This window comes from Saccostrea echinata, unplaced genomic scaffold (genome assembly GCF_033153115.1).
Source record: "Saccostrea echinata isolate AGI-Se365-2 ecotype Australia unplaced genomic scaffold, CSIRO_AGI_Sech_v1 ptg000051l, whole genome shotgun sequence".
In the NCBI taxonomy this organism is placed as follows: Eukaryota; Metazoa; Mollusca; class Bivalvia; order Ostreida; family Ostreidae; genus Saccostrea; species Saccostrea echinata.
Genome location: NW_026889800.1, coordinates 3,795,868 through 3,940,046, shown reverse-complemented (window position 1 = coordinate 3,940,046; position 144,179 = coordinate 3,795,868). Strand labels below are relative to the sequence as shown.

Genomic DNA, 144,179 nt, shown 5'->3' with positions numbered 1-144,179 from the left:
TGGATCAGGTGCCATAGCTATAGATTAGCTTAAATGTCAGAAACTGCACTTCATTTACGGAGACATCCGTTAAACTCCTCGAGAATGTGAAATCATAATCAAGGTTGGAGTACTGTCTATCTTTAAGGAATTAATTCCAAAACCTTTTGATGACTCTAGTATGTGCGAGATGGCTTCCTCTGTAACTAACTCAGACCTGTCGAATTTCTGCGAACGAATTTCGAAAATTTTAACGAAAAGACGCTGAATTCATAAACACCTAATAACTACGTTTTGATATCGTGTTCGACAGCTATGTGGCAACGCACTTTAATTTTTTTTTTTTTCAAAGTGCGTTAAAATTGGGACAAAATCAACGCATTTTGAATTTTTTTTCAAAGTGTGTTAAATTTGGGACAAATCGACGCACTTTGATTTTTTTTCCCCAGAGTGCATTAGGAGTGTACATCAACATTTTTACCATGGGGACACTTAACGCACTTTGAAAAAAAAATGTATAAAACAAAAATTCTAGACTTAGATTTAAATAAAAGACAGCATTTTTTTCTTATATTTCTTTCGCAAAACTGATGAATTGATCTACCCTCATCTATCGAAAACGAGGACAAGACATTTACAAGGTCTCTCAGCTTAACTCTCTATCTTTTCTACACAAATATATGTATTTACATAACAGGTATGACGTTGATATACTTTCTCTCAATAAATTTGAATTAACGTAAAATAGATGAAAAAATTGCGATAAGCTTTCCTGAACCCCCCCCCCCCCCCCCCGCACCCTATTATATGAAAGAAGAGAAACTCAGGGTCTATATCGCTGATCTAAGCAACAATACCCAACTGACTATACATTGGCCAAAGTAGCTTTACAAAATTAAATGCAATACAAGTCAAAAAATAAAAAAATAAATAAAAAAGAACCTGTATAAAATGTATATATAGATAATTTTTATCATAGTTTTAAGGAGGTTGGATCCTGCCATCAAAAGTAATGAGAATTTTTTATCAAGTATATTTTAAGAATATATACAAATAGCTTAATTAAAAATCAAATAAAAAAATGAGGGGTCAATGTGCTTCTTTTGGCACTACAGTGGATTTAGTTTGACCTTTTTGCACTGTTAATACGTCTTACACATAAATCAATTTTTTTAAGGTTTTGCCTCCAATATTTTTTCTCAAATAAATTATGGGAACAAACACAGTCTTATTTCATCTTGAATAGACACATTAAAACTTGTGACAACGAATTAATTTTTCAAATTACTCCGCGTGTTCAATTATTTGACCTTTTTGCACTAAAAAATCATTTTTCTAGCATTAAGAATTTAACATACAAAAAAATTATTCGAAAGTGATGAAATTTTGCTAAATCTAAGAAAAATGGTTAAAAGTATCTTATATATTCAGAAAAGAAAATTAAAAGTGGGGGTCTGCGATGTTAATTTTTAGATATTACTAAAATAGTGCTAATTTTAAGCTTAAATTAGGTCTATTTTTTCTTGATTTTCACAATATATTTGCTATATTTATCAAATATGACGATAGAATTCACGACAGTTTACTTAATGTATAATTTAGGACCAGTATAATACAATTCACTGCACAAAATAACTCTCTGTGCAGACTGCATGTAAAAATAGGAATCCAAATTTAACATACTTTAAGTACTTCGAAAGAGAAAAGGTTATCATTTTCTTCTAAAAAACCTTCCGCCAAAAAATATAGTTCCTCACATAATGCTTTTAGTATGGAATTAAATCATGGAGTTTTAACTGAATATACTTTAATTGGCATTGTAGAATCCAAAGGAACCTCGTTAATACTAATCAAATAACTGCTAAAAAGGCCATCATATTGTGCGGTGATAAATATTTTTTCATACTTCTAAATACTTAATAAATAACTACAAATAGACCATCATATTGTGCGCGAAAATTATTTTCAATAAGCATACAAACTTATTGGAACTTATTACAGATTGGATAAATAATAATAAAAAAAAGAAAGAAACGAAATTGTGCTAGTAAACAATCATTCTTCCATTTTTTTCTGAAAGACCCCATTCCCTTTTATAACATTTACGAAAACCTTTGGGAAAATGAAAACCCCTAAAAATCTTTAAAACGTCTATATCTCAGATCCTGAAGTAACGCCAGTATCGAAAAAATTATCCAACAAGGTTCAAATAATTATTTATCATACTTAAAATTTGCAAGAATATTGACCAAGCATTGTGCATTTTTTTCTTTAAAGTGCATTAATATGGTCTATAATAACGCAATTTGAAAAGTTTTTTTTTCGAAATGTGTTAAGTTTGTCCACAATTTAACTCATTTTGAAAAAAGGTTTCCAAAGTGCGTAATTTTTCAAAGTTCATTCTAACACAGCTATAATGGAAGATTTATTTAACCGGTGTAAATTATAGAGATATTTAATTAGGATTTCTGTGCATCACTCAGAAAATGTTGATTACGGTGCATACTAGTTTTATTTTTATAATATCAGTGAAACAAAAAAATATTGAAGATATTTGCGTTTTTTTTCTGGTACAACCCTCGTATTTAACTGCTTAAAATCTTCCATTTAATAATTCGAGATGTCTATGTCATGACAATGGGATTCGCAACACCGATTCTTTCTATAATTTTACATTGTTCAGATATGAAAATATGCCTAAAAGTTACTTTATAATTAATAAGGTCATAGAAAATATGCCAACAGAGGTGATCTTGCCCCCTAATGAATTTGTAGATTTGTAGAAGAAAAGTTCTTGTCAAAGTTCGATTGAGCAGGGTTGTATTACCTTTCTGAAAAATGAAGTACACTATGCACACAGCCAGACAGCACGTCGTACTTAGTCTATAGAGGACTCTCTGTAGTGCCATGTACCATGGTATATGCTCATTGTCTACAATTTAAAATCAAATAATTGATGTCACTTATGGAATAGTTGCAACGTCTAGATATTTTAAATATGAATGAAATATGAATAACATGGCCGTAGGAACCGACATATGTTTGCCGACATATAAAGTTCTATAGAAAAAATAGATACTATATGTTTGTGCCCCCTCAATGAAAATGCCTGATGACTCTTTTTTTTTTTTTTTTTTTTTGTCAAGGAATTTTTGGTAGTTGATAGTGCCCCCTCAACTGAAAATGTATGGCTGTGCCCCCCCCCCCCCCAAACTGAAATTGCTTCCTACGGGCCTGAATAAAAAGAATGATAATCAAGCTCAGAAGTCAGTTGAAACAATTCAAATTGGGAGCGGAACGAAAACGGACCTCTAAAACATCAGAGGCGGGATCAGATGCCATGGAGGAGTAAGCATTCCCTGTCGATCAGTCACACCCGCCTTGGCCCCATTGTCATGTTCCGGCAGACGGAAAATCCATAAACAATAAATTGAGAGCAGAGCAAACACGAATCTCTAAAAACATCAGAATTGAGATCAGGTGCCATGGAGGAGTAAGTATCCCCTGTCGACCGCCGTGTGCTCATTGTCATGATTGGGCAAACAGAAAAAATCCGTAGACAATTCAGTGTGAAAAAAATGACCTATCAATGAAGTCAACATTCGACTTAATGTCAGATTGTATTTGCTGACGAGGTCACTATATAATTTGCGAAATATTCACTTTAAACAAGACTATCGATATCAAATACGTAATCTTCCAATAATTATTAACTACCTAGTTTCCTCTTTCCTGAGCAGAAGAATTTATTTTAATCTTAAAATTTGCTGAATATTTAAGTCTAGTTACCAGAAACAAGCAAAACTATGCTATATATTCATCAAAAAATAAATTTGTGGTTAATAATTAAAAAAAATATAAGTTGTATACCTTCATTCATAAGTTTTTTATTTAGCGTAAATGCAGAAACTGTAACTACGCAATCCACTACCGCAAACAACACAACGAGGAAAAATGCCCAGTTCTCAATGTAAATAAACCATAGTTTGCCCTTGCTATCCGCCTCTCCAAAGTAAAAAAACTCCAAAAAGAGGTTGGTGAAATTGAAAATACCCCAAACAATTGTCCAACCAAGGAAAACAGCTTTCGGGAGTTTCTATGATTTTTTAAAGAAAAGAATAATTAAAATGCACGTAACTTGAATGTTAAATTCTGAGGTATTTAACGAAAAAGAGGGGGGAAAATTTCAAATATGAACAATTATTTCCTATTTTCACATAATTGCTTGGCATTATTATGCATAATAATTGCATTATAATGCAATACATGTTAATATTTAAGTTTTTTCAACTTCAATTAAAAAAAAAAAAATAGTTAAGCAAGTTAATACCTGTGCCGTTACAAACGAGAAAGTATGTTGATTTGCCAATGTAAAAGCTGGATGAATAATACAAACAACTCCTCCCTCCTCAATCCTTACTATTTCATCATCATCCGCCATTTTGTTTTACTGTTTGAAGAAATTCTTTCTTTTTTGAAGGAAGCTTAAGATCTTTTAGAGATTGACTGCTTCTACCTAGATAAACTATACTAAATGTGATACAAAAGCTGGGGAATAACTTTTGTAGACTGCATCATCGATTTATTTCTCAACCAACTATGTCAATCAAACAATTACATTTGTTCTGCAATTTTTTCTTGGTCATTAAAGCTACCGTGTTTTCAATTACAACCTATTGATGGGATAAATTTTGAATGACAGCAATGGGTAGTTCATTGTTTTTTATTTATTATGAATACTGAATACTCTATAGTTTTTACCCAGAATTCATTCTATATTTTTTACCCAGAATTCATTCCATGAACTAGCAATGAAATATATGGAGAGTAAGGTAATCTTCAGCAAGTAATCTTCAGCGCTCTGAAGTTTTGCTGTAAATAGAAGAAGAACGTGAAGAGTTTCGATAGCAAGCACAGCAATATCAGTGCAATACTGCTAGAAACGCAGAGAAAGGTTGTAAAACTTACCTAAGAAAATCAACTAATCACAGATTGATTATTATATGTACGTTTGAAATATTCAGACAACAAAAATTATTAGAATTTTTCACATCAGGTTTTCACTTGAGGATCACGTATAAATGGCAAAATAATTCTTGATTTTCACATGCAAATGTTTCTATTCATCTTTTAAAGATTTACAGGAGAAGATAAGTCTACCACTAGAATGAAAGTTGATTTCTTGCGCGCTGAATTCCAACTTCACTCTGGGTTATGTAAAAATATTATTCCTCAGTATCACATTTATATATAAAGTTATTTTAATGTATAAATATTTCAAGGGTTTTTTTAATCTTGACGATAAAAAGAAAAAACTGAGTCAAATAACCCAAAATCCTTTGGTGACTCTGTTTATAAGCCGATGGGTAGATTTACATTCAAAATCGATAAACGAAATGTTGACAACAGTTCTGACTCAATGGCTATATAAAGTCTATCATACTTATCGCCGACCACGAAAGAACAATTTAATGTATTGCAATATTCATGACCCCGCAGATTAAAGATTGTGGGAATTTTTTTGAATCGTTTGTTTTATCTGCAAAAACTTGTACTTGGTTTGTAACTTTTGAACAATTGAATTGCATGTATATTCAATGTATTGCCTGTTTAAAAGGTATTCTTTTTTTTATTTTTAGTTTTCAAAAGCAACCTAACTGCGATCAATAACTAAGGTGACAGACGTTAAAATATTTGTTTACGCATTGTGTTCGGAATATGATTGTAAAAGGAGCCCATGTCATAAAAGGTCACAAGACTATCGTAACTGTTGGCAGGCGTAAAAAAGATAAAGGTTGAGAATTCCATAAGTTGGTGGCCCCAATGGACGTAAATAGCTGAGAAAAATTATCTTTCATTTTTTTCTGTGAAGTTATTGAAACCAAAGATATGACATTTAAGGTTTTCTGGAAAACCAGGGAAAAAGTTGTTGTACTCTCTCTTTGCATTTCTTGGTGATTTCGGGTTGCAATAATTAATTCTATTACCTAAACTACTATATAAATTGTAATCAGGTATTTTGAACTGTTTTTGATTCATTTTAATGTTGTTGCATATCATATAACTTTTGTGACAGAATGAACTGTTGCTAGGCTGAACTAATCCATTACGACGTCATAAATAATTTCCCGTACTTTAATTACAGCTATAATATTGAATTACATAGAAAATGAAGCATTTTCATGGTATCCAATTTAAATTTATAATGGAAAAGTAATCCTGAAACCCGTTTGAATATATATTCAATTTAATATCATTTGAAAGAAGAGTGCAAAACACTCTTTCTGATGGTAAATTCGAGAAAAAAAAATGTCGGCCCTATTCACTCATTATAGATCTTTGCCTTAAACGGCCGACTTAGCGTGTTTCATTCAAACTCTTCAAGTAATCATTGTGTTGTTTACTAAACAATACATACATACATCAATTTATTAGTGCTTGATAATATTGCCCCATAATTTTCATTGTGTTGTTTACTAAACAATACATACATACATCAATTTATTAGTGCATGATAATATTGCCACATAATTTTTTCTGATTTTACCTCAGTCAGTGTGAGAATTTGATTAAAATTCATGTTGTTTAGAATGTTTAGGTTGCTGTCAAGAAATACTACAAAAAATCCATTGATTGTTATATATCATTACTCAAGAAATATTTTTTTTGTTTGTATGTTGTTTAACGTCCCTCTCGAGAATTTTTCACTCATATGGAGACGCCACCACTTGCCGGTGGAGAGCTGCAAATTTTGTCCTATACTCGGCACTTACGGCCATTGAGCAGTGAGGGATCTTTTTTGTGCCAGCACCTACTGCGACACGGGACCTCGGTTTATACGGTCTCATCCGAAGGACCGGTCTCCACGTCCCACGGTGGGATTCGAACCCGCAACGCAAGGATCAACTCTTTACTTCGCGACTCTAGAGCAGACGCTCTAACCACTGCGCCACGTGGGCGACAAGAAATATTGTAGATTAGGTAATAAAACGCTTATTTCATGACAACCAGTCAACCTTGATAATAAAAAAAAAAGACTTGCAAAACAGTTTCCCAGGTCTTCCCCTTTACCTTGGGACAACAGTTTGACTCGTATTCATGAAATAAGTGTATACTGTTTGGGGTTCAGCGTATTGTTTTTAACAAAAGTTTAGCGTTTTGATAGCATAAAAAATAAACAACACTTTCGAATAGAGGTATGCAAACCAGGATAACCACACAAGCAACTTCAACCGAAGTGTATTGATATTTCTCCTGGTTAATAAGTAATAGATCGTATTAGTCTGGTCTGATTTGCAGATAAAACTACTTATAACGACAAATAATTATTACTTGGTCTAGCATAATTTTTTAACCTCATTTGAGTATGCTGAGTCCAAGAAAAAAAAATATGCTGGCCTTCATGAAAATGGCATTAAAAACGTTGAAATGATGATTTAAAATGGCGGACATCCAATTCTTCTAATTATCTCTTAATGTCGTTCAAATAGGAGAAAGAATGTGAGGATATCTTACTGAGTGTAATGCAACTATAAAAATGATAATGGGAATATCTATTCATTATCACTTTAATTCATAAAATTCAGATGTTTCCTCATTTAATTCGAATTGTCTCTGGTTGTGTCTATCTATTGTCTCTACATTCTTCTTTGTTCAGGATTTTACATTTGCAAATAGTCATATACTGTAAGTTGGTATGTTTTTATCCACAACTCACTATTCTACAGCTTATGGTGCAAATGCAAGTTATAAAATCTAGGGAAAAACTCTGCAATGGCCTATTCATAAGTTTGCAGAAACGTCCATCCCATCTCATTGAACTTGTTAATATGGGATTACCACTATTTGCCTATCGCTATACCAGTGCCTAACACTGTGCTTGTCTTGTATGCATATGAAAGGAATCGGAGGCAAAATCCTCGGGCTCTTTCTTAATGATAATTTTCGAAGCGTTAGTGGACACTATCTTTGTACCACAACATAAAGACGATTTTGTATGATTTTTCTATCAGCTCATAATTGTCATAGGGAAGATTTTATTGATATTCATAGCATCATGTCAATGAGTGAAGTGTAATAACTAAATGTTTTCGAAGCTCTGGAAAGCAGATATTTATCGCCAAAATAATATAAAAAAGAAAAATTGCAAGCTTTTGAAAGGTTGCAGTCACCATCTACAGGTGTCTATTTCTAAAAAGAATGATAGTAGACTAGAAGCAATAAGACATTAACATGCGATATGCTAGTACGACAGCAGCTAGAGCGAATACTTAAGAACAGTGTATTGTCTCAAAAAATAGAGTCTGCTTCTTCACTTCTTTTCCCTTTTAGCGCAGAATAATTTAACCAATATCATCGCATTTCATTCTATCTTCACCCCCCCCCTCCCCACACACTCCCTTTTCTACCATGTGACTGTGAATAGTGCGGTGATTTGCCGATTCCTACACAGTCTGCGTAGAAGGTTATTTCTCTGTCGGAAAATAGCCGAGTTGTTACGATTGTCAATTGCAGGTATCTCATTTCTCGAGTTAAATTGTACACATGCATTTCGTATAGGCCTTGCTACAGGCAATATTTTTTAGTTTTCAAGTAGGCCTATCGTTTTTTTTATCAGGCTTGTAAATTTCTTTAGAACAACTTGTAACTTTCAGTGAAAAGTTTCTTTTGTTATTGAAAAATTGAATATTTTATGGCACACATAATTTTAAATTTTATGATTTATTCAGCGATATATGTAAATTTGTATTGTAAAATGTATTTTACTCCCACCTCTTTTCCTCAGTACACCATCTACGAGGGGTGATCAAAAAGTTCGCGAACTAATTGAATTACTTCCATATAAGATATAAAATTAGGTTTCAGTGTTCATTATTTTTAAAATAGTCCTCTCCAATTTTGATGCACATCTACCACCCTTCTGCCCATGCGCGAATCAAGTGATCCAGGCGGTCACGTGACATGCTCCGTAGGGTTTTGTACACAGAAGCTAAAAATATTATGTCTGACCCAGGTACAGTAAAATGTGGGGTACCGCAAGGCAGTATTTTAGGCCCTCTACTATTTTTAATCTATGTCAATGATATGGCTTCCAGTATTGATCCTGACTCCAAACTTATTTTATATACTGATGATAGTGCAATCTTATTTTCTCATAAAAATGCAGATTTTATTTCAGAAAAACTTAGTAATGTTTTATAACAATGTTCAAATTGGCTAGTAGATAATAAGTTATCTCTACACCTCGGGAAGACTGAATGTATTTTATTCGGATCAAGAAAGAAGTTTTCAAGTGTCCAAGACTTTCACGTTGAGTGTAATGGACATACAATACATTCTATGGAAAAAGTTAAATATTTAGGAGTTTTTGTTGATCAATTTTTGAGTGGAGAATTTATTGTTGAGTCCATTGTACAAAAAGTTAAAAACATGTTGCGTTTTTTATACAGAAAAGCTCGTTTTTTAGATATAAGAAGTAAAATGTTATTATGTTCTGCTCTTATACAATGTCATTTAGATTATGCTTGCTGTGCATGGTATGCAGGTTTGTCAAAGAGTTTGAAAAAGAAATTACAAGTATGTCAAAACAAACTGGTAAGATTTATACTGAATTTAACTCCTTTACATTCTATAAACTATAAAGTGCTTAGTACATTAAATTATTTAAAAATAGAAGACCGGGTACGACAAATCAGATTAAACCATGTGTATAACGTCCATCATGGTTGTGCGCCATCCTATCAAAGTGAAAATTTTACTTTAAGATCAACTGTGTCTTTACGCAACACCAGAGCATCCTCTAATGAAGGTTTTTTTATACCTCATGTGAAAGCATGTCAAGCAGATACTTTTTACTACAATGGCATTAAGGACTGGAATTTTTTACCAGCTTCTATTGAATGTACTAAAGTAAAGAGTACTTTTAAGAAACAAGATAAGAGTTTTATCTTACGAAATGGCATTTTAGAACATGAAAGTGATATGTTTCAGTATTAATTTATCATTAACAAATTTTATTATTTTATTGATCTTATCAGTGTTGTCATACGTAAATTAAATTTAATGTGTAAGGAACACAGTGCTAAAACTATAGTGCAAAAAAATCGTTATAGTGCTTTAATGATGAAACATTGTATTGTTATCTTACTTAAGATAGGACCCCATTGGAAATAAGCTCTCGAGCTTTAATGGGTTATCCTGGTATCAACTAGTCACAATGGAATTATATTTCTAAAAATATGGTGTCCTGAATATTTATTTATAAATCTATTTAAAATTTATGGATTCCCAAATATTGTCTTTCTAATGATTACATATGTATAGTTATGTGTATTTGTTTTATGTATGATGGCATGATACCAAATAAATGATGATGATTCTCGGGTCTTATATTTCTTACCATGCAAGTTATTTTTTTTTTATAACAAGAACAGTCCATTTGTCAGAAATGGCGAAATCTCGGCAATAGGATTGGTTGATAAGGATATCCTTTTCCAGAATGAGCATGGTGACCATCAGAACCCGAGACCCCTGTCTTTGGAGCGTCGTTTATCCAATGTAGATAAAGTATGGGCATCCTCTTTTTATCATATCAGATATTTTAAAGTCTAAAGTAAATAATATTTCAAGGATTTAATAATAATAATTATTATTGTTAAGATATTCAACTATTTTTCTAACTATAACTTGGCGATCTTTCATAACAAATTCCTCAACTAAGGACACATCTCTTCCCCAGCTTGCTTTCACTTGGCAAAAGAACAAACATCATTTTTAACCATCTCTCTTCTTTCTCTAAAACAGTCAATCCAATTAATGATTGAACTTCTGGCAAGTCTTTTGTCATCATAAACCTTGTACAAATCATTATATGCTACTGCAAAGGAATTTCCAAGATACACATTAAACTTTACAACTATTCGTTGCTTGAGTACGACTGAGTCAACCTTTTTTTGTCACAAGTCATCTACATATTGACGTCTTTTTTCATATTGTAAAGTCACAAACATGGTGCAAAACTTCACATAACATCTACTATTAATAGAACATGTGGATATCTAGATGTGTTCCAAATTTCATTTTGATTGGAATTGTGAGTTTGAAAATATAGAGATAGTTTGCGAACTTTTTGATCACCCCTCGTATCGTATTTCATTAATAAATCTGTCAGGTATAGCAAATAAGATTTCATTATGGGCGCCGCCATGTAAACGTACCCAAAACTGCAATAGTGAAATTTTATTGGTCAACATAAATCTGTTGTCGATTAATAAATATTCTGTGAGTTATTCGCGAGAACGAGCGAATTTAGTTGTAGACATCCAGGGTTTATGAAAATAGAATGGACACAAAAACACAAAGACCATGGCTTACGACAATGCCGAAATAGCTGTATGTATGTTACAGCGATTTTTTTTTAAAAAAAGTAAATGTCAAAGTCATTCAGAAATTGTTGAAATTTTCATGATTATTTCTTTTAAATAAGAACAACATTTATGGTGGAGAAGCAAAAGCAATAAGAATGTCGGTAAAAATTTGGTCAGGCTAACATCGATAGTTTCTGAAATAAACGTTCATGTTTATATTTATTATCACCTTGATTAAAAAACTGAAGAATTTTAATTACTATATACTTATTACTATATATCGTAGCTTACTATATCATAGCTTAACATTTATTGATTTTCAAGAATATAGCATGAATAATTCTAAAAGAATATGCAAAACGGTTACTATCTGTTCAATTCACCGGCTACTCAGTAGGAAAAAATATACGACTAACCGGTTACAAAAAAATTATCTGATTGTGATTCCTAGTTAAATGGGAATTGTTAAACTTGTCTTTTACAAAGTCATTTATCTTTACAGACTTCACAACTGGAGAATGGTCTGTTTTCATATTGAATACAAGTAGCAGAAGGGACCAGTGATTCAGAGATAAGAAAAAAAAATCAAGTCTAGCCTGGTTTAAAGGTATCGTTTTTTACCTCCGCGAAATTCGTCTAATTTGTGTGTAGTTTTCACGAAACACATTTTTAAGTTGAATTTTTTTTAAATTAAATTCACAACTTCCAGTCCTGCTTTGGGATTATTTAAATCTTTGTAATTCGTAGAATCTAATTCTTTATTTAGAACTAAATTAAAGTCGCCTGCTATGATAAATTCTTGTATTACCGGGTACATATAAATTTGTTATTTCATTCATCAGATTAGAATAAAACTTGTGTATCAGAATTTTGTCAAAGAAATTAACAAATTTAAATTTTACAACCTCAATTGTACAGTCTATAATTACATAATTATCATTTAATCATTTAAGTGTCTATGGATATCAATTTTAAGGTTATCATTAACGGTATAGCTACGCCACGTGAATTTGACTGATAGGAAATAAAAAAAAAACCCTGACAGCCCCTCCTCAAACGTAATGGAGGTCTAAAAATGATGAATTTGTTCCAAATTATAATAGGACAGAATAAAGGATTTAGAGGAAGAGAAAACACTAAAGACTGAGTGACAAAATTTTAGGCAATTTAGAATGGCAAGGCTTCAATAAGAATGGGATTCGTAAACTTTCATAAAGTGTGATTGATCATCTACAAAATGACTTTATTCAAAATTATTCGGGATCTGAACACAAGTACTCTTGATAATGAAAAAAATCTGAGGTTCCTCATTAGCAATATATATATGTATGTTGTATTTAGAGACCAAGTCTTCCAGTAATCTGTTGGAAATGGACGAGGCTTACTGTTCTTCTTTATCTGTTGACCTGTTGACCTATTGACCTGTTTTTATATTCTTATGAAGTCGAAAATATTCGAAAACTTGTACCTGAATAGAAAACGACTCTATTCAATATATCAACGACAATTTGTCAGTTAACAAAAGATATTTTCATTCATACGAGGGGTTATCAAAAAGTTCGTGGACTGATGCGATAAAATTAATACCATGTAGTCTGTGCTTACAAAATTTATAAGGAACATAAAGCAACAAAAGTTTAAGAAGTGTTGAAAAATTTAGCTTGATACATTGATTATTTGCCAAATCATTCTAAAATAAAAAAGGCATTATATGATCACCCGGCTCTGGTGCCGTTTAGTTTCATGACGTCCGACGACGTCAATGTTTCTCAATGTCCGCTCTCTTCCTCATACACTTATCTTGATGAGATTACCTGAGGTAAAGTAAGGACTTTAAGCCCGTCTTGTTTATATGACTTTACAATGTCATGAACAGCTGCTTTCAATGCATATAATATTGAAAATGGATCTTTACATAGGGAAAGATCCTCACTTTATTATGCCAAAATACTTAGCTTATTGGAGTTCAATTTCTACTACACATGATTAACGTTACTTTTCAACGTGACTAACTTTTGGAACCCTGACTACAAATCGACATTAACTGTGCATATATCTTCTCTCTGAATCTTTTTGGGCATTTAAGAACAAGTACGTACATGTACTTTGGATGCATTTTATTTTTCCGTAGCCCGTTTAAACATCCCAAAGGTCTATACCAGTTTTTCAAGGTGCGAAACTTTATATAATGTTGGAAAAAGAAACCCCTCCCCCTTTTTGACGTCACATTCAAGCCATTAATTGATTGGATACTCCATATAAATTTTTGATAAAATTTCATAGGACTTACAGATCGGGGTAAACATTGCAAATTTTACGGAACAATAGTGTGGTACCACATGACTGAATTAATAGGATTTTTTGATGACAAATGCTCATATCAAAAGAGTTTTCCTCGGTTACGCTCAGGTAGAAAAAAGTCTTATTTGAGGTTGCACCGTCTGGACATACCATTGCTCACAAAAACATTAACAATTTATCAAAAAATAAAACTTACGATTTATAGTTTATTCTTTAGATAGAAAAGATTATGCTTACTAAATGTGTTAAAATTCATTGATGTACCTAAGCGGATTTAATTTTATGGCGCTAGTCCACGAACTGTTTGATAACCCCTCGTATGTTAACTCACCATATCCCAATGAACTCGAAAAAAGACACCCGAGAGTCTGTCACATCTTCTTCATGCTTGGATGTTTAAATGACTATAGATAATGGTCATTGTTCTTATGGCCTAAGCCACTCCTCAAAAAGTGAACCAACCAAATTACGTTTGAAAGAATTTAATGAAATACTGTTTAGAACTGGTTTGGAAGACAGTGCATAACATACTAGTATCAAAAATGATATTGAAGAAGTACATCAAATAATACGTAGATGTGTTGATGGGAAAAAAGTCAAGATAAAAAAAGTTCAAAAATTAAAACCATGAAAGTTAGATATGAATCTAAAAAAAACTTTTGAATTGCATTTTATTTAGTTGTTCACATATAAATTAAGATGAATGAATATTGATTACAGAGTGATATTTGTTGCATGTTTTTGAGTACATTGTGTACAATGTTGAGTGATTAATAAGAATTAAAGCGAGAAATGTTTGATTAATTGCAAGTGCATTTCCAATAATTGAATGATGTAAACTGCGAATTAGATTTGACCATATAAGAATAAATACAAATACTTTTTTTTTCCTTTTTGTAAAATATAGAAACTTGGATTAAATCTAATAAGTACTCCTGAACCATGAACTTTGTCTCTGTTTTTCAACAAAAATTGAGTTTTGTATTTAAATAAAATTCTCCTTTCAATCTGTATATATTTTGCCTTGATATTGCACAGTAGAAAAAGTTGCATCATTTCACAATTTAATTCATAGGTAATATGATTTTTATCAAAGTTATTTTGCATCATTGGAAAATGTCATCATTGGATGTGACTCTAGGATTATCTGAGAAATCTGTTTTTCATAATTTTTCATGAAACGCGTATTTTGTTTGTTGACGACGGACAGCTCAGTCGAGCTTCCTCTACTTCAGTATCAGCAATTGAAGGCTCGTCCAGACTTCCTTCTGATGTGCTTTGTTGCTTTGATTCTTTTTCCATATTTTCATATTCACTGGTCATCATTTGTATGCTATTTCCGCTCTCTTCATCGTTATCATGACTTTTTGTGTAATGAGAACTGCTGATAGTTCCTTTGTCATTGTGACCTTTATATTCAGTATCACTGTTTTCTGTTTGGGTATCATCATTGTCATTGGAAGTCTTTCTTTCTAGTCCAGTCAAGCTGTTATTGCCGAATGTCTGAGCTCTAACCTCCCCGATTTCATCTGTTTTTTCATCTCCCTCAGAATCATCTGAATGTATGGGTGGTGGGGGATTTGGTGAGATTTTTTTCTTTCGTTTTGGTATGGGTTTTCTATCTTCGGTGTCAGCAAAGTTAGAGGCTGCATTGATAGGAGGCAAACGGACTCGAGAGTTTATATTTTCAAATAGACGATCGCGCGTTTCTTTGTCTGACTCACTAATCATGAAAATATTAACTGTTGTATTTTCTCTCTGTAAGTCTTGTACCTTTGAGATTGCAACGATTGATTCTGTTTCAGGCTCAACGTAAGATTTTTGGCAACAGTTCAAGGTTATTAAAGCATAAAATAAATAAACAATGCTATCGAAGAAGGGTATACCAACCAGGACAACCCCAAGAGCAAAACCAACCGCAGTGTAGGGATATTTTTCCCAGTTAATGAGAAATAGATCATATATTAGACCTCCTCCTTGAGTTTGATAAATAACCGAGAAAACAGCGTATATGATCGTAAAAACCATTGGAATATAAACTGAGGACAACAAAAAAGGCTTTGCAGAAATAAACATATTTAGAAATATGTAGCATCCAGGTACTGCAACCTTAAGGAAAGCATGGAGAGAATCGTCTGAAATAGAATTAGAGATATTAATTAAAACTATTCATTAAGTATCTAAACTTAAAAAAATGTAAAGTAAAACAATTAAAACTGTCTGAATACAGCTCCACTGTACCATGTCCTTCACTTAAAAATACACATCTAACATTCTCCGAACTAAGAAAAACGTTAAAATAAAAAAAAAGGTTCGGAATATTTTCGCAAACATCCAATGATGGATTTTGTCAAAATATCACGAAAATGTGTAAATGGATGCAACATCGATAAACATAAGATAACATTATTTCTAAAATCTTTATACATATATATATAATATTAGATAAACACTGCATGTAGTTGAGTGTAACATTGAAAATTTTCACCTTAAGAAAACCATTGTCAACCGAGGCGCAGTATAATACATTTGCTCATTAAATAATTACAATCGCTAATTTTGTTTCCTTTAAATTTTCATCGTTCCTTTATATTTACATTTATTGATAGAATTATTTTATCTTCAAAATATGTAGGATAAGTTTTAAAATATGAAATTTTCTTCATTAAGCATATCATTTGTTAGAGCTTTGTTTTTAATTCGGTTACTAAGCGTTATTAAGTTGGACCAATATAAAATATTTTCTTCCGTTATCAAAAATTCTTCCGTTATCAGAAAATCTGCATGCTTCACTAAACTGATTTATATCTTTTATTCATTGACTTTGGAAGGAATGTTTAAATTATGGCAGCTTTTCTTTCATACTAGTTTTTAACAACCATCCTATATTTTTCAAGATAAACAATATTCAAGGTTATCCAACTTTAAATTGTTTGCTTTATTTTGTCAAGTTTTGAAAGGTTATATATCAGAATTTTCAATATGGATCTACACACTGTTTAAAAATGATTGTTTAAAACAAACATAATTCATACTCTTTAAAAAATACGAAGATGAAAGAGTTATGACAAATTAAATTTTAAGATTTTGAATATGCGAAATAAATGTTTACATTTACCATCATTTTTACTTATCTTTTCTAAATATTAGTTGACAGGATTGTTTATGCACCTTTCTACTCTTTAAAGTTTAGTTTTTTAATGTCGGTTATTACGTTATATTGGGTTTGACCGATAAAATGTATTTCCGTAATCGGATATTTTGTATGCTTCAACAGACAACTTTGTATGTACTTATTTACTTAATGAACTATAAAGGAATCTGTAATCTGTGCATCATGGCAGGAGATCTTTTTTTTTTTTTTTTTTTTTTTTTTTTTTTTTGGTAGGGTTGTACAGGATTGGCAATATTCTTCAAGATATAAATGCAGAGTCAATGTAAATACATTTTAATTTGAATCTGTTTATGCCAAGATTCGTTGTCGATATATCAATAACAACGCCCCTTTTCCCTTAATGAAGCGAGACCTGTACAAAGAAATCTATTGTTAAAATTAGGTTGAGCATCGTTTGTTTACCTTTTTGTAAACTAAAGTACGCAATGCACACAGCCAGATAGCACGTGGTACTTAGTCTATAGAGGACCCTCTGTATTCCAATGTACCATGGTATCTGCATATTTTCTATAGAAATTTAAAAAAACCAAACCATTGATAAAGTCATTGAAATTTTGGATGAATTTATTTGAATGAGAGAGAATGCTTAATCTTTCATAGCCATATAGTCTGCATCGTAATTCATTAAAATTTGGATTAAGAAATGTAAATTATACTGTAATACTTTCCGTGCCACGAATTCTTCACGGAATAACATAGCATTCACAACGGAAAACACTGGGAAACATGATGTAAACATTAGGTTTCCATACAGTTTCCCATGACGAGAAACTGCATTTTTAAACCAGTGTTAGCGGTAAGTCGCATTTATAATAAAATATGTGGAATAAAAATAGCATAAACTTGGCTTTTTCAAATACCTTGCAATACCAAATACAAGTATATTGTGCAACATATAAATCAAAGTAATTTGAATTTACTTTGATCTTAAATTTAAAAAACTGTTAAATAAGTAAGGAGTGCTTTAAGAAAAATGTGTGTAATGAACAATAAACAAATAACTACAGCAACATGAAAGAAAGAACAAGGTACGGTTTCAATAAAAATCTTGCCCTGTGTTTTTCATAAAAATGAAAGTGAGATAAAAAATTAAAACTCATGCGTTCTGCATCATTCAAATTCCATGCAGAAAGATCATACAAATCAGTTTTCTTATATGTATATGACCTTCTAAATGCTAATTGTGACGTCATAAACTTGTGCATTATCCCGTATTTTCTTAAAAAGTTGCAGAAGACACCACTTTTCAATGGAATTTTCTTTCAGATAATATTGTCCACAGGCATCGCCCACAAATATTTTGAGATATGTGATTTTTCAAATAATTTTACACAACATATCCGAAAATTAAAGTGGGCGTGGGCTGTGGACACTATTTTCTTATGGAAAATAACCCTTGAAATTGGTCATTTTGAGGCTTTTTATGTTTGAAATAGAGAAATGCATCAAATTAATGTGTCATATTTCCAGAATGGTACTCCTTCATGCCATATTCTTTCCTGATTTATCACTGTCATATATTCAGCTAATATTAAGCCAATTTCAAAACTATTTGAAAACATTGAATTTTCAGGGCGCAATAAAGCTAAAACCGAACCTTCTTCTTTGTAAAGAAATATTATTATGAAAAAATTAGGTATCTTGGCATTTGTTTCACAAATTCAAATTTTACCTTCTTCCATAAGTTTTTTATTTAGCGTAAATGCAGAAACTGTAACAGCGAAATCCACGACCGCAAACATCACAAGGAGGAAAAAGGCCCAGTTTTCAATGTAAATAAACCACAATCTGCCCTTGGTATCCGCCTCTCCAAAGTAGAAAAACTCCAAAAAGAGGTTGGTGAAGTTGAAAATACCCCATGCAAATGTCCAGCAAAGGAAAAATCCTTTTGGGAGTTTCTTTTGGGAAAAATTTTAATTTTAAAACATTTAAATCCATGATATTAAAAAAAAAATAAAAGTCATCTTGGATAATTATGAGTTATCAAAATAAAGATATGAACGTAAATCTTAAATATTTCTTTAATATTGATTACACCTCGTACATTATAATAGTTTTCCAAACTTTTCAATTTGCGACTTTAATCAAGTAAATACCTTTGCAGTGACAAACGAGAAAGTATGCTGATTTGCTATTATTAAAGCTGGGTGAGTTTTACAAGAAATTCCTTCGAATTCATTATCAAATATTTCTTCCTCTTCAGCCATTTTGTTTTTTTTTTCTATTCCCTCAAATCTGACTCCAACTTAGCTTCTAGAGTAAGTGACTAGGTTCTTCCTAAGATAATATGCAGCTTTTATAGATTGATCGCATTGCACCATGAAATTATTTTAAAATTTAAATTGAATCAAATATGATTGGGCTTTTGAACAATACACACGAGACGTAAGCGTAGTCATGGATACCCGTCTTACATCTACCTTCAGTATACGATGTCTCTATTAAATCACTATTTAACTAATTTAGAACGTCCTATATATAATAAAACAGTTCTTTCACTAGATTTCTTGATTTATTTAAGAGATATCACCGCATAAATATTGTTCCGTACCGTGTCTGTATGAAGCTTTGATTCTTTATGTTTACAGGCCAATTACCGAGTCCATGGCGTTAATTTTTTTAAGTACAAATGAAAACAATATGTAAGAGGACGTGTATTTCTTTAAACATTTTACAAATATTTTGAGTTTAACATTCTTTCAGCAAGATTTTTTTCCACATTGCAAATTGATTGAATAACTTACGCAATTTTCTATACAACTTTAACGACAAAAAACGTGAAACATGAAAAAAAATCGGTCAATAAATATTTTGAAATTTACAACTAATTAAGCTGAAGTCCTCATTTTGATAATTAACTGTGGAAATATCGAAAGGTGAAGCTTACCCCAATATTACACACGACTTCGTTAAACACGGCGTAATCGTGATAAAAACACTACATCTTTAAATTTTCAGAGTAACTATGACGTCATACGAAAGCCTTTACGAACGATGTAAGATACAAATACAGAAAATTCTGCTAACATCCAAGCAAAACTTATGATTGTGTTTTCTCTTTTAATAAATGAATAAATATAGACTGACAATCACCTGTTTCGTATAAAAAAAAAGTGACCGTGTATCCAAGTGTACTTGATCTTAGTGCACTAACAGATTACGAACATGACGTCATTGACTTGTTTAACGCGCAATGTAGGAGAAGCAGTGGAGAGGATCAATTTTTTTCATAATTTGTAAATATTGACATGAATTTCAAAACTTTATAATATTTTATTCTAACATAATAAAGTAAAACAATTTGTACAAAAATTACAACTATTGGTAGTTTTAATAATGTTTTAGCATCTTTATTAATAGGGATTATGACGTAGTCAATTGTGCCATGTGACATGTGTCCTGCATCAGTGGCTAATGTGTCCTGTAGGTCACTTTTGCCGCAGTGTGGAGATTTTATCTGCGGCTTTAGAACTTTAGAACACATATTACAGATTCGGAAGCATACAATGTTCGCTGTGATAATCAGTCATACGAGCATATGTACGTAAACATTACAGCTAGTTGTTGCATTTACATCAATTTTCTGTATCAATCTGATATATATGTGTTCTCTATATATACCAACATGCATTTAAATGTATGCCTGATTATACATCCCGTTGTTATGGGACTATTATACTGTCTAAGCATAGTATTGCAGTTACATGTTTATGCATTGTCATAATCACCTCAGAATACCTTCAGCCTTTCTTTACGAACTGATGAAAATGACGTAAAACAACATACAATCAATCAATCAATCAATTAGGAGCAAATTTCTTGTCTTAAAATTACAATACGTGGACTATTTTCTTATTTGCAACATATGTCCCTTTATTTAAAAAGTTGTATTTCCAACGTTTCGGCATAAGCATCACTTAGTAGACATAATTTGTCGAATTGCGCATCTGGTGCATCCAAATTGGTACAGTATATGATTTCATTTTTTTCTAAGATAAATATTTAGGCCTGTTGTTTACTGATATTCTACATTGCAATTTCTAAGCTTTACACCCAGCTCAATTTGTTGGGTAAAATTGTAATATCAACCTTTCTCCGATTTTCAAAACATACTGGATTTAATCGAGGATACTCTCTTGGTGGCTCTTTGTCAGTTGTATTTTCAAATTAATGCTCCCCCGGTCCGCTGACTATGATTAAACCAACTCTCAAAAATCATTAGGTTGAAATAATTATGGTTGCATTTGAAAATGAATGTCAAAGGTATAAAATAATGTGAAGTCAAACCCTCCATTGTTCAATAGTTTAAATTTAGTTGTGGCGGGGTTTTATGTAGGTTATTTCGTTTTATTGAATGCATCAACGGACCAATAAAACATTAGTTTTTTTACTTCCGTGACTGGAAACTTCCTATGCTTTTTATAACTACTTTAAATCTACCATTAAATGATCTATAAAGAAATGCCCATGTCTTGGCAAGGGGTCTTTCAGGATTGTTTACAACGATGCTACATGTATCTATCATTCTACGTCGTTCTGGTTTTAAAGTATTCTTAACGTAGGTCGCGGGTTTGCAGGCCATTTAAAAGTGTCCGAAAACATACCATGAAAATTAGTTATATGAGTCCTCTACCTTCGTTTTATATTCTCTGAAAATTTTATATAATTCGTCTGCCTCGTTTTTGTGTAATTAGATCCCAAACATGCCATTGTTGTCGTTACATTTTCGACAATATTCTATTGAATTATATAAGAAAAACGTCGTTTTCGGCTCGTTTTGAGGCAAGACTTTGTTTAAAAAAATATCAATAACTTTGAAATGGTGCAGACGAAATTGTTTCCCCTTTGGTATTTTAACAAAGAATTGATTTGAAATAAATAAATGTGAAAAAATTAATATGTCTTCGGGTTAGTTTTCGCGTAATTTAAATGTGGATAATTGCTTTTATATCGCAAAATGTATAACATTTTTAAGAACGACGTCATAAAATATCGCAACGTCATGCTTGACTCGTGAATATCTATCCCGTATTCAGTGCAGAAAACTAAGATAAATTAATTTTTATGAAAAAGAAATTCACGTCTATCGGCTTTCAAGTGACCCATGAATCGTATCATAATAATTCAATATCAATGAAATGATTATTAGACCTGTTTCTCATCAGATTAGGGGTTTTGTACGTCTTAGTGAAAATTCTCGCAAACAATCAATCCTTTAGTTTCTTTCTTCCAATTTACTTTCTTTATGTGTTGTTTTCTTACTGTTTCATTTCTTTTAGTTCTGTTTTGCTTTTTTTTCGTGGATTAGACGTATCCTTTCATTTGGCTGTGTATTTTTCTTTTCAAGCTTGCTGGCGGAATACGGTATCCTTTAATTCAAGTATATAAAATGATTTAGACCATTCAGCAAATCTACGAATTTCTGCCAAATATCGTCCCGGCTAAATATATTTTCAGAGGAGTAAATGAGACAAAGATTTAAAAATTAATTTTACCTGGTGTAATCAACAGCCAGTTTTTTTAGAACATTAATTCTACTTGTTGGACATGGAAAGCAAAGTAGCGAATAAAATTTGTAGGTAACAGCATTGCAAGCAGTTGCTTAGGGGACGATCATTTCATTCGGGGGGGGGGGGGCTTACCGATTTTGGAAATAAATAATCTGTCTTCGAAAATGTTGTAAACAAATAATCTGTCCAAGACTAGTTCTAGCATCCCCCCTCCCCCAATGGGAATTTTCAACTTTGACGTTTTTCTTTATTTCTTTTATTTTTGGCTTGTGAGACTTTTTTTCAGTGAAGAAATTAATAATCTGTCCTTGTTTTTTTGGAAATAAATAATCTGTCCTTCACCGACATGAAAAGAAACAATCTGACTAGGTAAAATTTGCCATGCCCCCTCCCTCTTAATCAAATAGTTGTCCCCTGACAGGAGATCAGTGTCGCTAAAAAATTGTCTTTATGTTTCATCGTATCTTAGCAGTATTTAATTTACGATAAACTTGTAGATCTATATATTTTAAAAAATATCCTTTTTAAAAATAAAGTTTAATCTTTTGATGTAGCAGGTGTATTTGCGATTTTTTTTTAAATAATGGCTTCTTTCTTAATAAAACAAACTGATAATTCAAATAAGATCAAAGGAAAAAAAGTCAGTTGAACTTTGTGTCCATATCGTTTTGCGATACCAAGTGAAAACAAATCAATCGCAATTTCTCGGGCCTTTCCGACAAGCCGAAAAACAACCCCTTGTTTTTCCAAGCTTGCAGGAAAAGCCCGAGAAGATGCGATTGAGAACAAATAATTAAACGTTTTTTAATATACTTCCAGTGTCGATCATTCGAATCGTAATAAGCCTTCTTCACTAAATTACCAATTCCAACAAAAGTTTTATCTAAGTATTGTATCAAATATACAAATCGTAAAAAGCCTTCATTATTTGTGATAAGTTGTTGCTTAAACTAAACTACTAATTCCAAGAAAAGTTATAGCTAAATACTGATATACTGAAACAAAAATCATTGGAGATTTCTTTTTCACTGTGACGTCATAATCAAATGTGCACAAGAAAGTCGCCCAAATCATATAAATTGCGTACCCAGTTTTAACGACGTCAGCAAACCCGCGACCTACGTTAAGCAAAAACCAGTGTCAATATCGTTCTTATGTGGTCACAAAAATCGACTGCAGGAGCGGCCGATCTATTTACGGTTGTGTTAGAGACACGGGGGAAATGAGATGTTAATTCTTTATTATTTCGGTAAAAAAAAAAATTCCTATATGATAACACGTATAAAAATTGTAAAATGTTTTATAACACATCTTAATTTTTGTTAATATGTTTCAATTTTAATGTCATTTCTCATCACTTAATTAATTATTTATGATTTTATCAAGGGTATACAAGTATTATCCAACTTGGGAGTGTGTAAGATATGAACGCAAACCGTTATGATTTTCGGGATGATAATTTCAGTGAAAAAGTGAAGAGATAAAAAAATTAAAAGTAGATAAACTAGTTAAAACTGTTTGAATATGCTTCAGTTGTAAATGATACAACGACAGCTTATTTGTAATTTGTATTCATTTTGTCCATATCTGCGTCGTGTAGCAATGTGTGCAGAAATCATCGGCATCATGGGTATAGATCCAGGGTATCAGCATATAAAGTTAATATAACAGACCAACATCTTCATTTTGATGGATACATTCTTATCATATTTCATTGATTTTAATATCAGTGAATTGATTAGTAAACATGTGCACTGAAAGCACTCGGATGCAATTTTTTAATCTTTCCTTTTGTAGAGTATTGTTTATCTAAGTGAATTTCTTTGTATAGGGTTGTTCGGAAAGTTCGTGGACTTCTGTCATAGCTTATTTACTTAACGTCATATTATATCCAAATTTGGAAGGAACGTGGCGAACTTTCCGAACAACCCTCAGATATATAAGAACGCCAACGGATTCAAAATTCAAACGCTTGTAATTCTTTAAATGTACACATTTAAACCTTTATTTGTAATTGTAAATCATAATATCATAATTTGTCAATTGTTTTTATCACAATTTGTTAATTTTAACTATCCAACATAACCTGACAAGTGTAAAATATAAATGCAAGTTATATGAATGCTCAAGTGTAATTCATAGACTTGCAATTGGTCAACTTGTGATATGTAAATTGTACTTTCGTGGTTTGTAAATTATGCAAGGTTGCGTTGTGCTAACACCTATTAAGACGAAACTTTAAAGAGACATTTAATAATTGAAATGTTCGAACAATTGTAAATATGTCACATATTAAAAGAACGCGTTAATGAGAAAAAAATATTCAAATCAAAATATGACATTAATTTATGATTAGGTTTATTTCCTTTGGACAAATCATGAATGCCTTTCTAATTTCAAATCCCTAATTTCTTTTATGTATGATATTTCTTTGAATCAGACAAAAATACTACATAATTTTGGTGATAATGGAGTGCGACCTTTATGAATTTGTAAGTCCATTAAATTAATATGGAAATGATCTATTTTTGTATTTTCTTCTGATTAAAAAATATTAATTTTCTTTATTTAATTCTTTTTTAAATCATCTATTCCACTTTTCCTCTCTCTATCTTTTTTTTCCATGATCGGACGGACGTCAGATAAGAAATATATATTGTTGACATTTTCTATTTTTGCCTTTTCATCCTTCCACTGATTTTTTTTTCTTTATCTCCCTGTTCTTTCGATCTCTTTTCCCTGCCCTAATCGAGGTTTTAGGAAACCAGGCACGAAAGATATGGCACATTTAATTATTTATGTTATATTATCTTTATGTTTTCCGTTCAGCAAATTAATTTTCTTCATTTTAATTCCTTTTATCTACTTAAAGTATTTCAGTCGTGATATAAATTATTTCAAGGATTTTTGAGAAGTATATTTCACATAACTACTCATATAGCTTGATTCAAAATCGCAAAGAAAATGGGGGGTGGGGTAGTGCATCTTACTGAGCAAAGGTACTATTAACTTCACCTTTTCGCACTTAAATTGTAACTTTTAGGTTAATCACTTTAATCATAAAATAGTTTACCAAATGTAATAATGGCAATAGATATAGTCTTATTTTATGTAAAATACTATGAATAAAATCTATCATTGAAAAAAAATCCTGCAAATAAATGCGCGTAAAATATTGTAAAATTCCGAGTTAATATATGTAGGACTAAAGTTCCAAGATATTTAATCAAACAAATGTGTAAATTTGAAGAATTTCCTTTCAAATATTCCACCAAAAGAAATAGAGCCACATAAATCTTGTTTCTGTACAATTTTGTGAGCAGTTTTTAAATTGAATATTGTAAAATTTGCATGGTTTAATTCAAATAGGTCATAAAAATTGAATTGTAAGAAACAATTTTGAGGTTAGAGGTTCGGACCAAACTTTTCTCAAAAGCTGATGAGTGACATACCTTAAGAATCATTAAATAAATTTTTAAGAATTTTCTAGCATTTAAATACAAACACCTGGCCATACATGAGCATGAACAATACGGAAGCGTATAGATCTCAAAACTTATTGTCTGATGAATTGTACAATGTATCATTTTTTAGGTTTCTTATCAACATTTTAAGTGCTATAGCTTCTTATTTATGCACATATTTTGAATTGTATAGGTGTTTGAACATAATGTTATGTACCTTTTTTTTTTGATTGATTTTATTTCAATAATTAAGTGATAAGTGATAATAATTTGAAAATAGTGATCAAAGCTAGAGATTTAATAAATTGATATACTCTAGTAAAGAATAAAGAGTATGTAAGAATAAATTTATTGTTATTTAGATATTAATATATCGATATTTCCGTAGGTAAATTGAGAAAATATTATTATTGAATTAACTTCGCAGGAGCGGTAATTCTGATGAAATGTCACTTCACTCGGAATTCAGAGACAGCACCTGTTCCATGTATTTGTTATATTCATATTTTAATTTTGAGATTCAGAATTGTTTTGAAGAAGGGCGATGGGGAGATATAAGCAGTTAGATCCTAGGCGTTTGCTTAGTGCTTTATTGCCAAATATTTACATTTCCAATGTCTTTGTCCGAGATAAAATTTCAAATACTAAAAATACTTTATTTCTACATAAATCTACTGGTTCATCGATAGGCGTGGTGAAAAAAAAAATCACGTGCGGGGCGGGACAAATAGAGACAGAAGCGGGGCTTGTAGCACGTGAATTTGCAGAATCATAAGGAATAACTGTCAGATTTTTTGGTTTCATGACGATGATCAATCGATTGGCTTGCGTGATAATTTTATGCATAAACGCCTTCGGCGTTAATGCAAATTATCACGCAAGCCGATCGATTGATCACATCATGAAACCAAAAAATTAGACAGTTATTCCTTAAGGTATGTCACTCGTGAAATTTGTTATATCAAGGATTTTTTGAGAGGTATATTTTGGATAAGTACTCATATAGTATAACTCAAAATCGCAGAGAAAACAGGGGGTCAGTGTGCATCTGACTGAGCTACGGTACAATTAAGTTGACCTTTTTGCACTTAAATTTTAACTCTTTGGTTAATCACTTTAACCCTTATCATATTTTATCAGATGTAACCATGGCAATTAATATAATCTTATTTTACGTAAAAGAGTTTGAATAATATTTATCATTGAACAAATCTTGCAAATTAATGCGCGTAAATTATTGTGTGACCTTTTTGCACTAAAAAAGTAACATATTTGGGGTATTAAAAATCTAAATGGGCAATAAAATATTTTCTTGTATCAAACTTTTTACGACTTGAGTGCTGATCAGTCACAAGTATCGAGTAGTTTTAAATAATGAAAGAAAAAGTTGGGGTCAGTGATGTAAATTTTGAAATATTGGTCAAAATATGCGATTTTCAGGTCAAAAACTGTGTAAATTTTATCTTGACTTCTTTAATATATCTTCATTTCTCGGCAAAGTTTGTTGAGGGAAGGTGTAAAATTTGTTATAAAAATATAAATTAAGACCTATATTTAATATTCCTAGCATATCATAACGGAAAATATTCTGTGAGTAAAAGTATGTGAGGCTAAAGTTCCAAGATATTAAATTTAATAAATGTGCAGGTTTGCAGAATTTTCTGCTTAATATCCTTCCACCACAAGAAATAGTCCCTCATAAATTTTGCTTCTTTATGAATTTTTGAGCAGTTTTTTCATTGAATGTTGAACAATTTACATTGTTTCATTTAAATATGTTATGAAAATGGAATTTTAATAAATAGTTTTGAAGTAAGAGGTTCTGCCTGAACTTTTCTAAAAAGCTGACGAGTGACATACCTTAAATACCGATATTTTTCTTGGTTGAACCCCCATCCCTCTTTACTTTTGTAACCAAGCTTATGCAGATTATTCACAATGAAGCAAAAATCATATTAAGTCATTAGTAATAAGACGTTAGATCTGATCTGTTGATATTGACATTTTATTTGATATTCTGTCATGATTAAATTTATATACATTTTGAGTGGAGGGGGAGGGCGTGTCAACAGTATGAAGGTTCCTGTCTATGTGGCGGATCCTATGTTAACTACATGGTAGCAAAACATCAAATATTTACCGAGTTTACATGGTCAGTGACACTTTTACAATATTGTTACTTTCGATGCATTCACGAATACACCTATTTCTACATGTATTTAAAAATAGAACATTGAAACGGGAGGGGGGGGGGAGGACCTTTCATTAATAATTTTACTCACCACAATATTTATTAAGTATATTTAGCAGGCATATAATTTTAATTTTTTTCAAAAATATTTTTATGCTATGAAAGAAATTCTGAAAATTTTCCTAGACTTGCAAATACATGTCATTGATTGTTTATTAATAAGAATTATATACATTGATATCTGCTTTATTGGGGACAAACTAACTGCCCATGTCTCACACAAACCCTTTTTCAAGCCGTTTTTGACTCTCTCTATAATCAAAGAGCACATTTTTGACACTTTACACATGGTACAATGTTTATATGCCGTCACTAAATCCCAAGTGAAATTACGTTTCATTAGAATTCCCACGCACGCAAAGTTAGTTCGAGAACAAAATTTTTGCTAATTGTAGCGTTTTTGTAGTAAGCCGCTAAAATTTTAATCGCTAATTTGAACCCTTCATTATCAAAACTGAATACAAGAAAAATCACTTAACTTTGATTAGTCTGTTGTATAAGTAATAAAACTTTCACCTGGTATTGTCTTTACTCAAACGTATATGTAAATCGGTATTAAAACGTATATTAAATGACTGAAACTTATCTAAAAGACGGATTTCCTCGCTTTCGCAATGTAACCGAATTCTGTGTTCGCCAAAATTATTGGCTTACCTTTGAGAAAGCAAAACGCCAAATTTTACACCCACTAAAGGAACCCGTTATACGGCAACTTAGAGCAAAAAATAATAATAACAAGCACATGAAAGGAGGTGCCTTGAATTATTTTCAAGCACTTATATACAATTCGATATATGTGTATGAAATATATGGAGATAACGAACAGTATTCAAGCTCAGAAGTCCATTAAACAATACAAAATAGGAGCAGAGCAAACGCGGACCTCCAAAACATCAGAGGTGGGATCAGGTGCCATGGAGGCGTAAGCATTCCCTGCCGACCGGTCATACCAGCCGTGTGCTCCTTGTCATGACCGGGAAATAACGGGAAAATCCGTAGACAATTCAGTGTGTAAATAATGGCCTAACAATAAGTATGAAAAACGTCAGTTAGCATTTGACTCAATGATAAATTGTATTTGCTGACAAGGTCATTATATCGACCATAGAACTTTCGAAATGATGACTTTAAACGAGACAGCTGATATTCTTGTTTCATTAACTTGTTTGTCAATAATTTACCTCGTTTTAGAAATTGTACATACGTAGAGTATGCTCTTGCGTATCGAATCAAATGAGTGATATATACCCCATATGCAGGTGATGAAGGTATATTGCTGCATAAGTAAGGAAAGTTGACGATTGAAAAGTTAAAGCCATCACGTTTATCATAAAGCTTGGTTGTTAGATTACCATTACCGTCTTTTTCAAGTAAAATATCCAAATATGAAACAGATGTGTCAGACTCTGTGGTATCTTTTATCTTCAGCTCATCGGGATATATCGTATCGACATAAGAATGGAAATAGCCATTGTTAATTGACAATACGTCGTCGATATATCTAAATGTCGAATTGAATGCCACAGCAAGTGTTTTCTTCTTTTCAAGTATAAGATTTTGGACAAATTCTGCTTCATATGAATACAAGAAAAAGGTCTGCTAATAACGGGGCGCAATTGGTACCCATGGAAATTCCAATAGATTGTTGGAAGACCTGGTCTCCAAAAACCACATAGATATTGTCAATCAGAAACTCAAGCATCTTTTTAATGTCAACTTTAGAGTATTTGTGTGTACAATCAGAATGTTTTTTAACAAAATAATTTTGCAAATGACCAATGACAAGGTAAGTAAATTTACGAGTTCCATTTTTCTTGAAAAAGCAGCTGTCAATGATATCAAAAAGCCTGGACTTTAATTTATCGTGGGGAATGGTCGTGTATAAAGTTGAAAAGTCGTAAGTTTTTAAGCTGTTGATTTTGGAAAAATCTTGTGATTTCAAATTTTCCAAAAGTTCCTTGGAATTTTTAAGTATCCACATCTGATTTACACCACTTCTCGAATATATGGTTGCACAGTACTCTTGAAGTTTCTCCTTCACTACTGTTAATATCTTAGTGAGGAGTAAAGAAAGAGGCTTGGTTGAACATTTACTGGAACCCGCTATGTATCTTTGTTTTAAGGATTTTTATGAAGTTTCGGAATCCAATATATATACGGGAATTAATTCCTTTTGGTTGTTTGGAATATTCAAAATATTCAAAACTGACATATGATTTTGAAGAATGTCTTCCTTAGAAAGGGAACTATGAGTATAAGTTTGATTACCACTTGTAGAATTATATCCAAGTTTGTCTAAAATACATTTAATATAATGAGCTTTACAAACAAAGACACTGTTGTTACCTGCTTTGTCAGCAGGGACTAGTACGTACTGATCAATCTATCTAATTTTTTTCACTTCTGGATTATTGAATACAAAAGGATAGATGGTTCTCATATTGCCCCTCAATCTTTTAATGCGCGATTTTAACATACATCTGATACATTTAATCCATTTTGACAAAGTGTCAAGGTCTTCTTTTTCATGCCTGGCCCATCGCCTGGCGTAATTCTCTACAGAATTGATTATATTTATGAAATTCCGTCGCCAGTTGAAGGATCGGGGTTCCCTATATTTAGGACCTTTTAAAATTAGTGATCTAAGGTCCTCCTTATTAACTATTTTTATGTCACCAGTAATAACGTGTCCAGCAGGACTATAGTTATAGGGTGAAGAAGAACATGAACACGATGGAGGATTATGTTTCAGATATTCGATATCCAGGCCCTGTAAAGTTTGGAAGCAATAGTCGATGTATATTTGTAGGAAATACGAGGTATTAGGAGTTATAACACTTTATATGTTGATAAGACACCTAGAAATAAGATAATTAACAAGTTATTTCACAAGTGTGGAGACCTATACGCTTCCGTAGAACAACCCACTGTTATGAATGTATAGGTATCTATTTTCTAAGTTTGTATAATAATATAATATGTAAATCTGTATGATTTTATTACATACCAGTAATCCAAAGAAGAATTAGTCAACTGCGAGTTTCATATGTCGTTATTGCTTCATATAAAGTCTTGTATTTCTGATTTAATCGTTTTGTGTGACTCCTTTAACGTGTTTGCATTTTGTTCCTACGGAGGATAATGCAGGCACTGTATCTGCTACCCAATCTTATATTGCATTAATCTTCGGTTCAATGCATCAAAAATAAATAAATAAATGTAAACTACATCGGAGATATTTCCTTTTAGATATGTACTCATCTATTCAACATAATAGCAAATTTAAATAAAATGTTAATCATTCAAAGTAATTTAAAAAATTGCGCAATTGCATTTCATACTTTATTGTCTTGTAGTTGTCATAAATCAACATTTCAGTGATCCACCGCACACACCTGAGTTATGAAAAAGATAAAATTAACGAACAGTGATCGATGTCCAAAAAAAATCTATAAACTATACATATATGTGAAGAGGGCATAAAACACGGACCCCGTGTTTGAAAATATAATTGATACTAATTTAAAAATAAAATGCTTCCTTTGGTTGTTAGTAAGGGAATTAATGTTGCAGCTGTTGCAGAAAAAATACATAACCCGCGTAAGCGGATTTTGTAATTTTTTTCTGCAACAGCTGCAACGTTAATTCTCGTACTAACAAAGAAAGAAATACATTTTATTGTTGATATGTATGTCTGTACAGATAATCTTTAAAGGAGGATTAAGTAGATGAAATAGTGTATTATTGATAAGTACATCATTGTACGCTTCATTGATGGAAGAGCCACCGCTCAATAAATTGTAGAGGTGATATGCTCAGCGGTGTTTCCCTACTGATAAACGACAATGGTTTTCTTAAGAAATAAAAGAGATAATATTCAGTGGATGTTAATATAAACTAATAAATACAGGGTCAGCATGTTTATCAAATTCTAATTAGTGTTTACACAATCATTTTTGGAAAGATACTTTTCATGCTATTCAGGAAATCCAAGATAATTCAGAAATTACAGAATTTCAAGGAGATACAGGGTTTTCATAATATGTGTCACGCATATAAATGGGCATAATCTGAATATCAAGCATGATACCAAAAGTACCAAAATACCATAGACAATCATATTGATATAAAATTATGATATTGCAAAATTTCAGGAATTTATTATACCAAGTCGCTGATGATGTAATCAGTGATTTCATAATTTCAACTGTTCTCAAACTGGAGGACAACTTGCGACAAAAATTTGAAGTTGTAAAGTTTTATCATAAGCACACTTTCCTAAAATTTGTACAGGGTTTGAAAAAGAAAAATATCCAGACCATTTAGCCATAGAAACTGAAATGGAGTACATGTTGGATACTTCTGACTTAAAATAATAATTTTGGATATCTGCTGATTTGAATGATATATAAAATGTATATATAACTTTAATTGTAATTTTTCTGCCTTTAGATGTGTGACATATATTGTGAAACACCTTGTACAATTTTTTGCAAAAATGCTTCTTTATAATATCAAAGTATTTGTTCTTACATGGAAAGGATCAAAACCTATGTATGATATTCTAAATAAACCAGTAATTAAACCTCGAGTAAAAGTAAGTGGGCTAGACATTTTGAAATAACAGATGTGCAATTAGAACTATTTATAATCTTCCATTCCTCATGATACATTGTAAATTACAATGCTGTCTATACAGAGTAAATTTTCATATTCTAACTACTAATAGTCTCATGTATAAAATGGGCAAAGCTGACATTAAGTTTTGTACTTTTTGTGAAAAAGAGGAGGAAACGGTTTATCATTTAATCTGAGATTGTCCCTTAGTTCAGCAATTTTTGAAAAAAAAATTATTTGTCTTTGTCAAGCATAGATAAAGATATTGAACTGAATTTAAATACTAAACCATTTTTGGTAAATAAGATGATGATGAAATCTTAGAATATTTCAACACTTTGTTGATATTAATAAAACAGTACATTTTTAATGTTTGTTGTCAGAATACCTGTCCATCTAATCAAAGCTTTTCTGAATCTATTTAATTCTTATTCCAAACTTTGAAATACACTGTAAAAGAATGTAAAAAAGACTTAATGGTTATAACATTTTCTGGCAGAAATAGGTTGTTATTTTTTAATTTATTGAAATTTAAGTATTCTCTTTAATATGTTATCTGTGAATCCCTCAAAACTGCATTTAGTATTCTTTCCCCTTTTCCTCCTTCTTCTTTTTTCTCTTTTCCAATAGCGAGCTTAAATGAAATGAAGTATGGTTTATGGTTTAAAATGGTACTCTTTTATTTTTTTATTATTTGATAATTTTTCTTTGACAATATGTATTATTGTATTATTATATATCCTTATTTGTAAGGTTAGAGCCCCCCCCCTCTCTCTCTCTCTCTCTCTCAATAAAGTTTTACACAGATTTTGATTAAATTTTAATTTATTTATTTCCTTATTTGGTTCTGTTTTGTACATACATCTACATATAAGTCTGTACATGTACTTGTAATATCTGTGAAAATTTCATTAAAAATTGAAAATATAAAAAATAAAAATCGGACCCCTGGAAATTCCAGAGGTGGGATCAGGTGCCTATAGCTAGTAAGCATTCCCTTTTGATCGGTCGTCCCCGCTGTGATCCATATGTACTGATCAGGTAGACGGAACATTCCGATGTCAAATTCAGTACAAAAACAAAGGCCTAACAATTTGTATGATATTTGTCTTTTAGATGCCTTCCGGTGACCTTGTTATCGCCTTTTAGTGACCATTCAGTACCCAGTCTTTGGCGCTTCATCAGTATATTTACCATTTTGTAACAGTATAGCAACATGTAAAGGTGTTTCCGTGAGATATTCTGGAAATAAGATTAAGGTAGACAGTTAGACATTAATAGTTGATTATTTAAAATCCCTCTGTTTCAAGAAATTTGAATTCTGATTTTAAACGAAAATGAGTGTCTATTTTAATAATCTATTAAAGGCATGCAAAAGTGTACCATTCAATCCATATAAAATTTACTTATAAACGAAACACAATGTTTATATAATTTCTGCTTCATTGATATAAAGGTAAACTCAGAAAAGAAAATGTATGAATAATTATAAATATAATTGAAAGATAATTTACTTTACTGCTTTTTGTTATATAGCTTAAAGTTGGTAATAAAATTTTAATAACTAATTCAACAACAAAAAAAAAAAAAAAAAAAAAAAAAAAAAAAAAATGAAGAATTCATAAATAATCAGTCGAACACAAAGAATTCATGCTTCATATTCGAAATGATATTATTGTAAGATATCAGTGAGATTCATCTTTGTTTCTTTTTTAACAGCTCAAATATATGCAATTATTTCCTGCATTATTCTCTTTTTTTCGTTTATCCGATCGGCGGGTGTGACCGGTCGACAGGGGATGCTTACTCGTCCATGTCACTTGATCCCACCTCTGATACTTTTAAAGGCCCGTGTTAGTTCTGCTCCCAATTTTTATTGTTCCGATTGACTTTTGAGCTTGAAAACTGTTTGTTGTCTCCATATTCATACACTGAATTTCTCTGAGCAGAAGATACTTATTAATGTTAACCTGTGTTTTAAATCCTTGAAGTAAACAGATATTGATTAATTATCATCTCTTAATAAGTGAAATAACTAAATTAGAATCGCTGAGGTCTCACGCTTATGGATCTAACCGGTCGAAACAAATATTTCAAAGAATTTTCAAAATTATAAATATACTTTGCTCCATGCATAATTGCCATTGGTTGACATAAAAATGGTATGGTTATAATTAAATGTGTTCTACAAATAAAAAAGAAAATAATGATAAAAAGAAGCACCAACAGATTTTAGAATATAAAAAAAAATATTTGCCACTTGTTTCTTATACAGAGATTATGATTTTTGCTTTGAGCATTTTGTGCCTTAAATCTAATTTTGAAGTACCATTTTTTTAAATGATATTTTTAAAGTTATATTTATGCACTACTGTTTTAAAAAATATGATGCATTTATTATGAGATTTTAACATTTTGTGGTATTTTTTAATTAACCATTCAGATCCTTGGAATAATAAAACCCAGGAAATAAACTACTTTCTAAAAATAAATATGTTTACATCGTTTCCCAAAAATATCAGCAAATCTTGGGAAAACAGTCAAAAAATACAGATGCAAAGAAATTAGAGTTACCATTGCAATATGATAATGCAATATTTTCTTTATGTTGCGTATCACGTATTGCAAATAATAAGATTTTAAGACTATCAGTATGATTTTTCAGGCTTTTATGTAAATTGTTACGTTTAAATAAAAATAAGTGTTTCATCATCATTCAGAGATAGAAAATTTTCTAAAACATGGAAATACCCAGAATGTTGGCTGGTTGCCAATCCAGTTTAGACTCTTAGTAATCGACAAGATTAATTCAACACTCTTTGCACGAAAATGTTTCCTGCTAGAAATAGAAATCCGTGGCTTTTAAAGTGAGGTCAACAATCTTTGCATCAAACTAACAACTTGAAATGCTTTCTATCCTATTAGGCTGACATGAATACTGTTGGTGATCATTATTAACAAATGAAATAAATTACAGAATCTGTAGGAAAGAAAGCGTTGGCATTTTAATGATGCATCTTCCTGAATTTGCTTTAAATAGAATTTAAAATAGCTTGAAATGGCTACAAGGTTGCATCGTATAAAACAATGTCTTGATACATAATAAAAAGTCAAAAAGCACTAAAGTTTGAAGAAGGGGTCACTTATTATGTTCTAAACTGCAAGTAATATCACCGATTTTGTTTTAGAGATCTTTATGTATATTTTCTTTCAAATTTCCTCCTTAAGTAAATGCATGATTTTAAGGTTTTGCTATATACAATCATGTAGTTTTATTTTCTTATTCAGTGGTTCAGCAAAGAAATGACCGTCATATTTCCAAATATTCCTTTGATGACTATTTACATTAATAAATAAAACTTTCTAGTCTGTGTCCTGCGAGAAAGGCAAATTAAGTAAGTTTGATAGAGGCTCGGCTCTTAGATATGTACATTACAATACTAAGAGTACTCTAATTTGTAAGATTAAAGACCGGTGTACCTTCTGAATGCTATTATGCCAGGGTGTACGAGTTTACTGAATGTTGTTAATATATATACATACAAGACTATTTTACATAGAATTTCAAATTGAAATACCAATATCAAGAATTGATATAAAAAGTTTCTAAACGCTGTAGGTTTAAAAATACAATAAAATACAGATGGAATTTTGATAATGCTCTAAAAGAATAATCTTACGCTGATTTTTACAGAGGTTTGTTAGTATCAATACAAATATTTACAAAATGATAATCCATTTATTTTCTTAACTACATTTTTGATAGAACATACACCAAAATGAATAAAATACACCAAACCGAATAAACAAAAGACAATAAATAAGTATATCAACATCTGTTTTTATTCTTAACTCTAGCGTTGCCATTATCATTACATGTAATATCAAGTGCAAGAAAACAAGAAATATCTTTCAATAAATGCGTCTAAGTACATATTTCATTTAGGACCGACGTTTCATAAATATCGTATAAACCTCGATATCAGTAAAAAAGATGAATTCATTGTGTTTATTTCATTCTCAACTTAAATTAAACGAAGATCTTAAAATATTTCTGTTTATAACCAGAAGACGGGCAAGGCTTCCTGGTATTTTCAAAACGTCTTCAAGAAGAGGAAGGAGTATTTATAGAATACAGTTGAATTCTATTGTGTTTGTAAGATATTTCACGCAATGAAATAAAATTTTCTATTTTTAAAAAATCTATCATTCATTATATCCTCATGTAGTAGGTTAGGTCATTCATTTTTTGCTTTTTATAACAAATGGAATATTTTACGAACTTGATCAAGCATATATGAATGACCATTCTTTTCACAAACATATTCATTTTCATAGGTGAACGTATGACCTGGTACTTTCCAGCCAGGCATTTTTAAAAGGCTTCATAAAAGCTATGTCTGGGAGAGGATATCATCATAGCCTTTCAAAATTGAAATACATTACTTATGTCTATATTCAAACTATTAATTTACTCTAATCAAACAAACAAGAAGTGTCAAACTGTGCAGTATTGCTTAATATAGTTTAAGTAGTGAATCCTGAGTGCGGAATTACCAAATTGTAGTTAATGACGATGTGAATATATTTCTAAGAATTTTGAAAAGATATCACGTCTTATGTAAACCTTAATTCGTCTATACTTAAATCTAGAATTAAATTTAGCTCTACTTCATTGAATATCAAATCAAACTCTTCTTGTGTTTAAGTCTTATTTTTAAAAAAAAATCCAATCTTGGTCACAATGAATTTCAATCCCGATCTAAATTAAACTACACATCACTCTAGATTTTCTAATGGACATACACATAACTTGAAGACATGACCATTAATAAATATAATCTTGCGTAATACCGATTTTCATTCAACCAATTTAATGTAATGTGAAATAGATCACGAAATTCTATTATTGCAAAATCCCTTGTTTTCGTGGGGGTGTTTATTTTTGTTGTTTTTGAGGTATGAGGAGACCCACGAATTCATTTCCGCAAAGAAATGCAAAACCCATATACAAAATTACTCAACAATTCTTCATCCACGAAATCAAATTCCCTCAAACCAAGAAAATTTGCCTCCATGAAAATATGTAAATTTCGTTGTAGCAACCGCTCGAGATAATAGAAAAGACAATGTAGCTTTGAATAGACAACGTCGCATTGAATAGAAAATGTCGCAATGAATAGACAATGTAGCATTGAATAAACAATGTAGCATCAATAAAGGAAACGAGGTAGGTGCAAATAGATGGCTTCGAATACATGTATCAGTGATACAAATTCATATCGAAATCAAATTTTCTATTTTTTATAATAAACATAATATCAATACATCGTAAAACCGTCATGAAAATAAGGTTCTATTTTGTCTATATTCAATAAAATATGTTTCTAAGCATTTATTTTTTAAGATAATAATAAAAAATTTCAGACCGCCCACAAGTCTTCCAAAATGAAACTCTTTGGGTGTTTTCAATGAATTTTTTTATAAAAAAAATAAAAGAATACAAGAATCGGTCATAAACCCAAAATAGTGATGTTTTATTTATAGTTTGTGCGTTTTTAACACCTTAAAGGGACATCTGTAATTTTGTTCTGTTTAAAAATTTTGAAATTCTCTATCTTAAAAATTACTCCAATTTATTGAATTGAATTTACATGAACATTTAAATATTGAACGACAACGACATTCTTCATAATTGTACAACTTAAACTTGTGTTTGTAAAAATTACTCGAGCTCTGTTATTATTATTTTTTTTTGGTTTACATTTTCCGGTTTTGCTCAAATAGCTACTAATGCACACAATTAATTCTAATTTCTTGTATTTCCATTCTGAAATTTCTAGATTTAAATTTCCTATCTTTTATTCATATACCACAGATTTTTTTATGTTTCTAAATATTTGTACATAAAAATGTAAGGCGGACGACAATCGACGATAATTTTCAGATACAAAAGTTTCTGAACACTCTTTTATAATATATTGGCCTGAAACGCTCTCACAACTTGTACATTATGAAATTCTACCAAAAATTTAAAAGTACATTGTATAGAAATCTCAAAACTGTGTTTATATCCCTTTAATTAAGTTGGGTGAAGTTTCATTACAACAATGGATCTTAAAGAAAACCATCGTTCTAAATCATTTTTGTAATTATTTACAAATTAAGATTATAAACTATGTATACTACCGTATAAGCAGAAACTTTAGCGAGGATTCAATTCTGGAATATTTAGCAAGGGCCTTGAGTTCACTCATATTGAATATCGCTAACAATTCATTTCACATGAGATTTATCCGCTTTCTTTCTAGACATAATAAAATCGTTAAAATCATTCCTCCCTAAAATTTAATACTTATTTTTTATACTTATTTTTTTAAAGAGCAAATCACTGTGTATATTTGTGCCTCGCTAAAAATTCCACTTATGCGGGTATGTAAAGAACTTAAATTGGTTTAGTATATTACAAAAAAAGTCTAAATATATGGTACATTAAGAATGTTTTACAAATACCGTTTATATGTTCTGGAAAGGACTATAAATGCTCACAGCAATAGAAGTCCCACGAATCCCGCCAGCAAATGTTTGCCCAAGGCCACAATTCCTCTACAGATTACGCGACTAAGGGGGCTGTTTCTTCTCGAGAGTTCTCTCCTGGCCACTGATCTTGGATGTCCCTTATTTTGTTTTTTGGATAACCTGGCCTTTAGACTTTGGATTTCTTTCTGTTGTTTTTCAATCATTTTTAAGTCATTTGACTTTATTTTTTCCATCTCTCGGCATAAAAAGTTGACTTCCTTTTCCATTGTCTTACCCTCTGAGCTGCTTCTTGATATTCTTCTGAAATTCCTACTTCCGTCTCCTCCTTTGCCTGCTTTTTCAAGTTCTCCGAGTCTTCTTTCAATGTCTCTTATTCGCCATTCCTTGGATTTTTTTTCCTTCTGAATATGTTCTTCTCTTATTTTCAGAACACTCATTTCATTCTTATTCTTTTTCTCATCATTTATTATTTCTTCTTCTCTCTTTTTCATCATTTTCTCAGCCTCAGTATATAATTTGTTCGTATAATAGCTAATGTTACCATTTTCCTCTACAATTTTTCCGATCACTCCAAGAAGGGTTTGAACCTGTTTATGTGCTTCGGATCCGGTCAAGGTGTTATCAAACCAACATGCTCTGTATTGACATTTACTTAAAAACGCTTTGAAGCTTGGAGATAAGTTTGCAAGGTATTTAGACGGTGGAGTAGAGCATCTCCTTAAATCATCATACCTGGTAAAGATGACCATCATGTAGTCAAAGACTCGCTCCCCAAATTTTTCAACAAACTGATTGATCGAATCCTCCTCTTCCTTGGTAAATCTGGAAAGTACATTGAAAACATAGATAAAAATGTGAGGGCCAGGAGCAGAGAGCGCCAAACATCGGGTCACTTCTGCCATGATGACATCGTTGGATGTACTAGTATCAAAGGACCCTGGGGTGTCTACAATGCTCAGATCTTGATCAAAACGACAAGTTTCTGCATACTGGCAGGTCTTAGTGACTGAAGATTCTGACACACGCGATCCAAAAATGTCTTCACCACAAATTGAATTTCCTGTTGAGCTTTTCCCAGACCCAGTTTTTCCCAAGAGAACAAGGCGGTACTCAGAACCAGTTTTTGTTCCTAAAAAGAAACATCTTACATGATCGTGTATACACAATTGGATTTTTTTCCCCTCATAAAACTGCTAATAAATATAACAGTAGAGTAAACTTTGACCTGATGAATGATCGACATAAGTTTTACCATTTGAGAATTCCTCCATATTTGACAAGGATTACAAAATGGTAACCGGTAGTTTCTTGCCTTGTCTGTCCCTTGGCTACCTTATCATCGTATACACTGACTGATCCTCTGTCTTCGTTATAAATATAAGTTATGTTATTATCCACATCAGCTGGAACTTATCTTCCACCAGACGTTTTTAATTCCGTGTTTACTTCCTTGATGCATATATACATTTCCAAGCCTTACTATTTTCTTCCTGTTTTGATTAAATTTTAGGAATTCGTGTCCCTATTTTAAATAGTTCGCGCTCAGAATTATATAGAGCACTTTACTCATGTATATGACTGATTTCATAATAACTTATTTTGATCATTTTTTTCCTTTTGCAATGCCATTTCAAGGACTTGATATTTTTCTACATCGAAATTAATGAGCCAAGAAATGTATCAAAGGTATACTGCATCACTAAATCAAATATAGGCTTTGGTTTAAGGAAACACTGTACTCATGTGACATGTTATTTTTTTCATTACAATTTTTTTTATGATTCATTATTTCATGAAAATAAAAAGATTTCACGTACATATATTTTTGTAATATAAGAAATAATTGATGAAGATGGGCAAACAAGGCTTGCAGATTGCCTATAGCTTCAGATATATAAAAATCTCAAAAATATTCAATTTGTGAATTTAGTATTCACAGTAAAGTTCTTAATATTGAAATATGAAATTTTGACAAACAAAACTTTTCTGCATAAAATTTTCTCGGAAAAAATTTTTCTGTTATTAATGTGGTATTCTTGGAGTTCGAACCCTAGCAATAAAAATCCTGAATATCATTTTCCTTTGAGATTAACACGCTAATAACTATCCTACACAACTTCTAGTAAATTTTGGCATTTAAATCATGTTTGTAATACATCCCGTGACTAAATGGACCAAATATTTCTCGGAAATATATGAATACTGTGTCATAAAAGTGTAATTTTAAGAAGAGATTTGGAGGCAACAACAAAAATAATTATTAACCTTCAGAAAATCTTACCGGTAAGTATTCATGAGGGGAAAATCATGATTACAATATAATCATCCAATAGCATTCTTATTAAGCATATATAGCCTCGCGGTTTATAAAGCCTAATTAAACTGCCCCAACCAAGTTTATACCGTATAAATTGGGTATAGCTATTAAATTCATTCTTTAATATAAAAAACCTGTTGGCAGCTACGTCCATAAAAAAAACAAGCAGGAATACAAGAGATTTGGAGGCAACAACAAAAATAATTATTAACCTTCAGAAAATCTTACCGGTAAGTATTCATGAGGGGAAAATCATGATTACAATATAATCATCCAATAAAATAGGTATTGATATAGTAAATTTTCAAATTGTGTAAATAATTATTGTCATTCATAATCATAAAAAACAATACCGGTAAATGTACCCTAACCTCGAGGAAGAGATTTTCGTATTACATTTTGAAACACAGTATTTTTCAGTTCCACGTATATCATAAATTCTGCCTAAATATTCTAATCTGAGAAACAAAATCGGATTTGGTAATTTAATCGTAAACGAGTATATTCTATTTAACATTGCATGCGTTACACACTGATATAATCCCTTTATCATTCACATCCGGAACTGTGACAAAAAATAAACGGCTTAAATTTGCTGTCTTTATGCTTGGAACACATTTTACTTTGATAAACACTCTGTATAAATGTTTTATTTCCCTTGTTTTTATTGTTATAACTATTACACTTTTGAAGAAATAGCTGCTTGTCGAAAACAAACATGTTGACCATGCAGTCTTCGTGATTAGGTTTGTTGTAGACATAATTGGTTTGTCTTATCCCAGTTCCCATTAACATAAAATGGTTTAGAAATTGAATATTACACAGTCCGACAAAAAAAAAATCTTTCGTAAATCACTTGTATTTTTTAAACAACAACAGAAATACTAAAATTGCCCTTTATATGATTCTGATTATGCTTCCAATAACATTTCTCCAAACTCCTCTGTGACGGCTTCCCATTGTGAGATCCTATTGTGATATGTTATAGATTGAATACTGTCATTTTACATTTTGGATTTATGTATCTTGACAAGATCCATAACTAAATCTGCTGCATCTTTGGCACAACCCCAGAATATTGTCAGGCCAGCTCCAGCATGGCCGTAGTTATGGATAATCTTTAAAAGAAAAAACGTGTACGTGAGAGAGAGAGAGATAACTTTTTTTGGTGTTATGTGATAGCTGCTTTTGTTGCAATTTATATAAACTTTCTGCAGCTGTTCCTATCTGATTCAACATTGTGTATTCAGCTTAAAGATTTCAATCATAAGGCTTTATAATTCATAAAACTTAAATCTACGTTATTTTCGTTTTAGCTTTATAATTTTTTTTAAAGAAATTTGAATTTTTAATGAGAGTCATTCACCTCGTTAGCTTTATAGAATAACAAAATGAGGAACAGAGGATAAAAAAACCCTACCTCTTCGAGTGTTGGTTTATAAATAAAATTATCTATAAATACCTACCTTGGTCTTGGAAGGGTTTGTGTTTCTGTCGATTTCTAGCCGTACTGATTCACGATACGGACGGAGTCCAGCCCAAGTACCTAACCGTTTACTGTCCTGAAATTATAAAAAAGGGACGTGATCCTTGAGGTACAATCATCTTAAGTATTATGAATGTGATATGACCCTTCGGGAAAAAACATCTCAACTTTACTGTCCTGAAATTATGAAATGGTATGTGATCCTTCAGGTACAAACACCTCAACTTTTACCTTCCTGAAATCATGAAGTGGGATGTGAACCTATGGGTACAAATACCTTAAGGTTCACAGGGTATATATATATATATATATATATATATATATATATATATATATATATATATATATATATATATATATATATATATATATATATATATATATATATATATTATTCTCGTATAATTGTTTTGCCCGACACTGTTCTCTAAAATTTAAAATAAACATAAGTGTCTACAACGTTTTGACCATTTTGCACATGAAGTGAGTTAAAATAATCTATTTGTTCTATATAATTCTAGTTTCCGTTTTGTCAAAATTAATCGTAATATAGTTAAAAAAAAAATTTTGCTCATTAAAGACTAGTCAAAATTTATCGAAGCATGGACAGGTGCAAACTGGAAAATTAACTTTTAAAATATTAACATGTTTGGTAAAAATTTCTCTACCTTGCAAAAAAGTTGATGTTCCCTGCTATTTAAATGGTGCGTAACATATGCTTTTAACTTTACTTCCTATTACAATTTTCAACAACAGAGTTTACATGTGCAATACAACCGATAGATATTGACAATTGTCAAACTTAAACAAGCCTCAAAGAGCATTAGTCTACGCATGCAGATACACGTATATTTATCATTAACAGAGGCATGTAAATACAATGATGTAATAGAAATGAATAAAATCTTCGAGAAAGGACGTATGGTTAAATGTTTATATGTTCTTTGGGGGTAAATGTTTATAGTTATATACCTTTAGGCTTGGCATGACTTTTAGACATCTTTCCATAATGCCTTCAATGTCTGCCGGGTCATCCTCTGTATTCCAGTCACCATCTTGTGCAGTACCACCTAGTACCACTGTATCTATTCTAAAATATTAATCAAAAGCTAATACTACCATATCTATCCTTAGAAAACCATTCATAACACTACCGTATTTATCCTCAAAGAAATCATAACACTACCCTATCTATCCTCTAACAAATCATAACACTACCGTATCTATCCTCTAACCAATCATAACACTACCGTATCTATCCTCAAACCAATCATAACACTACCGTATCTATCCTCAAAGAAATCATAACACTACCGTATCTATCCTCTAACAAATCATAACACTACCGTATCTATCCTAAAACCTATCATAACACTACCGTATATATCCTCAAAGCAATCATAACACTACCGTATCTATCCTAAAACCTATCATAACACTACCGTATATATCCTCAAAACAATCATAACACTACCGTATATATCCTCAAAACAATCATAACACTACCGTATCTATCCTCAAAACAATCATAACACTACCGTATCTATCCTCAAAGAAATCATAACACTACCCTATCTATCCTCTAACCAATCATAACACTACCGTATCTATCCTCTAACCAATCATAACACTACCGTATCTATCCTCAAACCAATCATAACACTACCGTATCTATCCTCAAACCTATCAGGATAACACTACCGTATCTATCCTCAAACCTATAATAACACTACCGTATCTATCCTAAAACCAATCATAACACTACTGTATCTATATCCTCAAACCAATCATAACACTACCGTATCTATCCTCAAACCTATCAGGATAACACTACCGTATCTATCCTAAAACCTATAATAACACTACCGTATCTATCCTCAAACCAATCGTAACACTACCGTATCTATCCTAAAACCTATCATAACACTACCGTATATATCCTCAAACCTATCATAAAACTACCGTATGATAACACTATCCTCAAAACCTATCATAGCACTACACATCATTATATTACTGTATTTATCCTCAAACCAATCATTATGATAGCACTACCGCTTCAATCCTCAATCCATTTAAGCATAAAATTACCGTATCTCTTCTCAAAACAATCACAAAACTATCGTATTTCAATCCTCAATTCAATCAGAACACTACCGTATCAATATAATACCTAATAACACTACAATATATATCTTTAATAACAATCAAAATATCTTCACTAAGAATAATCCTATTATTTAAGAGATGAATTTAATTTTTGAGAATTCATGAGGATATATGAACTATGAAGCTTCACGCGTACGACTGCATATTAAATTTTCATGAAGCGCGTTAGCGCTTCATGATAAATATGCAGGCGTGAAGCGTTGTAGTTCATGTGCCTCATGAATTCTCAAATATTATGTTCATATCTTATATTTACATTATCTGTTTGATGACTTGCCACATATTTTTGTCATTCAACGATCATTTTTGAAAAAAAAAGTTTGCACTATTTTTTTTTTACTTCAATCACATCAAAATGGAAATATTCTTACTCATCCCACGGTAGTTCATGAGAACATGAACTTTTTCTAATTTGCAAAGAATCTTATGGAAAAATATTTGGAAATGCAAATATATATTTCTATAGAATCATCAAAATTAGGTATTTAATAATTACGATATAATTAGTTAATTAAATGCCTACATGTAGGGCATGTACACAAGATATTATACTTTCACGAAAGAACGCCAGGAAACAGCGAAATTTGAAAATGTAAAAACTATTTGGAGATCAATCAAAAGATATTTTTCTATAAATACCATTTCATATCAAACAATGCACGGTTGAAACAAGATTAGAACATATTTTCCATGCAAAATAATCAAATACTTACCCAGGCAGTATATAAGTGACGTCATCATTTTTATCTATGTCAATGTAGAAGTGCTTAATCCAAGGAGCTCTTACCTGAAATTAATCAGCTTTTCTAGAATTATACTTTTCATTATTGGTAATGCTTTATTTTGTCATTTTTGGTATCAGGCGGTACCTTACCTCAAAATCAGGCAGCGAGTTTACATATTAAAGAAAATTTCTCAAATTTTGTAACTTATTTACATGTATGTAAACCTCAATTTTAACTCACCTCACAAGTTATTCATGATTTTTTGTGTATTTCTGATATATATACTTTAAAAACTGTAAATAAATCAGTGGACAAGGAAACTATATATGGCAATACCCGGATTACTTGACCTCTTTTAGGTTTGACTTTTGTATCGTTAAGTAATTCAGCAGAACCAATACCAGTGCAGTTAACAATGATGTCATAAGAGGATTCGATCTGTAGGGAAAAAGTTTTGATGTCAATTAAAATTAACAAAGTGATGAGTGCATACATGTATCGTGCTAAGGTAAAACGTATGATTGAATATAAAATCTAGAAAAGAAGCGAAAATTGACAGAACTACAGCTCTTTAGGAAATTTGGACAGATAGGACTGTCAATCGCATCTTCTCGGTCCTTTCCTGCAAGCTCGTTGTTTATCCTCCTGCCGGAAAGGCCAAAGAAGTTGCAACTGACATACCAGTATGCTATCTGTCCATAACGTCTTTCACTGAGAACTTCTGTTCTGAAAAGCTAGAAATGACATACAATATAAAGTATGAAATGACACATAATATAAATTATAAAATGACATACAATTAATATCAAAAATTGACATAAAATAAATTATAAAATTAGGGAAGCCCAACCTATCAAAAAATTATTATAACAGATTAAATTCTTTATAACGAATTTTAAAAATTGTTATAACAAATTTATTCGTTTAAACAAATTCTAAAGTTTGTATTAACGAATTAAATTCATTTAATCAAATTCAACAATTATGGTCTATACTATATTATACATGAATTCGACATAACGAATGGCTGAATTTGTTAAAACGAATTAAATTCGTTATAACAAATTAAGGATTCTTTTCAATGAATTTAATTCGATATACATGTAACAAATTTTAGAATTCATTAAAGCGAGTTTAATTCGTTATAACATTTTTTTGAATTCGTTATAACACATTCAAGAAATTTGTTATTATAAATATAACAAGTTTAATTCGTCATAGCGAATTCAAAGAAATTGATAAAACGAATTTAATTCGTTATATCAATTTCGACAATTCATTATATCGAACTTATAAGTATTTTTGATAGGTCCTACTTGGGCTTTTGTATAAAATACCTCTTGTAAGGATCCTAATTTTTTTGAAATCACAAATCCACCTTGCTCCCTGAATCTGAAATTTTCATTAATTAAAATATAAAAGAAATTATACACAAAAATATTTTTTTTTTTGCAATCAAAAAATAAAATGCTGACAGAATACACAACAGCATCACAATACTCACTTTCTCATGAATGAAGAGAGTAGACTAGGGACATCAAGAGTAAAAGCTGTATAGAAAATGCCAAACCTGATAAAAAAAATCAAAATTCTAATCTCTAAAGTAAAACAATTAATTTTGTGTGAATTAGACCTAGATACATGCGTCCAAAAGCTACCCATGGGAAGAAATTCTGTGGATTTTCTCCGGTGTTGCTTTAGACTGAATTCAATCAAAGCGCAATTAACGCTAATCTTTATATTACCCATGAGAGTGATGCGAGACAAATGATGGCAGCACTGTTGAGGGAAGGATCCAACATTTTTTTCAGATTTAAAATTAAAGCTTTAAAAGAACAATATAATATAAGGCCTTTCATTGGGGGGGGGGGGGGGGGGGGATTTCAATTTCCTATGTGCTCAATAATAATAACGAGTTTAAAATGAAACATATAATTATAGAAAATAAACGAGTAAACGATAAACAAATTAAAAATAAAAAGGAAATTAAATTCCATGTTTGAGTTTGTAACCCTTTTTTTTTTTCCTAGAAAGTATAAGCGTATCATAGGTTACTAATTTTACCCCTTTTCATTGACCACGCAAGTAGTGCCATATAAAAACACAGGTTTTTTCATAAATATGTCTTCGGATGTATACGGGGTGGAATGGGCTGATTTTAGGGCATAGATGGGAAGGAGAGTGTCTGGGGGAAAAGAATTAAAATTTCAAATATTGAGAAATATTGCCTTTGAATGCGTAGTAGGAAGGGTGTAAATAGGCCATGTTTACCTTCTTCTCAAGGGGTAAGTTAAATATGCAGGGTATGGGGTAACTCACGGTGTCTTAGAGGGACTTGTACACTATAGATTCTCCTTAGATGTAAAAATATTTTAAGGCTATAATAAAAAAGAAATCGCTAAATTTCAAGATAAATTTAATTAATTCTAAATAAAATTTAAATAAATTCCACATGCAAAAAGGTAGAAGAACGCGTGGTAGCAAAATCATATTGAGCATATTAAAGGAAATAAATGCTATAATTATCAATGACATCCGAGGAAAATATTTGTAAAAGTATTTTTTTTTTTAGATCCACCTCTACAAGATTCTGCAATAAATTGACTCGAATCACTCTTAGGGGAATATCGGTGATTAGCGTTAATAGCACTTGTATTGAGTTCAGCTCATAGCTAAACCGGACGGGATTTCTTGGGATGTTGATATACATGTACAGACTCGTTATCCTTTAATTCCTGTGAAAAAAAAAAGCATATTAGGTGTTATTAACATCTGATACTGAAATTTACCCACTCTTTCCCGGGATAAAGTTTCAGTTCCTCTTCTCCAAGACGTCTAAACCCTAACACGTCCTTACACCAAGGGGGGTCCTAAAATTCAACTATTATCAGTCGTATACACGTAGAGACTTTACATATGTCAGGAATTTGATATTCCGAACTTTGATTCATAACCATTTCTTCTGATCAATCAACAACCGTTCATTTATACTTTAAACTGTTAAAGAGAAAAAGTATTTTTATTTAAGAGATGATGACATTTACCGTTTTCACTTCCTGACAAAAGTTAAAACCTGAGATAAGCTGAACACCGTATCTATAGGCATCTTCTGATCGGAACTTCTCCAGCAAGTACGTGTACGTCTCCATACTCCATCGTCTATAATTGATCAATTTTAGGTCAGTACATAAATTGGACTCGTTTAACTACAATGTTATGTGTATTAGTTATCCCCCACCACTTAATTAGCTATACTTTTTAACGTTAGCTTATGATTGTTTTACGTTTGAACATTTATTAATAAATTAATACTATTTTGTAAATGCAGGCATGTATAAATATATACGTGGGTGAGCTACCAGGAACTCAAACGAACCAGTTTTTGTAAGGATCACTTTGAGCTGAAGTGGAAGCATTCAATTTTGAGTACACATCAAAATACACCGGTCAGCAATTTTCCCAACAACTAAGGCAATTTTTTTTCCAGTTTCGCCTATATGATTACCATATATTTTATAAATATTTATATTTCCTGATGCTGGAACGATAAATAAATCTTTAGCTCTGAAGAGTCAGTGTTCACATTCATACAAGCTATGGAGATATACGTGTATTTTGGTCACCAAAACTGCGTATATATGTACACTGATGTATTTGTCAATGTTGGCAGGAGATATATTTTATACAGTTTAAAATGTAAACAGCTTATAGAAAGTCTTTATATCTAGGGGTTTATGGAATTTACCGTGTAACAGGAAAGGAGAGATATGCGATGGGCCAGACCAATATTCGAACAAGCCCCCCCTCCCCCCCCCGAATCTCCGGTCAGGTGCTCTACCAACTGAGTTATATGGCCACCGGCGATCGAAGCCGTCTGACTACCACATTCCTTCCTCCGTAAAAGTATCCCCCCCCCCCCTGATCATACCAATCCAGGCTCTTCCCTGACAGGTTTTCCCTTTTCACTGCAATCTTAACATGCTTAAGGTACCAAATGTAACAAGAAAGGACGGAAATGCCACGGACCAGACCTAGATTCTAACCCGTACCTCCGGTCCCTAATCTCCAGTCAGGTGCTCTACCAACTGAGCTATCTGGCCATCGGCGATTCTCAAACGCTCCAAACTAGACTGTGATGTCTTCAATATTAATTAAGCAACTCACGTGACCATCTCTATTTGGTCCTCTGGAACCAGAAAAGGTGTCCATAGACCGGCGGATCCATCAGAGGTGGTACTAGGTGAGAACTTGTCAGCAATTAGGTTGACGTCACAGTTCCGTATCCGGTCCTGTATACAGAGAGCCGTTGAGAGTCCGATAGCTCCGGCGCCCACTACGGCAATCTTAATAGGCTTCATGTCCTCCTCGTCACTGTATACAGACCAAAAAAAAAAAAAAAAAAAAAAAACATGCAGCATGCATTCAAGAAGTTTCTTCTTTTTTACTAATTAACATAAGGTACGTGTAATTTAAGTTCCATATTGTCGTGATAACAACGATGATAAAGATGGTACTAGTAATGTTCGAATTATTTGCTCTACATAGTGACACTGTGTCTCTCGGTTAGTTGATGCAGTTAATTAGCAAAGCGAGTCAAAATATTTACGTATATACATCATTATGTGGTATGAAAAGACAGCACATCAAAATTCATTTTAAAATGAAACAGAGTTTGAGACAAAGTAATTGTAAGAAGTGAAAGAAATAACTAATGTATATAATTGCAGTATGAAAAATTGTTAGACGTGAAGGGAATAACAGTATGAATCGGTGAAGCAAGTACCTATTGCAAATCTTTATAAAATATATATTTTTAAAAAAACTGAAATATACTTGTATGAATGATTTTTATAATATACTATTTAAAGCCTTTTTAAATTTAAATGGAGGTCTTAATGATACACTGAAGCAAAACGTAGAAGTCATTATATATCAACCATGCTAGTTACACTGCGTGATAAGTGGAATTCCTCAGAGCACAAAGGCTACATTATGACCGGTTCTCAAAACATTTTTAAAGAAGAAGTGAGAGAGAACATCAAACTGAAAAAAAAAAATCAGAATTAGATAAACCAAGTATAAAGAAAAATGTTACAATTTTAAAGAAGGACACAAAGTGCACAGACTTCAAAAGTGCAAATAAATCGATGAAAATCCTTACGCAACACTCCATTTCGATTTTTGAATTTTCGATGGAATAGAGTACCAATTCTTGTCGATAAACTCGATTGAGTTCGATCGAAAATAACGAAACATCAATCGAATCATATCGGAGATCTACAAAAGTTAGATCTTAGCTTTAACTTTAACATTCCACCCGTAATGATTTTTCATTGCTGATTACTCAACACTTAACTGATTGTAAAGTTTTTTAAAATTAAACAACAAAAGTTTTAGCAAAGTAGAAACATCACTCGATTCATATCCCACCCGATAAAATAAGAATACACAGACTTGGTTGAATTCCCCATACATATGATACAAGACAAACATATCTCTATATCCTTGTTACACTAGTAGAAAATTAGTGTATATGTTAATAATTTTATATATACCAGAGCCATAAATAATATAAAATGCCTAAAGAATATTATGTCTTTTATTTACATACCTCATGTCTGAGAATCAAACCATATTACTCGTGAAATCTACTTGTCTTTTTAGGACTTCAGATTTCAAAACTTAAAACGAAAGTAAGTCTATTTATATATATTTAATACGCCAAATACTCAAATACGAATACAAAAATTTAAATGTACATTTATACATGATTGCATACTTGAGTTATCCTTTCCTTATTTCAAATGCAAATAATAAAAACCATAGTTCTAAATATATATATATTACATGGACAGATCTTGTTTAAAAGCCGAATCACAGACAAAAGCGGGTAATCCAATGTTTCCACGCAAACCCAAAATGTATAAAAGCATACCTACAATGGCGGAATAATACTAGTATAAGGATTCACCTCATGTTTTTAAAAAATGAATACAAAAATTTTAGTGCAAAGATTTTTAAAACCTTTAGTCAAATCCGCAGGCAATTGACGTTACAGATTTTTCTTATTAAAAAAATATAACCTATTCCTATAGTATTTAAGTACGGGTTTTTTAGATAAGAAAAATATGTACATGTAACGTCAAGTGCTTGTGGCCACATCTATTCCGAGTGGATTGGCGTAACATACATGTATTAGATGAGAACAAGATGTAAAATTTGCACCCCCCCCCCCACTTCACTTCCCAGCGCCCATAAAACATTACATTATGCATTTTGTAATAATAATAAAGGATTAGGAAATACATGTAATTATCTCCAATGTTTTTCATGAATCTCTCTCTTTCTCATGCTCTCTCTCTCTCTCTCTCTCTCTCTCTCTCTCTCTCTCATGCGCTGCTACCCAAAAGAAAATATTCTTAGACTTATTTATAGTAGTAGTAGTAGTGTTTATTTATTATAGTGACATGTGATAAACAACATGAACGACCGTACAAAAATATCAGAATATAAACACCCGGCCCGTTGGGCCTATTTATGTCACCTTATATTGTACATAATCCAGATCTAATATATACATATTACATTATTTATATGTTTCTGGGAAAAAAAACCAAACAAAGAGTCTCTGAATGTATCGTAATTAGAGGGGTCGGGTATTTTTTGCATGGAACGGGTGCTTTTGTTTTGTTTCGATTGTTTTTTAATAAAATATTTTAATTACATTTGACATAAAACAACAGGATGAAAATTGAAAAGTAATTACCAAATACATGTAGGCGGTGAAAGGGATTGGACCCCTCCCCCATATCCTCCCCAAGGATTTCCAGTTCTATCAAATTTATATGGTGAGGTTCCCTTGGAATATCGACCCCTCCTCCCCACCAACACCACCACCACCACCCAAAGGGAAACACAGACGACTGAAAACTAAATTGAAATGAAAACAGTTCACTCAGGTATGAAAGAAAGCGCCTTGTCCCCGAGATAAGACTTTTTCGACCCTGTACCCCCGCCGATGCGAAATAGTGGGTTTTCGATGTCGTGTTAGTGAACTTTTTATCTATTTTCTGTATGATTTTTTTTCTATTGAGGGGCATTGAACAGCCCCCCTCCCCTCTTCAATCTGGATCCGCCATAGCAATACAAAATATGACCCTTCCAAAGATACTTGGGGACGGGACAGCCATTCCGCTCCTTACCCAAGGGTTGTTCGACTTTTCTCGTATTTTTGTCTCTGACACATCTACACAAAGAATATTCCAACATTATTGAAATGATACCCGGCTTTTTTTTTTTAAAGTAAGTCTTTAAATTAACCTTTTATATTAATTCTTTAAATTAACCTTTTATAAAAATTATACTGACAGGTGTTAATTTTTTACGCATGTAAATTTGTGCCATTTTGATTTTTGTGTGACTGTCATAGAAAACAAAATTCTCAAAACCCTGGGGTTATATGGAACACAAGGAAGTCCGCTGATCATGTTAAAGCACCTGTGTTCCCTTCCCATGCATAGATCAGATCAAATGATCGATATATAACGTTTAAAGTTAGAGGGTAGTGCATAAGTAATACCCCTTTTTTTCTTAATATCTATGAAAAAAAGAATAAAAATTATATCGAGCGCAAAGTTAAACAAACGAATATTATTCCGGAACTTGTTTTCAGATACGGTTTTTTCTCATATACACAGTAATGGCGCCTAAAACGAAAACAAGAACAGGGTGCAGTTGAACTGTTTGTTTTAACAAAAAACACGTCATGTTTGAGCTTCCAGACGACGATGACAACTTTTGGGAGGTATAATTTAAGATTTCTCTTACATTAACCAAGCTGAAATAAAGACCCAACCGAAAATACTGAGCTCGTTGCAGCCTATTTTAAGGCATAATAGAAGTTTGAAAGTGCCATATACAGATATATTGAGATTAAAAAGTGTTCAATATTCTTTATGTTTAAAGGGTTTCGCAAATCATCATCAAGAGGTACTCTTATCATACTTGGGAATCGCATCAAACATTTCTACTTTCGATTTAGTTCTGTTGTCCATGTGTTAGTGTCAAAACGTAATCTTGAGACCACCAGGTCACAATGTTAAATTCTAATGCTCCATAACATAATATATTCTAAAGTATATAACTAAGGTTACATACCCTTAAGCATCAACTGAACGTTTTTACGCACTAGCTTTACTTCCTGTCCTTATCTCTGTACCAGTCTGTGTGTTTACGTGCTTCGGTTGAACATGTTAAAAAAACTAAGTGTTATCTCATAATAAACACACACATAAAATAAGATTACATTTTCCTCGAAAAAAAGATAATATAAAAAAAAATATGATTTGGGCACATAATCATGACTGCCAGATTGCATTAATTTGAGCTGAACATGATTAAATAATACATGTATTGCATCCTAAACATTCCACAAATGAGCTGCATAAACATGTTTTGAAATCATATTGGTAGATTTGTTATTTATTAGAATATTAATATTAAAAGAATCATCATATCACAAAAACTAGCAGTTGCAAGGATATTTAATTGAATGTTTTTATTGATAATGATATTTTTTAATGTTAAAAATTAAAGCACTTAATTTTACATAATTATAACATCATGAACGTGAAATGCACTTCTTATAACGTCTTGAACTTAAAGTGTTGTCGAAGCGACAAGCGATGTTTAATATTTTAATATTTTAATTTATGTAGAATTGTAAAAAAAAAAAAAAAAAAAAAAAAATTCTTACAAAGTTTTATAATCAGATTCTCAGAATATCAGAGATGTAGGCAATTCTAACACCTTTCTAAAAATAACTAATGCTACTTCCAGTTTCATTTAAATAGCCAAAACCTCTTGTGACTTGCTATCACACTGAGTTCAAAATGATGTGTATAAACCACTACAATGAAGCCTCTTACTCTTCATCTAATATCAAGTTTCATATGTCATTTGACATGTTTGAGGTCTCCTCCCTTAAAGACAGATATATGCAAAACGACCATTTCAAAAATGTAAGCTCTTCTAGATTTGAACCTAAGGCAAACATATAATACCACTGTATTGTGGACTTATCAGGCACTTCAATTGTTGCAATGTTATATTTTTGTTGTAGGATTTGCCTCTTGATGATATAACAAATAATAAGTCACCAAAACAGAAAGCATCCAATTCAGGAGTTCCTAGGCAGTGTGAAATTCAAAGCCATGGAACATCCAAGACTGTCAACTATAATAATGGCAATGAAAAACAGAAACCATGTGGTAGAAATAAAAATGGGTCTCTAGGAGAAGGTCACAGTCCAGATTTCAACAAAAGGGGAGATTTGTTTACCTCAAGTAGTGGGGAGGGTGCTGCAAAGAATAACTGTATCTCAGGTGTTGAAAACACTACTAAGACAACTTTCTCATTCAAACCTGTGAACTCTACAAATTGTGATTCAGTATCTTTAGATGAAATAAAGGTGAATGGAACAGAGAAAGGTGAACTGAAAACAGGAAAGAGACTGTCTTCTGAATCCATGTCCGACTCGTCAAAGAAAATACGTTTACACGACGGTAGGTAGAAATTCAACAAGACTGATTGAGAATAATTTCTCGTGGTTATAATTCAAAGGCACTTTTACATTTTTATTTACAAATGTTTTTTTCTATAGAATTGGTCACTTTTGCTTTTTTCAAATGTTTATTGGAAGGCATGAATGTAGTTGTAACTTCAGAATCAGGATAATAGCTACATTTATCAGATCAGAATGAGATGAACAAAGAAAAAAAGATGGACAGAGTGCTAGCAAAATATAATTTCCTTTATTAAATACTTTACCATGCTTATCAATATACAGCATACATACATTAAACGTACATGCATGCATGTATTTCTCAGGAACAGTTGTGGGTCAGTTTTTGCAAAGTACAGAAAATAGAAGTGATTATTGGTCACAAACACAGGGAGACACACAACTGATTAGATCTACCACTCGGTTCTCAACTACTACTTGGTCCATAACTACCACTCAGTCCTCACATCCAGTGGGTCAGGGTAACTCAGACAGAACTTATCAACTAAAGACCAGCCATCCTCAGAAACACACACTAGAGACCTCTACCACTCAGTCGCCAAATCCAGTGGGTCAGGGTAACTCTGGAGGGACTTATCAACTAAGGACTAGCCACTCTCTTAGACATACACAAGGGACCACTGCTACTCATTCGCCAAGTCCAGTGGGTCAGGATAACTCTGGCGGGACTTATCAACTAAGGACCAGCCACTCTAAGGTTCTTGCCTCTGCTAGAAGGCAGTGTTCAGGTGTGACCAGAAATATTAACACCACTCCAGTAATCAAGAAAGCCAAAAGAAAATTCCCTGGACCTGCTGGACTTCTTCCTAGACTGGTGAGGTTACCATGGTTACTAATTATATAAGAGACAGGTGTCTATTTTCAAGACTTAGTCCAATTTTTTTATTCTAAGAATGACATTTTTTGCTTTAATATGAAACTTTCTCCACAAGTTGGACAAGTTGCACATGTTTTATTTAGGTGAGAATTAAAAAGAGCTTTCCTTTTGTTCCCAGACTAGGTTAATTTCTAGATAAAATTACTTATATGAGAATTTTTTTCCGAAGGCTTTGAATGGATATGTTGTGACCCATTTCTAAAAAATTACTCATTTTGGTAATGTTTGAAGAGGGGTAACTCTAGGCAACCCTAATAAATATAGATTACTCATTAAAGTAATTTTTTTCATTACTTAGGTATTAAGTAACACCCCATTATATTATAAATTTCATTTACTTCACAAGATCCTGTAAGAATTTGGTTATTTAGAACTGATCTAAAGTTCATTACTAGTATTCTGTATGAAACTGAAAAGCAAAACACATGATATTTTCCTACACTTTTGTTCCATCAAAGTTCATTTTTTGAAGCTAGATTATACACTCAATGAACCATTCATATGTCAAGTTGTACAATAGTGAGAAGGAGAGAAAAATTTGATCTTTTAAATTCCTATTCTCAATATAAAGGACATTTTTGTACTTTGATTATTTTAATTATTTAAAACCCTGACAAGAATCACTCCTAAATGCAAAAATTATCCCATATTTAGGACTTCCAGATTACTTTGATATGTCTATGGTATTCAAGATATCGGTGTTCGAGATCCAAAGTTCAGCTGTATTTTTATTTAATCAGCTATTTACGTGTATATGGTATATGCATATTTCACTTATTATTTATAGTAATCATTTATTTATTTGATAGTCTGATAATTCAGAAAACATAAAGGAATCTGTGACACCTTCATTGAAAATATCTCCAGATAAAATAACAGTTGAGGTAAGGGAAAAATGTAAATAATGCTTTATTTGTTCCTTTGTCATGTTTGTAGTTTACAAAACTTCTCAACTCACATTAACAAAAATCAATTTTCGTGATAAATGACAAAAAGAATGATTTATTGGTACAATTTCACTGTCTATGAAAGACACATGTGACTTGTTCCACAGTTATGGTATTAGGGCTGTGTATTGAGCAAAATATTTCGATACGATACGATACAATATTTTTTAAAGCGATATGCGATATATTGGATTATTTATTAAGTCTTTCACAAATGTCTTGTAAATGACATTTAATGCATAAATTTGATAAAAACTGGGTGAGTCTAACATAACATGTTAAAATATAGTTGTCTATGTATTTTGTAATAGTTATTTAAGATGTGCTATCTCCTTAATGTTTATTTCATTATTGATCATTTTTAATTCAAAACAGTCAAAAATAATCTTTGGTAACTGAAATTCCCAACCTTTTTACAGAATTATAAGGAAAACTGCCTGTCCAATACGTGTTGGAAGTTATTTTTTCGATACGATACATTCCTGAAAATCGATACGTATTGAATATTCGATATATTGACACAGCCCTATATGGTATATGTTTTGATTTATAGAAAGAGGACACCATCCTGTCCTCACAGTCAGTTGATGACATCTTTAGTGAGGAGCCCTGGAGGACATTGATGGAGGAGCTAGGACCAGATGGACAGCAGCTCCTCCACAACTTCTCAATAGCAAACAATCTCACAAAGGTAGTCTGTTTGTTGAGAATGTGTTTAAAATGACAATGTTATGGCTCATCCAGGATTATCAGTTTAGAAATGTTAAAATAAAACATTGACCCACTATGAATACATTCCAGATTTAATTTCTTTCTTATTAATACATTGACCCACTATGAATACATTCCAGATTTGATTTTTTCTTATTAATTTGCATTTTTTTTCAAGTGGAATCATCCAACATCAAATTTTCTCATGGGAGCAGACATAAATGTCACTTATGTTTGGGATGTCCAAACTCAGCAGTAAATTTGATATTATGATCTGACAAAGAATTTCCTGTTTTGAAATTAATCTTATTATCTATTGATTTCAATTGTGGAATTAGTATGCAGGAAAACAGAGATTTACATGAAGACTATTTAATATTTAAATATTTTTTCACATTAAGTGATATGCACTTAAAATATTTAATTTGCTTTTAGATATGATAAGTGATAGATTAAAAAAATTAGTAAATTTATAAACAGCACATAATAGATGAACCCCCCCCCCCCCCCCCCCCCAGCACATACACAAATGTATCATTTATAAGCATAAAAAAATGAAGAAAAAAAAAACATCAAAAACAAAACAAACAAACAAAAGAAAGCTGTTGAAAGGAATAAAGAAGTGTTAATATAAGTTTATTTGATTCAATGTTGTCTATGATCTTTATAAAAAAAATCTTTTTTAATGGTAGAAAAATCCAAATCAAAGACTTAAATTTTGAAATTGTTTAATTTTATTTATACTATAATCAGCATACTTAAAAAAAAAATTAAATTTCAGGCCAGAAAGAAGCAGTTGTACAGGGGGAAAGTTCCACTGTTGATGTGTGTAATAGACAACATAGACTGGCATGGTTCAGATCTAAGTGTGTCACTAAAAGACCGCTCAGGTAATTAATCTTAGTGTGTCACTAAAAGATCGCTCACATAATTAATCTTAGTGTGTCACTAAAAAACCGCTCACATAATTAATCTTAGTGTGTCACTAAAAGACCACTCACATAATTAATCTTAGTGTGTCACTAAAAGACTGCTCACATAATTAATCTTAGTGTGTCACTAAAAGACCACATAGGTAATTTATCTACCGATGTTTGTGTACCTTAGAAATCACTCTGGTATTTTATCTTAGTGTGCTGCTGAAAGAATGCCCAGGTAATTAATTTGTATCAGTCATATAATTTGATTTACAAAATCTTTAATGTTTCATTATTTACTGTTCATCTTTGGGCATTAATTGTGTTGTAATTGGCAACATACAAATGCTCAACTTTTTCTCATTTGATGACATCAATTTACTTGTACATTTGATCTAAAGTGTGAAAATGTTTTAGGTGAAGTACAGGGTACCGTACACCGTGACATAATGAAGGAATTTGAATCGGAACTACAGGTGGGATCTGCGCTTGTTTTGAGACAGGTATGCCACCTTCTGTTATTACGTGATACTACAGGGGGGATCTGCGCTTGTTCTGATACAGGTATGCCACCTTCTATTATTACGTGATACTACAGGGGGGATCTGCGCTTGTTTTGATACAGGTATGCCACCTTCTGTTGTTACGTGATACTACAGGGGGGATCTGCGCTTGTTCTGATATAGGTATGCCACCTTCTATTGTTACGTGATACTACAGGGGGGATCTGCGCTTGTTCTGATACAGGTATGCCACCTTCTATTATTACGTGATACTACAGGGGGGATCTGCGCTTGTTCTGATACAGGTATGCCACCTTCTGTTATTACGTGATACTACAGGGGGGATCTGCGCTTGTTCTGATACAGGTATGCCACCTTCTGTTATTACGTGATACTACAGGGGGGATCTGCGCTTGTTCTGATACAGGTATGCCACCTTCTGTTGTTACGTGATACTACAGGGGGGATCTGTGCTTGTTCTGATACAGGTATGCCACCTTCTATTGTTACGTGATACTACAGGGGGGATCTGTGCTTGTTCTGATACAGGTATGTCACCTTCTATTATTACGTGATACTACAGGGGGGATCTGTGCTTGTTCTGATACAGGTATGTCACCTTCTATTATTACGTGATACTACAGGTGGGATCTGTGCTTGTTCTGATACAGGTATGTCACCTTCTGTTATTACGTGATACTACAGGTGGGATCTGTGCTTGTTCTGATACAGGTATGCCACCTTCTATTATTACGTGATACTACAGGTGGGATCTGCCCTTGTTCTGAGACAGGTATGCCACCTTCTATTATTGCGTGATACTACAGGGGGGATCTGCGCTTGTTCTGATACAGGTATGCCACCTTCTATTATTACGTGATACTACAGGGGGGATCTGCGCTTGTTCTGATACAGGTATGCCACCTTCTATTATTACGTGATACTACAGGTGGGATCTGCCCTTGTTCTGAGACAGGTATGCCACCTTCTATTATTGCGTGATACTACAGGGGGGATCTGCGCTTGTTCTGATACAGGTATGCCACCTTCTATTATTACGTGATACTACAGGTGGGATCTGCCCTTGTTCTGAGACAGGTATGCCACCTTCTATTATTACGTGATACTACAGGGGGGATCTGCGCTTGTTCTGATACAGGTATGCCACCTTCTATTATTACGTGATACTACAGGTGGGATCTGCCCTTGTTCTGAGACAGGTATGCCACCTTCTGTTATTACGTGATACTACAGGGGGGATCTGCCCTTGTTCTGAGACAGGTATGTCACCTTCTATTATTGCGTGATACTACAGGGGGGATCTGTGCTTGTTCTGAGACAGGTATGCCACCTTCTGTTATTACGTGATACTACAGGTGGGATCTGCCCTTGTTCTGAGACAGGTATGTCACCTTCTATTATTACGTGATACTACAGGTGGGATCTGTGCTTGTTCTGATACAGGTATGCCACCTTCTATTATTGCGTGATACTACAGGTGGGATCTGTGCTTGTTCTGAGACAGGTATGCCACCTTCTATTGTTACGTGATACTACAGGGGGGATCTGTGCTTGTTCTGATACAGGTATGCCACCTTCTATTGTTACGTGATACTACAGGGGGGATCTGCCCTTGTTCTGATACAGGTATGCCACCTTCTATTATTGCGTGATACTACAGGGGGGATCTGCCCTTGTTCTGAGACAGGTATGCCACCTTCTATTATTACGTGATACTACAGGGGGGATCTGCCCTTGTTCTGATACAGGTATGCCACCTTCTATTGTTACGTGATACTACAGGGGGGATCTGCCCTTGTTCTGATACAGGTATGTCACCTTCTATTATTACGTGATACTACAGGGGGGATCTGCCCTTGTTCTGAGACAGGTATGCCACCTTCTATTATTACGTGATACTACAGGGGGGATCTGCCCTTGTTCTGAGACAGGTATGCCACCTTCTGTTATTACGTGATACTACAGGGGGGATCTGCCCTTGTTCTGATACAGGTATGCCACCTTCTGTTATTACGTGATACTACAGGGGGGATCTGTGCTTGTTCTGATACAGGTATGCCACCTTCTATTATTACGTGATACTACAGGGGGGATCTGTGCTTGTTCTGAGACAGGTATGCCACCTTCTGTTGTTACGTGATACTACAGGTGGGAGATCTGCACTTGTTCTGATACAGGTATGCCACCTTCTGTTATTACGTGATACTACAGGGGGGATCTGCGCTTGTTCTGATACAGGTATGCCACCTTCTATTGTTACGTGATACTACAGGGGGGATCTGCACTTGTTCTGATACAGGTATGTCACCTTCTATTGTTACGTGATACTACAGGGGGGATCTGCGCTTGTTCTGATACAGGTATGCCACCTTCTTTTATTACGTGATACTACAGGGGGGATCTGCACTTGTTCTGATACAGGTATGTCACCTTCTGTTATTACGTGATACTACAGGTGGGATCTGTGCTTGTTCTGATACAGGTATGCCACCTTCTATTATTACGTGATACTACAGGTGGGATCTGCGCTTGTTCTGATACAGGTATGTCACCTTCTATTATTACGTGATACTACAGGTGGGATCTGTGCTTGTTCTGATACAGGTATGCCACCTTCTATTATTACGTGATACTACAGGGGGGATCTGCCCTTGTTCTGAGACAGGTATGCCACCTTCTATTATTACGTGATACTACAGGTGGGATCTGCCCTTGTTCTGAGACAGGTATGCCACCTTCTATTATTACGTGATACTACAGGGGGGATCTGCCCTTGTTCTGAGACAGGTATGCCACCTTCTATTATTACGTGATACTACAGGGGGGATCTGCCCTTGTTCTGAGACAGGTATGCCACCTTCTATTATTACGTGATACTACAGGTGGGATCTGCCCTTGTTCTGAGACAGGTATGCCACCTTCTATTATTACGTGATACTACAGGTGGGATCTGCACTTGTTCTGATACAGGTATGCCACCTTCTATTATTACGTGATACTACAGGGGGGATCTGTGCTTGTTCTGATACAGGTATGCCACCTTCTATTATTACGTGATACTACAGGGGGGATCTGCCCTTGTTCTGAGACAGGTATGCTACCTTCTATTGTTCCTTGATACCACAGGGGCTAAGCCAATTTTTGTCCAAAACTCTTTGTAGCCATAATTAAAGAAGGGTTGAAATCTGATCTAGATACAAAATTACCCTCTTTCATCAAACACCTGAAAAATCAAAAAATTTTTGTATACTGAAGGAAAAAAGAAACCCAGGGTATAATTTTGATGTGATTAAATGATTTGTGGAAGGTATATTCTGATATTTACCTTTCTCCCTACTTCATGTCATATCTTTCATGATTGAGTAATTTCAAACAGCAAGTTTAGTGCTCAGTAACATGATCCTTCTTTCACAAATTTTCATAATTTTCAGCCATTTAGTGAAATCATTAAATATCAGTTAAATAGATACAATGTAAGGAAGTCTGTGTCGGTTTGTTCAGAGTACAAACAACAAATCATCAATTGCTTATGCTGTACAACTTGTCTTTGCTGTGTCATGTGTATCTATAAAACTTTTGTAAGCTGGAAATGGATTAGAGCTTCCTTGAAAATATTATTTAGATTAAAAATAGGCTGTCAAATAATCAAAGTAATATTCGCTCCACATACCCAAATTTGGTCAATGCTGTTGTTAGATCTACTGGTCAAAGACCAAAAGAATATTTCCATCCATCTGTCTGTTTTTCAGTAAATATTTTTTTCCCTCAATATTTCAGGTAGATTACAGTAGAAAACATAAATATATAAATCGGAGGTTTTATTTCAACAAATTGTGTTTCTTAAGTTTTTTCCTCAAAATTTCTAATTCTCCTACAGTTTGGTCTTATTTCAGTAAACATGGTAAAAATTGGTACACAAATAAACAACCCCAAGATAATCCAGGTGCTATTTTTCTCTACCTCAGAGCTTTAATCTCAAATTAATTTAATCTCAACTTATTTCTGCATGAATATGAGGTATCTTGATTACACTTATTCAGAAACTCTATTTTAGATACACTTTATATGCTATACTAAGCATTTGGATATATTTACTGTTAACTAGGATTTTAGTGCTAAAATTCAATTTACATGTATATGCTTTCATTCTAGCATCAGTACTACTTCTGGTAGTACATGTATTGACCTACTTATTGGGAATCATGTGGTCCAGCAAACTGAAGATTTTGCAAATCAGCATCAGTGCTTACCTAAAGAGAGAAAGATACCATATTGTAGAATATAATTTCACTGAGTGAAAGTTTTCTGTTAATTACAGGTCAGTGTGATAAGTCCAAATCCAAGGAGTCATTACCTAAACATAACCCCGGCCAATATTGTCTTCATATATAGCAAGAATGGAGATTCATGTCAGCTGGTAAACACTAGAAACACTTCTTTATCCAGTGTGTTAGAGGAGGTACAAAGGCAGGAATCTATTCAAAGACATCTGATGAATCAATCAGTAACAGTCAAAACCCCTAGTCGAAGTCTTGCCCACACCCAACAATTTCACAACAGAACACCACAGTTTGTTGGAAGACCATCCACACCTTACGCTTCCCAAATGTTGAATAATAGGACTCAAAGTTTTGGAGGAAGGCCATCCACTCCTTGCAATCCTCAAATGAATAACAGGACTCCACAATTTCCAGGAAGACCAGCAACTCCCAGTAATTTACAGATATCTAACAGTACTCCTAGAGTTGGAGGAAGAACAACAGCATCTAATGTAAGGACACCCTCGACTGTCTTTGATGAAGGGAATTCATCAGCAAGGACTCCATTTAATAGCCAGAATGTAAAGATACCTACTCCTATATTGCAGCATGCAGAAAATAGAACTCCAAGCATTCAGACTGTCAACAGAAATGTACAAAGTGTTTCATCTGCTTCATCCACTTCAGTTCCTTCTACTTCTTCCAGTTCACATTTTCAAGGCATCAAACCTCAAAATCAGAGTGGAGGTACACCAATTTCAAATCAAACAAATGTGAATCTAAATATTACATCTGAATATGACAGAAATCTAACAACTGTGAATCATATAGCTAATGTGAATAACATTCCTAGTGGTGTTCATCCTGGAGGGATTGGCAATAACAGTCAAGAACTTAATAACAACCAACAGTGCACTCCTAATCGGAGATCTTTTAAGTTTAAACCATCAAGAAATCCAGAAATTCAATCAATAACAAACAACAATTCTTCATCAGTTTCAACAAGGGCAACTAGTGTGTTCACTCCTTCCCTTCAACGTGGTGCTAATCAGACCTCTAACAATAGTGCTTCCTTATTACAACAAGGTGATAAACCAAAGTTTGAGGTGGATTCAGTCTGGGGTGAAGGTATGTATAGTGTATAATTTCATAAGAAGAGAGTAAAACCTTACGTATAAAAGCACCAGGCAACTCTGATTAGTTCAAATTTATTTTTTTTCTTTTCAGATTTGAGTGATGATGTGCTCTCCCAGCTCTCTGAGGAATTTTAACTTGTTAATAAAACTAAAACAAAAAAGAATCATTTATGCGCAAATAAATGTCTACAGTTGAAAAACACAGCTAAATATTAAGGAAAGTTCTATCATTGTTTCAGTTTTTCATTTCCATGTAAAATAGGTTTTTTTTAACTTTAATAAATAACAGATGAGTCATTATTTAACAAACGTTTGCACTGCATTGCAGTTTTGAATCACACAAAAAAAAAAATGATCACAAATGCTTAATGTCTATTTAAAAATAAGATCTTGCAATCATTTGAAATGGTTTTGGAGTATATTAAACAAAGGGTAAAAGATGAATATAATGAATAGTGATCAATCAATTAATCCACTCAAGAATATAAATCGTGAACAAAAACACCAGAGTTGGGATCAGGTGCCTAGGAGGAGTAAGCGTCCCATGTCAACTGGTCACAATTGTATAGATCAGGTAAATGGAATAAATGATGAATATGAAAGTGACAAGATACATTTTTACATAATATACGATTTCCCATAGTTTATTGTTGGATACGATTTTTATCCAAAAAGTATGTTTTCTACACATGTATTTCCAAGCCTTGTGACAGAAAACACACAACGAGTTGGATAAAAATCACACCCAACTGCAAACCATTAGAGATTCCTTTTATCACGTGTATTACATATTGCGGTAAAAGCAATCACTTTTGCACAGCTGTGGATATGAAAATATTGCAATACCCATATCAACAGTTTAAAGGACAAGCATTTGAAGTGCGAATATCTCCATAAGGAAAACTTCATGACAGGCAAATGATTTTTTTTTTACTTAACCTAAGTTATATTGAATTTGATAAATGTCCAATTTTGAACCCAAGGTCCAACTGGAAAATGGGAAATAAAGATAATGACAAAAAGGAATGTGGAGTGAAGGTCATATGACAAATACATGTACTAAGTATCTTGTTAAAGATGATGCTCTTGTACTTGTAAACCCTAACCAAAAAATCTATAATAGGCTATAGTTAAATATACATGTAGTAAATAAAAGTATTCACTATAGTATATAAATATTTTAAAATTGTAAACGTATTTTTACTGTGAAATTCAAATCGTTATAATGCAGTATTTCATCACTTTCAAATTAAAATGAATTTCATGATAATATTAAAAAGAAGACTTCTTTTAGATGCAAATATTATTCTAAAATGACTATGATTACTCCCTATAACCTACTCCTATTGATTTTGAGGTCAGGACTTCAAAGACCAATATTAGAAATTCATATATTGCATTAGGTAATTTCCAGATAATAGCTTGAATTTTTGTTAAGCTTTTGCAATGATACTTACGTTGATAACTCTCTCTTAAGAAAGGTCCCTGCCGATGTAATTCATTCTTTTCTTTCTCCATCTGTATCTCCATATTAGGTATTTTCATGCCTCCTTCATGCAGTACTTTCAGTACTTTGATTTTATTTAATCTTCCATGCAACCACATTTTTTTTTCTGAAGACTTGAATCCCCTGATTTAACTTGTATGCACTGCAGTGTATCCATTTAATAATAACACGAAAGCCAAGGTTCAGCATCCTCCAGACAAAGATTTAAAGAGTTTCTTTTTAAACCCTAAGAACTTATTACCTTTCCAGTTTACAGTGTCCCACTATATATATTATTATAACACTTATTTAGTAAAGTGTTATGGTCCCTAATTTAACTAATACAATGGATATTTGAATAAAATTAGCCCAAAACATTCTAAGTATGGTACCCAAACAAAAGTTAATTAATGGTAAACAATCGTTTACTTCAATACTAATTTTTCACTTTTATTTACTTCTGTACTTTGCAACTTTACTGCAGAACTTGACTTTGATATGAACTTTACCCCTAAAATATTTGTTTGAAATGAAGAGCATTAAAATCTCTCAAATTCCATGATATAAAATTTCATGTGAAATTTTAAAGAGAACTGAAGCTATTATTTGGACCCCCCTTTTTTGTTTGTTTGTTTTTCTTTTTCTTTTTTTCATTTTATAAAAATTTTGACCATAACATTTTATTTTTGAATGGATAGGGGTGTATATTTAGTCGTAACGACTAATATAGGATTTAAGTACTGTAGATCACTAATTTTTTGCGACATCTTATTTTCGCGAGATAGGCATTTACTCCTTATAAGCGAGTCAAAAAGTTCACGAATTGTGGCTACTTCTCTATATAATATTTCGGAATACTGATGTACCCGACAAAGATATTTTCTCGACCACGTTCTCTCGCGAAATTACGTGTAAATAATGTTCTCGCGAATAAAAATTGATAAACAGTACAAAAGCTCAAAGATATCTGGAAACCAATTTATGCAATATATGGATTTCAAACCTTAACCTTTGACCTATCAATAGGAGTTTTTTTCTTATTTAGGTCATAGAAACAATTACAATATTAAAGCTTAATATTTTTTAAGATATCCTCCAGGCACAGAAATATTACAATGAGAGACAAATGGACAGGGAGACGGACGGATAGAATCGAATTTATACTCCAGCATTTATCAAAAGCGGGGAGCAAAAGTAAAGTAGGGTAAACCAGTACTCTGTTTAGTTCTTTTCCCCTTAGTTTATAAGTCATTTTCATAGTGCTTTAGCCGTACAGAACATTATCATAATCTGGGAATTCTCCATCATGTATACGGTTATCCACGGACTGTTCAGGTCTCCCTATATAAGAGTGGTGATCCAGAGGTTCCCTGTTTTTTGTCATATAACTAACTCTGGGTCCTGGACTTGCTGATGAATCTTGTCTCGAGTTTCTGAAAAAAAAATCATGTTAATGATACATGTATTTACTCTGGTCATTGGAGTTATTATTTGAGTGATATGATCAATTAATTGTGTACACAACTTGCCTTTTGCATGTTTTTAAAATCCAAACAGCTAACCCTGTACCGAAAACCAAGCCAAATACTATCCCACCCAAGAGGCTTCCCAGAACTGAGATCATGTTCCTTCCTAATTATAAGAGTAATAAAACTGTAAAGATCTTTGTAACGTAAAATCAATTTAAAACTTTTAACAGTGTAATTGTATTTTGTAAAGTTCACTTAAACTATGAACTTTTCCGAAGTTCAACAATTTATTCATTATATTTGTTGAGATCAGTTGTAACTGAAAACAACATTTACAATTCTGCAAGAAAAAATGCTAAAGAACTGAAATCTGCCTCTTAAATATAAAAAATGTTTTTGAATTACTAGTATTGCAATTTTTTTTAAATATAAGCGAGCTCTCTTATGTTTGTACCTTGAATAATGTCTTGTGGTTTGACAAAATATACCATCATATGGTTTTCATTGCAAGCATCGCAGATACACTTCGTAGCTTTTAAAACAAGAAACACAAATCAAAATCAAAAGCAGCATAGAAAAAAAATATGATTACACCAATGAATAAGAAGTAAGATTTTTTCAACATTCAAAACCATCAAATTGAATGATTTCAAAATAAAGAATGTACCTGAATGTACATAAACACGTATAACGGTACAGTAGTCATTACATTTGTCGTCTATTGAGAGAGGAATCGTCATTAACGACTGGCAGATGCAGGTCTCTGATGACGTCGTTATGTTAGATTCAATTATACAGGATAAGTTGGATATCATGCTGTTTTCATCTGACGACGAACGTTTTTGCAGGAACGCATCAATTTCTGCACAGAAGGAACGATATAAAATTTAAGGAATTTATCTAAATATTATACAAAAGAAGATTGTATCCACCACTTTTACACTGATCACAAACAAGTTTATTTTTCACCCCTTTTCAAAGCTTTTACAGGCATACAATAAAATCAGTTTGGTCAAAAATTGAGACGTCGGAAAATAATTACTCTATCTTAATTAAATATTTAATGGAATTTACTAAAACATCTAATATTACCCAGAGTCTTGTTATAGATATGCATTTTGCTTCTCCTGATACAAGATTTGGTGTCTGTGGTGTCTGACACATTTAATTCCTTTTCCATGTTAATGTTGATACATTGTGGCATGAATGAATCTTTGCTACAACAAACAAAAACGTAAAATATTCAGTCTATTAGCTAGTATCCTTAAGCTGAAAAACAGATGAACATCATTAAATATCTGTTCGGAAAAGAAGAGAGAAAAACCTGTCAGAGTGAAATATGAAAATAAAAAAAAAATTACTTTGCGAGCACGTTGCTTGAAATAATTATCAATAACAAGAAACTCATTCGGATAAATCCAGAAATCCAACGAAACATCAATGTCAGATATTACAACAATTAAATAGCTGCTATATGTTACAAAATTTGCCAGAATTAGAAAAATAACAGCATTCTACGTGAATATGCACGAATCATTTTTAATTTCCTGTCCATTATAAAACCAACAAGTGCAAGTAAAGGAATAATTAAGTTTCAACTGCATTGTAGCATATAGCATATTGCTTCCTCGAAAGTCGGTGCCATTTGATTTCCTCCCTACAATTTGAAATTTAATTAGATTTCAATGATCTGAAGATTCAATAATTAAATCATGCATCAGCTTTTAGCGTGCCATGCAATAAATGCTTCAAACATAATTTTATGCATGTGCCGTATTATGCAGTGGGAAAATTGTCAAGTCAAATTTAATAAATTAAGTATCTATAATTCTTTTCTAATGTCACAGGCAACTTTTGATCTAATTATTTTAACTCAACTATGATAATGGTCCTAAAACATTTGATGAACTTGTGGATGTATAGTGGTAAGATGTTTATGCATGTATCATCGAATTCATCGTATATCATACAGAACATAAACCCCGTGAACCAAATTCTTTGTATTTTGTCTGTTGTACAAATTGTCTCTATGTGTTTCTGAATGCCTATAGAGAATTCTTCAGAAAGTTGAAAAGGGTTTTCCACTATTACTAAAATTATATTGAAATGACCTGTAATTTATTTAAGAAAAACATTCTTTATACACAGTCTCTCTTTTGCACATCGATATTTTTACGTTTCAATGCGAGAAAACTTTGATTTTGAACACCAATGGGAAAAACTCAACAACAATCATACTTAAAAATAACTTAAAAGAATTTTATTTGACATTGGCGTCGGAAGCAAATTGAAAAGGGAGGGGGGCTAATTGAAAGAGAAAAAATTTCAAACCTAAAAAAAACTTGACAAGAAAAAAAAAGGAAAAAAAGGAAGATTTGTCCATTGTCCAAACCCAAAAATTCCATAATTTTCAAACACTACCACTTACCCTTCTTTGACTACGCTGCAACGTGCCTGTTGAAAAGGGGGGGGGGTGTTAAAATCTACGCCCCAATGTTGAATGCCTATATTATGTCTATCTTGGCAAAAAAAAAATCTGATGATGAATATCTTTTTGGGGGTACTTCCACAATCCCATTTTTTAAAATTCCGGAGGAAGGGGTCTTGATCTTATCACAATAAACATGTCTATTCGGACAATAGCAAGTTTATTGTGTCTCAGATTTGCATGATCACTGGTTGTAGCAGTCTTTGTGTGACGCTTGACTATCTCACTGATATACCTCTAAGATCAACTTCGAATGGTCTAACATTATTCAATTTAAAAAAGTTATGGTATAGACTCAAAGACAAGAATTTACAATTCAGCAATTCAGAACCATTGAACTTGATCTTGATCAAAGGACATAGGGAACAGGTTTAATTGCTATTGAAGGTTTCGATGAGAGCTACTAATATAACTTTTTCGTCAAGAAAGCCTGGAGTTAACGCTTACCGTCTGAAACAGGTTCTACCAGTAAGTCATTTGACTCACCTCCACTTTGTACCGGCGTCACATAGTGGCAATGGCGAAACGCCTGAAATTAAATGTAACATGTGATCACGTAAGGGCAAGGAAGCCACCAGTCTCTGGGTCAAACGAAGGCGTCAGCAACAGTAACACTTATAATTAAATCTCTGCTGGTTCGGGAACATTGATAAATCAGAAAGTGAGCAACAGTTTTGAGAAGAATGATTGTCTAGACAGTCAAGCAATGACATGGTGCAAACAAAACCGCATGAAATCTATTGAATGGAAACTACTTCTTTCTCTTTCGACTCCGACATGAAGCATCAAGGGCCTCGTGTATATTTCAATAAGAGAGAACATCTGTTGGTAAAGGCATAGGACAGAAGGGAGTATCAATTATGATTTTTAGTTTCAATGGAGTAAGAGGGGCATTATATATATGGGGAGAAAATATTGGGAGATGGCATACCAAAATTATATTCAGATTACCAAAAAGAAAGCACCCAACACAGAAGATATGACCTTCATACTAACACCAGACGCCATAAAGGTCATGATTCCTTGGAACTATTTATTTCAATACTAGTTACAACCAGTTTGTCAATAAAACATTACAGAAGTGTAGTAAAACTACCTATATGCTTTCCTCATTCAAATAAATAATATGATATGGCTTTAAGAGAAAAGAATGAAAATGGATAGAAACATCATGTTAGTTTTTGTGCCAAAGTTAAATTTGTCAAAAGAAGGAAATTTCAACACAATACGTCAAACGAAACAACAAATAACCTCAGGGAAAACAACTTTGGATATACAATTTCATGTATCTCTTACAAGTTTAGAGAGTTTCTCATACATTCAAGGGTGAAAGATGCGATGGTGTTGGAACTGATCATCATCTTTTATTTGCAAAAATAATCTTAACGAAGCATGAAAAACGCAACAATTGCTAATAAGTAGAGTCGAACACACTCTTAAGCTACAGGGGGAAAAGATGTCAAGGTGCAAGTCCGGGTAAAAAAGGAAATTATAACAACAGGTTTGGTACCTAGATAGGGACATAGATAAGGCGTTACACCTGACATAATGAAAATTAATTAATGAAAGAAAATTACCTAACAAATCAAAGAGGCGAGAAATAAGAAAAATTTAGAAGATTCTGACAAAATTCATGATAAGTCATGGAAAAGTGGTCATCTCCTGCCGACCGGTCACTCCCGCAGTGTCCTCCTTGTCATGATCGGAAATAACGGAAAAATCCGTCGACAATTCAGTATGAATTAGAAAAGGATTTACCAAGAGATAGATTCAAGTATGTAATTAACTAAGCAGTAATTTATTAAAAAAGATTGCATTGAATTCTATGGGGACAACCGATTTTTTAAAAATAAAAATTCAAATAATAAGAGTATCATGCAATAAATACTGTGGTGGAAAGATGCATTAAAACATCAGAAATAGAATGACAATTGAAAACGATTTTTTTAAAATTGATTTTTTTTATTAATTCAAAACAGAGGGAGAAAACTCTTACCAAAATTCAAGGTCATAAATTAGGACACATCGCACCCGTACATGTTAATAGTAATAAATGGGAATTATGTCTAGATATACTGAGTATTCAACCTCTACACATCTCTTATATATTTAATTTCATTGAATATTTTGCTATTAGGGATGGAATACCTTAATGATAGATTGTACTTGCTGACAAGGTCATTGTATCGACCATAGAACGTACGAAATGATGACATTACACGACACTGTTGATATTTAAGAAATAAACAACAATGTTAAAAAGTTCTCTGGGAAATGAACTTGGTTGTTCACGTGATCAAATCCTGTGAAGCCCAAAGGGCTTCTCAGAAGATTTGATCACGTACCAACCAAGTTCATTTCCCAGAGAACTTTTTAACATTGTTGTTTATTACTTTTATGTACATTTGAGACGAATATTCTGAATAGAACTGCATTTATTACACGAACGGCCCGCCGTATTGCTCTGTTGTGTCGCGCAATGAACTAGAAGCTGTTTGGTCTTGAGAGTTCGCCTCGCTCCAACATTTGAATATTTACATTGATGTTCAGCAGTCCAGTTCAGGAAATATCTGTTCATAATGAAAAAACAATGTTCGCTACTGGGAATAATCTTACTATTATTGTATGAGTTCTTTATATATGAAGTCAAAAGTGGTGCTATCGTCTTCAGTTTACATACCTTCAAAGGAATTTCGGCTTAAAAAGGTAAGCGTGATTTTAGGCTAATTAGAAACATTCTTCACACCGAAGAAAGATCTAATGATCATTTGTGGAACGAAAAAAAATATATGTTTCAATAATTTTATCTTTCATCGCTTAAACGGCTTAGAAGTTCCGAAACCAGTGTCACTGTGACAGAAATATGTAGACAAGATATCGTCACGCTGTGTGATTTGGTCACGCCATGAACTCTGACCCCCTAATAAGTTCATACAGAATTGAATATATTTTCTCTTCAATAGGTTCATCTAAGAAAAATATTTGCATATGTAAACAATCTTGTTTAATCAACTTGTTTGTCAATAACTTACCTCGTTTTACAAATTGTTCATACGTAGAGCATGCTCTTGCGTATTGAATCAACTGAGAAATATACACCCCATATCCAGGTGATAAGGGTATATTGCTGCATAAGTAAGGGGAGATGGCGATTGAAAAGTTAAAGTCATCGTGTTTATCATAAAGCTTTGTTGTTAGGTTACCATTAACGTCTTTTACTACAGAGTAAAACATCCAAATATGAAACAGATGTGTCAGACTCTGTGGTTTCTTTTATTTCAAGCTCACTGGGATATATCGTGTTGACATATGAATGGAAGTAACTATTGTTAATTAATAATACGTCGTCGATATATCTAAATGTCGAGTTGAAGGCCACAGCGAGAGATTTCTTTTTGTAATGTTTAAGATTTTGAATAAATTCTGCGTCATATGAATACAAAAATAGGTCTGCTAACAACGGGATGCAACTGGTACTCATGGGAATTTCCACAGATTGTTGGAAGACCTGGTCTCCAAAAACGACATAGATATTGTCAATCAGAAACTCGAGCATCTTTCTAATATCAACTTCAGAGAACTTGTGTGTTCAATCAGAATGTTTTTTTTTTTTGACAAAATAATTTTGCAAATGACCAATGACAAGGTAAGTAGATTTAAGAGTTCCATTTTTATTGAAAAAGCAGTTTATCGTGGGGGAAAGGTTTTATTTGATCAAATAACAACATTTACATTCTGTTACGAGTTTTGTTTTGTTTTTTTGTTTTTTGTTTTTTGTTTTTTTTTATAAACAATCAATGTTATGTACTTTATACCAATTGAAATCGGTCGGCAGCTTTGTCACCTAGCAACAATAAAGAGCGCCCATAAACAGATTAAAATTCCAAAAATACTCTTTCATATTAAAAAATTGGAAATGATAGGTATGAATGTTCTTTTTGTAAAACTAACCACTTAATTTCTTTTTAGGCGGAGGGCATACATTCTTTTAGTCACATAACAAAGATGCACAGTAATACTATAAAGGTTATTACTAGGTTAGGGCACTAAGGGAATATTTATTTAAAAGGTGCCGCTTTAAATCTGGCAAACATTTTGTTTACCATTCCTTGAAAGAATGTCAGTTTTGCAAAACAATCAGAAAATCGATGTAAGTGTATACAGTATATTGAAATAGTTCAGTAAAGTGTATTCATACGAAATAATTTTATAAACTGTATCACACCCATACTTCGGTCATCATTTTCAAGTTATTGAATTTCATGTCACTGTCATCAGTATAGGATTTATAAAATGTTCTGGATAAAACATACTTGTATTTTCTAATCTAATTAATATCCGTAAAAGTTTCCTTGAAAATGACCATTAATCTCTTATCATAGTCTGATGAAGAAGGGAGGACCTTTAACCCATAGATTTATACTGGAATTTAGCCAGTAAATAAAGACTTATCTATATTTTCAGTCAGACCTGACAAAGCAAATTGATAGGAATCAGTACGAGTATAATTTAACAGGATTAATAGGAGATACACTAAAATTGGACTGCATTATAAAATACGGTCATCATAAATATCCTAGAGTTGCCAAATTTCTTTTTTTTTAAATATTAAAATTAGAAACACAAGATATCTCATCGTCAACTTTATCATATTTTAGTACCCATAACCTATGTTAATCTTACCGATAAAAGAATGAAAAAGGTCAGGATAACAAACAGTGATCAATCTAAAAAAAAAAAAAAACTGAAAACAATACAAATCTGTAAAGAGAGCATAAAACACGGACCCCTGAAAATCCCAGAGGTGTTTAGTAGGAGTAAGCACCCCTATTGACCGGTCACTGCACCTATTATTGATCGGGTAGATGGAATATTCCGTATACAAACTTATAATAAATTCAAAGGCCTAACAATTGGTATGAAAAATGTCAGTCAAAATACGACCCGATGATAGGTTATATTCGCTAGCAAGGTCACTATAAGAAAAAAGAACAAAAGTGCATGGTCTGCTTAAAATTTAATATTGAGTAACTCTCAGATCTCTAAATTTTAATAAAAACGATCTTCAGGCAAAACGTTCACCTGAGTTACAATGGCCCTTCTATTCTTTATCTGCAGATTTTTTTTGCCTATATATTTCTATGTAAAATTAAGATAATATATTGTGGCCCCACTCTTCTCCCAGACATTATGAGTTGAAAAACCAAATCTTCACTACCCGAGAATTCTTCCTTATAAATATGACAAATCATGGCTTTGCTGTTCTTAAGAAGAAGACTTTAAAAGATTATTCATACATTTTGACTTCCCCCCCCCCCCCATTGTGACCTAACCCTACCCACCGGGGTCATGATTTGAACGCTTGAATCTACACTATATGAGGATGCTTCCATATAAATATCTAGAAATCTGACTAATCATGGCTTTGCTGTTTCTTAGAAGATGATTTTTCCTATGATAATTATATTCCTACTTAAAACTTCAACCATCATGGCTAACCCTTCCCCGGCAGTAATGATTTGAACAAATTGAATCTACACTACCTGAGAATGCTACATTATAAATATAACTAATCGTGACTTTGCTGTGCTCGAGAAGAATTGAAAAGATTCCTCAAATGCTTTCCTACCTATAGTGGCCCCGTACTACTCCATGGAGTCATGATTTGAAAAAAACTTGAATTTATACTACTTCAGGAAGCTTTTACATCACTTTCATAAAATGGGAGATAACGAACAGCATTCAAGCTCAAAAGTTCATTCAATCAATACAAATCAGGAGCAGAGCAAATACGGACCTATAAAACATCAGCGATGGGATCAGGTGCCATGGAGGAGTGAGCATCCCCTACCAACCGATCACACCTGCCGTGTGCTCCTTGTTATGATCGGGAAAAGTGGAAAATCCGTCGAAATTCAGCATGTAAAAAATGGCACAACAATTAGTATGAAAAACGTCGGTCAGCATTAGACTTAATGATAGATTGTATTTCCTGACAAGGTCATTGTATCGAATATTTTCTAGGCCAGCGGTTCTTGAGATTTTAATGACCCCAGCCAATTTCATTATTTCTTAATTACCTCCACTTGGTGGAGGGTGTGGCCCTCCATTTGAACAAATTTAAAGTCCCTTGATTAAAGGATACTCTGTGTCAAGTTTGGTTGAAATTGGTCCAGTGGTTCTGGAGAAGATGAAATGAGAAAAGTTTACGACCACGACGCCGCCGGCGACATCGACAGAAAACAGACATTTTATTTCATTTTTAGAAAAGCTCACTTGAACCTTCGGCTCTGGTGAGCTAAGAAGCAGTAAAAGTTTGAAAGTACTTTTTTTCATACATTTCATTAAGCAGCTGTTAATCAAGATTGGTTAAGATCAGTTTCACTTTTTTTAAGTTTCACAAAGCTTAACAACATCATTGACAATAAGAAGACGTCACCATTATAGTTGGTATTCCTAATACACTAGGCCAGTACCCGGGCCAAATCTGATTTGTCGATCAAAAGAGTAATAATTATGGATTCTGTAGTCAGAAATACTTACCTAGATCATAAATTATCAAATGACAACAAATGACAAAATATTAAATAAAATAATAACACCTTTCAAAGTTTATTGAGAAGAAAATGACTTGATATAAATGGAAATAAATGATCGAAATTAAATAAAAGAATTTCGATTCGGCAAATAAGATATTTACACAATTTAAATCAATCTTTAAACTATTATCACTGAAAAATATCAAATAGACAACATAGAAGAACTACGTTGTTTTAAAGACTTTTCCGGTAGTATCTCGAGACTAAGACACCTTGGCAAAGAATACACACTTTCCACTTTCGATAGATTGCTCGATTGTGAAGTACATCTTGTCCCATAGTTTGGTTCTAAGATATTATAAACATGGCTGTACTCAAATTCGGTGTTCGTGTTTGTTTCACTTTCATGATTACAGATGGGAGGATCGCAGGGGTTGACAGCTTTAGTTGTATTGCTGATATTTTGTTCAGGAATGGTTTGCGTATTTCCCTAAAATATGTTATTCTGTCATAGCTAATTTTACAAAGCATATAATTAATTTTGAAAAAGAAAAAAAATATTTATGCAAACAAGGACAGTTATTACTGATATCTGTTTACAATATCTAATGATTAGATAAAACGCATGTATTTCTTTAAAATGTTTGTTTTTCATAAAAGTAAAACAGAACGTATTTTTGAAAATATTCATACCCAAGAGAACTAATTTTTTCAAATACTCATACCTGTATTATACTTGATTTATCGCTGATTTGCTCATAGAGTTCAGAATTTATGGAATAAGTACATTTTCTTTCTGTGTATCTCTTGATTGACTTGTTTTTTCTGAAGAAGAGATATTGTTAAAATTTTTTAATTAACAATAACGGGGATGTTATCCTTATAATATTGCATCCAAAGTATGAATATCACAAACCTATAAAATGAAAAACAAACTCCAAACAAGAAGCCAAATATTCCACTTAGCAGTACAACGCCCGAGGACACAAGTATTATTTCCTCTGAAACATATGAACATGAAAATAAATGGTTCATTAAGTCATTAACTTTATGAACAGATTGAAAATTTAGGGAATGAACATAATTATTATTATGCTTTTGTTTAAGATAACTCTTTATGGCTCAGCATCAAGCTTCCATATTTATGTAATTTATGACTGTTAAATGTGCTGCCTAACAGAATCTTCTTAGAATTTAACCTTACTTTGAAATTTTGTTTTTAACTTTAGGCATTTATAACCCATGAAATATAGGTTAGTAAATAAAAGTTTTAAAAACAGATAAAATTTCAAAATCATTAGATGTATCTGTGTTTATTCACAGTTCAGTTATTTTCCCACCAAAGCTCAAATGAGCAATTTTTGCAGACCTATCTTTAATGGTGACTTTGATTGGAATTCTTAATTTGTTTTTAACTTTTTGATTTTTCAGTCCTAATATGTTTGAGATTATTAAGAAAGAAAAGGCATTGTTTAAGTGGTTTTTTGAATTTCTTTAGTTCTAGTAATTGCTTTTTAGTTCTTTTTATAGCAGCAAAGCACTTTATATAAAGTTTCTGTATTCAAGCTGATGGCCTAAATTCTATATTGTTTGTAACTTATTTCTAATAAAATGTAATTGTAAATAATTTTAATTTTATTGGTCAACCATGATAATTTTAAAAAAAGTCAATGGATCACTTTATTAGTTATATCTAAAGTGTTAAAGCATTCATGATATTGAGTTCATGCAAAAAGGCATAAATTGAGATGATATTTTATGATTCGTGTTTTTATATGTACAGTTGAGTATATGTCTTAGGTGAATTGGCGTTTTGCAGGCTTAGGGTCATTTTTTAATTTATGCCTTGATTTTTGTTTATTCATCCATTTATTTATTTATTTGCTGATTGACTGGGGAATATATCCAACAGAACTTAAGGTAGGTCGCGGGTTTACTGCTTAAAAATTCTTAAGAGAAAACATATCCTGAAAATTTGATATAATGTTCCCTAGAATTTTTAGCATTTTATCTGTAATTTTTATTAAATTTGTCTTCTTAGTTTTAATGCTGTATTACTGTAAACGCGGTATAGTTTTTAGTACCATTTTTACGCTTTACTATTGAAATATATAGAAAAATGACGTTTTGAACCAATTTTGCGGAAAGAGTTTCTTTAAAAAAGGTTGGGTGACTTTTTAAAGACGTAGACGAATTAGTTAGGAATTTCAAAATATCCAGATGAGGTAAAATTAAAACTATAGAAATAAAATAAAAATCAATATGTCTTCTCGCTTTTTCTTTTTTTTTTTTGTTTTTTTTTTTTTTTTGTTTTTTTTTTTTTGCTAAGTAATTTCAAAGTTTGCTTTTATATTGCCAAAATGTTGCGTTTATAGCGTTATTTATGACTACAACGTTATGTGTTGAACGTAATCACGTTTACATACGAATATAAATATCTTTTCATTTGGAATATGCAAGATCTAAAAGGTGATATAGTTGCAAAATGTAATTTTATTCATCATTTCACTTATTGCAGAAACATGTTAGGATGACCAGCAACTTATTTACACTAGTATTGTGAAATTCATATTCTGCCCACAAAGTCAGAATGAACGGTATATTAAACATTTCTCGTTTATTAGAATTAACATGCAGCGACAACACGGCGAGTGATAAAATATTAATTCATGTATTTTTATGATGTTCATGTTCGGTAAGATTTCAGGCATAACACATGAATTTGATCAATTCATTCTAAAACGGCGAAGAAAAAACATCCCAATACTGAGAAAAAAAGGGGGGGGGAGTGTTATCGGCAATGTTCTTTCCATATTAGTCGCAAGCTGGTATATAGCCCAAACTCTGAAACATTTCTTAATTTCGAATTCTCTCAATCAAATTTCCATACGCAAAATGTAAAACACTTGCATTTAGCTTATACACAGAGAGATTTTCTTATATAGAAAAAAATGTACTTGATACTTGTAAATTGTTTACAGTTTCATATAGGTCTGATAGTCCCCGGGGTTGTTTGTTTTAATTTATTTTAAAATGCATTTCACAATTTGTTAGCCTGCATATACTAGTACATAGCGACTACATGAGATTCAAATACAAAATAATCAAATAATAATTATGATGATTGAAATAATAATAATAATAAATAACAGGAAATACATGTACTGTAATTAAATTTCATCCGTTTTTAGTGTTGAGGATTGATTCCATCCTGAAAAAGTTTCGCCCCGGCAAACATGGTATAATACGCACTTCCCTTTCAGGTGCAAATTACGTGCGAACATAAAACCCTTTAAGTTTTTGGCTAAGAAATTTAAGATAATTTTCTTTTTGCATACCATAACTTTTATGCTGACTCATTTTGATTGACTTTTAGCAGTTTAGTAACACTTTCAATATAAACTATTTCTCTCATTTGGTATCGTATTTAGTTTGTTCTAAGACATTAATACACATAATCACATCGATCAGAATTCAGAAAATCCTTTAATAATACCCGATCTTAGTTCATACATGTGCGAGGTTTACGTACAATAGCATGCACTTTGAATTAATCTAATTGATTCGTACCTGTAGACTATTTATGAAGTTATTTTCAGAGAATTTTACAGGAAACAACGCAACGTCGCCTTTGTGACGTAACTGACGTCATAATCAAATGTGCACAAAACAACCGCTCGAATCGTCGAAGTTGTGTACCAAAATTGATGACAAAAACAAACCCGCGACCTACCTTAACATCCTGTCTTGATGTTGATTTTAATATACAAGCAATGTTAACAATTGTGAAACAAAATCATTAAGTATAAAGTAGAGCCTCTTTGTAGCTGCCATACTTACTCTTCCATTGATTCCATATTGTCTGTAATGATTTCCCATTTTCTGAGTTGGAATTTTCACCCAAGTTCAATCTGTTGTTATCAGATCTATAGGTATTTTCTTCGCATTTTAGGGAAACACAAGTGGAATCATTATGCGAAAAAACACATAGAAAAATACGTGCCATACGTCTGTTTACAAACACCCGACATTTTGGATCATCACTGCATTTGTCAACAATATCAAAGAACTTCTTCGTTTTTCCTGGGTACAAAAAAGAAGTATCAAATTTCGTTTGTTTGTGGAACTTATTGGGCATGGTGTGACATTTTAAGGTGAAGTACATGATATATAAATAATGTGTAGCATACCATTAGCAGCAAGTGCAGAGACTTTCTTAATCACAACTGTAAGAACGTCAAGCTTTTCCAGTCCCAAATTGCTGGCAAATTAGTATATAATAACTTTATCAAATGGTTGTAATTAACTTAAATGAAATTATATTTTTAGAGAAAATGAGATTCTTATATAAAATTTCAATGTGGAATATGGTTCAATATTGAATTAAAAAAAGAAATCAGTGATTTTATAATATTTAAAATGTAATATTCTGGAATCTAACTGTCTGGAATGGACTCCACTCTTCATGACTGAGAAGGAACAAACATCATTGTTAGGGATCTTACCTGCAGAAAATCAATCCGAGTGCAAAAAAATGACCAAGATATTCAAAAAAGTCATGATAGATGCAAATTTTATCATTTTGAAAATAATTACAATAACAACTCACAGAGCTTAAGGAATCCTACCTCTTTGAGAAGCGATTTCAGCCGTAGTCAATGTTTCTATAATTTCAATCTTTTTGTCATCATTGGACGACTGTACATTTTCCATTGCATATTTACAATATGTTACTTTTGACTTGTTTTCCAATAATTTAACCTTGCATTTAATGTAAATGCACTGGCAAGTATTTCCTTTGACACTGCAAATGCATAGTTGTTGTAGACAATTGTTGTATTTTCCTTTGACTTGACAGGATTTGTTCTCGATGCAATTCCATTCATCTGATTTCCATTCTGTTTAAAACATACAACTTAGAATATATTGGTACTTATCCACATCCCCCACACACTTGATTTTCTATAACGCAGGGGCCCCTTTTTACAAGAACTTACAACTAAGACCAACATTTAATTCTGCTTATAACTTTCTAAATTGCATTGAATTAAAAATGGTTTTATTATTTTAAAAGGGAATGTAGTTAGATATTTTTATTCTGGCAATTTTGAACAGAATCATTAATTTTGCAAAATTTTACAATTAACAAAAATTTTTGGTCTTAGTCGCAAGTTCTTTTGTAAAACGGGTTACTATATCATGAATTTTGTGTGGATTCCCAGTGCCTGTAGAGAATAATTTGCAAGTAACTAAAATAAAAGAGTGTAAAAATGATTCTCTACAGACAGAGAAACCTAGGAAAACTTGCACTCTTCCAAGAAAAACGTTTTTTTTTTTTCAAAAATCTTTGTCTTAAAGGAGCAATAGATTAAAATCTAACACTTACATAGAACATTAAGTTCCCATGATTTTATCGAGAAACAATTTTAGTGTTGCACTGATTAAGCATTTAAATCTATTTTGCATGAAAAAGAATATTGGAATACAATATGGCGTGGTGCCTTTTGTTCGTCTTCTTAGCTTTGAAATGATAACAACAACCTCCCGAAGGAGCACACGGCGGGTGTGACCGGTCGGCAGGGTATGATCACTCTTCCATGGGACCTGATCCCATCTCTAAATTTTGAGGTCTGTGTTTGCTCTGCTCCAAATTTATATCGTTTCATTGGACTTTCGAGATTGGATACTGTTCGTTATCTTCAAATTTCATTCCTAAGAAATAATGATCTTTTTTGATGATAAAAAATTATAAATATTGTAGATAAACAATGAATTATAGAGTCTTCCTTTTTCTGACTAATGCCATAATTAAGTTACCAAGCATTGGGTATAACGGGTCAAATAAAGTGTTTGTTAAATGCAATTGCAACAGAAAAATGTCCTGTAATCTGATGTACGGATTTTTTTTAGACAACAATCAATACATAAAAAGAAAAACGAAAAATTCATATTTGCTCACCAGTTACCATTGTTCTAATTGACTGTCAGATTTAAAGCAGTAACATTGACTTTCATTTCTACAATATATGATATTTTTCTCTCTTGCACTTACTTCTGATTTATAATATTTATTTAACCGTAAATTACGCTGTATAATTTTAAACACACCTAGCGTAGATGTTATGACAGACACACAAAACCAGACCCGTTGGGTTCTTTGAGAACCTTTCATTTTCCAATAGTCTCAAATTTAAAGGTTAACATGAGGACCATGCACCTAACATTCATAAAGATTTCAAGGAAACAAAAGACATGGGAAAGAAATTTTCAATACTTGGCATTAATAAAAAACAATTATTTTGATAATGTTTCAAATTCATTTTCTACAAATGACATGGGCAAAAAGACTTTATAAGAACCTCTTTTCTGTTTGTTTTGTTAATTGTGATTAAACAGAAACTTACCGTATCTGGGATTGCTCCAGGAATCAGCAATAGAAATTGAGTACGTTGACTGGAATATGAAATTGTCAATTACACAACTAAATCTGAAATTTAAAAAAAACCTAATCATCAATTTTGAAGGAAAAGATGTAAAGATTAATTTAAAACGTGTATTTGTCCTAATTGGCCTTGCTATCCTGATCTATTTCTTCGAGGTCAAAGACATGATCGATTTTGCAAGAGCATTCTTAAATATTTTTGAAGATATATTTTTTTCAGTTTTTCAGTCCTGGAATATTTTTTGTATCTTGATTTAAAACAAATTTTTATATCATATATGAAATTGATCCTTAAGGAAATTAAATCTGCTTCAAATACGACGTACACACCACATATAATGTTTAATAACTTGTATATAAAGATCACTTTAAAAGGCACTTAATTGTTTAATAATTGAGACTTCCTTCAAGTAAGTAAAAACGAATCTATACAGACCCATGTAAAGTTTTCAAAGTCATTAATAATTTCTATTTTTACTCTTGAGAGATACTTGTAATTTGAACAATGCTAATCTGCATTGAATTTTGAATAAAAGTACTTACAATTTTGACCAGGAAATGATACTGAGTTTATGGAATAACGCACACAAAAACAAATATGTTTGCTAATAATATACAATTCAATTTGCTTTTTAATGTAGTCTATAGCACTTTTGTATTATGTTTATTTATGGTGAAATTTAAAATATTTAAAGTAGTCTTTGATAAGCGGCCTTTTAATTATCATATCTTAGTGTTGATAAAGCCATTAGCTATTTTGAAAGATGGTTTTGTAGGACAATTCTTTACATAAGCAAAACGTATACCATATTTAATTATACTACACATAGTACAAGAAAAACCCATAGATCATTATGCAAGGCATAAATTTAACAAAATACCTTTCCTTAGGGTGCTCGTCAACGGTGTCATTTTGAGATGTATCATTTTCCTGACGGGAGACAACGGGCACGACACACAAAAATATGAAAAACTCTAAAAACCCCACTGAAATTAATAAAGAAAGTGTAATTGAATTTTGCGTCTAGATAATGAACTTACACTAGTATATTCAATAAAATTGTGTCTAACATTTTTTCTTTATTTTCCACTTAGTTCTAGAACAAAAATTGTTCACGAAAGTGCTTTAAAAAGACAATTGACCTTTACAACCTACTTGTTAAGAGTTTTGTTGTAGCAATCCTCATTTGTTCAGACTAGGAGGAAGTATTTCAACCAGGATGCTATTACAAAACTGTTCCATTTTTAGTAAAGTTTGATACAAAATGTTACCCTTATGAGAATAAAAATTATCGATATGCTCTAACATTTTAAAAACTGTTCGGTCAATGTTACATTCGAGATTATCATATTGATTATCCTAATCAAAACATATTTGTCGGATTTTACCTATGTCAGAGTAGTAGTATATATATTCGAATACATTATTTGAATTTATAGAGACACACCCATATAATGCATGTATTCGTTCCAAGTTCATGGAGTTAGTTTTTTTAAATGACAAACAAGTTGATGAAACAAGAATATCAGCAGTCTCGTTTAAAGTCATCATTTCGTAAGTTCTATGGTCGATACAATGACCTTGTCAGCAAATACAATTTATCATTAAGTCAAATGCTGACTGACTTTTTTCATACTAATTGTTAGGCCATTATTTACACACTGAATTGTCGACGTTTTTTTCGTTATTTCCCATCATGACAAGGAGCACACGACGGGTGTGACCGGTCGGCATGGGATGTTCACTCCTCCATAGCACCTGATCCCACCTCTGATGTTTTAGAGGTACGTGTTTGCTCTGCTCCAAAATTTGTATTGTTTAATGGACTTCTGAACTTGAATACTGTTCGTTATCTCCATACATTTAATTTTAAACAACCTTTTATTGCAACTATATTTTCTACAACTTAATCGTTCCTCTCTTTAAATCTTACAATATATCATGCAAATTGGAGAAAAACAATTATAGTATTGTTACAAGTGAAAAGTGATTAAAACATATCAACAAGAGAATCTACATATTTCCTCAATAAATTTATGAACAGCAGCAAAGATACTGAATTTTTTTTCTGTAAAGGCAAATTTGCATCATCATATAATAAAATTTTTTTTTTTATTTTACAGTAAGCAACAACTAAATATGCCTTAGACAAACTTTTTGAAAAAAAAGAAGCCTTAATCATTCGTTCGTTTGCATGATTAACACTGTTAGAAAGACGTTAATATTCAGAGACAATATATTTTCCAGTAAGACTACTTGTGAAAGAAGTGTTAGTTACGAAAATGTCACAGGTTTTACAGTTTTTGGCAGAACATTTTGAAATAGAAGACATGGGATGGGAAAAAGAATCTTCAAATATGTCTCTCATAGAAACTTTACATTCTTTCAAATGTTTGCATGAACTATCGGTTTTATACCAAAACTGGAAATCTAAAGACTGCACATATGACATATGTTTAATATGCCTGAGGATTATCCGAGGGGCACCGAATGAATTCTTCGATTCTGTGTCCCATATAGACTCAAAAGAGTGACGCATTTTTATACTGGGCGACGCGTCTGCCAGTATCATATCGTTATTAAGTGTACTCATGAATGAACAGGTACCGAACGATAAGTATCCTCGGGGACAGACTGTCCACCAGGAGAGATACATATTCGGTAGTTAAAATGAAATATGTGAAGATAACGAACAGTATTTGAGCTCAAAAGTCCATTAAACATTACAGAATAGGAGCAAACACGGACCTCTAAGACATCAGAGGTGGGATCAGGTGCCATGGAGGAGTGAGCATCCCCTGTCGACCGGTCACACCCGTTGTGTGCTCCCTGTCATGATCGGGAAATAACGAAAAAAAGCCGTCGACAATTCAGTATGTAAATAATGGCCTAACAATTAGTATGAAAAAAGTCAGTCAGCATTTGACATAATGATAGATTGTATTTGCTGACAAGGTCATTGTATCGACCATAGAATTTTCGAAATGATGACTTTAAACGAGACTGATGATTTTATTTTTGGATTATTTTATGGATTTTATTTTTTTTAATACATGTATTTTATTGTATGAATGTCATACAAAAGGTTCTAACACAAGTTCTAACAACTTACGAGGTTCTCATGTACTTAAATGGTTGTACAAAATAATATTGATGTCTATAGAAAAAATTGGCACAAACAGTTTTTTTTATACATACGTTTATTACATGTTGAATGTATAACTTATTAGAGTTTTGGTGTTAGGCAGTAATGATTATAACTTAATCTATCAATTCACTAAAAAATATGTTTTTCAGAAGAAATATCAGGTCAATGGAATTTGAATTATCAGGTCATGTCAAAGTCATTTTTTTCATAAATTGCTACAAATATTTGTCTCAGAAATATTGAAATATGATATAGTTCTCTAAACCTACGTTACATGTATAAGAACATATCAGGGTTTTTTTAAAAACCAGGTAGTCCGACTTTGTTATAGACTTACATAGTCCAACTTTGTTATGGTCTGACCTATTTGTCAGCGACCAACAAACATAAAAATTCAAAAAATACAATAATTAAAAAAAAATCAAACACAGAAAAACAACTGTGTGCAAACAAAAAAAAAAAAAAAAACCACACAGAAATGAAAGTAAACAAAATAAAATAAACAAACAAATACATGCAAGATAAATTACTCATGACAAATCCATCAGGTCAATCTGAATCAGGATTCGGTTGCACGAACGTTAGTTAAATTTAACTGGCCGTTAACTTTACGTTAACGCGACATTAAATTTAACGGTGAGTTAAACGGGTTGCACGAAAACAAACTGTTAGTTAAACATTAGTTAAACTTCTCTTTTAACTGACAGATTTAATTGAGGTATTTTGTATATTTATATATATTTGATTAATCTTATTATGATAAATCGTTCATTGGTGATAAGAATTGTTATTATTCTTATTTGTTCACCTTATGCTTCCAGCCTCAAATCACTGTTCCATCTCCTCAACACTTCCTTAGTGAAGTAGAGATGGGCAGGCCTCTGCATGACCGTATAGATATACTTAGTATATCTATTTTTATCTTTTAAAAAATAAATAAATTATAAATAAATAAACACACCACCACGTCACCCAGCCGAGGAGACTGAAGTAATCAATTTTTTGGTGGCCGGCCATACATGTAGTATAATGTCAACTCAATAAACAGGGAAAATAAAGATGAGAGTTGATACAATTTAAATAGTAACGAAAAATTAGGGGGGGTTGTTTTTCAATAAATATTTAACACAAGTTATAGACAAAACTGAAAAAAAAAAAAAAAAAAAGGGGGGGGGTGGGGGTTAAAACCTTTCAAAATTTTTCAATGTATACTGCGATTCTGGTCACTCAACGTTAAACAATAATTTAGATTTTATAAGTTATTTTTTAATTAGCAAATAATACTATACATATTTCAAAAAGCATGCTATTATACTGGTAAGTAGGCAACAAATAATTCTATAAAACCAACATGCAGTATTATACATTGTTTGATTATGATAGATTATAGGAATTTGTATATGTGCGTATTTGTGAACAAAAAAGAAAATTGTAATAAAGAAAACGATCAGGAAGGAGTTATGCCAAATAAAATTTAGAAATTTTGAGTTTGTGCTATAGCGTATTTATTATTCTAAAATATGCCAAAAATACCAAAAGATATAGGCTAGTATGCCAGTAATTTTGTGAGGGAACTCTCATCAGGTGCTAGTCCCAAACTCCATGCAGGTTTGTTTCGGTAATGAATTGGCCATTCATTCTAGCACGACAAACCTGTCCTCGCCATTTCCGGTAGATGTGTATTATTATTTTCTAGTGTATAAACAAAAAAGTGCCCATGTAATATATAAGTTTTGTAATGTATCTAACACTACATTTATATCTTAGCTAAGGTACTTACCTTAAGTCTTCTATATTCTTCTATATTGAATTACATCATGGCGACTTGACAGGGTTCTTCTCTGTTGATATGACGTCATTTTTCACAGTATGACGTAACAGTACTCCAAGGATTTACAGTTATTGGAGCCATAATTTACAGACATAGTATAAAGCAAATTGTTTTAAATAAAACAAATGACAGGGAATTGAGGATAACAATGAATTATTTTAATATATAAGTTTGATAAAAAATGTTTAAAAAAGCAAAAAGAAAAATGAAAAAATTAAAAGGACGTCTAAGAGTAAGTCATAGGTCTGAGTTACTGTCACATTCAGTGAATCACCTTGGGAGTTATTTGCATTTTGTATTTTGTATATTTATATATATTTGATTAATCTTATTATGATAAATCGTTCATTGGTGATAAGAATTGTTATTATTCTTATTTGTTCACCTTATGCTTCCAGCCTCAAATCACTGTTCCATCTCCTCAACACTTCCTTAGTGAAGTAGAGATGGGCAGGCCTCTGCATGACCGTATAGATATACTTAGTATATCTATTTTTATCTTTTAAAAAATAAATAAATTATAAATAAATAAACACACCACCACGTCACCCAGCCGAGGAGACTGAAGTAATCAATTTTTTGGTGGCCGGCCATACATGTAGTATAATGTCAACTCAATAAACAGGGAAAATAAAGATGAGAGTTGATACAATTTAAATAGTAACGAAAAATTAGGGGGGGTTGTTTTTCAATAAATATTTAACACAAGTTATAGACAAAACTGAAAAAAAAAAAAAAAAAAAAAAAAAAAAAAAGGGGGGGGGGGGGTGGGGGTGGGGGTTAAAACCTTTCAAAATTTTTCAATGTATACTGCGATTCTGGTCACTCAACGTTAAACAATAATTTAGATTTTATAAGTTATTTTTTAATTAGCAAATAATACTATACATATTTCAAAAAGCATGCTATTATACTGGTAAGTAGGCAACAAATAATTCTATAAAACCAACATGCAGTATTATACATTGTTTGATTATGATAGATTATAGGAATTTGTATATGTGCGTATTTGTGAACAAAAAAGAAAATTGTAATAAAGAAAACGATCAGGAAGGAGTTATGCCAAATAAAATTTAGAAATTTTGAGTTTGTGCTATAGCGTATTTATTATTCTAAAATATGCCAAAAATACCAAAAGATATAGGCTAGTATGCCAGTAATTTTGTGAGGGAACTCTCATCAGGTGCTAGTCCCAAACTCCATGCAGGTTTGTTTCGGTAATGAATTGGCCATTCATTCTAGCACGACAAACCTGTCCTCGCCATTTCCGGTAGATGTGTATTATTATTTTCTAGTGTATAAACAAAAAAGTGCCCATGTAATATATAAGTTTTGTAATGTATCTAACACTACATTTATATCTTAGCTAAGGTACTTACCTTAAGTCTTCTATATTCTTCTATATTGAATTACATCATGGCGACTTGACAGGGTTCTTCTCTGTTGATATGACGTCATTTTTCACAGTATGACGTAACAGTACTCCAAGGATTTACAGTTATTGGAGCCATAATTTACAGACATAGTGTTCTAATTGACTGTCAGATTTAAAGCAGTAACATTGACTTTCATTTCTACAATATATGATATTTTTCTCTCTTGCACTTACTTCTGATTTATAATATTTATTTAACCGTAAATTACGCTGTATAATTTTAAACACACCTAGCGTAGATGTTATGACAGACACACAAAACCAGACCCGTTGGGTTCTTTGAGAACCTTTCATTTTCCAATAGTCTCAAATTTAAAGGTTAACATGAGGACCATGCACCTAACATTCATAAAGATTTCAAGGAAACAAAAGACATGGGAAAGAAATTTTCAATACTTGGCATTAATAAAAAACAATTATTTTGATAATGTTTCAAATTCATTTTCTACAAATGACATGGGCAAAAAGACTTTATAAGAACCTCTTTTCTGTTTGTTTTGTTAATTGTGATTAAACAGAAACTTACCGTATCTGGGATTGCTCCAGGAATCAGCAATAGAAATTGAGTACGTTGACTGGAATATGAAATTGTCAATTACACAACTAAATCTGAAATTTAAAAAAAACCTAATCATCAATTTTGAAGGAAAAGATGTAAAGATTAATTTAAAACGTGTATTTGTCCTAATTGGCCTTGCTATCCTGATCTATTTCTTCGAGGTCAAAGACATGATCGATTTTGCAAGAGCATTCTTAAATATTTTTGAAGATATATTTTTTTCAGTTTTTCAGTCCTGGAATATTTTTTGTATCTTGATTTAAAACAAATTTTTATATCATATATGAAATTGATCCTTAAGGAAATTAAATCTGCTTCAAATACGACGTACACACCACATATAATGTTTAATAACTTGTATATAAAGATCACTTTAAAAGGCACTTAATTGTTTAATAATTGAGACTTCCTTCAAGTAAGTAAAAACGAATCTATACAGACCCATGTAAAGTTTTCAAAGTCATTAATAATTTCTATTTTTACTCTTGAGAGATACTTGTAATTTGAACAATGCTAATCTGCATTGAATTTTGAATAAAAGTACTTACAATTTTGAACAGGAAATGATACTGAGTTTATGGAATAACGCACACAAAAACAAATATGTTTGCTAATAATATACAATTCAATTTGCTTTTTAATGTAGTCTATAGCACTTTTGTATTATGTTTATTTATGGTGAAATTTAAAATATTTAAAGTAGTCTTTGATAAGCGGCCTTTTAATTATCATATCTTAGTGTTGATAAAGCCATTAGCTATTTTGAAAGATGGTTTTGTAGGACAATTCTTTACATAAGCAAAACGTATACCATATTTAATTATACTACACATAGTACAAGAAAAACCCATAGATCATTATGCAAGGCATAAATTTAACAAAATACCTTTCCTTAGGGTGCTCGTCAACGGTGTCATTTTGAGATGTATCATTTTCCTGACGGGAGACAACGGGCACGACACACAAAAATATGAAAAACTCTAAAAACCCCACTGAAATTAATAAAGAAAGTGTAATTGAATTTTGCGTCTAGATAATGAACTTACACTAGTATATTCAATAAAATTGTGTCTAACATTTTTTCTTTATTTTCCACTTAGTTCTAGAACAAAAATTGTTCACGAAAGTGCTTTAAAAAGACAATTGACCTTTACAACCTACTTGTTAAGAGTTTTGTTGTAGCAATCCTCATTTGTTCAGACTAGGAGGAAGTATTTCAACCAGGATGCTATTACAAAACTGTTCCATTTTTAGTAAAGTTTGATACAAAATGTTACCCTTATGAGAATAAAAATTATCGATATGCTCTAACATTTTAAAAACTGTTCGGTCAATGTTACATTCGAGATTATCATATTGATTATCCTAATCAAAACATATTTGTCGGATTTTACCTATGTCAGAGTAGTAGTATATATATTCGAATACATTATTTGAATTTATAGAGACACACCCATATAATGCATGTATTCGTTCCAAGTTCATGGAGTTAGTTTTTTTAAATGACAAACAAGTTGATGAAACAAGAATATCAGCAGTCTCGTTTAAAGTCATCATTTCGTAAGTTCTATGGTCGATACAATGACCTTGTCAGCAAATACAATTTATCATTAAGTCAAATGCTGACTGACTTTTTTCATACTAATTGTTAGGCCATTATTTACACACTGAATTGTCGACGTTTTTTTCGTTATTTCCCATCATGACAAGGAGCACACGACGGGTGTGACCGGTCGGCATGGGATGTTCACTCCTCCATAGCACCTGATCCCACCTCTGATGTTTTAGAGGTACGTGTTTGCTCTGCTCCAAAATTTGTATTGTTTAATGGACTTCTGAACTTGAATACTGTTCGTTATCTCCATACATTTAATTTTAAACAACCTTTTATTGCAACTATATTTTCTATAACTTAATCGTTCCTCTCTTTAAATCTTACAATATATCATGCAAATTGGAGAAAAACAATTATAGTATTGTTACAAGTGAAAAGTGATTAAAACATATCAACAAGAGAATCTACATATTTCCTCAATAAATTTATGAACAGCAGCAAAGATACTGAATTTTTTTTCTGTAAAGGCAAATTTGCATCATCATATAATAAAATATTTTTTTTTATTTTACAGTAAGCAACAACTAAATATGCCTTAGACAAACTTTTTGAAAAAAAAGAAGCCTTAATCATTCGTTCGTTTGCATGATTAACACTGTTAGAAAGACGTTAATATTCAGAGACAATATATTTTCCAGTAAGACTACTTGTGAAAGAAGTGTTAGTTACGAAAATGTCACAGGTTTTACAGTTTTTGGCAGAACATTTTGAAATAGAAGACATGGGATGGGAAAAAGAATCTTCAAATATGTCTCTCATAGAAACTTTACATTCTTTCAAATGTTTGCATGAACTATCGGTTTTATACCAAAACTGGAAATCTAAAGACTGCACATATGACATATGTTTAATATGCCTGAGGATTATCCGAGGGGCACCGAATGAATTCTTCGATTCTGTGTCCCATATAGACTCAAAAGAGTGACGCATTTTTATACTGGGCGACGCGTCTGCCAGTATCATATCGTTATTAAGTGTACTCATGAATGAACAGGTACCGAACGATAAGTATCCTCGGGGACAGACTGTCCACCAGGAGAGATACATATTCGGTAGTTAAAATGAAATATGTGAAGATAACGAACAGTATTTGAGCTCAAAAGTCCATTAAACATTACAGAATAGGAGCAAACACGGACCTCTAAGACATCAGAGGTGGGATCAGGTGCCATGGAGGAGTGAGCATCCCCTGTCGACCGGTCACACCCGTTGTGTGCTCCCTGTCATGATCGGGAAATAACGAAAAAAAGCCGTCGACAATTCAGTATGTAAATAATGGCCTAACAATTAGTATGAAAAAAGTCAGTCAGCATTTGACATAATGATAGATTGTATTTGCTGACAAGGTCATTGTATCGACCATAGAATTTTCGAAATGATGACTTTAAACGAGACTGATGATTTTATTTTTGGATTATTTTATGGATTTTATTTTTTTTAATACATGTATTTTATTGTATGAATGTCATACAAAAGGTTCTAACACAAGTTCTAACAACTTACGAGGTTCTCATGTACTTAAATGGTTGTACAAAATAATATTGATGTCTATAGAAAAAATTGGCACAAACAGTTTTTTTTATACATACGTTTATTACATGTTGAATGTATAACTTATTAGAGTTTTGGTGTTAGGCAGTAATGATTATAACTTAATCTATCAATTCACTAAAAAATATGTTTTTCAGAAGAAATATCAGGTCAATGGAATTTGAATTATCAGGTCATGTCAAAGTCATTTTTTTCATAAATTGCTACAAATATTTGTCTCAGAAATATTGAAATATGATATAGTTCTCTAAACCTACGTTACATGTATAAGAACATATCAGGGTTTTTTTAAAAACCAGGTAGTCCGACTTTGTTATAGACTTACATAGTCCAACTTTGTTATGGTCTGACCTATTTGTCAGCGACCAACAAACATAAAAATTCAAAAAATACAATAATTAAAAAAAAATCAAACACAGAAAAACAACTGTGTGCAAACAAAAAAAAAAAAAAAAAAAACCACACAGAAATGAAAGTAAACAAAATAAAATAAACAAACAAATACATGCAAGATAAATTACTCATGACAAATCCATCAGGTCAATCTGAATCAGGATTCGGTTGCACGAACGTTAGTTAAATTTAACTGGCCGTTAACTTTACGTTAACGCGACATTAAATTTAACGGTGAGTTAAACGGGTTGCACGAAAACAAACTGTTAGTTAAACATTAGTTAAACTTCTCTTTTAACTGACAGATTTAATTGAGGTATACAAGGTACATTAAATATTTAACTAATCATTAAAACAAAGATGGCGAATTTACTTTTGTTTGGAAATTTGTTTGAGGAGCAGAAAAATCGCAATTACCGCAAAAGAGTAGACATGGCCGATCTCTCCGATAAACAAATTCGGTCCAGGTTCCGTTTTAAGCGCGAATCACTCCATTTTATTGTTGATTTACTGAGAGATGATTTGGAGAGAACCACTCGACGTAGTCAGTCCATTTCAGTTGAAATGCAGGTGACAAAATTTTCTATTTCTGTCTCTCTCTCTCTCTCTTTCTCTCTCTCTCTCTCAAATCTAAAATCATATGTAGGCCTATATGAGTTACGTCACAACTATGAATATGACGTCAATTTAACTCATAGTAAAACCTCGATGATAAGGTTGTGAATATGTGTTATAAACAGTGATATTAATTATTTTATTAATAATAAAATGATGTGAATCAATGCATTCTTACAGGCGAGATAGAAATATAAATGTCCCGATATTATTTTTTAAATCAAGATTCCATTTTAGTGGGTTTTTTTTTTATTTTCCGACGTTCATCCCAAAAAGACTTTACGATGATTTTAAAAAAAATATGTTTCTTTTGTTTATTTACAAAAATAGATAAACGCTATTGATATTTGAAATATTTATAAATGAACAAGAAATTCTTCGCTTATAGCTATTGACTTTTGCACTAATGTGCATAAGGGACAACCATTTGATTTCGGGGGGGGGGGGGGGGGGGTCTGGCAGATTTCGGAAATAAACAATATTGAAAAAAATAATCTGTCCTCGTTTTTTTTGTTTTTTTGTGCTTGTCAATTTTTTTTTCAGAGAAAAAGAAAATAATTTGTCTTGATCATCTTGAAAATAAATAATCTGTCCTTGACTGACATGAAATGAATAATCTGACTCGAAAAATTTTACTACCCCCCCCCTCCCAGAATCAAATGATCGTCCCTTTAAGCAGAATGTGATATGAACAAAATGAGGTACATACATATGTAGCACAAATATTGGGAGAAAATTCGCAAAAAAAATGCATTTTAAAGATAACAGTTTAATATATGGATGATTTTTGTAAAAACGCTAGTCAGGATATTGCCATCGATCGGGGAATAAAAATATATCGATTGCATGTCTGTGTATTGAGGAATAATGCTTGAAACATACTCAATATCTATAGTTCTAATTTGTGAAAATTAAATAGGTCAGAAATTTTAATATAGGTCATGCTTGCCCTGCGGTTTTACGCCTCCGGGAGTTTTTTGGAAGTCATCGGGGACACCATGGGTGTAGATAAGGGGACAGTCAGTAGAGCCGTCAACGATGTGACAAATGCACTCATCGCAAAGAAGGACCAGTTCCTGAAGTGGCCTAACCAGGAAGATATGTCAAAGGCAAAGAGAATTTTTTTCACGCGTGGTGGGTTCCCAGGGGTAATTGGTTGTATTGATGGCACCCATATCAGGATACAGGCTCCCTCAGATGATGAACCAACATATGTGAACAGAAAGGGGTGGCACTCCATTAATGTGCAAGCCATCTGCGACCATGAGGGTATGTTCACTCAAAGCAGTAATTTTTATCTTATATTTTTTGTGCCAGCTTTGGATAAAACCTTTAAAAAAAATTTTTTTTACAGGAAAGTTCATCAATATTGATGCTCAGTGGCCGGGAAGCAGCCACGACAGCCACATCTTCCGGGCATCAGAGGTATGCGCATTTTTAGAAAATACCCACCGTGGAATTGAAGATGGATTTCTTCTCGGTGACAGCGGCTACGCCTGTTCAAAGTTCCTGCTTACACCTTACCTGCACCCATCAACGCCTGCACAAGAGGCTTACAACTCGGCCCACTGTCAGACACGAACCACTATAGAACGAGCGTTTGGATGGTGGAAACGTAGATTTCATGTTCTGCATGGAGAAATCCGTATGAAACCAGCTAAAGTATGCAGTGTCGTTGGAGCCTGTGCAATTCTTCATAACATCGCGTTGATTCTTAAGGAGGAAATGGAAGATGATGATGAACATGATGACAATGACGTTGGTCAATTGAACTATCAAGGCCCAGAGGACGGACGAGCCATCAGGAACTTCATCACGACAAATTATTTTTAGACAAGATGAAGAGTAACATAATATTGATTATGGAATTACACTTGTACATTAACTGTACCTCATAAGTATTGACATGGGTAGTGAAAAATAAAACTGTGAATTTCATTTAAAAGATATTTTTAATTTAAATATATATTATTTCATACTCTCTATAGGAATTACAACTATTCATCAGAGATGACCTGCAATGCAAGAAGAGCATTTTCATTTTGAGATACACTCTGTTTCATGATTTCAATTTCTAATAACAATTTTTCATTTTGCAATTTCATGTTTTCTTTCTCTAAATCCGCCCGTTCTATGTCTCTCTCCAGCTTCATACTCTTCAATTCCAGTTGTCTTCTCTGAGTGCGTAACACCTGCAATCAAAAGATTTTACCTCAAAATATATTGTGGAAGAACTGCACTTTGCATAGCATAACAGTCCCCATAAAGCTGTATATGAAGTGAATTAAAAAAAAAAGCACGTAAAGGGAGGAGGCAAATTAAACCACTTATCCGTATTTTAGTGTTCTCCAGCCCAGTGTGTTCTTTCTGGCATCATAAAATTTGCATAAAGAGTCAATAATAAAGAAAAGTTTTAAAGACAAGGCATATAATAGTTGGCAATTCGGATATTCCTCCAAATGTATAATCCTCTTATTCTGGCCGTGGTTGAATGAGACGAGAATATTTCCTAGCTCATTAAAATATTGACCAATGCGAGTAAAGCATAGTCGGAAATTAATGCGATCTTTCATTATCCAATCGCAATTTACGCAACCTTTGTTTTTAATTGGTGATATAAGCTTTTTTTCATTGATTTATAACGACGCCACACATTAGGCGTGATTATTCTTAATTTGTTCAAGTAGCCACGGGCAGAAGAACTATGAGAGGACACCAGACCGTGGCTTAAGACGACGAAATTCAACTCCACTGACTTTTGAATAAAGTAATGATTCCATATTTCAATTAGATTTTAAAAAGTTATGGGAGTTGGGGGAGGGGGGGGGTATTAGATTTTATATCTTCTCATAAATTAAACAGAAACATCTCCATTTGTTTCTTAGATCATAATAAATTAGGTTATGAATTTCTTTTTATGTTCTTTAAACAATTAAAGCAAAATATGTTTTATTAACTAAGACTAGTATTGAATTAAGTAGGAAGGAACCTTTCTCAATATATACTCAGTTGTACCAGTTATTAGTAATAACTAGACTGTAATAAACATTTGCTACCTCATACTGCATTGTCTGCAAAACATCTAATGTAATCCTTTTCCTTTTCTTGGGTTTGGTTACCGATGGTGACTGGTCACGTTCACTGCAACATTCAAACTCTGATTCCTTTTCCGCATTCGTTCTAGTTAGTAAAAAGTTTTACTGGATTTACTTAATACAAGAAAGGTGGGGAATAAAATTATGATAAAAAAGCAGAATACCGACAATTATTAATATTCTTTTTAATTGTTTTTTTTTTCTTTTGAGATCTCGACATGTGACAGAGGACACCTTTTCTCAAGCGGATATTTAATTGACCCAATAACTTTTTGAAAAGTAAAAATTGCATATACACGTCAATTAAAATATCATGCATGCGATATCATAAATTTTAAATCTTATATATCTTTTTAATTTTATTCCTCTTTGATTTCGGACTGGCAACTAGTCAGTACATAACCAGTGCGATAATAAAATTTTAAAGGAAATGCAGTAATTAGTAAGAAGAAATATTAACTTCCTTGACATACAAACAATTCGCACAACTTTTTACCCGTGGATAAAACCAAATAGGTGATTGACCCCGTAAAAAAGTGTGTTTACAGTATTAACATAAAAGAAATCTCGTCAGCTAGTATACGTAACTGAAATGTTAAAACTTTTTCTTCCCAAACTTAAAAAGAATTAAGCATTCACCATGCTTTCATTTTTTTTAAGATCATTAAACCAACCTTTCAGGATAAGTACACTCAGAACTTTGGACTTCGTTTACATCGATATCTGCTTCCGTTCTTTCTTCATTGGTACCATGGGTCGAAGTAGAGGCTGCCTCTGACTCAGTTTCTTTTGACACCACTTTAAAGGAAAACGAAATATTTGAGATAAATACCTGTATTAGTAACAAGTGTTACTTCTATCTGTACTACTACTAAGTATAACTTGAGGCCTGTAACAAACCATTTCAAAACGGGGGAAAAAAAAAAGGGTGGGGTAAAGTGCAGAAGGGGGGTGACCAAGCGTTCCATTAGCTAAATGCTCTTTGATTTTATAATGGTGAAATTTAAAAAAAAATCATACAGGTCCACTCATTAGCTTTCTAGGAACGTTTGCTAGCACCATATGCATCGTGCAATTTATCATCTAAATTATTTTTTAAACTATGATCAGAAAAAAGGATTCCTCACACTATAAAATACCTGCATTTTTTAAAATATAGTTGCAGTTATAAGTGGATCAAGGGATCTTTGAAAAGGATCAATTGAAAGCCGGTGTGTTATAAATTTAGGCACGGAGAGCTGAGCGTGGCATCGTGGTTTTTTTTTTCAAGATGCATGGAAAATGGGTCAGGTAATAAAGATCAAATAAAAAAAAAACATCATGAAACCTTTTGAAAATAATACCTGAAATATCAGGAAAAAGCAGTCTCACAAAACTCCAAAATCGTGCGGAGGGGGCCGGGATGGGGCCTTTTGTTTCTTGCCCAAATTTTGACAAGATTATGTGAAGGGGCTTGACCTTGTCAGCCTCAGAATGAGTCTTAAATTCAAACAGAATTTCGATGATACTCCTTAAATGTTTTCTTTTTCTTTTTGCTACATATTTGTTAAAATAATGAAATGGGTTTCTTGCTTCTTACCTGAAATAAAGCAATCACAACCCATATTGTGCCCCACTAATGACGTCACTTTGTATGAGAATGCGTTGGGCTGTGACTTTTGAGTAAAGTGAGCTTACATCGGACTAAATTTAACATTTCGTGTGATAATGTGGATTTTAACAAGCCTTAGTTATAAAGGGGATGTTAGCTATATTTAAGTGAAAAAGGCGATTTTATTCTTTCTGTTTGGAAGATCATAGAGTTTTTATAGACTAGAGGATCGAGACATGTACTGAAGTAGCCTTCATTATTACATTGAGGCCTAGTTGCATCACAGGCTGGACTATTTAAATGGATTTTTCAAGTGAGTCTTACATTTTAAGGAAAAAATTAAGACATATTCAAAACAGCAGAATTATGTTATTATGACAATAATATTACACGTGTTATGTGAATGGTTGGTGACGTCATCAACTTGAGCAATGTTGTCAGACGACAATGTAAACAAACGGTACTTCTAAAATACGTCTCTGGCTGGTTTCATTTGATTAAACGATAATTTGATTCAAATATAATTTTAATTTCATTTTTCGTTTTTCTTTGATGCATAATATGGCAAAATACCTGCAAATGCCGGCACAGATGACTCGAAGCCACCTACTATGCCACTGAAGTTAGGCCGATCTTTCATCATCTCGATGATTTTCTCTTCAGCGGCAGTAAGCGGCTTTGGTGGAGGGCCTCCTCCGGTCAATTTGCTTTGTTTCCTGGCCTCACTGAAACTTTTTTTGGCTCCTTGTTGTAAGTTGCCCCACTTGAATTTTACCTGCTCCACGGTGCGTTTTTGCACACCGATGGCATTAATCATTGCGGTTACCTCCGCCCACATAGCATTTTTTTTCGAGTTGGTAATCTGGTTACATTGTTTAGCTTTTAGCGTTTCCTCATTTTTTTCCACAAAATCCGTCAAAACAGATATTTCCGTGAGGCTCCAGTTCGCACACCTCTCTCTTTTGGTAGCCATTTTCTGCATTCTTTTGTAAGGAAAAAGCACGTGCAGACGTATTTAATTGCTTGTTAACTAACATCGATGAGTTAAATCACAGTTAACTAATGAAGGTTTAATTACGTTTCGTGCAACCCATATTTAACGGCTTGTTACGTAACTGATAGTTAAATTTTTAACAACCAATTAACAGCTTAATTTAACTAACGTTCGTGCAACCGAATCCAGGTCATTACACAGTGGAATAGGGAATTTTCATTAAAAACCTTCTTAAAATTTTCCAATTTATAAACTTTAATTTTTTGAATAAAGAAAACTATAAAATAAAATATATACCAATTAATTATTACATCAATACCAAAACATTGGTAAATTAAAGGGAAAAAGTCCCATCAGGACATTATACTAAATATCAGGTCTTTACACTCCTTGGAATCGGTAAAACATCATGTAAATCTCACATAACACCTTAGATATTGTATATTATAGTAATATGGAAAATTTTGAAAAAAATCGTCCTTTAGATTAAGTAAATAACATTTTATATCTCATAAGGTCAATCAGGTCAATATGCTTATCAGGTCAATACACCATGTCATACGCTTCAGTTATCTTTCGTGTCAATCGAAACTTCTCGGGCCTTTCCGACAAGAGGAAAAACAACCTCGAATATGTTACGTAGGCGTCCAATGACATCCCCCCTTTTCATAAACTTTGAAATAAATGTAGGGAGACCTCTTATCTGTAGAGTTTGGAGCTCAATTGAATGTAAAAATATTACCTAAAATAGAGTGACTTTTGACTCTATCATTCCAATATTATAATAAATAGGAAGCAAATCCATCTTGTTTAAGCCCGCGTGGCGCAGTGGTTAGAGCGTCTGCTCTAGAGTCGCGAAGTAAGGAGTTGATCCTTAGGTCGCGGGTTCGAATCCCACTGTGGGACGTGGAGACCGGTAATTCGGATAAGACCGTATAAACCAAGGTCCCGTGTCGCAGTAGGTGCTGGCACAATAAAGATCTATTATCACCGAGCAAAATTAACGTTTTTGAAATAAATAACTTTTCAATATATTATACTAAATTTGGACGTTTATCTGTTAAATTCTCTATCTATTATCATTGTATGTCTATTATTTAGTTGATTGAATATCATTCTCTTTGAAACTGGATTAAGACATTCCAATTGACTTTAAGTGACTGTCAAAAGAATTGATACTCGTTATAGGTGTAAATGCCTCAGGACCTGTTAGTCTAATATCAATAACTTTGTTTATATAATTATTTAGCAATGTCTTTTATGTCCATTCCATCAAAGAAACACACCTGTCTATCAATTAACTCAGCTAGTGTCATAATTCAATTATTGTTTACTCTCTATCTTACAAAAATCTATGTCCATTATACCTTCTTCAGTTTGGAGGCCCGATGCTCTACCGGCCACATCCAACTCGGTTAAGACCTGTAAACTATTGTTGAAATTCATGTTGATTGTTTTTTTTACCATCGTCTATAATAAATTCGGAAACCTGATTTTACCAGTTCTTGGACTTCATATTGGAAGACCATAGGGAATACGGCACCTTTCTCATTTACGTTGTATTACGGCCCCACAGCGCCGCTTCTTTATTACCCGCCAACATTCCTTCTTCCCCGTTCGCGCTAAACAACGGATATAGTTCAGGAATTAATTTTATAACTTATAACCAAAATCTACCTGGTTATAATTGGTGATAGAATCGGGACGTTCCCCTTTGTGTTGTACCTTTCACTACGCCAGGGACGTGTTCTACCCATGAGTTTAATTTCCCCAAAATTCAACAAACCTCACAATGGACTTTTACTTTCAACCAACATATATGCCAACAAATTCCAATCGGCTGCGATATAATCCATCTCAATCAACATGTTTTAACTGTAGAAGGTATGGACATTACGCCAAATTCTGTCAAATTCCTTCTAAAAAGTCAAATGCAGCTAAATTGCGTGATGCAAACAGAGTTCGACATTTTCTGGACAGAAAACAATATCTAAGAGAATTACCCTTCTACAACCTCAGACATGCTGCCTTCCATAAATGTGTGGATATTGCTTCATCCCTTCGGTGTGAAATTTCAAAGACAAAGGAAAAGCTCAAAAACTCTGAAAACAGGATCAAGGAATTGCTTCATAAACTTCAGATTGCCGAGCAAAACTTTGAATCAACAAAGAAACAACTCGTATCCGTTCAACAAGAAAGTGATGCAAAGGTCTCACAACTAGTAACAAACATCCAAATCCTACAGAAAGTTAAACCGGAATTACAGCAGGAAATAATCGACTTAAAGATAAAATTAAACAATGCAAACAAGAACAATGAAATGGCTGCAGAACGTAATTCAGAGCTTTTTGCCCAGAATAAAAAACAAACCGAGGAAATCTTACTATTGTCTACACAGCTATACACAGCAGACCAGAATATGAGAAGACAACGCGATCAGACAGACGCGCAGGACGCCAACATCAGCAGTCTCCGCATTCAAATTGATGCTCAAGTTCAAGAGATCAATTCCCTCCGTTTCACAATCGACTCTCAAATTCAAGAAATCGAAAACCTCCGAAATCAAATCGACGACCAAGATCAGGAAATCGAAAGGTTAGAGGACATTATAGATTACGAGAGACAAAACGGACCCAACCCTTACCCCGCGTACAACAACTTCCACGGACATTGTCAGTGCCAACAGTGCTCACCATTTTATTGAGGGTGTTCCTTTCTAAAACACGAGGACGTGTTTTCCCGGAGACCGAAGGATATTATCACCGAGCAAAATTAACGTTTTTGAAATAAATAACTTTTCAATATATTATACTAAATTTGGACGTTTATCTGTTAAATTCTCTATCTATTATCATTGTATGTCTATTATTTAGTTGATTGAATATCATTCTCTTTGAAACTGGATTAAGACATTCCAATTGACTTTAAGTGACTGTCAAAAGAATTGATACTCGTTATAGGTGTAAATGCCTCAGGACCTGTTAGTCTAATATCAATAACTTTGTTTATATAATTATTTAGCAATGTCTTTTATGTCCATTCCATCAAAGAAACACACCTGTCTATCAATTAACTCAGCTAGTGTCATAATTCAATTATTGTTTACTCTCTATCTTACAAAAATCTATGTCCATTATACCTTCTTCAGTTTGGAGGCCCGATGCTCTACCGGCCACATCCAACTCGGTTAAGACCTGTAAACTATTGTTGAAATTCATGTTGATTGTTTTTTTTACCATCGTCTATAATAAATTCGGAAACCTGATTTTACCAGTTCTTGGACTTTATATTGGAAGACCATAGGGAATACGGCACCTTTCTCATTTACGTTGTATTACGGCCCCACAGCGCCGCTTCTTTATTACCCGCCAACATTCCTTCTTCCCCGTTCGCGCTAAACAACGGATATAGTTCAGGAATTAATTTTATAACTTATAACCAAAATCTACCTGGTTATAGTATCCCTCACTGCTCAATGGCCGTAAGTGCCGAGTATAGGACAAAATTTGCAACTCTCCACCGTCAAGTGGTGGCGTCTCCATATGAGTGAAAAATTCTCGAGAGGGACGTTAAAAAACATACAAACAAACAAACAAAACATCTTGTTTAAATTTTTAACATCCGGTGATGTTAATACACTCGAGGTTGTTTTTCGGACCACGGACGAAAAGACCCCAGATGATGCGATTGCAGAATATGCGCGTCTCACTCCGACCAAGCGACTTTAAGTTTTATCTTCTTTGACAGCTTACGATTTATATTCAATTTATTAAATTTACGACAAAAACTGTCGAGTATCGAACACAATCCTAATCGTCCGACCCGTTATTTTGATATTGTAGGCGTGATTTAGAAGGCTGGAAAAAATTAGTTTCGTTTTCCTACATACAAAAGCATGGCGATTCCTCTACAGAAAGAAGAAATGACTGCTTTGCAGGAATGGATTGGTGGTAATTTTAAATTGGCCATGCTGTACAAAATCAACAGGGACGGATGTAACGCCTGGACATTTCATGCCAAATATGACTGTAAAGGTCCGACTATAACCTTTAACTACAACACCTAGGACACAGTATATGGGTGATATACCTCACAAAGCTGGAACACCACTGACGGCGGTTATTATGCCCACGATCAAAAGGCATTTTTATTTCAAGTGCGTAAAAACGGAAAGAGTGTATACAAAAAATACCCAATCAAGGCAGACAAGTATGGAAACGCAATTTATTGTCGTTACGATTATGGACCTTGCTTTGGTGATGGAAACGACATGCCATACTTCACTGAAAATGTCGATTCCTCCAATGGCGTATACACGTTTTCTAGTTGTGCTCTTAACAACACGTATGATATGAAAAGCGATTACATTACTGCATTTGCAGACAACGTGCTGGAAGTGAAAGATATGAAATAAAATAAAAAATACAAAAATAGATAAAATAAAAAAAATATAAAATTGATGGTATGTGTATTTTTCACATAAGTTTAAAATTGATATAATTAGGAGAAGAGAGTGAAAGTCTAAGGTAGTAGATTTATGGTTGTAATCAATTATGCTACACAGATATTATAGGTAAAGCTGTGATTAAATAATTTGTAAAAATTACTGAATATTTATTGCAACTTTTACCAGAGAAACAGATGTGACTTGCACTTATCCCAAACTGATCTATATATATATATATATATATATATATATATATATATATATATATATATATATATATAATATTGAAGCTACAATGAATCCATAATTCAAGAAAGGGGGATTGTTTATTAACTCTAGAAATCAAGGTTATCTTTATAGTAAAAAAAAACCCACCAGCTGTTTGATATGCAAAAACTTAAGGTATAAGTTTATCTGGAAGCCCTATTAAATGTATTAATGCACATCAGACAAGTTTTAGTTAAACAATGATTATAAAAAAATCTTTATAACCTCCACATACTATAAATAAATACTCTGATTTTCAGAGGGGATATTGGAACCTACACTGAATAACTGGCGAATAACACCTCAGTGGGACAAACAGGTATTTTATTATATATCTATTAGTAAATTAATAGCATATATGGATATTTAGAATTTAAAAACAATACATATATACATGTAAAGGGAGACTTTTTTATTTTAAAGTTAATTGAGCTTAATTTAACAAAGTAGAATGCTGAAAAATGTAAATAATATTTATTGATAAAATTATGAGTTTCTCATTCATAAAAATCGTGTCAGTGTATACAGTATCTCAAAATGTTGATTTAAGTTTTTTTTCTTTTATGTATTTCATATTCCCATTATGAATAGTAAAATGATACTCCTCCTAGGCACCTGATCCCACCACTGGAATGTCCAGGGGTCCGTGTTTTATGCCCAGTTCACAGATTTGTACTACTTGTATTTATGAAATCGATCACTGTTCGTAATATTCACTCTTTTTCATTCAGTCGATCGTTATTAAAAATCTGAATTTCAGACCATCTTTAAAATACTGTTTGTTTCAGCTCTCCTCGACTCAAAACTTTTTTAAAACCTACAGAATACAATTATATTTTTAGTGCATTTCGAAGTTTTCTTATCCCATTAAAAACTTTTTAACATCATATTTGCACGTGTTTTTTAAATTAAAAATTCCCTTTTTAAAAAATCCCTATAGAAAATACCTATTGAAATTATTTTAAAAAGCTCTACTCCTTCTGCTCCCTCAGATTAATGAAATAAGATAACGTTTTTTTTTTTTTTTACATTTCAGTATTTACAAAGTTTGAGAAAAGACGTGGAGGACTACTGTCCACTGGAAGAGACTTGTGTTGATCAAGTAAAGGTCCTGCTAATAGGACAAGTAGCGGCTGGGAAATCCAGCTTCTTCAATACAATCAACTCTATCTTCAAAGGTGCAGTCACAAGTCAAGCTAATTCGGGGTCAACGGAGAAAAGTCTAACAACAAAGGTATTGTAATGTTGGGCAGAGGACCTAGCAAGGGAGGTAAACCGTGCCTCCTGCTGTGATGATACTGAAATAATTCTAGCAGGTGATTTTAATATTGATTTAATGAAAGACCCCCCACAATACTGGACATCTGCTTTAGAGGAGTTTGGACTTTCACAGATAATTACTGTTCCAACTAGAATAACAAGTACCTCAGTTACCTTAATTGATCATTTTTATACAACCAAACCAGAAAACATATGTGAAACCAGTGTGTCCCCTATTGCTATATCTGACCACTACCCTGTATGTTTGACACGGAAAACTAACTGCATACAGCGTAAGGGAAAACATACTGAAATCCAATATCGAGATTTTAAAAAATTCAATGAAAATAAGTTTCTAAGAGATTAAGAAAATGCAAATTTTAACACTCTTCTTGAACTAAAAGACCCAAACGAAATATTGAATAAATTTTATGAAATATCTAATGATATTCTTAACAAACATGCCAAAGTAAAAACTAAAAGAGTCAAGACTGAAATTCGACCTAAATGGCTTACACAGGAAATAAATGATGCTAGACTTTTACGTGATACATACCATCTACAAAGAAATTCAGAAAATTACAAATTTTGGAGAAATAAAGTCACACAATTAATAGATCAAGCCAAATCAAAGTATTACAAATCAGCAGTTGAAGAAAGTTCAAGTCCTAAAGAAATGTGGAGTTATTTAAACCATTTGGCATCCGATTCCAAAAATTTTACACCTAACCGTATTACACAGAATGGTTTGGATTTTGAAAATTTACAGGATATTGTTGATATCTTTAACAAACACTTTACAGAAATATCCTGTAAGTTATTAGCAAATATATCAGTACAAAGTTTTGATTCAGAATTATTAAATCAATTTACAGAAACTAAACTAGGGAAAGAAAATTTTTTCAGTATAAATCAAATAAGTGAGTTTGAAGTATTTAATATGTTGAATACACTTGATGTGAACAAGTCAGCAGGCATTGACTTTATTGGACCTCGTCTACTAAAACTTTCGGCAAATGTTGTATGCAAATCTATTACATATCTTATAAATGCTAGCATTACTAATGGTGTATTTCCATCCCGTTTAAAACAAGCAAAAGTCACTCCTATTTTCAAAAATGGCGACCACGCAGATCCAGGGAACTACAGACCCATATCCATTCTTCCAACATTATCAAAATTAGTTGAAAAACACATAGCCGATCAAATACGTGACTTTACCTCTAGCTTTGATCTTTTATTTAAATCACAATCTGGATTTCGAGAGTTTCATTCATGTCAAACGGCTCTAACAAAACTAACAGACACTACTGGACGAAAAAAGTGCTGAGAATCCCAAATTTTACTGATAATGTTTGATAATTACTGATATTGTGCTGTTCTTAATGTTAAAATTAGATCATAAATGTTTATGTTTTCCTTTATCTTTATATTTCTCCTTTGTTGTCAATATCTGAAAGGGGGGGGGGGGTGTTCATGCAGTTGTTACTCTACCTATGCAGGTACTTTTTAAAACAATTTTTTATTCACAAAGGTCTTTTTAAAAAAATTCCATCTCATATTTTTTCCACGTATATTTGTACTGTCGTTAAAAATTTTTGGAAGCATCTTCAATACAGTCAATGGTTGCAATTAAATTTATATTTTCATGTAGAGAACCTGAATATTTGATTAGTAACATGGGTTCCGTCTGCTCTGTTAGTTGAGACCCCCCCCCCCACCCTTTACAAACCCTTCTCCTTTTAACAAGGCAGTATTTAATATTTCTCACAAAAAATCTATTCATATAACATATACTATGCCCTTTAATGAAGAATGTGACAGGTTCAAATAATAAGAATTGATCATGATCTTAAATTTGTTGAATTATCTCTTTTAGCTAGTGCTCTCTAGATCTATAATTTATGTCCTCCTCGCAATTTTTTTAATATCATTTTGTGGTATCAAGCTATCTATCTATCGTTGATTTTTTTAACAACAAGCCACCAAGAGATAGAAATTTTATGCAGTGTGATTTTCATTCAATGAAATACGGAGATCTTTCTTCGTTAGTACGATGTGCGTAATTACTGGTAACAGCTAGATCAATTTAAAAAAAAATAATAACCTGCTTATACGCGGTCAGTCAGTTAAAAAGCGAAATAAAACAAAACTTGAAATTACTCGGTTGTTCTTAAAACACTGTGTAAAATATTCACATGTCCACCACGTGTAGAAGTTTCTACTTTCGTTTTGAGAATCGGGTCAAATATTAGTACACGTTGTATTTCTTACGATATGCATTTAGTAACATTAGTAAAATTAGAAATAACCTTGTACAGAGAGTATAATATTTGTTGTCCATTTCTCTTTTTGCGAGACCAATGTACTCAAAGTACACGCGACATGATTCAATTAGTTATTCAGACTGTAGCAGAAAAAAAGGGGGGATGAAAGACTGTTAACTAAGCTGATAGGCGCAAGGTTGATTCTTTAGTTTTAAGTTCCATAAGTTATACATGTAATAATTACTAAATATCTTTAATAAACATGAATAAATTATTTTAGAGAATCAAGAAACAATACAAAATTCAGCTATTATAATAACATTTATTCATGAGTGCGATCAGCATGTTATTATTACATTCCGATAATTCATAACAGATTTTTATCTCGGATTCAGCGATGTTCTGAACTGTGAACAGTTGATGCTAATATCATTACACAAATTGCTAAATCACTAAACCATCTTTTTAAAAAAAAATCTCGTATAAATTTTGCATAATTATTTATTAGATAAACATAGTCGAACTCTTCCTTATCAATTTCTCGTCTCCGTTTTACAGGCCCATAAACACTGTTAACAGAGATTCAAATGAATTTACATGTAGCACCTTCTTTAAACTTTATCTCAAGAAATGTACGTAAAACTAGCAAATGAAATTAAATATTGAGCAAAGATCGACGTGAATTAAAATAAATCTATCTTATTTTAACATGTTTAAGTTACTTCATTTAATTAATAAGTTTGTACAATGTATATAACTTCAGTTCTCTCTTTTTTTCTTATTTTGTACTGTGTCCTATATTGCTAAACATTTTTCTATCAATTTAATTTGTCAACCAAATCGATAATAAATATTAAATTTTCTGTGCATTCGTAAAGATTGTTCCTGCTCCAAGTAGCAAGTACATGTACAGTGCAGGTTCATTTGTTTATTATTAACACCGGTGGCCGCAGACGCAGAACAATAGGTAATTAGTGCACATTGTGTTACGCTGACCACCACAACTTACATGGAATATACATGTTGTACCCGGTTCTGCCCCAGTGCCTAAGACATGTACACAATAAAGCCAAATCACGGATTGATCTTTGATTTCTGATCAATTTAAACGTGTATTCCATTCAGATCTGCGGCCTTACAATATTAAAATCGATCAACTTAATAATCCATTATCTACATTTAGTAGGTCCCATTTCTTATTTTCCATTCCATAAAAATTAAATTAAATGAATGAGATTTTTAAAACTTATTGAATAAAAATGTTTTATGTGGTGACTTGTAAAATTGTAAGAGACCAACATCAAAATTACATGTACACGTGTATACCATTGCACTTACACTATAATTCTGAAATAATATTTGATCAACCCCCATCTGCCGGTTGCACATGTATAAACATGTAGCAGAGTTATATTCTGGGACGATCTACGGATGCTTGCATTACGTATTCCTAAAAAAATAAATAAATAAAAAATGTGCCTCCAGACTGAACATATTCACCCCTTTTTTTCATCTCTCAATTTATTTAAAAAAAAAAAAAAAAAAAAAAACAAAATTTATCAGTTTCGGGCAGATTTTCAGGGGAAAAAGATCCGAAAGACCGAACATCAAAAAAAAAAAAAAAAAAAAAAAAAAAAAAAAAAAAAAAAAAAAAAAAACTATGCATATCTTTGGGGAAGAATTTTAAAATGCTATCATGTAAGGCCATCTTTAAAAAGAAAATGATTATTTGTCCTCTCTTGACCGAGTAAAAAAAAGGTCCGAATCAATTTTTTCTATTCTGCTGGATTTTTTTTTATCGCGATTTTAGCCCACCCATTAATAATTATTTCCACTTCAGTGTTTTTTAATGAAAAAATTCACCGACCTCCTTACCCAAATTTCTTGAGTCGTTTATCAATCCTTTTATTATTAGGGTCTTCCGTCTTCTGCGGAAGACCCTTCTATTATTCTATTGTTGATTTTTCACTTTTCTTATTATTAGGGTCTTCCGTCTTCTGCGGAAGACCCTTCTATTATTCTATTGTTGATTTTTCACTTTTTAAGGTCTTCCGTCTCCAACGGAAGACCTTCTTGTTTTCGTTCGGTTTCTTTTTCCCTATTATTATTAGGGTCTTCCGTCTTCTGCGGAAGACCCTTCTATTATTCTATTGTTGATTTTTCACTTTTCTTTTTATTATTATTATTAGGGTCTTCCGTCTTCTGCGGAAGACCCTTCTATTATTCTATTGTTGATTTTTCACTTTTCTTCTTCTTATTAGGGTCTTCCGTCTTCAGCGGAAGACCCTTCTATTATTCTTCGGTTTCTTTTTCACTTTTATTAGGGTCTTCCGTCTTCAGCGGAAGACCCTTCTATTATTCTTAGGTTTCTTTTTTACCTTTATTAGGGTCTTCCGTCTTCAGCGGAAGACCCTTCTATTATTCTTATGTTTCTTTTTCACTTTTATTATTATTAGGGTCTTCCGTCTTCAGCGGAAGACCCTTCTATTATTCTTAGGTTTCTTTTTCAAGCTTATTATTATTATTATTATTATTCTTTTTTTCTGCACAAATTTTGTGCAGACGATTTCTCGGAGATGGATGGATGGATTTGCTTCAGATTTTCAGGATTGTTGCTAGGTTATCTGAAGTTAATTCCGGCTAAACAATTTTCAGAAATTCACTTCCGGTCCGGAGTTATCGCCCTTTTATCAAAATTCAGAGAACCTCCTTGTCTGCGATGGAACTCAAAAACGGCTCAAGCTAGAGTGCTGAAATTTTCAGTGATGATAGAGGACAAGTTGCAATTTTGCACCTGGGTTTAGATATTTTCCGGAAGTGCCTAGTATGGAAGCTCGGTAGGGGTCGAAATTTAGGACACGAATCATGAGTGAATTTTTGAGACATTTTGTATCATATCTTTTAAAGTATAATTATTTTGATAAAACATATTGAACAATATTTGTGCAGAATAAAAAGATCTTTAACATGATATCAAGAAAAAAGGGCTGACTCATCACATTAGGGGCCGATAGGGGCCGAAAGTCTTTAATCGATAACTCTTAAACAAGAAATATTTCTGTATACATTACTGAAGCAAAATTATTTATCTTAACAAACTACAACTATATATTATGATTTTTACGTCATATGTTACATAAATAAGGGCCACAAGGGGCCAGAATGCTTAATCTTTGAAGCTTTATATCTCGAAAAGGGGAAACATTTTGAAAAGCAATATTGAACAAAAGTTGTTTAGAATGATGATCCGAACAATGTGCATCCTTTGAATGTTTCCTAAACTGACCCTATAAGGACTTAAAGGGACGGCCCCTAAATATTTCAAGTCTTCATATCTCGAAAATGAAACGAAACTTCTGAATAATCGTTGAACAAAAAGTCTTCAAAATTACAAGACCTTTCAAGTGATATCAAGAGAAAGGGACTGACCCCTCAAATTAGGGGCTCAGAGGGGCCAAAAGTCTTTCATCTATAACTCCTTAACCTTAAATATTTTGATATTAAATATTGAAGCAAAAATTTTCATCTTCACAATCTGCAACTAGATATCATAAAATTTTCTTCAAATATTACGTAATTAGGGGCCATAAGGGGCCAGAATGCTTAATCTTTGAAGCTTTATATCTCGAAAAGGGGAAACATTTTGAAAAGCAATATTGAACAAAAGTTGTTTAGAATGATGGTTTCAACAACGTGCATCCTTTGAATTTTTCCTAAACAGTCCCTATAAGGACTTAAAGAGACAGCCCCTAAATATTTCAAGTCCACATATCTCGAAAACGAAACGAAACTTCTGAATACTTGTTGAACAAAAAGTCATCAGAATTACAAGACCTTTCATGTGATATCAAGAAAAAGGGGATGACCCCTCAAATTAGGGGCTCAGAGGGGCCAAAAGTCTTTCATCTATAACTCCTTAACCTTAAATATTTTGATATTAATTGTTGAAGCAAAAATGTTTATCTTCACAATCTGCAACTATATATTATAAATTTTTTATCAAATATTGCGTAATTAGGGGCCATAAGGGGCCAGAAGGCTTAATCTTTGACGCTTTATATCTCGAAAAGGGGAAACATTTTGAAAAGCAATATTGAACAAAAGTTGTTTAGAATGATGGTCTCAACAATGTGCATCCTTTGAATTTTTCCCAAACAACCCCTATAAGGACTTAAAGGGACGGCCCCTAAATAGTTCAAGTCTACATGTCTCGAAAACGAAACGAAATTTCTGAATAGTTGTTGTACAAAAAGTGTTCAGAATTACAAGACCTTTCATGTGATATCAAGAAAAAGGGGCTGACCCCTCGAATTAGGGGCTCAGAGGGACCAAAAGTCTTTTATCTCTAACCCTTTTACAGTAATGTTCATCTTCACGATCTGCTACTATAAATATTTTAAAATCTTCATCAAACATTGTGTTTTTAGGTGTCATAATGATCAAAATTTTGTTAAACATAACTGAAGCAAATTGTACGTTTTCACTATTTATATATTTATGAACGAAAATCTCAGTCAAATTCGTATCTCATCTTATCAAAAATCGGACGGAAGACCCACTCGTTGCTCGCAACGAGATCGCATCTAGTTCTTCTTTTTTTTCTCCTTACCGATTTTGTGCAGAAGATTTCTCGGAGATGAATTGATCGATTTACTTCAAATTTTCAGAGTTTATGTCTTATCATCTGAAGTTTGTACTGGTATTTCACAATTCGGAAAATCACTTCCGGTCGGAAGTTATCGCCCTTTTATTAAAATTCAGGGGACCTCCTTGTCTGCGATGGAACTCAAAAACGGCTTAAGCTAGAGCGCTGAAATTTTCAGTGATGATAGAGGACATGTTGCCACATTGCACCTGGGTTTAGATATTTTCCGGAAGTGCCTAGTATGGAAGCTCGGTAGGGGTCGAAATTTAGGACACGAATCATGAGTGAATTTTTGAGACATTTTGTATCATATCTTTTAAAGTATAATTATTTTGTTAAAACATATTGAACAATATTTGTGCAGAATGGCAAGATCTGTAACATGATATCAAGAAAAAAGGGCTGACTCATCACATTAGGGGCTGATAGGGGCCGAAAGTCTTTAATCGATAACTCTTAAACAAGCAATATTTTTGTATACATTACTGAAGCAAAATTATTTATCTTAATAAACTACAACTATATATCATGATTTTTACGTCATATGTTACATAAATAAGGGCCACAAGGGGCCAGAATGCTTAATCTTTGAAGCTTTATATCTCGAAAAGGGGAAACATTTTGAAAAGCAATATTGAACAAAAGTTGTTTAGAATGATGATCTGAACAATGTGCATCCTTTGAATTTTTCCTAAACAGCCCCTATAAGGACTTAAAGGGACGGCCCTTAAATATTTCAAGTCTACATATCTCGAAAACGAAACGAAACTTCTGAATAGTTGTTGAACAAAAAGTCTTCAGAATTATAAGACCTTTCAAGTGATATCAAGAAAAAGGGGCTGACCCCTGAAATTAGGGGCTCAGAGGGACCAAAAGTCTTTCATCTATAACTCCTTAACGTTAAATATTTTGATATTAATTATTAAAATAAAAATGTTCATCTTCACGAATTGCAACTATATATCTTAAAATTTTCTTCAAATATTACGTAATTAGAGGCCATAAGGGGCCAGAATGCTTAATCTTTGACGCTTTATATCTCGAAAAGGGGAAACATTTTGAAAAGCAATATTGAACAAAAGTTGTTTAAAATGATGATCTGAACAATGTGCATCCTTTGAATTTTTCCTAAACAGCCCCTATAAGGACTTAAAGGGACGGCCCCTAAATATTTCAAGTCTACATATCTCGAAAACGAAACGAAACTTCTGAATAGTTGTTGAACAAAAAGTCTTCAGAATTACAAGACTTTTCATGTGATATCAAGACCCCTCGAATTAGGGGCTCAAAGGGGCTAAAAGTCTTTCATCTATAACCCTTTTACAGTAATGTTCATCATCACGATCTGCTACTATAAATATGTTAAAATCTTCATCAAATATTGCGTTTTTTGGTGCCATAATGATCAAAATTTTGTTAAAAATAACTGAAGGAAATTGTGCGTTTTCACTATTTATATATTTATGAACAAAAATCTGAGTCAAATTCGTATCTCATCTTATCAAAAATCGGACGGAAGACCCACTCGTTGCTCGCAACGAGATCGCATCTAGTTATTATTATTATTAGGGTCTTCCGTCTTCAGCGGAAGACCCTTCTATTATTCTTATGTTTCTTTTTCACTTTTATTATTATTCTTCTTTTTTTTCTCCTTACCGATTTTGTGCAGAAGATTTCTCGGAGATGAATTGATCGATTTACTTCAAATTTTCAGAGTTTATGTCTTATCATCTGAAGTTTATACCGGCAATTCAAAATTTGAAAAATCACTTCCGGTCGGAAGTTATCGCCCTTTTATTAAAATTCAGAGGACCTCCTTGTCTGCGATGGAACTCAAAAACGGCTTAAGCTAGAGCGCTGAAATTTTCAGTGATGATAGAGGACATGTTGCCATTATGCACCTGGGTTTAGATATTTTCCGGAAGTGCCTAGTATGGAAGCTCGGTAGGGGTCGAAATTTAGGACATGAATCATGAATGAATTTTTGAGACATTTTGTATCATATCTTTTAAAGTATAATTATTTTGTTAAAACATACTGAACAATATTTGTGCAGAATGACAAGATCTTTAATACGATATCAAGATAAAAGGGCTGTCTTATCATATTAGGGGCCGAGAGGGGCCGAAAGTATTAAATCAATTACTCTTTAACAATCAATATTTTGGTATACATTACTGAAGCAAAAATGTTTATCTTAACAATTTACAGCTATATATTATAATATTTTTGTCATATGTTACATAATTAGGGGCCATAAGGGGCCAGAATGCTTAATCTTTGACGATTTATATCTCGAAAAGGGGAAACATTTTGAAAGAGAATATTGAACAAAAGTTGTTTAAAATGATGTTCTCAACAATGTTCATCCTTTTAATTTTTCCTAAACAGCCCCTATAAGGACTTAAAGGGACGGCCCCTTAATATTTCAAGTCTACATATCTCTTAAAGGAAAGGAAATTTCTGAATAGTTGTTGAACAGAAAGTCTTCAAAATTACAAGACCTTTCATGTGATATCAAGAAAAAGGGGCTGACCCCTAAAATTAGGGGCTCAGAGGGGCCAAGTCTTTCATCTATAACTCTTTAATGATGAATATTTTGTTATAAGTTATTGAAGCAAAAATGTTTATCTTAACATTCTGCAACTATATATAATAAAATTTTGATCATATGTTACGTAATAAGGGGCCATAAGGGGCCAGAATGCTAAATCTTTGACCCATTATATCTCGAAAAGGGGAAATATTTTGATAAGCAATATTGAACAAAAGATGTTCAAAATAATGTTCTAAACAATATACACCCTTATAATTTTTGCAAGACATCCCCATTAAGGAGTTGGAGGGCTGGCCCGTAAATATTGTTATTCTATATATCTCTTAAACGAAAGGAAATTTCTGAATAGTTGTTGAACAAAAAGTCTTCAAAATCACAAGACCTTTCATTTGATATCAAGAAAAAAGGCTGACCCCTCAAGTTAGGGGGCTCAGAAGGGCCAAAAGTCTTTCATCTATAACTCTTTAATGATGAATATTTTGTTATAAGTTATTGAAGCAAAAATGTTTATCTTAACATTCTGCAACTATATATTATAAAATTTTAATCATATGTTACGTAATAAGGGACCATAAGGGGCCAGAATGCTAAATCTTTGACCCATTATATCTCGAAAAGGGGAAATATTTTGATAAGCAATATTGAACAAAAGATGTTCAGAATAATGTTCTAAACAATATACACCCTTTTAATTTTTGCAAGACATCCCTATTAAGGACTTGGAGGGCTGGCCCCTAAATATTGTTATTCTATATATCTCTTAAACGAAAGGAAATTTCTGAATAGTTGTTGAACAAAAGTCTTCAAAATCACAAGACCTTTTATTTGATATCAAGAAAAAGGGGCTTACCCCTCAAATTAGGGGCTCAGAAGGGCCAAAAGTCTTTCATCTATAACTCTTTAATGATGAATATTTTGTTATAAATTACTGAAGCAAAAATGTTCATCTTAACATTCTGCAACTATATATTATAAAATTTTGATCATATGTTACGTAATAAGGGGCCATAAGGGGCCAGAATGCTAAATCTTTGACACTTTATATCTCGAAAAGGGGAAATATTTTGATAAGCAATATTGAACAAAAGATGTTCAGAATAATGTTCTAAACAATATACACCCTTTTAATTTTTGCAAGACATCCCCATTAAGGACCTGGAGGGCTGGCCCCTAAATATTGTTATTCTATATATGTCTTAAACGAAAGGAAATTTCTGAATAGTTGTTGAACAAAAAGTCTTCAAAATCACAAGACCTTTTATTTGATATCAAGAAAAAGGGGCTGACCCCTCAAATTAGGGGCTCAGAAGGGCCAAAAGTCTTTCATCTATAATTCTTTAATGATCAATATTTTGTTATAAATTACTGAAGCAAAAATGTTTATCTTAACAATCTGCAACTATCTATTATAAAATTTTGATCATATGTTACGTAATAAAGGCTATAAGGGGCCAGAATGCTAAATCTTTGACGCTTTATATCTCGAAAAGGGGATATATTTTGATGAGCAATGTTGAACAAAAGATGTGCAGAATAATGTTTTAAACAATATGCATCCTTTCACTTTTTACAGATGAATATCTCAGTCAAGATCTTAACTAATCTTATCCAAAATCTTACGGAAGACCCACTCGTTGCTCGCAACGAGAACCATCTAGTTATTATTATTATTCTTTTTTCTCCTTACAAAATTTGTGCAGAGGATTTCTCGGAGATGGCTCGTTTGATTTCATTCAAATTTTCAAGGTACATGCATTGACATCTGAAGTTAATTCCGGCAAGTCCGTTAAGGGATATTTACTTCCGGTCGAGAGTTATCGCCCTTTTATTAAAATTCAGAGGAGCTCCTTGTCTGCGATGGAACTCAAAAACGGCTTAAGCTAGAGCGCTGAAATTTTCAGTGATGATAGAAGACATATTGCCATTTTGCACCTGGGTTTTGATATTTTCCGGAAGTGCCTAGTATGGAAGCTCGGTAGGGGTCAAAATTTAGGACACGAATCATGAGTGAATTTTTGAGACATTTTGTATCATATCTTTTAAAGTATAATTATTTTGCTAAGACATATTGAACAATATTTGTGCAGAATGAAAAGATCTGTAACATGATATCAAGAAAAAAGTGCTGACTCATCACATTAGGGGCTGATAGGGGCCAAAAGTCTTTAATCGATAACTCTTAAACACGCAATATTTTTGTATACATTACTGAAGCAAAATTATTTATCTTAACAACCTACAACTATATATTATAATTTTTACGTCATATGTCACATAAATAGGGGCCACAAGGGGCCAGAATGCTTGATCTTTGACTCTTTATATCTCGAAAAGGGGAAACATTTTGAAAAGCAATATTGAATAAAAGTTGTTTAGAATGATGTTCTCAACAATGTGCATCCTTTGAATTTTTCCTAAACAGCCCCTATAAGGACTTAAAGGGGCGGCCCCTAAATATTTCAAGTCTACATATCTCGAAAACGAAACGAAACTTCTGAATAGTTGTTGAACAAAAAGTCTTCAGAATTACAAGACCTTTCATGTGATATCACGAAAAAGGGGCTGATCCCTCAAATTAGGGGCTCAGAGGGGCCAAAAGTCTTTTATCTATAACTCCTTAACGTTAAATATTTTGATATTAATTATTGAAGCAAAAATGTTTATCTTCACAATCTGCAACTATATATCTGAAAATTTTCTTCAAATATTACGTAATTAAGGGCCATAAGGGGCCAGAATGCTTGATCTTTGACGCTTTATATCTCGAAAAGGGGAAACATTTTGAAAAGTAATATTGAATAAAAGTTGTTTAAATGATGATCTGAACAATGTACATCCTTTGATTTTTTCCTAAACAGCCCCTGTAAGGACTTAAAGGGACGGCCCCTAAATATTTCAAGTCGACATATCTCGAAAACGAAACAAAACTTCTGAATAGCTGTTGAACAAAAAGTCTTCAGAATTACAAGACCTTTCAAGTGATATCAAGAAAAAGGGGCTGACCCTCAAATTAGGGGCTCAGAGGGGCCAAAAGTCTTTCATCTATAACTCCTTAACGTTAAATATTTTGATATTAAATTTTGAAGCAAAAATGTTCATCTTCACAATCTGCAACTATATATCTGAAAATTTTCTTCAAATATTACGTAATTAAGGGCCATAAGGGGCCAGAATGCTTGATCTTTGAAGCTTGATATCTCGAAAAGGGGAAACATTTTGAAAAGCAATATTGAACAAAAGTTGTTTAGAATGATGTTCTGAGCGATGTGCATCCTTTGAATTTTTCCTAAACAGCCCCTATAAGGACTTAAAGGGACGGCCCCTAACTATTTCAAATCTGCATATCTCGAAAACTGAAAAGTTGTTGAACGAAAATTCTTCAGAATTACAAGACCTTTCATTTGATATCAAGACCCCTCGAATTAGGGGCTCAAAGGGGCTAAAAGTCTTTCATCTATAACCCTTCTACAGTAATGTTCATCTTCACGATCTTCTACTATTAATATTTTAAAATCTTCATCAAATATTGCGTTTTTGGTGCCATAATGATCAAAATTTTGTTAAACATAACTGAAGCAAATTGTACGTTTTCACTATTTATATATTTATGAACGAAAATCTCAGTCAAATTCGTATCTCATCTTATCAAAAATCGGACGGAAGACCCACTCGTTGCTCGCAACGAGATCGCATCTAGTTATTATTATTTTTATTCTTTTTTCTTCTTACAAATTTTGTGCAGACGATTTCTCGGAGATGGCTTGTTCAATTTCATTCAAATTTTCATGGTAGATGCGTTGACATCTGAAGTTAATTCCGGCAATTCCGTTAAGGGATATTAACTTCCGGTCGGAAGTTATCGCCCTTTTATCAAAATTTAGAGGACCTCCTTGTCTGCGATGGAACTCAAAAACGGCTTAAGCTAGAGCGCTGAAATTTTCAATGATGATAGAGGACATGTTGCCATTTTGCACCTGGGTTTGGATATTTTCCGGAAGTGCCTAGTATGGAAGCTCGGTAGGGGTCGAAATTTAGGACACGAAACATAAGTGAATTTTTGAGACATTTTGTATCATATCTTTTAAAGTATAATTATTTTGTTAAAACATACTGAACAATATTTGTGCGGAATGACAAGATCTTTAATATGATATCAAGAAAAAAGGGCTGACTTGTCATGTTAGGGGCCGAGAGGGGCCAAAAGTATTAAATCAATAACTCTTTAACAATCAATATTTTGGTATACATTACTGAAGCAAAAATGTTTATCTTAACAATTTACAACTATTTATTATAATATTTATGTCATATGTTACATAATTAGGGGCCATAAGGGGCCAGAATGCCAAATCTTTGACGCTTTATATCTCAAAACTATGAAATATTTGATAAGCAATATTGAACAAAAGATGTTCAAAATAATGTTCTAAACAATATGCAACCTTTCATTTTTTGCTAAACGTCCCCATTAAGGAGTTGAAGGATCGGCCCCTAAATACTTCTTTTGCAAATATCTCAGAAACGAAAAAGAATTTCTGCCTAATTGTTGAACAAAAAGTGTTCAAAATCATGAGAGCTTTAAAATGATGTGAAGAAAAAGGGGCTGGACCCTCCAAATAGGGGCTGAGAGGGGCCGAAAGTCTTTGATCAATTACTCTTTAACGATCAATATTTTGTAATGCATTACTGAAGCAAAAATGTTTATCTCAACAATTTACAACTATATATTATGATATTTACATCAAATGTTACATAATTAGGGGCCATAAGGGGCCAGAATGCCAAATCTTTGACGCTTTATATTTTAAAACTATGAAATATTTTGATAAGCAATATTGAACAAAAGATGTTCAAAATAAAGTTCTAAACAATATGCAACCTATCATTTTTTGCTAAACGTCCCCATTAAGGAGTTGAAGGGCTGGCCCCTAAATACTTCCTTTGCAAATATCTCAGAAACGAAGAAAAATTTCTGAGTAGTTGTTGAACAAAAAGTATTCAAAATCATGAGAGCGTTAAAGTGATATGAAGAAAAAGGGGCTGGCCCCTCAAAATAGGGGCTGAGAGGGGCCGAAAGTCCCTGAACAATAACTCTTTAACGATCAATATTTTCTATTGCATTACTGAAGCAAAAATGTTTATCTCAACAATTTACAACTATGTATTATGATATTCACATCATATGTTATATAATTAGGGGCCATAAGGGGCCAGAATGCTAAATCTTTGACGCCTTAAATCTCAAAAGTGGGAAATATTTTGATAAGCAATATTGAACAAAAGATGTTCAAAATAATGTTCTAAACAATATGCAACCTTTCATATTATGCTAAACGTCCCCATTAAGGAGTTGAAGGGCCGGCCCCTAAATACTTCCTTTGCAAATATCTCAGAAACGAAGAAAAATTTCTGAGTAGTTGTTGAACAAAAAGTGTTAAAATCATGAGAGCGTTAAAGTGATATGAAGAAAAAGGGGCTGGCCCCTCAAAATGGGGGCTGAGAGGGGCCGAAAGTCTCTGAATAATAACTCTTTAACGATCAATATTTTGTAATGCATTACTGAAGCAAAAATGTTTATCTCAACAATTCACAACTTTATATTATGATATTAACATCATATTTATATAATTAGGGGCCATAAGGGGCCAGAATGCTAAATCTTTGACGCTTTATATCTCAAAAGTGGGAAATATTTTGATAAGCAATATTGAACAAAAGTTATTCAAAATAATCTTCTAAACAATATGCAACCTTTTGATTTTTGCTAAACGTCCCATTAGGGAGTTGAAGGGCCGGCCCCTAAATATGTCCTTCGGATATATCTCAGAAACGAAAAAGAATTTTTGAATAATTCTTGAACAAAAAGTGTTCAAAATCATGAGATCTTTAAGATGATATCAAAGAAAAGGGTCTGACCCATTAAATAAGGGGCTGAGAGGGGCCGAAAGTATACACTCAATAACTCTTTAATGATCAATATTTTGTAATATATTACTGAAGCGAAATAGCTCATCTTCACACACTTTATCTAAATAACATGATGTTGATATCATATCTTACACAGTTAGGGGTCTTTAGGGGGCCAGATTGCATAATGTTTGGCGCAATATATCTCGAAAAGGAAGAATATTTTGATAAACAGTATTGAACAAAAGACGATCAAAATAATATTCTGAACAATATGCACTCTTTCAATTTTTGCTAGACGTCCCCATTTAGGACTTGAAGGACCGGCCTTTAATATTTCTTTTGCATATATCCCGAAAACAAAAAAGAATTTCTGACTAGTTGTTGAACAAAAAGTGTTCAAAATCATGAAAGCTTTAAAATGATATCAAGAAAAAGGGGCTGACCTCTCACATTACGGGCCAAGAAGGGGCGAAAGTCTTTAATTTATATTCCTTTAATGATCAATATTTTGTAAAACATTATTAAAGCAAAATTGTTCGTCTTAACAATTTATTTATATCATTATATTTGAACGAAAATCTCAGTCAAATTCTTATCTCATCTTATCAAAAATCGGACGGAAGACCCACTCGTTGCTCGCAACGAGATCTCATCTAGTTATTATTATTATTCTTTTTTTTTCCTTACCGATTTTGTGCAGAAGATTTCTCGGAGATCGCTCGATCGATTTGCTCCAAATTTTCAGGGTTAATGCGTTGGTATCTGAAGTTTATAACGCCTCGTCAGTTTTTGAAAAATCACTTCCGGTCAAAAGTTATCGCCCTTTGATCGATTTTTAGATAGACCTTGTGTCTGCACAAAAACTCAGGAACGACAAATGCTAGAGTGTTGAAACTTTCAGTGGTTATAGAGGACATGTTCTAGATGTGCACCTTGGTTTTCATATTTTCCGGAAGTGCAAAGTATGGAAGCTCGGTATGGGTCAAAATTTAGGACGTGATTTATGAGTGAATTTTGGAGACATTTCTGATAATAACATTTTAAATAGAAGTATTTTGTTAAAACATATTGAACAAAAAGTCTTCAAAATCACAAGACCTTTTATTTGATATCAAGAAAAAGGGGCTGACCCCTCAAATTAGGGGCTCAGAAGGGCCAAAAGTCTTTCATCTATAACTTTTTAATGATCAATATTTTGTTATAAATTACTTAAGCAAACATGTTTTTCTTAACATTCTGTAGCTATATATTATAAAATTTTGATCATATCTTACGTAATAAGGGGCCATAAGGGGCCAGAATTCTAAATCTTTGACACTTTGTATCTCGAAAAAGAGAAATATTTTGATAAGCAATATTGAACAAAAGATGTTCAGAATAATGTTCTAAACAATATACACCCTTTTAATTTTTGCAAGACATCCCCATTAAGGACTTGGAGGGCTGGCCCCTAAATATTGTTATTCTATATATCTCTTAAACGAAAGGAAATTTCTGAATAGTTGTTGAACAAAAAGTCCTCAAAATCACAAGACCTTTCATTTGATATCAAGAAAAAGGGGCTGACCCCTCAAATTAGGGGCTCAGAAGGGCCAAAAGTCTTTTATCTATAACTCTTTAATGATCAATATTTTGTTATAAATTACTGAAGCAAAAATGTTCATCTTAACATTCTGCAACTATATATTATAAAATTTTGATCATATGTTGCGTAATAAGGGGCCATAAGGGGCCAGAATGCTAAATCTTTGACACTTTGTATCTCGAAAAGGAGAAATATTTTGATAAGCAATATTGAACAAAAGATGTTCAGAATAATGTTCTAAACAATATACACCCTTTTAATTTTTGCAAGACATCCCCATTAAGGACTTGGAGGGCTGGCCCCTAAATATTGTTATTCTATATATCTCTTAAACGAAAGGAAATTTCTGAATAGTTGTTGAACAAAAAGTCTTTAAAATCACAAGACCTTTCATTTGATATCAAGAAAAAGGGGCTGACCCCTCAAACTAGGGGCTCAGAAGGGCCAAAAGTCTTTTATCTATAACTCTTTAATGATCAATATTTTGTTATAAATTACTGAAGCAAAAATGTTCATCTTAACATTCTGCAACTATATATTATAAAATTTTGATCATATGTTGCGTAATAAGGGGCCATAAGGGGCCAGAATGCTAAATCTTTGACACTTTGTATCTCGAAAAGGAGAAATATTTTGATAAGCAATATTGAACAAAAGATGTTCAGAATAATGTTCTAAACAATATACACCCTTTTAATTTTTGCAAGACATCCCCATTAAGGACTTGGAGGGCTGGCCCCTAAATATTGTTATTCTATATATCTCTTAAACGAAAGGAAATTTCTGAATAGTTGTTGAACAAAAAGTCTTTAATATCACAAGACCTTTCATTTGATATCAAGAAAAAGGGGCTGACCCCTCAAACTAGGGGCTCAGAAGGGCCAAAAGTCTTTTATCTATAACTTTTTAATGATCAATATTTTGCTATAAATTACTGAAGAAAAATGTTCATATTAATATTTTGCAGCTATATATTGTAAAGTTTTGATCATATGTTGCGTAATAAGGGACCTTAATGGGCCAGAATGCTAAATCTTTGACACTTTATATCTCGAAAAGGGGAAATATTTTGATAAGCAATATTGAACAAAAGATGATCAGAATAATGTTTTAAACAATATGCATCCTTTAATTTTTTATAGACGAATATCTCAGTCAATATCTTGACGAATCTTATCCAAAATCAGACGGAAGACCCACTCGTTGCTCGCAACGAGAACCATCTAGTTATTATTCTTTTTTTATTCCTTACCGATTTTGTGCAGAAGATTTCTCGGAGATCGCTCGATCGATTTGCTTCAAATTTTCAGGGGTAATGCGTTGGTATCTGAAGTTTATAACGGCATTTCAGTTTTTGAAAAATCACTTCCGGTCAGAAGTTATCGCCCTTTGATCGATTTTTAGATAGACCTTGTGTCTGCACAAAAACTCAGGAACGACAAATGCTAGAGTGTTGCAACTTTCAGTGGTGATAGAGGACATGTTCTAGATGTGCACCTTGGTTTTCATATTTTCCGGAAGTGCAAAGTATGGAAGCTCGGTAGGGGTCAAAATTTAGGACGTGATTTATGAGTGAATTTTAGAGACGTTTCTGATAATAACATTTTAAAAAGAAGTATTTTGTTAAAACATATTTAACAAAAAGTCTTCAAAATCACAAGACCTTTCATTTGATATCAAGAAAAAGGGGCTGACCCCTCAAATTAGGGGCTCAGAAGGGCCAAAAGTCTTTCATCTATAACTTTTTATTGATCAATATTTTGTTATAAATTAGTGAAGCAAAAATGTTTATCTTAACATTCTGTAGCTATATATTATAAAATATTGATCATATGTTACGTAATAAGGGGTCATAAGGGGCCAGAATGCTAAATCTTTGACACTTTGTATCTCAAGAAGGAGAAATATTTTGATAAGCAATATTGAACAAAAGATGTTCAGAATAATGTTCTAAACAATATACACCCTTTTAAATTTTGCAAGACATCCCCATTAAGGACTTGGAGGGCTGGCCCCTAAATATTGGTATTCTATATATCTCTTAAACTAAAGGAAATTTCTGAATAGTTGTTGAACAAAAAGTCTTCAAAATCACAAGACCTTTCATTTGATATCAAGAAAAAGGGGCTGACACCTCAAACTAGGGGCTCAGAAGGGCCAAAAGTCTTTTATCTATAACTTTTTAATGATCAATATTTTGTTATAAATTACTGAAGCAAAAATGTTCATCTTAACATTCTAAATCTATATATTATAAGATTTTGATCATATGTTACGTAATAAGGGGCCATAAGGGGCCAGAGTGCTAAATCTTTGACACTTTGTATCTCAAGAAGGAGAAATATTTTGATAAGCAATATTGAACAAAAGATGTTCAGAATAATGTTCTAAACAATATACACCCTTTTAATTTTTGCAAGACATCCCCATTAAGGACTTGGAGGGCTGGCCCCTAAATATTGTTATTCTATATATCTCTTGAACGAAAGGAAATTTCTGAATAGTTGTTGAACAAAAAGTCTTCAAAATCACAAGACCTTTCATTTGATATCAAGAAAAAGGGGCTGACCCCTCAAACTAGGGGCTCAGAAGGGCCAAAAGTCTTTTATCTATAATTTTTAAATAATCAATATTTTGCTATAAATTACTGAAGCAAAAATGTTCATCTTAACATTCTGCAACTATATATTATAAAATTTTGATCATATGTTACGTAATAAGGGGCCATAAGGGGCCAGAGTGCTAAATCTTTGACACTTTGTATCTCGAAAAGGAGAAATATTTTGATAAGCAATATTGAACAAAAGATGTTCAGAATAATGTTCTAAACAATATACACCCTTTTAATTTTTGCAAGACATCCCCATTAAGGACTTGGAGGGCTGGCCCCTAAATATTGGTATTCTATATATCTCTTAAACTAAAGGAAATTTCTGAATAGTTGTTGAACAAAAAGTCTTCAAAATCACAAGACCTTTCATTTGATATCAAGAAAAAGGGGCTGACCCCTCAAACTAGGGGCTCAGAAGGGCCAAAAGTCTTTTATCTATAATTTTTAAATAATCAATATTTTGCTATAAATTACTGAAGCAAAAATGTTCATCTTAACATTCTAAATCTATATATTATAAGATTTTGATCATATGTTACGTAATAAGGGGCCACAAGGGGCCAGAGTGCTAAATCTTTGACACTTTGTATCTCAAGAAGGAGAAATATTTTGATAAGCAATATTGAACAAAAGATGTTCAGAATAATGTTCTAAACAATATACACCCTTTTAATTTTTGCAAGACATCCCCATTAAGGACTTGGAGGGCTGGCCCCTAAATATTGGTATTCTATATATCTCTTGAACGAAAGGACATTTCTGAATAGTTGTTGAACAAAAAGTCTTCAAAATCACAAGACCTTTCATTTGATATCAAGAAAAAGGGGCTGACCCCTCAAACTAGGGGTTCAGAAGGGCCAAAAGTCTTTTATCTATAACTTTTTAATGATCAATATTTTGCTATAAATTACTGAAGCAAAAATGTTCATCGTAACATTCTGCACCAATATATTATAAAATTTTGATCATATGTTACGTAATAAGGGGCCATAAGGGGCCAGAGTGCTAAATCTTTGACACTTTGTATCTCGAGAAGGGAAAATATTTTGATAAGCAATATTGAACAAAAGATGTTCAGAATAATGTTCTAAACAATATACACCCTTTTAATTTTTGTAATATATCCCCATTAAGGACTTGGAGGGCTGGCCCCTAAATATTGGTATTCTATATATCTCTTGAACGAAAGGACATTTCTGAATAGTTGTTGAACAAAAAGTCTTCAAAATCACAAGACCTTTCATTTGATATCAAGAAAAAGGGGCTGACCCCTCAAACTAGGGGTTCAGAAGGGCCAAAAGTCTTTTATCTATAACTTTTTAATGATCAATATTTTGCTATAAATTACTGAAGCAAAAATGTTCATCGTAACATTCTGCACCAATATATTATAAAATTTTGATCATATGTTACGTAATAAGGGGCCATAAGGGGCCAGAGTGCTAAATCTTTGACACTTTGTATCTCGAGAAGGGAAAATATTTTGATAAGCAATATTGAACAAAAGATGTTCAGAATAATGTTCTAAACAATATACACCCTTTTAATTTTTGTAATATATCCCCATTAAGGACTTGGAGGGCTGGCCCCTAAATATTGGTATTCTATATATCTCTTGAACGAAAGGACATTTCTGAATAGTTGTTGAACAAAAAGTCTTCAAAATCACAAGACCTTTCATTTGATATCAAGAAAAAGGGGCTGACCCCTCAAACTAGGGGTTCAGAAGGGCCAAAAGTCTTTTATCTATAACTTTTTAATGATCAATATTTTGCTATAAATTACTGAAGCAAAAATGTTCATCGTAACATTCTGCACCAATATATTATAAAATTTTGATCATATGTTACGTAATAAGGGGCCATAAGGGGCCAGAGTGCTAAATCTTTGACACTTTGTATCTCGAGAAGGGAAAATATTTTGATTAGCAATATTGAACAAAAGATGTTCAGAATAATGTTCTAAACAATATACACCCTTTTAATTTTTGTAATATATCCCCATTAAGGACTTGGAGGGCTGGCCCCTAAATATTGTTATTCTATATATCTCTTACACGAAAGGAAATTTCTGAATAGTTCTTGAACAAGAAAACTTCAAAATCACAAGACCTTTCATTTGATATCAAGAAAAAGGGGCTGACCCCTCAAATAAGGGGCTCAGAAGGGCCCAATTTCTTTCATTTATAACTTTTTAATGATCAATATTTTGTTATAAATTACTGAAGCAAAAACGCTCATCTTAACATTCTTTAACTATATATTATAAAATTTTCAAAGTAATGGGCCATAAAGGGCCAGAATGCCAAATCTTTGACACCCCGAACAAGGGGAAATATTTTGATCAGCAATATTGAACAAAAGATGCTCAGAATAATGTTATAAACAATATGCATCCTTTCACTTTTTATAGATGAATATCTCAGTCAAGATCTTGACTAATCCAAAATCAGACGGAAGACCCACTCGTTGCTCGCAACGAGAACCATCTAGTTATTATTCTTTTTTTTTTTCCTTACCGATTTTGTGCAGAAGATTTCTCGGAGATCGCTTGATCGATTTGCTTCAAATTTTCAGGGTTAATGCGTTGCTATCTGAAGTTTATAACGGCATTTCAGTTTTTGAAAAATCACTTCCGGTCAGAAGTTATCGCCCTTTAATCGATTTTTTGATAGACCTTGTGTCTGCACAAAAACTCAAGAACGACAAATGCTAGAGTGTTGCAACTTTCAGTGGTGATAGAGGACATGTTCTAGTTGTGCACCTTGGTTTTGAAATTTTCCGGAAGTGCGAAGTATGGAAGCTCGGTAGGGGTCAAAATTTAGGACGTGATTTATACGTGAATTTTAGAGACATTTTTTTAAATAACATTTTAAATTGATGTATTTTGTTAAAACATATTGAACAAAAAGTCTTCAAAATCACAAGACCTTTCATTTGATATCAAGAAAAAGGGGCTGACCCCTCAAATTAGGGGCTCAGAAGGGCCAAAAGTCTTTCATCTATAACTCTTTAATGATGAATATTTTGTTATAAGTTATTGAAGCAAAAATGTTCATCTTAACATTTTGCAACTATATATTATAAAATTTTGATCATATGTTACGTAATAAGGGGCCATAAGGGGCCAGAATGCTAAATCTTTGACACATTAAATCTCGAAAAGTGAAAATGTTTTGATAAGCAATATTGAACAAAAGATGTTCAAAATAATGCTCTAAACAATATACACCCCTATAATTTTTACAAGACATCCCCATTAAGGACTTGGAGGGCTGGCCCCTAAATATTCTTATTCTATATATCTCTTAAACGAAAGGAAATTTCTGAATAGTTGTTGAACAAAAAGTCTTTAAATTCACAAGACCTTTCATTTGATATCAAGAAAAAGGGGCTGACCCCTCAAATTAGGGGCTCAGAAGGGCCAAAAGTCTTTCATCTATAACTCTTTAATGATGAATATTTTGTTATAAGTTATTGAAGCAAAAATGTTCATCTTAACATTTTGCAACTATATATTATAAAATTTTGATCATATGTTACGTAATAAGGGGCCAGAATGCTAAATTTTTGACACCTCGATCAAGGAGAAATATTTTGATAAGCAATAATGAACAAAAGAAGCTCAGAATAATGTTTTAAACAATATGCATCCTTTCACTTTTTACAGATGAATATCTCAGTCAAGATCTTGACTAATCTTATCCAAAATCAGACGGAAGACCCACTCGTTGCTCGCAACGAGAACCATCTAGTTATTATTATTATTATTATTATTATTATTATTTTTTTTAAAAGCCTTAATGTTTTAGTATAACAGTGACTTATGTTAAAATGAAATCTTCATGCAAAAGGAAAATTCCATTTATTCTGCTTACAGACATACATGTACTATTTTCATAGATTCTTGGAAAACATTCGCCTTTACGCTGACAATTTTATTTAATGGTTAACTTTAATTATAATTGTCAAGATTTTCACAACCGTTTTATAATTGAGACCAGTATCATATTTTTGTCACAAGCAGTATAAAGAAACATGAAAATGTTGTTGGGAAAATTAAATAAAAAAGAAAGTAATGATTGAAGAAGGTTTTAGCAACCCAAAGCTCTATTTTAGCACCTTCTCGCTCAAGAACAATGACCACAGTAATTATCAGTAAATCTCAGCATCGACAGCACATCAACAGTATTTATCAGTATTTATCAGACTCAACAGTAAAGACGACAGTAATTATCAGTATTTATCAGAAACAACTAAAATTATCAGTAACAACAGTAAGAATAACAGTAAATATCAGTATTTATCAGCAAGAACAGCACAGTATCAGTAATTATCAAACATTATCAGTAAATTTTGGGATTCTCAGCACTTTTTTCGTCCAGTAGTGAGATAATTGGTTACAAGCTGTGGACCAAGGAAATCTAGTAGGCATAACTTTCCTTGATTTTAGCAAGGCATTTGATTTGGTAAATCATGATATCCTTATAAGTAAACTTCAATCATATCACTTTGACCAAATGGCTATTAAATGGTTTCATTCTTATCTAACCTCAAGGTCTCAGTGTGTAAAAATAGGTACATATTCCTCTGATTTCTTGCCTATCACAGCAGGAGTGCCCCAGGAATCTATCTTAGGTCCCTTATCGTTTTTATTGTATATAAATGATCTCCCTTTACATGTAAATAGAACAGATATTGATATATTTGCTGATGATGCAACCTTACATACACATCATAAAAATGCAGAAGGTATTGAGAATGCCCTTAACTTTGATTTGTGTGAGATTGAAAATTGGTGTTCCAAAAATCAAATGGTGTTGAATACCAATAAGACAAAATGTATGCTTATGGGAACTCAACATAGAAAATCAAAGATAAATTCTCCTGAATTAAATTTATATGCTTCAAACAAATTAATTGAAAATGTTGAATCTGAAAAACTTTTGGGAGTATATATTGATCATTCATTGCGCTATAATTACCATATTGACTCAGTTTGTAAATCTTTGTCGTATAAATTATATACCTTACGCAGAATTAAAAAATTTCTCCCATTACACACAAGAAAACTATTCTATAATGCCTACATTCTGCCTTCTTCAAATTATTGTCTAACTATTTGGGGTAATGCGCCAGGTGCTGGCAAAGATAGAGTTTTTAAATAGCAAAAAAGGGGAGCCCGGATTATATTAGATGTGGCTTATGATGCCCCCTCACTACCATTATTTGAAAAACATGGATGGCTGACCATATATGAGTTGATTGATTTTCATAAATATGTATTACTGTACAAAACACTTCATGGTATGGCACCTGATTATTTAAGAGACTCTTTTGAATTTATTTCTTCTAATAATTATGTTTTACGATCTGAAACCAACTATGACCTTCGTCTACCGAAATATCGAACAAATCAATATAAAAATTCTTTTCATTATTCCGGTGTTCATTTATGGAACAAATTACCTTTGTATATACGTTTTTCACCAACTGTACACACATTTCGTAAAAATGTGGAAAAATTTATTATAACTTGCCGCAACACTGTTTAAGTAACGTAATTCCATGTCCTAAACTTTTAATTGTACTTGTATTTTTACATCATGTTGTATTATTTAATTAGTGTACAATGTTTTCATACATGTAATTGTATTATTATTGATATGTTTAGAGGGCCCCGAGGAAGACTAGTGCATTGCACTAATCGGGTTACCCTCTTTAAATAAAGTATTATTATTATTATTATTATTATTATTATTATTATTATTATTATAAGGATATAAAGGGATATATAAGGAAAATCTTCAAAACTCATCAAGAACAGCAACGTCATGATTATTCATACTAAAGCGGAATCATCCTCTGGTAGTGTAGACTCATTTTTGTTCAAATCTTGGCCCTTGTTTATAGGGTGGGGCCACAAAAAGCGATCAAAATTGTACATAAGAATACACATTTATTGGGAAAGAAATAATCTGATGCAAAATAGCAGGACCAAAGTGACTCAAGTGAGCGTTGTGGCCCAGGGGCCTTTTGTTGTATTTTATGTATGCATTGTAAAATCTGAACAAATAAAATGGAGGCCATTATTTTTTCTTATATAGTTCAGAATGTACCAGGTCCGAAAAGGTAGATCCGGAAAACCCTTGAACTTCAGACTCTGTGACACAAGAGGACTTGAGAAAGATAATGGAATTGATCCACAGGAACTCTGCTATATTCTGGACGGAAACATGCCTGACAAGTATACGGTATCAAAAAATATTATGAAACTTTTTATATCTGAAAATAATATACCATATTGCGTATATCAGATTTGTAAAGGGATTTTTTTTTCAGTTTAATTCGTCGACACAGTTAAGCCCTGACACTCCTGGTTTTATTAAGTTGCCTTCTACTAAAGACAAGATTCACATTGTTGTGATTGTTATGGACGCAACAAGTGTAGACGTACTACCTGATGAGATTATTCAGAAAATAAAAACCTTGCAAGTCAAAATAAACCAAAGAGGTTTGTTTTCAATATCACCTAATCCTCTAGCAAATGTCTGAATATTCTTTGGCTGTAATACAATAAAAAAAAGTCTAATAGAAATGAAACTCTAACCATTATGAAATGTTGATTTAATTTTCTCATAGGAATTCCACAAGTACAGTGCAGGAAACTAATTTTGTTACAGCATCGATGCTGATTTGAATGCTTCCTTTGCTTGCTGATTTGAATGCTTCCTTTGCTTGCTGATTTAATGCTAGTAATCCTTATCCTGATGCTGTTTTATAATTAGGTCAATGCTACCGGAAGTAGCATCATGCTACCGGAAGTAGATAATGAATTTCAGCATTGCCGTTTAAAGCAATAAAAGTGCCTTTTACAATTATTTGATCATAATATCTCAGTATGTATCAATAATGTGAATACTTTAACCAATATTCTTTCTTTCTTTTTTAATTTTTTACTGAATTAAAAGTCATTGATTTTCTGATGCTAGTAGGATAATGCTGATTTTTTGTAGGTCAATGCTGGTTTTATCCTTTGCTTGCTGATGCTGATCCTGGTAATGCTGTTTTTTAAATGCTGATGCTGATGCTAGCTTGATCCTGATGCTACTAATGCTTATGCTGATGCTGGTTTATGTAACAAAATTAGTTCCCTGCACTGTAGTTCTCCTTACAAAAATTGACAAGGTTTGTGAGGCGCTACAAAAAGATGTGTCCAGAACGTTTTGTGTCCCTGCCATTGGTGAACTGGTTGAGAAGGTAGCATCCATGGTGGGGCTTCCGCGAGCGCATATAGTCCCAATTAAGAATTATGAGTGTGAAATGGAACTTAGAGAAGACATCAATATTCTTGCGCTTCTTGCTTTGAGACAAATTCTTAATTTTGCTGATGACTATCTGACAAATTTTCTCGATGAGAAGTAAATGTGGCAAATTTTTACATGCATACAATTTTGACAACTTACAACATATATTTTGTAAAACACAATTATCTTCAACTTCATTATCAGAAAGGAGTAGCATCCCTTCAACTTTTTCTGTGTCATGTTCATAATCTGAAAAATTGTAGTTTAGTTGATGCTAGTACTTGATTTTAATTTCAAGTTTTATTTCTAGATCTGGAAAAAGGTGCAATGATTCTCCTTGCAACTTCTTTACTCGAATAATGATATATCATGTTTTGTATACCAACAGATAAGTGTAAGTGATAATTTCCTACCAGTACAATTATGAGGAAGTAGTATTTTATGTAAGTTTTGTGGACATGAATTTTTGTTCAAGACAAATTCCACATAAATTTACAGGATAAAACTTTGTCAATCAGTTTAGTGAAAGATAACTGAAAATTTATTGAAAGATGACTGAATGACAATTTTCTGCCATTTAATTAAGCACCATTCTAGGCCTTTTATTGAACATTCAGTTGACCGAATGGTGCAGTTTCATTCCTGATTTCACTGTTTAATGGGCTATGTAGATCGGTGTGATAAATGCAAGTACATGTATGCAGTGTTACAAAATTTAGAATTCAAAATGGAAGTGACAATAGTGTATATTTTGTTTATACAAATCCATTTGTTTCATATTTAACTTTGTTTTCAAAAATATTAATTTGGAAGTTTTATTTTTTCTGCATTAAATGGCTTAAGAAAAAAAATGATGTCCTTGTTAGCTAGAATAATTGCTATAATGTATACAAATTTACCTGATAAACACCTAGATATTGTATACTAAAGAATTGCGTGCTTACACAGATATCAATATTTTCTCAAATTAAAATAATGAAGGGATAAATAAATGTAAAATCAAATTACTGCAATCGGGAAGTGCTTGATTTACAGCCATGTATAGAAACTGCAATATAAAAAAAATACATTTATGAGCTGGGTTCGAGGGCAATATGCATTTTGTAGGACCCACGCAAACCAAACTTTTAAATTCTTTTCTAATACAATTATTTTTGCTAGTTTGACCTTATTTGCATTGAGATGACAAAGTTTTATGTAAATTTCATTCACCCACAATCCCAGTCTAAATCGGTCAATTCCGTAACTGTCAATCAAATTAAGTTTGACGTTAAAACCGTAATAGTTGTCCAATCTCAGCAATCGGTCCAACATATCATCGAGCGGTTCAATATCGAATATTTTTTGGACCTCTCGATAAAACCATTGGAAATGTAAGCTTTTCAGTATCGATTTATATAGACTTAGGGTACAATTAATTAAGAAGTCTGTATGAATATTTTCTTATGTGAGTATATCTTGCACAAATTTTTACACAGCTAACATTTTTAGGTCAACTGAAAGGTCAATTGAAGAAGAAAATTATACAGGAATTCTAGATAATATCTAGGTAATTCAACAAGATTTTTTTTATAATATACAATGCAAAAAAGTATTTGCAGAGATTGTAATGAGCATATAGAGTTGTAAATAATAGATTAATAAAAAGACAAAAATACCTAATCTATGTACATTAAATGCAATTCAAAGAGCAAGAAAGGCCTATGTGAAAGGGAATGAGATTGGTCAAGCACTATCTGTTTAGTCAGAATATTGCCAAATGAGGGTACGTACAGGCAAATAAATAAATCTATTTTGAGATTTGTTAACGATCACTAGACTAACTCTTTTGTTGATCCCGGTCATCCTGCTTTTGGGCAAAACAGCTTTATCCATAAGTTTATTATTGTTTTAGTGTATAATTCTATGGACCCTTTACAATGTTGTACCGTTAAGGCTCTTATGCCTCTTGTTAAAAAGAGACTTGTTGTTTACATAGAGTCTAAACATCATTAAAATAAGGGCATGTATATAGATTTTTATGCCTCCTCTTTTCCCAACTGCTATGAAAAAGGGACAAAACACATGTGTATATTGAAGTTGTATTTTATTGATCAAAATAAAGATTTTGATCAATCAACAAAAATGTAGTTAATATAAGCATCAAAGGTTTCCAACAAATATGGACAATTGTTCTTTACACATATAAAATATTTCTTACATACATGTATAATAATAACAGAACACAAACTCTATATGAACTACTGTTTGCCAAAAAACTATTGTAAAAACATGTATATACAGTTTTCTTCATACAAAATCAAAACAAAAATTTAACAGGTAAATACAGAGAGTATACAATGTAATTTTTGTCTTAAATCTTCTAACCTTGGCAAAGGTGGGGTCAATCATCCACCAGTTGAGAAGATCATGTTCATGATGATCTTTGAAACGACCCCAACCGAGCCACTGCGTGTAAATCATTTTGTAAGTGTTTTTAAGAAGAGCAGTTAGCATCTATGATTAAGACTATACGCATATATGCATAATGCAATAAACAAGACAATCAAAGAAAATAATCTTCGTACTAAAATTTCAAATATCAATTTCTTAGTACGTGAGATCTAAATAAAATGACAGATGAGCACTGGCCCCGATTTGACAACGGTTATAATGATCTTGTTAGCAAATATAACCTATCATTGAGTCGTTCTTTGATGGGCCTATTTTTTATGCTTGATTTGACTGCAGATCAGGTCATATAAAGGTCTTACGGCGGTTGTGGACCCGCAGTCGACAGGGGATGCCTACTCCTCCTAGGCACCTGATCCCACCCATGGAATTTTCAGCAGTCCATGTTTTATGCCTGTTCACAGATTTGTATTGTTTGCAGGTTTTATGAGATCGATCACTGTTCGTTATCTTCACCTATTTCATTCATACAAGATACATATTATGATAAGAATAGAGATTTGATATTATTTACAAATAATAAGATTTAAATAAAGATAAAATTCAATTAATAAATTATAGGATTAAATGCAATTATAAAGATGAAATGCAAGTTACAAAACTGGATGCAAAGAAAAACTTACTTGATTTACAAATAATTAATAATAATGTTAATAGAGAACCATTAAATTTTTAAACTTTTAAATAGAAAGTTTATATAGGCTACAAACTAGCTGATGTAATGATTAAAAGATCAAATTCATATACAAATACAAATTAAAGGATGCAAATAGAGATTGGATACAAGTAAGAAATACAAAATGCAAAGTACAAATTATTAAAAAAGATTGATTAGATACACAAATACAGATATAGCAAGATTTAAAAATAATATTAATGGTAGACGGAGAGTAAAAACATCAAAATAGGACTTGTGCAAAGACAGGTATCTCCAAAATCAATAGGCTACAAAAAGTCTCTCCAGTCCAAAATGAATGAATTGCAATTTAAATAGTTACAATAGTGAAAACTGAGACTGTTGTCTGTGTGGGAGTTAACGCTAAATAATTCACTGATTTAAGCCGTAAAACTACGTGTGAGATGAACCTCCAATCCGGTTTGATATTTTCATCGTTGGAAGTTGGAGAGGTTAATGAATGTGGATATTTTTGACATATAAATACAAATTTCGTTAAATAAATCAACACTCCCTCTGTTGCAAACAAAATTATACAAGTCACTTTCATAAAATAAAAGAGCTTTCAACAAGTGTTTTTTTTTTTTTTTTTTTTTTTTTTTTTTTTTTTTTTCAAAATGCTGTGTAATTCATTTCACAAAAGGATTAATTATTAAGTGCTTCATTTTGCCTTGGGGGTCCTACATATATCTACATGTATCTCAACACTTGAAATTTTGCATTAAGATTGACACATTAAAACTGAACACGATCCGTAAAAAGGAATGAAGCAGAATTTATTCAAACACTTCTATCTTAAGAAGAAGAAAACACTTGCTGTGGCCTTCAACTCGACATTGAGATACATCGATGACGTATTGTCAATTAACAGTAGTTACTTGAGGTATTCAATTCCTAATAGCCTCAGAGTCAATAAATTTGAATACATAACAGATGTGTTAAGGTGGAATACTCAGTATATTTAGTCATAATTCCCATTTATAACAATTAGCATGTAAGAATGGAACGTGTCCTAATTAATGACCTTGACATTTGTTGAAGAGTTATCTCCCTCTTTTTTAAGTAATAAAAGTCAATTTTAAAAAATCTATACATGACAAGGAGCACACGGCGGGTGTGACCGGTCGCAGGGGATGCTCACTCCTCCATGGCACCTGATCCCACCTCTGATGTTTGGAGGTCCGTGTTTGCTCTGCTCCTATTTTGTATTGTTTAATGGACTTTTGAGCTTGGAAAACTTTAAATTCATATGTCGACTCGATATATCCCATTGAGTTTGAAATAAAAGATACCACATACTCTGACATATCTGTTTCAAATTTGGATATTTAACTAAAAATAGACGTTAATGATAACATAACAACAAAGCTTTATGATAAACGTGATAAATTCAATTTTTCAACCGTTAACTTTCTTACTTATGTAGCAATATACCCTGATCACCTGCATATGAAGTTTATATCTCCCAGTTGATTCGATACGCAAGAGCATGCTCTACGTATGAATAATTTCTAATGCGAGGCACGCTATTGACAAACAATTTGATGAGTCAAGGGAATCGTGTGAATTTAAGTCATCATTTCGCAAGTTTTATGGTCGATACAATGACCTGTCAGCGATTAAAATCTATCGTTAAGTCAAATGCTGACTGACGTTTTTCATACCAATTGTTAGGCCATTATTTACACAACGGATCGTCTTCAGATTTTTCCGTTTTTCCTGATCATGACAAGGAGCACATGATGGGTGTGTTTTATTTAGTGTAACTTGAAAGAAGAAGTAGAGACAATCATTAAATCTAACATGTGCGTTCAAATCAATCCTGGCTGTATTTCACTCTAGATACAATTTGTAATCTGCTGGAATTTTAAGAGATAAAACAAAATAATTATCATATTTAATGAATTAATACAATGGAAATACCCCAATATCTTCTTATTTTCAGTATATTTCTTAATTCATTTTTCATGAGTGTACAATTGTCATTTTCATTTATATATATATATATATATATATATATATATATATATATATATATATATATATATATATATATATATATATATATATATATATACATATATATATATATATATATATATATATATATATATATATATATATATATATATATATATATATATATATATATATATATATATTCTTTGTAAGATATAATTTGTCCTACGCAAAGACGCTATAATGAAAAAAAATCCACAAAACTATAATTAAAACTAAAATAATGTTCCTGACAATGATTTAATTCAATTAAGACTGCAATGGTTAAAAAAATATATGAATTAGCTTTTACAAAACACCCCTACCCCACTCATGAAGATTTTTAGATCACTTTATGTGAAATGAAATGTGAAGAAAACGAACAGTAATCAGGCTTAAAATTCTAATTAAACAAGTAGGTAAATAAGTAAGTAATTTAATTTTTAAATGTCACATGCCAGATACTACAAATAAAACGACACAGTTACAATGGCATGTAAAATATTGGCATTCTGTCTCAAAGAAATATGAGACACTAAAAAAATGTATAAATTATGTTATCTTTTTCCACAAATTTAAAACTCTTAGTTACCCCAGGGCTCATTTAAAACATCTGCATGTTTAATTCTTTTGTATAATTATTAAGAATAGTGTTCTGTTTACCACAGCCTGTATATCAATGTAATTCATTAAAAAACAAAACATCATTTTCACTGAAACAATATAATGGTGAGCGGGCAGAGCAAACAGGAATCTCTAACAACAGAGGTGGAATCAGGTGCCTAGGAGGAGTAAGCATCCCATGTCGACCAGTCACACCGGCCATGTGTCCATTATTATGATCGGATAAACAGGAAAACCGGCGGACAATTCAGTTTGAAAGCTTCCTGACATAGAGTAGGTCCAAGTTTATTCAGATCATGATCCCCGGGGATAGGGATGGGTCACCTTGGGGGATTTAAATTTAACATGGTAGAATACATGTATTTAAATTAAAATGTTTTAAAATTTTCTACTCAAGAAAAGCAGGGACATAATAAGTACAAAATGTAATATTTAAAATAAATTATGCAAACATATTCAGGTCGTTTGTTCAAAATATGGCCAAGAGGGGCATTTGAATATATAGGGGAAAATATGTAAAATCTTTTCAAAAAAGCAGGATCGTGATTAAGTTAAAATAAGTGAATGGGCAACATTAGGGAATCAAAGTTTACTTAGGAATTTATTGCATTTTTTTTTAATCTTCTCCTTCTCAAGAACAGGAAGGTCATGATAAGTGATATCAATATGCAAGCATCTTCAGTTGAATACAGATTCAATTCTAGTTAAATTATTATCACTATGAGTAGGTTGGGGTCACACGAAGGGATCAAATCTTCACGTGAACATATAGGACATAATGGACACTGGGATTAGGATGGGGCTAAAATCAGTTATTAGAATTTTCCACAATGCATGTATAAAGGAAGAATTTTTTTTTACTTCTTTTCTTCAGAACAGCAAGGTTAGTCAAATCATTTTGATATTGAATCATACATGTTGTGTGGATTCAAGTTCACTATACATGTAACTGTAAACACTCGGGGCTAAATGAGGCCATTGGGTCAAATATGTTTTTTTTCATTTGATAAAAGAGGGGAATTGTTTTTAAACGGATTTTCTTCAGAGGAGCAGGATCAAGGTAATTCTTGTCTTTGAAAAACATTTAATGTACGAAGATGTGGTATTTTGTCTTATATTTATTTATCTATAATTAACAAGTCTACCCGACCATTAAGAACTATGTTCTTTTTGTATTTTATATTATAAAAATCCTTGTATAAATCTCTTAATAAATTTGACCTTTCAATTACATTATTTACAATGATTAATTATGATAGGTGATTAGCAAATGGTAATTACTTCTCTCAGCAGAATCCAATAAATAGAGCCCTGCCCAGCATCAGGACAATTTGCCAGATGGTTCATTTGACCCCTGACTCTTGGGTCACAAATTTCAAAATATTGGAGAATAATTATGCAGTGTGTTTATCTGCTAAATATCCATGAGCAGATAAGAAAATTTGCAATGAATTCATGCATTTTCACAAGATACTCAATAGAGCCCCCCCCCCCTTTAAGGACATACGAAACATACCTTACCTACTGATAATTTTTCAAGATATTCTTAATTTAAGAATATAATGCCATCAGATGTTCGTCGACAAAAAAACAGCATGTATTACCAGGGGTTTTGAAAAGATACCAATTGATGAAAATTCATGTATAATTCAAAGAAAAATACACAATAATTACTAAACACATATTCTAGATGTTTTGTTTATCCAAACTTGTTTTAGACGAAGTGTACAACAGCATATATAGACATACAAATGTAGCACACAATTCCTTTAAGTATTGGAACTCTTCAACTCCAGGGAAAACGACAATAAAGTTCAAACTACGTTGCGTATGTCCTTAACCCAGGGGTCACAAAATTCTCAATTTTGAAAGAGGCCCCCTTGCTCATCATAACCATGCTTTTACTTTATCTACTAAATATTCAGAAGAAGAAGATATTCCAAAAACTTATACATTTTACTATATAAATAAATAGAGGCCCGCCAAACACTAGAACCCCTAACCTAGGCGCCATGAAATTCATAATTTTGCAAGAGGCACCCTTCCTCATTATAACCCTGCACTTATTTTAATTGCTTAATACCAAGAAGATTAGCAGATTTTCAAAGTATTTATGCATTTTCACTATTAATCAAAAGAGCACCACCGTCACAGAAGCTAAGTCGGTAGAGCGCTCGCTCCGTGATCGGAAGATCGTGTGTTCGAATCACGGCCGCGACTGACCTAGGTCGATAAAAAATAGGTAGCAACTGTTCCTTTGCCAAGCACTCGGCACTTTGAAGTGAAAGTTGCTGGTCTTTCGGACGAGACCTTAAAAATCGAGGCCCCGAGTCACGGTAGGCGTTGGCACGATAAAGAACCCTCACTGCTCAGTGGCCCAGAGTGCAGAGTAAAGGTCTAAATTTGAAGCCCTTGACCGGTGTATGATCGGATTTCTATATGAGTGAAAAATTCTCGAACGGGGCGTAAAAAAATACAATTAATCAGTCAATCAAAAGAACCCCACACAAACTAGAACTCCTGATCCTGAGGCCATAAAATTCAAAATTTTGGAATAGACTCCCATTCTTATCATAACTATGCATTTTGTTTGCTTATTAATACCCAGGAGTAGATAAGAAGATTTTCAAAGAATAAATGCATTTTCACTATACAATCAATAACCCCCCTCCCCCAACACTATACACAACCCCATACCCAGGTACCATGAATTTTGAAAGAGGCAGCCTTGCTCATTATAACTATACATTTAGTTTGTTTGCTTTATACCCGCGAGCAGAAAAGAGAATTTTAAAACAAATAAATGCATTCTCACTCTTTATTCAGCCCCCCCCCCCCCCATCCATACACGCACATACAACACCAGAACCATGGGCCCATAAAATTTTAAAATTTTAAAATTTTGGAAGAGGCACCCATCAAAAACAGACTGAAATAGTTTAGCTGAGTGACCTTAGAATACCTTAGAATACGCGGTTTAAGGATAACAGAATTTTTTTTACATGCACAAAACAAATTCTCCTTCAGATTTTGTTTTATTTTTATGAGTGCTTTTCTTTATTCAAATCCCCGATTTTGAGTGTCAAGACGTCACAGTTTCTAATATAGGATGGGAAATTCTTTATCATTTCACGTTGCAACACCCTAAATCTAAACAGATTTTTCTTTCTGTCATGTTAAAATATAATAAAACAATTAGTAACTTTCTTTCACATTCTTTTCTTTTAATTATTAAATCGAGATTTCCGTAAACACACCTGTAATCACATACACACATGCATCAGATAAAATTTACTTTGAATTTAGTAAATACATAGCTGGACTACAGATCAATTTGATAATTTAATATAAATATTTTTCAGCATTGTTTGAGTCTAAGTTTAATCACTTGAGATCCACAAAGGGGAATAACACTAAAGCTATAGTTAACACTACATATATAGGAAATGCTCTTTCGAGTGCTAGAGTTAGTCCTTCTGTTCTCGATGTATTACATAAAGTAAGAACCACGATTTTCAAAAACTTTATTTGTTGAGATTTATCCATGTACTTATTGTACAGTTATTCATTTCGGCAAACTGATCCCATCTTTTAGTCAGCGACTTGGGTCGCATGTCCTCTATTGTAACTTAAAGGAAATTGATACGTGGTTGTTTAAACAAGATCATCAATAATAAATGATTAATTGAGAGTCCTTGAAAGCCTATATTGAATATAATATTGTCATTTTTTAGATTCGCTGCAACAGACAATTAACAATGTGCATGTTATGAAATAATCACAGGGGCGAGGCACAAATACACATCCTCTCTCTCTCTCTCTCTCTCTCTCTCTCTCTCTCTCTCTCTCTCTCTGGGTTTTAAACAAACAATCACTAAAAATGGAATATGAAAAATGAAAAACACAATGCTTTGTTTTTATTATTTCGGGGGGGGGGGGGTCTAACAAAGAGAATTTTAAAGGAAATAAATGCATTCTCACTCTTTATTCAGCCCCTCCCCTATCCATACACGCACATACAAGTTTTTGGAGTAGGCACCTGTTGTTTTTGATTTTGATTTTTTTTTTATTTTGTTATTATTTTTTTTTTTGTTTGTTTGTTTTTTTTGTTTTTGTTTGTTTGTTTTTTCTTCTTTTTTTGTTGTTGTTTTGTCTCTTGTTGTTTCGGGTTTTGTTTTTGTAACTAATTACTTTAAGGAAGTCTCTGCCACTCAGCTATTTCTTTGAAAAGATGAGCAGTGATGTCATTTTAACGTTCTCTTTGTGTTGGCAAATTCCCCTAGTTAAAGCATCCCTGCATATCTTTAGTGTTGCAATGTGCTTATCACTTCGTTTAAACTTTTCTCTGCTGGAAAATTGATTTTGATGTAATTTAACAGGTGTACAAAGCTCTCGTCTACATGATTAATTAAGCTTTACCACGATAACAAAACCTTTTGTTATGCAAAAACTTTTTTCCCTCTAGTGTCTTTTCAATGCACACCTGAGCGTCCTTAATCAAACATTTCATTTTATTCTGTGACTTTCTAGCGTGGTTTCAATGAGACTTGGTTGACAAACTCTGGAAAATATGATAAGGACACCCTTATATTTACCGTGATGCTGTTGATGAGATGTATTACACCAAACAGGTGCGTGATTCTCTTGGGACAGATAACATCTTCAATAATGTATGGACGGACTAGGAAAACAGTTTAAACTCTCAAAAACAACGCTATTGATGACATTGTCATGCTAGATTGTTTTGTTTTTTTTTTGTTTTTTTTTAGCAGTCGTAGGATTTTTCTATTGGTTTCCACACAGGTAAGCTGCTTATAGTTACTGTATAAAGTTTATTATCTAAAATTGAACAGATTAATATATTTTACTAACTTTAAAATGACTAAATACACCATCTGTAGATATTATGAATGTGGAAAACAGAATTTGCATACACAATTTACTATTTAATGTAATTTTTATTATTTATATTTATTTAAAATTGATTATACATCGTATATATTGTCATACATTCACATAAATGGAAGATAACAATGATCATTCTCAATTCATTTTATTTATTGCCAAGAAATATGTCCTATGGCATGTTCAAATTTTTACAATGATATATACATGTTCATAGAAAATAAAAGGTTGTACATATTTTAAACTCGGTGATAAAACTGAAATATAGATAATACAACATTAGAAAAAAAATTGAAAATTTTTTAAATATATTATTTTATAGAGAGAACCCGGTTTTTTACAGAGCTATATCAGCCTGTGCGTGCACTGTAATGCCCAGGGATTACTTTATGACGTCACAATATATTTTCCCGTCTTTTCGTTTACATTTGACGTCATATTCGTTACTAATGTTGTTAGGATGTTTTTGACCAGAATACAGAGGAAATTCATACATATGAAAAGAAAACAGGCATTTGCATTAAAATACTTAATTAAAAGGTTAGTGACTGAATATTGGGAATT

General features: G+C 32.5%; 7 protein-coding genes and 1 long non-coding RNA gene across 10 annotated transcripts; 3 read left to right on the top strand and 5 right to left on the bottom strand.

Annotated features, from left to right (window-relative positions):
- Positions 1-39,193: 39,193 nt before the first annotated feature.
- LOC133203812 (GTPase IMAP family member 7-like) lies at positions 39,194-40,511 on the bottom strand. The gene is made up of 2 exons (XM_061339597.1): positions 40,456-40,511; positions 39,194-40,332 (listed from the first exon to the last, which is right to left on the bottom strand). Exons 1-2 carry the CDS (start codon positions 40,472-40,474, stop codon positions 39,209-39,211), a joined length of 1,143 nt encoding a protein of 380 aa, XP_061195581.1. The 5' UTR covers positions 40,475-40,511; the 3' UTR covers positions 39,194-39,208.
- A 1,493-nt stretch (positions 40,512-42,004) lies between these two features.
- On the bottom strand, positions 42,005-54,134 carry LOC133203634 (D-aspartate oxidase-like). 3 transcript variants are annotated; one of them, XM_061339407.1, is made up of 11 exons: positions 54,058-54,134; positions 50,065-50,271; positions 48,945-49,059; positions 48,694-48,770; positions 47,405-47,470; positions 47,238-47,292; positions 46,237-46,338; positions 45,889-45,962; positions 43,979-44,096; positions 42,987-43,082; positions 42,005-42,638 (listed from the first exon to the last, which is right to left on the bottom strand). In XM_061339407.1, exons 2-11 carry the CDS (start codon positions 50,256-50,258, stop codon positions 42,525-42,527), a joined length of 1,011 nt encoding a protein of 336 aa, XP_061195391.1. In that variant the 5' UTR covers positions 50,259-50,271; positions 54,058-54,134; the 3' UTR covers positions 42,005-42,524. The 3 variants fall into 3 exon arrangements, with proteins under 3 accessions (XP_061195391.1, XP_061195390.1, XP_061195393.1); XM_061339406.1 differs by lacking the exon at positions 54,058-54,134 and adding an exon at positions 51,512-51,531; XM_061339409.1 differs by lacking the exon at positions 54,058-54,134 and adding an exon at positions 51,062-51,142.
- LOC133203631 (protein PF3D7_1417600-like) lies at positions 53,578-65,041 on the top strand. The gene is made up of 9 exons (XM_061339404.1): positions 53,578-53,704; positions 55,022-55,463; positions 55,789-56,297; positions 57,170-57,244; positions 57,861-57,998; positions 58,800-58,908; positions 59,353-59,438; positions 63,778-64,846; positions 64,946-65,041. The coding sequence occupies exons 1-9, from the start codon at positions 53,666-53,668 to the stop codon at positions 64,987-64,989; spliced, it is 2,511 nt and encodes an 836-aa protein (XP_061195388.1). The 5' UTR covers positions 53,578-53,665; the 3' UTR covers positions 64,990-65,041.
- Positions 65,042-67,604: 2,563 nt separating this feature from the next.
- On the bottom strand, positions 67,605-69,025 carry LOC133203493 (uncharacterized). Its single transcript, XM_061339268.1, has 5 exons — positions 68,902-69,025; positions 68,477-68,671; positions 68,264-68,341; positions 67,870-67,972; positions 67,605-67,773 (listed from the first exon to the last, which is right to left on the bottom strand). The coding sequence occupies exons 1-5, from the start codon at positions 69,011-69,013 to the stop codon at positions 67,605-67,607; spliced, it is 657 nt and encodes a 218-aa protein (XP_061195252.1). The 5' UTR covers positions 69,014-69,025.
- Positions 69,026-77,089: 8,064 nt separating this feature from the next.
- On the bottom strand, positions 77,090-80,753 carry LOC133203561 (uncharacterized). Its single transcript, XR_009723418.1, has 4 exons — positions 80,677-80,753; positions 77,753-77,837; positions 77,562-77,661; positions 77,090-77,326 (listed from the first exon to the last, which is right to left on the bottom strand). It is a non-coding gene; the product is annotated as an uncharacterized LOC133203561 (long non-coding RNA).
- Positions 80,754-95,362: 14,609 nt separating this feature from the next.
- Positions 95,363-96,371, top strand: LOC133203602 (putative nuclease HARBI1). The gene is made up of 2 exons (XM_061339371.1): positions 95,363-95,695; positions 95,781-96,371. The coding sequence occupies exons 1-2, from the start codon at positions 95,368-95,370 to the stop codon at positions 96,257-96,259; spliced, it is 807 nt and encodes a 268-aa protein (XP_061195355.1). The 5' UTR covers positions 95,363-95,367; the 3' UTR covers positions 96,260-96,371.
- On the bottom strand, positions 96,335-100,085 carry LOC133203601 (uncharacterized). The gene is made up of 4 exons (XM_061339370.1): positions 99,686-100,085; positions 98,196-98,319; positions 97,483-97,606; positions 96,335-96,618 (listed from the first exon to the last, which is right to left on the bottom strand). The coding sequence occupies exons 1-4, from the start codon at positions 100,083-100,085 to the stop codon at positions 96,424-96,426; spliced, it is 843 nt and encodes a 280-aa protein (XP_061195354.1). The 3' UTR covers positions 96,335-96,423.
- A 3,858-nt stretch (positions 100,086-103,943) lies between these two features.
- LOC133203492 (interferon-induced protein 44-like) lies at positions 103,944-133,785 on the top strand. Its single transcript, XM_061339267.1, is given in 6 exon segments — positions 103,944-104,512; positions 105,081-105,139; positions 105,857-106,054; positions 131,762-131,908; positions 131,997-132,168; positions 132,805-133,785. Coding segments are annotated over 6 exon segments (1,362 nt in total). The 5' UTR covers positions 103,944-104,001; the 3' UTR covers positions 133,080-133,785.
- The last annotated feature ends 10,394 nt before the right edge of the window (positions 133,786-144,179 follow it).

Excerpts from the sequence above, each read along its gene's own strand:
- LOC133203634 (XM_061339406.1), bottom strand. Across the intron at positions 48,771-48,944 it reads TTTGTCAGGAAGTGAAAACG|GACCCCCCTTGGTGTAAGGA; the intron begins GTAAATGTCATC and ends GTTGAATTTTAG. Across the intron at positions 46,339-47,237 it reads AATTAGGATCCTTACAAGAG|ATCGAATCCTCTTATGACAT; the intron begins GTATTTTATACA and ends TTTTCCCTACAG.
- LOC133203631 (XM_061339404.1), top strand. The coding sequence starts at position 53,666 with ATGTTTGAGCTTCCAGACGACGATGACAACTTTTGGGAG. Across the intron at positions 55,464-55,788 it reads GAAAATACGTTTACACGACG|GAACAGTTGTGGGTCAGTTT; the intron begins GTAGGTAGAAAT and ends TGTATTTCTCAG. Across the intron at positions 64,847-64,945 it reads GGATTCAGTCTGGGGTGAAG|ATTTGAGTGATGATGTGCTC; the intron begins GTATGTATAGTG and ends TTTTCTTTTCAG.
- LOC133203493 (XM_061339268.1), bottom strand. The coding sequence starts at position 69,013 with ATGCCACAATGTATCAACATTAACATGGAAAAGGAATTAAATGTGTCA. Across the intron at positions 67,973-68,263 it reads ACCACAAGACATTATTCAAG|GAAGGAACATGATCTCAGTT; the intron begins GTACAAACATAA and ends TCTTATAATTAG. Across the intron at positions 67,774-67,869 it reads ATTTTAAAAACATGCAAAAG|AAACTCGAGACAAGATTCAT; the intron begins GCAAGTTGTGTA and ends TTTTTTTTTCAG.
- LOC133203602 (XM_061339371.1), top strand. The coding sequence starts at position 95,368 with ATGCTTGCCCTGCGGTTTTACGCCTCCGGGAGTTTTTTGGAAGTCATC. Across the intron at positions 95,696-95,780 it reads AGCCATCTGCGACCATGAGG|GAAAGTTCATCAATATTGAT; the intron begins GTATGTTCACTC and ends TTTTTTTTACAG.
- LOC133203601 (XM_061339370.1), bottom strand. The coding sequence starts at position 100,085 with ATGGCTACCAAAAGAGAGAGGTGTGCGAACTGGAGCCTCACGGAAATA. Across the intron at positions 98,320-99,685 it reads ATCTGTGCCGGCATTTGCAG|TGGTGTCAAAAGAAACTGAG; the intron begins GTATTTTGCCAT and ends TTTCCTTTAAAG. Across the intron at positions 96,619-97,482 it reads TGCAGACAATGCAGTATGAG|GTGTTACGCACTCAGAGAAG; the intron begins GTAGCAAATGTT and ends TTTTGATTGCAG.